The sequence below is a fragment of the Denticeps clupeoides genome, chromosome 1, assembly GCF_900700375.1.
Source record: "Denticeps clupeoides chromosome 1, fDenClu1.1, whole genome shotgun sequence".
NCBI classification, from domain to species: Eukaryota; Metazoa; Chordata; class Actinopteri; order Clupeiformes; family Denticipitidae; genus Denticeps; species Denticeps clupeoides.
In genome coordinates, this window is record NC_041707.1 from 37,712,436 (window position 1) to 37,834,331 (window position 121,896).

Genomic DNA, 121,896 nt, shown 5'->3' on the forward strand with positions numbered 1-121,896 from the left:
TTCTTCAGTCGGCCCTCCGAGTGCTTCGTCCACGTGCCGCTGCACTGTAAAAAGCCCAGGAGTTTGGATTGACTCCTGAGTCAAACTGAGTTTGAACCATCACGTTGCTGCGATCTCCAGATCCTGCAGGTTCACGCTCTACAACATTCGCAAGATTAGACCTTTTCTCTCACAACAGGCTACCCAGCTCCTCGTACAGGCAATGGTCATCTCCAAACTCGACTACTGTAACTCTCTCCTGGCTGGAGCCTCTGCAGTCACCATAAAACCACTCCAGATGATCCAAGATATGGCAGCCCGTCTCATCTTCAATCAGCCAAAATACACCCACGTCCCGCCTTCTTCTTACCTCCCTCCACTGGCTCCCGGTAGCTGCTCACATTGAGTTCAAATCCTTGATGCTGCCTACAGGGCTGTAAATGGAACTGCACCCTCATATATCAATACAATACCTGGCTACACTCCTGCATGCTCTCTCAGATCAGCAAATGAAATGAGACTGAAAATTCCCTCTTCACCGATCCCAATAGACTCTGTTCTCCTTTGTTGTCCCTGGCTGGTGGAACAACTTGTCCGGCTCCATTCGACTAGCCGAGACCACCACCACCTTTAAGAAACATTTGAAAAACCACTTGTTTAAAGAGTATTTCAAACGAGTCCAACACACACACACTCACAAAAAAAAAGTTTGTCTAGCACTGAACAACTCCCTCGCATGTTCTATTCTTGACAAGTTTGGCCTTGGTTTTGTAACTCACTGTCTATGGAAACCGAATGAGAATTGATGGTGTCTTGTCCTTGTAAGTCGCTTTGGATAAAAGCGTCTGCCAAGTAAAGTAAAGTAAATGACTTAATTTATTAAATTCATTTAGACAAACACACAATAGCCCAAAAATCTCAAAGTCCCACTGTTACGGACGGGCGACAAATCAGAGGAGAATCCTGAGAAGAACCAGAAGCGTTAAAACGCGACATTCACTCTGAATGAGGGAACATCCCGTTGATGTGAATTGTGAGTCCGTACGTAAGTACGATATTTCCATGTACATTTTTACTTTTCTTTTCTGAGCAACGCAAATCTCTCAGTCCGAATGAAACGCGCCATGTGACGGATTCTTGTGGGCGTGGCGCGTACGGTCACTTTTTAACGTACACTTTGTCTTTTTTTTTACATTTCAATTTAGCTTTCTAGGAGGAGGTTCCTAATGCAAGCACTGGCCTGTCACGTGTAATGTAATTTAACGTGGCCTTGGTGGTCGTCCAAATAGGCCAGATTTCAGGCATTAAAGCCACTTACCGAAACTGATAATTGCTGAATTTTAACAAAGATAAAGTATAGACCTTCCAGTTCTTCTGTAGCTCTTCTGCTTAAAGTGCACGGTACTCCATACATGTGTGGTCAAGCTCTTCTGCTCAAACCTGCTCAAACCCTTCCGATGCCCCATGAAACCAAAGTGGTCTAAATGTGCACTTCACCTTGATTTTTGGACAAAGACGTGACAAATAGCTGCAATCTCAGAGATTCTCAACAATCAGACTAACGATAACAGACATAATCTGGCCAGAAGTGATAAATACCGACTGTAACCGAAACTCCAGCTATCCACCGTAATCCCTGGACAGCGCCACACGATCCGCCCACACTCCCATCACTCTTTAGCGCGGTCGTTATCCGGAGGTCGCCACGGGGTCGACCCAATAGTTCAGGGAACGCCACTCGCCAGCCGACACCCCCCCCCCCCCCCCCTTCACCTCTGCGCAACACGGGGGACTCCGGTTTCACTCAATCCGCCCCCGCCCCGGCCCTCCGTGGGACCCCACCAAGGATGAGGTCACACCCTGCCCCCAACATGTCGCTGCCGCCGCCACGCTTCGGGCTCCTCACCCGAGAGAGAAAATCCGGAGCAAAGAGAGAAACTTGCTGACTGTGCAATATGTTTCGGCCAAAAAAAACAGCGTTCTTCTCCGTGAGCTTCCCTCTGACCTGGGTACTAAAACGGGATGTTATTTCGTTAACTTGCCAAAATGTCAAAAACCTGCTTTGTGGACGCCAGTTTTCTAAAAAAAAAAACCGGCGCTCAGTGTCTTCCTGTCCAGCTACAACTGTAGGACTTTTTCTCTTATTGGACAAATCATCAACCCATTTTCAGGCTCACTCTGCCCTGGAAGGGCGTCCCTCTCTGGTGGCCTAGCAGTGGTGGCCTAGCGGTTAAGGAAGCGGCCCTGTAATCTCAAAACCTATCTGTTTTCTCTGGCTTTTTGCTAAAGTCCTAGACCCTCATTTCACTTCATTTTGACGCAGAGTCAATTATAAAGTCCAGTTTATCACAGAGTCCCCCTGTTAGACAAAGACAAAGTTAAATTCACCCTAGTTAGGCTGTCCTAGTTAGGGTACCGGGCCACTGTAGCACCAATATACCACTATAACCACATATTTCAGTATCGGTCGTACAGTGCAACCGTCTGCCGCTGCTTCTGTTTGTTTTTCTCCGAGACACGGAATCAAGCACCCAGACTACTGGCAGACCCCAGTGAAGAGACAAGCAAATAAATCCTGGTTCCTGACAACTGCTTTACAAGGACATACCATGAAACAAACCAGAGGGTCACCACAGCCACCACCACCGTTACAACTACAGCTTCAGGGATCTTCAAATGGACCAGTAACATCATTATTGACACGTAATCTAGACCATGACACTGACTACATCCTGGACTTCTCCAACCCTACAACTGTAGGACTTATTATTATATCATCCCCAACCCTGCACTGACACCATTTGCAGGCTCACTCTACCCTGGAAGGGGGTCCCTCTCTGTATCACTCCTTCCCAAGGTTTCTTCCTTTCTTTTTTTCTCTCTCCTAGAGTTTTTTTTGTGTGGAGTTTTTCCTTGTGTGCAGAAGGGTCAAGTGTGGGGGGGTGTCAACTGTAGGGCCTGTCAAAGCCCATTGAGACATACTGTATGTGATTTTGGGCTATATAAGAAATAAATGTTGTTGTTGTTGCTGTAATCAGAAGGTTGCTGGTTCGAATCCCAATCTGCCAAGGTGCCACTGAGGTGCCCCACACACTGCTCCCCGGGCGCCTGTCACGGCTGCCCACTGCTCACTCAGGGTGATGGGTTAAATGCAGAGGACAAATTTCGCTGTGTGCACTGTGTGCTGTGCTGCTGTGTATCACATGTGACAATCACCTCACTTTACACTCCTTCCCGATGTCTCTCCCCTTCTTTTTTTCTCTCTCCGAGAGTTTTTCCTTGTGGGCAGAAGGGTCAAGTGTGTGTGGGGTGCCCACTGAGACGTGCTGCGTGGGATTTTGGGCTACATGTTGTTGTTCAGCTCTGAGCGGAGGACGATTCGAGCTGTTTTTCGTTGTGGGCATTTCGTATTTCGTATCGTCACCCTCCAGACGCGGCTGGGCGTGCGAGCGTTACTCGTGCGCACGTGTACTTGTGTGCCCACGCGTGTGCGCATGGCAGACGCGGGTCTGGGAAGTTTGGGAGTTACGAACTCGAACGTTAGCGGGGAGAGCGGGCCGGGAATAGGAAGGGGATCAACTGGGCCACCCACGGCCAGAGCGCGGTGCGTAAAGAGTTTATTAGAACCGACCGTAAACACACCGTGGGGGGAAAAGGCCGGCGCTCGTGGAAGAGAAGTGGCAGCCTGTCATAATTATTATGAATTACGACGATTGTTAGCAGTCGTGCGGGGGGGGAGTTGAAAATATCCCCGGCCTTTCATATTTTCCCCCCTTCCTGGCCTCGTTTACAGCATTTATCCTCCACAGCAGGTTTAACGCTCACGTAGAAACACACACACACACACACACACACACACACACACAAACAAATAACAAATAAACACAGAGTGACGGGTGTTTTATTCAGGGCCTTTTTCGCGAGGGCTGGAGTATACAGACACGATATCTTGTAAATAAAGGGCGATGGCTGATGAATGAGCTCCAGGGGTGCAGCGCTCCCTCCATTCCAAACAAAAGCCAAGAGACCCAGTCCAGGCCACGGCCTTAACAGAAGAATAATAGGATACACAAGTAGGAGGGTGAGAAGGCAAGTGTGCGTGTGTGTGCAAATGTGAAAGTGAAGTGATTGTCACATGTGATACACAGCACACGGTGCACACAGTGAGATTTGTCTGCTGCATTTAATCCATCACCCTGAGTGAGCAGTGGGCAGCCATGACAGGCGCCCGGGGAGCAGTGTGTGGGGACGGTGCTTTGCTCAGTGGCACCTCAGTGGCACCTTGGCGGATCGGGATTCGAATCGGCAACCTACTGATTATGGGGCCGCTTCCTTGACCGCTTGCCCGCTAGACCCCAACGTGTCAGGATGGGTCCCAGTGGCCCTGAGTCCCCCTGGTCAGCACTGCACCTTTGTCAAGCTGTTAAGTAGCTCATTAGCCCACTTGATTCATTCAGACAAGGCTGGAGTGTCTGCTGGTGGTTCTTGCCCACCGCTGTCTGAGGTGAGATAATAAGAGCAGACGTGGAGGGGTTCAGGACCCTGGACAGCTCTCCTTCTCGCTCTCTCTCTCTCTCTCTCTCTCTCTCTCTCTCTATTGAATCAGCAGCAGTAGGGTGGTTTTATAAATCCGTAGAGAGTAGGGTTTGCAACGTTCCTTATTGAATTTGACACAGCGGTATCACGGCTCGATTCAGCTGAAAAACGTTTTTGACTGTGTGTGTGTGTGTGTGTGTGTGTGTCTGTGTGTGTGTGTGTGTGTGTGTGTGTATGTGTCACGTATGCTGTATGTAAAAGAATTCATACATTTTTATTTGATACATCTTTTTTTTTCTTGTAGAAATGTTTCATAATTATCAATATTTTGTTTTAAATATGGATTCACCAATCAATGATGCAATTAAAATTGATTGGATGCATCATATTTAATGCATCATATTTATTGCTACCCACTGGGCTACTATATAATTATATAATTAATAGAGGGTTGTAGTAGCCTAGTGGGTAACACACTCGCCTATGAGCCAGAAGACCCAGGTTCAAACGCCACTTACTACCATCGTGTCCCTGAGTGAGACACTTAACCCTGAGTTGTTCCAGGGGGGGACTGTCCCTGTAACTACTGATTGTAAGTCGCTCTGGATAAGGGTCCCTGTTCACTACCACAAGCTCATGATCTTTGGAAGAAAGGAGACTGGACATTTTCCATTTCATCATGTGGGTGGTCGGGTGTGTGTGTGAGGGAAAGAGATTGGAAAGGGAGGAGATGGCAGCAGGTTCCGCTATGGGATGAAGGCAAGCTGGTGAAGGCCGCGTTCTGCTAAAGATACATACATACATACAACATATGTCATCCCGGAGGGAAATTCACAGTCTCCAGCAGTTTAAACTTAAAACGAGATAAAGTTCACACCAGACAGAGCAGACATGGTACACACCGGGTAGACATGTAAACGTGGAGGAACGTAAGAGATAAAGAACCTGCCTGGAACGCAAAGCAGACGTCCCAGCTCTACAGTGACTCAAAAAACATTTACTGCAATTTTTCTTGCCCGAGAAAAGATTTTTTCTTTTACTTTCTAGAATGAACAACTCTTATTTTAAGATTTCTCGTCTTATTTCTCAAGTCTCAAGTCTCCATCATTTGTGCAGAGGAGCCAGCAGCCGACTGCGGTGGTAGTGAACGGACAGCGGCTCTGGATAAGGGTCGAGTCGTGACATGAACAGCGAACCAACGCATCCAAAACACACAAAGGCAGATAACACTCAACCACGCACAAGTCATTTACGTCCATTCACTCGTGCAAAATAGAGGAGGGTTGAGCGCGCATTCCTTCGTGTGATTATTATCTTTCGCTCTCGCACACGTCCGTGCAGACATGATGTGATGAGCGAATCTCTGAACTCTTCACCTCCGGGCTTCCTCATTTACTGTGTCCTGCCCCGGGCTGTCTCCTGGTGTTACAGTCGGAGTGCAGGCACTGCCGCCGGAGCCCCCTGGGGACGAAACCCAAACCGCCGACCACGCCCCGCCCGTTCCTTTTTCTGTTTGAGGGTGCTGGCGTACGGCAGGGCGGGGTTCCGTCGAGCTGCTGTTTCAGAAGGATTAGGTTTGATCCAGCTGCACGCTGGGGCTCGTACAGGGGTCAACAGAGAAACCGAATACGCACACGGCAGATCCTGACGTCGGCCTGGCCCGATAACGGTCTTCTGTTACAGACGACACACACACACACACACACACACACACACACACACACACACTAACAAGAGTCCCTGTGCCCTTCTTCAGTTTCTTCTCCTCTTTTCTTCTCCATACTCAGTCCTGCAGTCCCATTGGGGAAGACTCGGCTTCCAAGTCAACCAAATGGGCGAGATTCATTTCAGCTCGGATCTTCTTATAGAATATCCAGACCTGGGTCACGTTTCACCATTTCCAGCAATTAGCCCTATTTTGACATTTGTCTTGAATGACACAGTCAGGGGGATGTTTGGACGAGGAGTCAAATCTAATAAGATTTGCATTTCTTAAGAGAGGTCTGGGCTCCTCGCAGGTGAATTTGGCTTATTGGCTGAGGACAGCCACATGCCTCCAAAAACCACTGTGGTCTCCGGCTGCGTTGCCATATCGCGAGCAGGGAAGGGGAGCTCACCCCCGCAGGTCTGCTTAGTCAGCGGATTTCTGTCCGGAGATGATTGCTCTGTGGACCAGCGGCATTCCAAGGCACACAGTTGAGGAATAAAGCAAAACAAAACGGGAGACAGAAACTCATTGTTTTGAGGAGGTGATATGGGATTTTGTTCCAGAGTTCAGAAGACATTATAAATAGAATTTTCATGGCATTTCACATGAAAGGTGAACAGAGATAACAATGAAGTAAACTCTGGCTTTTAGGTAATTGTTGGACATTGAGGCATCACATTTAATGCCGTTTTCAGGCGCAGACATTTGTCTGTCCCAACCATTATTTTTTAAAAGTTCCAAAAGTAAACTTTTTGTTGTTCCATTGTTTCGCATGCTGATTATTATTGTATTTGACATAGGTCATGTGATGTTTCTTTTATTATAATGAGCATATCCTAGAACCTGACAAGCTTGCAGGCTGCACTGGCTATTATTACGCAAACATTTCTGACTTGGGTCCTTATTTTTAGACCTGGACTCAAGCTAACCACTGCATTTAAGCTTCCTTCTTTGTTTCCAGCAAAATATTATTTCAATCTTGTGTTTAATTAAAGGCGAGTTGTGTCCAAGGATTTCTTTTCTTTAGACAAAGTTGAAAGAGCTCCTCATAACTGTATCTGTAAGCCTTGTTGTCATGTAGAGGGGAAATAAAGTTGAGCAAGGTTGAACAAGAGTGGTCCAAGAATTGGGCCTTGGGGAACCACATGTGATTGCGGTTCTCTCATATTTATTGTTGGATGTCAACAGAGTCTGTGGTTGTGCCTGGTGAAACAGACAAAGCTTCCATTTTTAATACCGAGCAGTAAAACTGCTGTGGAGACCCAAAGAAATCAACATACCAACGACAATACTGAAAAAGTTTGAGCGTGCACAGACGATAAATTATATAAGTGGTGAACTGGTGTCAAACAGGGCAGTTTGGGAATTATGTGGATTTTTAGATGACTGTTCAAACTACTGACAGTAATTCATCATCTGGTTTCTGTCACTTAGCTGTCTTAGACAAAGGCAGACTCGTGTTCTGTATTCCTGGAAGTTTTGTAGGGGTCAAGGTAAAAACATTTGTGGCCTTTATGTGCTGGCTCTCCTCCTGTAAAGTGCTTCAGAGGTCAGTCTTTGGACTTTAGAGATTCTCAGCTGAGATATGCAGTGAAACGTCCAGGCGTCTCTATGTGAACCATATGGTTTTGAGCAAAAGAAAACATCTGAGGTATGAAGATAAGTTTTGAGAAAACTTTGACGTCGCTGAAAATTGGTTGTTTTCCAACCAAAGGCTCTATAGTGGTGGACGCTGATGTTTTTATTGATAGGCCAGAACAGATCATACAGAGATGGCATTCATCAGCGCTTATCCGCACATTATAAATCTTGGATTGCTATTCTTTCTTATTTAAAAAAAAAACGAATTCTTTATGTAATCTTTAATTATCGCAATGTGCACAAACTGAAATCTTAGACCTAATTGATGTAAAGATGGAAATCAAGATAAATCATTATTTCATTTGAAGTTTAGTGAGCTATTATTTAGACATGACTGCAAAATACGTTCAGTCATATAAGCATAACCTTAGCCTTAATTCAGAGGTTTTAAGTGAAACTCTTCATTTTAGATGCCAATACTTTGCGCAGACGGATTGAAGAATTGTAGGTTCTCCTCACTATACCTCACACCAAAACCTAAAGATCTTGTAAATTTCTCAATTGTGAAGCCATTTGTGTTTTACGATGCAGAAGACAATATATTGTTCCTGCACGCTTGTGAAACATTGTGCTGTTGAAACTAGAGGACTTTGACACGTCCAGGTATGTGTCAAACTGGGTGTACAGCAGTGGCTTTTAGAGAACTGGAACACACTCGCACACGTCGACTGCATATGTGCTCTGAACTTTATACATTTTTGGACTCTGTACAACCCGTTGATCTACAGACGTCAATGTTGTGTTCCAAGGAGAACTACACTGACGGGATTGATCCCCCAAACCAATATGGCTTTAATATGTTATCATAAATCTCTGTCAACTATAACATGCTTTACTAGGGTGATTGGGGGGGGGGGGGGGGGGGGGGGGGTTATGAACCCAGATATTAAAATAGAAAAAAACCTGCCCCAAAACATGGCATGGCAACAAAGAACACTTTCATGAATACATAAACGGCTCATATTGTACTTCCTGATCATCAGATAGTGTGACTTATCATACTTCCATGTGTGGCGGCTTGTGTCACTGTGTGTATCTTTCAACATCTAAGGTCTGCATGTGTCTCTACAGTGTGCAATGCTCACGGGACAGGGAAAGACAAACGAGGGCAGAGAACTCCGCCAGCAAGGGAACAGGCGTTTCCATTAGGCGTTGTTTGCTGGTGAATCTGAAACAACCGCTCTCTATTCACACATAGGTACACCGTGTACCTATATGAGTGATGATGTGTGATATGGGGCAGTGGTGGCCTAGCTGGGAAACGAACCCATAATCCCGAGCCGCCAAGACACCACTGAGGTGCCACTGAGCAGGGCACCGTCCCAGGGCGCCTGTCATGGCTGCCCACTGCTCACCAAGGGTGATGGTTGAAAGCAGAGGACACATTTTGTTGTGTCAGCGTGTGCTGTGCTGCAGTGTCTCACAATGACAATCACTTCAGTTTCACTTTCATGTGATTATGTGTGAGATGTTGTTGTCTGGTTAAGAGCCTTGCTCAAGGAGCCGCAGACGCGGGGAGGCTGGGCTCGAACCATGGTCTACACAGCCCACTTGACCAGTTTAGAAGCATCTCTGATGGTAGATTGGGTTCATTGGATTAATTTCCACGTGTCACGTCCCCGTCTAGGGGGTGGGAAACATGACAACAAACAAGGGGAATGTGTGCGGTTGGAATACAAAGATACTAGGACCAAGTGAAATATTGTGCTTTTATTTACAGTGAGCGGTGAACAACCAACCAAACCTAAAGTGCTATATACAACAACTACACAACAATCCACAGGAGGACAACACACCCTGATAGGAGAGACAAAACAAATACACAACAAAACCACAACTAACCACACAACAAAGGCTTATCTCCAACTCTACAACACTCCAAAACGGCAAACCTCTCCTCTCGCCTCCTCCGGTTCCACCACAATGAGCCTCGACATAAGTAGTCCTGTCCTGTGCGTTGATTGGCTGGCAGTTGACCAGGGAATTGGTGGGCGGAACCATAATCCCAATCTCGGCCCAGCAGACAGCCTAAAAAGGCAAACACGCACAACACAGAGCACTTTACTTTACTTTACTTTACTTTACTTTACTTTACTTTATTTAGCAGACGCTTTTATCCAAAGCGACTTACAAGAGGAAGACACCAGCAATTCTCGTTCAATTTCTATAGAATATTGAGTTTACAAACTAAGAGCCCTGGTAAGGCTTAAACTTGTCAGTGAAGAGCATGCTCGGAGATTGTTATGTGCTAGACTAAGAAAAATTATAATGTATTTATACATTTTTGTGTTGTTTGTGTAATGTGTACGCATGTGCGTGTGCACCCCAAAATCATTCCACAGCCCAAAGGACGTAACACGTGTGTATCGAGGATCTGTCCTTGCAGTCAACTGAAAGATCTTTATTCTGTACCCTGCATGTATCTTCATTTCTCCGTGTGTTCTATGCCTCGCTTGGCTTGGGGTCTTTGTTTGGGGTCGGGGAAGTTAGATGGGGTTATGACACTCCTGCTCTTCCAGTCGCCCCCACTCTTCAGCCAGCTTGGCCCCCAAAGCCTGTTTGTTTGGGGCTTGGCCGCCGCTCACATTCACCGTCTGAAGATCGTTACGGCTGCCGTGCCGAAAAGGGGGAAACAGAGCGAGAGTATAAACAACGGAGCGGGAGAGCGGGGAAAAGAGAAAACACAGGCCTATCTGGACGGCTGGAGAGAGAGCGAGGGGGGGCCATAGGAGGAGAGGTTGCCGGGGGGACAGCACAGAAGGCAGCGAAGCTGACGAAGGGTCGCGGCAAGGGTCGGAGATCGAAGGTGAGAAAGTGCTGCAGCAGATGCGGGAGCCTCTTGGGGCCTTCGCGGCTTTTCCATCACCGGGTTCAGCAGGAGGGCCAGAGCTCAGCAGCCATTTTTCATCCTGCTGGCTTGTGAAGTCCTCTCGGCGGCGCTGGTGCAGGTGAAGCACCTCGGATAACACTCAACACAACCAGAACAAGGTCGTGGCAACGTTTCGGGGAGGAAACCATTACACCAACAGGGAAAATGCCTTCAGATGCATGGACTTTTAATGTGCAGTTAACCTCCCGCCCTTCCTCATACCACCTTCCACGCTCTTCACAAGATGTTTCTATAAGAAAACAATGCGATCGTTCATTCTACAGAGCATTTATGAGGTCAAGCGCTGATGTTTGGCCCGCAATCTCTATTCCATGTTCGGTGGGGTTCTCTGAAGTTTTGGTGCTCACATGAATGCCAGTGAACATTTGGAACTCTTCAACTATGGAATCAGCGGAATATTGGCAATCCCATGGCCCTTGGCACGCGCGATTTTGATTTTACGTGGTCTTCGGCTTTTGTTCCTAAACTCTTGCCAGCGATGCCACTTGCAGTTAATATCTGGCAGGGGTGAAATCTCACTTAACCCTCTTGTTGGTGGCATCCTGCGTTTGTTAATGGACACTGCATGGCTGTAGTTAAGTCATTAAGAGGCGTGTCGCAACACTTTTGTCCGGATAATTTCACGTAGTCACATTTCAACTGTGACGGAAATAATGGTGTTACAATAACGGCCACACTGGAGAAAAGTAATTCTTCAGCAACAGGTAATCTAATCAATTACCATATCCACCGTTACAAGGCCGCATTACTGACAATACTGAGTGAGATAAAGGTGGGTGCACAAACACACTCGCACAGGAGAGACACAGCAGTGGCGGCGGCATAATACGAGGTAATGCGACAATTGTACGTTAAGCCCTGGAACTAAGTCTTTTTCCACGTTGGTAACGAGAAATCTGATGAGGATCATCAACTCCTCGCGAGAACGTGGAACCTGATGGCGGCAAAGACGCACGTGCGGCTAATGTGAGCTCCGCTAACGAAGAATGAGGCGGAGCCACGGCCTTCACATTTTAAGTTACTTTCCCTGGTAACTGGTTACAACGCTGCATTTCAGCAGATGTAGTTTGCTGCTGCCTGTCCATGTTCGGTCCTACATCAGACTCTGCAGACTCTGACCCTGGCGACATCTCCGGCCATGAGTCCGGAGCACACGTTGGCCACTGAGGGTCACAAGTTCCTGAAAGCAAACGGAGGGATGGCGCCCAGTGGGCTGGAAAAGTCCCAGCTAACCCCTCCCTGCGGTCCCTCCCTCCAAAGTTGGACTTTCGACCTGCGTCCTATCAGGAGCCGGGTGAAAAGAAGAGTCCTTTTCTTCTTCTTTTTTTTTCCGTCGGGGTTGCACTGGGGAGGAGCGAGCTTGTTGTAAGGAGGTGAGAAAGGGATTTATCTGTCCCTGGTGGGGGTTAGCGGCGAGGTTATTTAATCCCTGCATGCTTGTAAGGTTAAACTCACAGATTTCCTGCAACAGGCCGGCTGGGTGGTTGAAGCCGTCCGTCTGTGTGGGTTTGGGAGAGGCGGGGGGCCAAACACCTTGATAGACCGAGCGGCGGCGCCTTCAGCATGACCTCCTACTAACCAACCGGCCACACGCACACGACGTCTTCGAACGCAGGTGGCTTTCAAACGTCCCGGGCGTCTCCAAGGACCCGCGAAACAAGTGCAGAGGGGTGTGAGCGGGAACGTGGGGATCGAAAAATCCGAGAGGCGGAAGCCAGACGTTGGCTGGACCTCTTGGGGATTTAAAGTACAGTTCAGCACTTTTCAGGGTCAAGCTAATTCAACTGACCCCAGCCAGCAACCCTTTCACAACCTTTCCGTCGTATTTCACTACATATTCTTGAACCGCAGCATGAGCCGGGAGGCGGTTTTCACTTTTTTCCATTTAAAATGTACGCATTTTTCCTCCTCGCTATGATGTACACTCGAAAATACATAAATCAAAAGCAGCAATTTCTTCCCCGTTTTGCTCTGTTTTTCCAAAGCAGCCTGTGTAGCTGTGAACTTTTGACTGATGGGGTAGATTTTGTGTGACCAGACGGCATTATGTCTTGAAGAGTCGCTGAGCTAACCAACCTGATGTCATGAGACCGAGACAGCCTGGTGCCTCGTGCCTAACCTCAGCTCACTGGAAATTTATATTTCATTGCATGCGTTGATTAATATCTTAATACTTAAAATTGATCTTAGATTACTTAATGTCTCATACATAACATTTTTATCTGTCACATGATGTCACCAGACCAAATAGTAGCATACAGCATTTAAAATGTAATATTTGATGCAGTTTCATCAAATAATAAAACTTTTCATTCAGAAACCATATTTGAAACCGCAACCAATTTCTACATTTACAGCATTTATCAGACGCCCTTTACCAGAGTGACTTACAATCAGTAGTTACAGGAACAGTCCCCCCCAGGAGACACTCAGGGTTAAGTGTCTTGCTCAGGGACACGATGGTAGTAAGTGGGGTTTGAACCCGGGTCTTCTGGTTCACAGGCGAGTGTGTTACACACTAGGCTACTTCCACCTGCAACCCTTCCGTCACAAGTCCACTTCCCTAAGCGCTGGCCCCATGTAAGCTCTTTACAAGACTTTCCATTCTGCCCATTCATCCAAGTGCAGTCTTTGCAGCAATCTTTGAACAAACTGGCACTCATGCTTGCAGCTAACCAAAGCAACAAGTGTGTTTTAAGAGCATTTCTCGTCAAGATTTCCATTTTGAACCAAAGCACTGTAAGATGGGACGTCGCAGGAACATTAGCGTTTCTGCGCTTTTGTTGTGCATGGAGATTCAACACCCCAGTTTTCCATATCTTTGTCAAATGGCAAGAGGTGTGAAATGCCTGCCACAGGTTCTTGTGATACCCCGCCCTGCCTTTGTCTGCCCCAGACGGGAGACCACGGAACAAGAATTTTTCTGGTGTTAATAAATTAGAAACTGCTCATCCTTTTAACCTCTATTGTGCCCCGCCTCTTTCTGCCAGGTAACATCAAGTTGGAGTGGTTTGTGAGTGGTTCAGTGAGAATCTACCAACGTAAATGGTCATGAAAATAAAGAAAACATGAGAAGGTGAGAAGGTGTGTTAAAACTTTTGGCTTGTACTGTGTGTGTGTATATAAATGCTGTAAATGTAAATGAATACAGTGCTTTTGTGTGTAGAGAGAGAGTTTATAACCATTCTCCTCAGTTTTACAGCACTTTGCGATAAAGTGCCTTTGCTATGAAAATTGATTTTGCATTGACGGGGCTATAAACTCACATGGCTAACTGGATGAACCCTCCATCACCTGAGCTAAGAAGGCTTATCAATCATCAGTGACATAAAAAAGCCAAGACTGTAGCTAATCTGTACATGGCTACGGAATGAAAGGTCTGCTGAGGGGTATGATGAGGGAATGATGACTGCCGCTTCCACGTTTTTGCATCCCACTCCACACACGCCTCTAGCCCAAGCCTAGAATCCTAGAATGATAGACTTTTGAACATATGTGTTCAACTCCACATGTGTTCATTCATAGTTTTGATGCCTTCAGTGAGAATCTACCAACGTAAATGGTCATGAAAATAAAGACAACATGAGAAGGTGAGAAGGTTTGTTCAAATTTTGGCTTGTACTGTGTGTGTGTGTGTGTGTCTATATATATATATGTATATAAACAAAAGTCTATCAAACATTATGTATATTTGAAACCAGCTATTGTGCAGAGGACATGTCCGAATAATATATTTATTTATTCCTAATTGAAAACACGCAAACAGGATATAAGCTTTCGGAAACGGTTTCCTCCAAAACATCTGCTACAAACAGACCACAACTAGTAGTTGTTGAAGGATCAGACCAAAATGGAAACCAGCGCTGGTTGCATTCCTCTCAAAAGGCTTCTGAAGCTCCATGGGACAATCTGAGACAGGAGGGGGAGAAGAAAGCTGTTTGGTTTTGTCCTGTGGTGTACAAAGGCTGCAAATACAAGGCAGAACAAACTTTGGTACATTCCCATTCCTTCATATTTCTAACCATCGCTGCTACAAAACATTCCCTAAATCATCGTTTGGGACTCACTGTGTTGGCCATGGCGGGCGTCACTTGCCAGTCTGCTGTGAATTATTACCTCCTCGCTTTTGGTTCAGTGGTACTTTTATGGGCCTTGCTTTAATTAACTTGCCATCAAGTTCGTTCGACAAGGTTCTCCAAAGGTCTGAGCAGGCTCTGGTTTGATTGTAGATGTAGGCAAGGTTGTAAGCGTCCTGATAAACACAATGGTGAAAGTGGTTGTTTTTGTCATTGATGCGTCCTCTGCATTTAACCCATCACCCTGAGTGAGCACCCTGATTACGTGGCTGCTTCCTTAACCGCTAGGCGGCCACTGCCCCCATTGATCACGTTGGTGAGCAGTGGGCAGCCATGACAGGCGCCCAGTGTGAGGGGACGGAAGGGACACCTTGGCAACCAATTTGTACATTTACATTCACAGTATTTACCAGACGCCCTTATCCAGAGCGACTTACAATCAGTAGTTACAGGGACAGTCCCCCCCTGGAGACACTCGGGGTTAAGTGTCTTGCCCAGGGACACGATGGTAGTAAGTGGGGTTTCCACTTCCCTGACCGCTAGCCCCATGTTTTGTTTTTGTATCATACTTCACTTTCTCCTGCTAAAATATAATACTAAATATGGTTCTTGCATTGGATTATTGTGCATCTAAAATGTCCCTCTAAGACTTTCCTAAGACGCTGTGCATCTGTTCTCATCTGCGTATAAAAAAAAAAACCTTGGGGTCCCCAATGTGATGTGTCTGCCACCTGTCTAGGAAATGTCCTCGCCTGCATCTGGGACAGCCTCCTGGCCCCTCTCGCTGTCCCGGGAACGAAGGTGCGACACAGCGGCGAATGAAGCCGCGTGAAATTTACATTTACATTTACAGCATTTATCAGACGCCCTTATCCAGAGCGACTTACAATCAGTAGTTACAGGGACAGTCCCCCCCTGGAGACACTCAGGGTTAAGTGTCTTGCTCAGGGACACAATGGTAGTAAGTGGGATTCGAACCCGGGTCTTCTGGTTCATAGGCGAGTGTGTTACCCACTAGGCTACTACCACCCTATTATGTTTATAATAGCCCCGCCCTGCACGTCTCCACCATGTGATATAAACGACGCGTCTGGGCCTTGAACAGGTCCGTTTTTTCTTTGAACAGGCCGGCGGCGTCATTCGAACGAGTCCCCCCCGCTCTCCTGGTGGCCGCAGATGTTGCGGGCGCTGGCAGGCCCGGCGACGCAGCGCGGCTCATATCCGGTGGCACGCCGGCGTGATTTTTCACGCCTCGGCTCAAACGACCGGCTCTGCTGCGCGCCCGGCGCCCTGAGAGAGATTAAAAGCGGAGGGCGAGCACATTGCACTGTCAACACCCGGTTTAAGAGGAAGTCTGAAAGTTCCCTCGCACACACACGCACTGTCAATATTAAAGCACGAGGCTCCTGGTTTTCAATTGAAATTCCAATCGGAGAAATTCCACTTCTCAGCAAACTCGTGGTTCTCTCTTATACGCAAGGCAGTTTTATATATATATATATATATATTGGAATTTCAAGTGACAAATAGGAGCATTATGCTTTAATAATAGTGTGTGTGTGTGTGTGTGTGTGTGTGTGTGTGTGTATATATAAAATATGTGTGTGTGTGTGTGTGTACAGGGTGGGCCATTTATATGGATCCACCTTAATAAAATGTGAATGGTCGGTGATATTAACGTCCTGTTTGTGGCACATTAGTATATGTGAATGGGCAAATTTTTCAAGATGGGTGGTGACCATAGTGGCCATTTGGAAGTCGCCATCTTGGATTCAACTTTAGTTTTTTCAATAGGAAGAGGGTCATGTGACACATCAAATTTAACGTAACTTTATTCTTTGTTTTTGACCACTTATAAAATGTGTTCAATGTCACCCATCATTCCCATTTTATTAAGGTGTATCCATATAAATGGCCCACCCTGTATATATAACTAAATAATAGAAATAAACTAATTAAATTAAATTCTAATTAAATTTGAAAAGGCATTTATATACAAGAAAAAATGTGTCTGTTAAACAAGGCGTTAGTAAAAACGCTGACATTATTCACCAGAAATTGCCAGCAAGGATGCAGCGAACCTGCGCCGCACTGACAAAGGCGAGAGTTTTGAAACGTGCACATTGGCTTTCACGTGCAGTACGTGTTGTTGCATTTGTTTAAAGTGAAATGAACCCCTGATTGGGCCGCGTATCCGTACACGGCCCACTGCCCAACGCGTACCGGATACTGCGAACGGCGCGGTTTCCAGAACGTCTCGACTGTCCTGACCAACGCCGGGGAAAAGAGGAAGATCGAGTGGAGGTCAGCGCGAGAGAGAGAGAGGGACGGCCACATGCGACAGCCGGGAAGACGCTGATAACAGAGTTTACGGAGAGGACAAGTCATCCCGTCTCGGTTCGTGGCTGAAAGCGTAGATGTTGGCGTGCGTGTTTTGTGTACATTCTGTACATGTCGAGTGTGTGTGTGTGTGTGTGTGACTGCCCAGGTGTATGCATATCAGATAATCATCCCAGGTGCATCTTTGGGACTCAGGCACGTCTGTTCCTGCTGCCTGCACCCATCTGAGGACCCCGCCCTAGGGGCTGCCCTACGATCTGCCTGATCCCATTTCACGCCACCAAGAAGAAAAAAAACAACAATTCAGAGTGAAATTGCACCAAGTCTTAATGCAGCCAATCAAATGCGACAAAGACCAAAACAAGCATCACGATGGGCGGAGTCCGGCCTCGTCATGGCGGGCTCTTATCAATTGAACGTTGCAGGACTCTGAGCCAATAAACGACGTGTGGAGAAGGGAGCCGGGCTGGAAATGGAAGGTGCTGGAAGGCAGGGAAAGGAGGGAAGAGAGATTTCTACTGTTCTACGGCCGGCCATGTGAATCCAATTGACTGTGATTCGACCTCGAACGCTGCATCCCTGTTGCTTCCACTTCCATCTGGATCCAATCTCTCCGCCTGGGTCTGGTTGTGATGTGCTGCGGGGGAGGGGTGGAAGGGTCCGGGACAGGGACACAGATTGTTGTTTGGGGGTGGGGGGGTCGTTTCTCCCCTTATCCCTCCTCGGGTCTGGCTCAATATCAGAACCAAAGTCGACCCAACAAGAACATTTCCATCCCCCGTCTCTTTCCAGAGACCCCACTTCACGCGTTGATTTGCATAGTCGGCAACGCAGCTCCCTGAAGATCTCTATCAGCGCGGTCCAGCAGCAGAGAGACGCCCTGCGTCCCACTGAGATAACCGGATAAAGCGCCGAGGTTTCTCCTTTTTATTCTTCTGGTCTTCTTGACCTCCTTGAAAGACCCAGTGAAGTTTTAATCCTCTCTCTCTGTAGTTGGCACACATTTCACTTCTCGGTCACCAGATTACGTTCTGGCTCGCTCTGGGAACCACTGAGCGCTTTAGCTGGTGGATGTGGAACATGTGTCTCCAGAGCAGGGAAGACGTTCAGCCCACCTGCAGGCAGCTCTGGTTCAGCTGGAGCCCACCAATCGCTGGGAACTTTGGAACTGCTCTTCGTATCGGAGACACGGGGCTTTTGGGATAAATGGACCTTATTTCCCAAATGTTCTGAATGCATCACTGTTAATAGCAGTAATCGTGGTTGCGATACACGCGCCATGGGGCTTGTCTGGTGGCATAAATATGAAATATTTATGAAATATAGAATATAGAAATATTCAAGTTTATGCTAAAACACAGCAAAAATCTAGAATATACATAAACAAGAAAGAACTACTTGCCGGTTATCTGGATCTTGTTGAATGAGCTTGTTAGCCTGAAACCCTGACAGAACCATCTATGGAACATCTAGGCTTCAAACACCCAGGTGTCCTTCCCTCACACCTCTTTTGCATCAGTGGACATTATATACACTGTCATGGCTGTGGACAATGTAGTAGCATAGCTGGTAACACACCCACCTGTGAACCAGAAGACCACAAAGTCGCAAGTTCAAACCCCACTTGCTACCATCGTGTCCCTGAGCAAGACACTTAACCCTGAGTGTCTCCAGGGGGGGAAGGGGGCTGTCCCTGTAACTGCTGATTGTAAGTCCCTCCGGATAAGGGGGCGTCTGAAAAATGCTGTAAATATATATGTGAAACATGCAGACCGATAATCAGACCTTTATCTCAACATTCTTGATGCGACGTGCCACCACGTACAATGGCATGAAACTATGGCCCTTAATATGGGCTTTGAACGTGTCTACCATCCCAAAAGCCCTCATTTGATGACATTTACATTTACATTTACGGCATTTGGCAGACGCCCTTATCCAGAGTGACTTACAACGTGCTTCCATGTTACCATCGATGAAGAGATCAATTCCGGTTCACTAGGACCCCCAACTATGAATACAATCTTTTTATTCACTCTGTTGTAGATTCTGTACACAAGTTCGACAATAAGAAAGTTACAAGTTAATCTAAATGTTCTTTAAAGAGGAAGGTCTTGACATATCGATGACATTATAATGGATAGGGGGTCCTATAAACAGCAACAGGATAGTCCTTCCTATAACCCACACACAAAACCCTCTCTTGTGCAATTCCATATTCTTCAGCCTGCCAGGTCATCTTGCTCAAATTAGCAACACTGAACGAACCACATCGAAAATTGGGAAGGAGTAAAAACAAAAAGGACGGATAAACAGGAATCGGAGGTGAAAACGAAAGCCAGCTCGGACCTCCAGCTTTTAATTCGCATTCGTCTCCACAGGCCGTCACCTCTGCTGCAGCCGCCCCTCCATCCGGAGCTGCTCGCTTCTGCCGTTTAATCAAGGTCATTTTGCACCCACGCTGATACACAAACACACGGCAAATCCGGCACATGGGCTTCATTACGAGTCCAAATGACGGGAACAATCAATCCCCAACAATCCCTATAGATGTTTGGGTCCCACATTCCTCGGACGGATCCAGAATTGCAACATCGCCGAGTTGAGGAGAAGGTTTGTGGCGCTGGGGATGTGGGAGTGGTGGTGGGGGGGGGGGGGCCTGAGGTCAGCTGCCGACGGTAACGGGTCGGGGTGGGGGGGGGGGGGGGGGGTTGTTTTAATTGCAGCCGCTAATTTACAGCTGCGAAACCACCAGTCGCGGAAGACGTGCCATAAAACCGCGGTGACCTCGGAGTGACCGATTCTCTTTGGCTGTGTGTGCACGTCTGCTTTTGCTCCTTCTATGTGTGTGTGTGTGTGTGTGTGTGTGCGCGCTCTGGCTGACGGATGTAATAAGAACGGGCGTAGCAGGTTGGTTCTGAGGCGCGGCGACACCGATGCACCGCACACGGTTTTCCCTGGAGCGCCTTTCATAAAGACATCACAATATCGATTATCCCAGCCAGTGACAAAGCCGCGAGGACGCCAAATAACCGTCCAGCGGCGCACAATGCTCCTACTGTTAGTCCTGCCACGAGGACAGCAAAGATATTCCAGACCTCGTAATTTGCATTTTTATACAAATATTACTCTTCCCCTTCCTCGAAATGACTGTTTTATATAACCCTGATCATTGATGGCCATGCCAAAGCATGATCCCTCGCTTATTTTTAACTTTCCTGGATGAACTGGATGCTCGGACTGATAACTGGGATGGTCTGTGCTTTGGCACCGTCGGAGCGGGAACTATCACTTTACCGCGGTGACAGTCGGCGCGGCCTGGCGGGAGGAGTTCCAGTTTCGTCCTGATTAGGGCCTCGGCACCGCCGGCGGCGAGCAGATAAAGAGCAAAAGGAATAGAACGAGAGAGAGAGAGAGAGCGCTAATTAGCTTAGCATTGAAACCCCCAGATCCAAATCCCATTAGAGAGTCTACCAAAGCGCAGCCAAAGGGACCCTTGGCAACCTCTTCAGCCAGTTTGAATTTAGGAGACGTCCCCAAGGCCTGTCTACTCTTTCATTTCTCCAAGTGCACCGATTACCGAACAGTCAGCTGCTTAATCTCCGCCGAGAGGAAGAAACGTGGTAAAGGCACCGGACGTTCGTCTGCTCCCAGATATCGATCTCTTGATTTAATAAGATCAACGGAAACGTGACCCAAGGGGACACTGATCGGGAGACCAAACGTCCTGAAATGTTGTTTTGTTGGGGTTTTTTTTCTCTTTTTGTTAATGCATCAAAAATATACAACGGTTTGAAAGTCAACATAATATTCTGCATGTCCGTAACATTTTGTACACGTGTTTTTCCTCTCGGTATTCTAATGGGCATAACTCATTTGAACAAGATATTTTCAAAGTAAAAATAAACCATATTTTGTAGGTTTTTTTCCATTTTTTTTTAAATAACAGCCTTACAACATGGTGTTGCAGGAATTTTCAATTTAAATTATAGGGTTTTTTTTTTTCGATACCTTAATGCAATAACTTTTTTTTAATAACTTAATGTGAGCTCCAGGTTTTTATTATGCAGAGAGGATCGGCGACCAACATTTCCTTCCCGGGATAACTTAGTTCTGCGTCTGTTTCCTAATCGTGGCTTTGAAAGGTCACGTCGCTCCGGCGTGTGACGTTTGCGGGCAGAAAGCAGCCGAGGTGAACTGCGCGCAGACGTGTCACGAGGAGCCTGCGTGACACGTGTCCCACTGACACACTGACTTCCCTCCCATCAGCCCCACCTCGGGGCTTCCCACAGCCCGGGGACTAATTACATCCTGGGCCTTCCCAGAAAGCCACCGTCAGCCCACATTGTAAACGCCGCACCGCTGGCACGGGGCTCAGCCGCCGGCCATCGGCAGCTGCTGTGGTGGAAGGAGGAGGACCAGGCCGGTGTGGGCCAGGGATGCGTTTTTGCTGCACGGGTTGAAAGGACAGACCATCCTTGGCCCCAGGTCGTCCTGTGTGTCTTGGACGCCGATGGAGGAGCACAGAACAGAACGTGGCCAGGCCGTCTGGGTGAAGCCGGGGTTCGTGAGGCAACGGCGTGTGTCTGTGGCATCACCAGTCTGGAAAAGAGCGGCAGAAGAGGGCGGAATGCTTGGAAAGTGACATAAAAACGGGACGTAAACAGAACATGCGCCCGATGTGATGGCAGGGCCGGGGCTTATGAGTAAGAGAGGTTGTTTGTGCGGAGGGGCGGCGGATACGAGCCGGTGTTGTGTCATCGAGGCAATTATTTTCAATGGCCACATTCCTGTGTCACATTTTCTGTGGCCACTGGTTAGTGACTAAAGGAAATTGCTCAACATAATGAAGGATTCGGTTTCATTTCATTATACTGGATCCCTGAGAAAAGAAGAAAACACCGCAGCCCGAATCGCACTCGGCTCTGGAGAGCGCGGCAGCATGTCAGAGGACAATTTCATAAAAATGCTTTTACACCATCGCATAGTAGCACGTCCTTATGTAATGAGGTCTTCAGTGTCCAGTCGGTGTTCGCGTTATTTGCCAGATGTACAAATTCTGCCTGCGAATGACATAATCCAAAAAAAGAACCATGCCGCGGGGGACGCACGACTGATTTAATAGTTAAAAATACAAACCGGATTCCAAAACAGTTGGGACACTAAACAAATTGTGAATAAAAACTGAATGCAATGATGTGGAGATAGCAAATGTCAATATTTTACTTGTAATAGAACGTAGATGACAGATCAAACGTTCAATCCGAGTAAATGTATCATTTTAAAGGAAAAATATGTTGATTCAAAAAGTTGGGACATTGAAGAAGAGCCTGAGTTTGACTCATAACAGATGCTCCACCACGTCCGTGACTGTAGAGCTTTATGATCCATATGATTCATTTTGTGAAACTGAAATTTCTGTGTATGCTAAATTCAGAAGATGGTTTATGCCCTTGGCCTGTCCATTAAAATAATAATAATAATAGATGTACCAAAGCTGAGAACACAGAATTTTTCATTCTGAATCCCTCTTCACTTCTAATTTGTTAAGCTTCACTTACACAATGACACGTTCAAGAGGCTGGAAAAAGTCCATTTGAGCATAACGAAGAGCTGGAAGACCAACTAACACTAATTAGGTCAATTGGCAACATGATTGGGTATAAAAAGAGCTTCTCAGAGTGGCAGTGTCTCTCAGAAGCCAAGATTGGTGGAGGATCACCAATTCCCACAATGTTGCGCAGAAAGATAGTGGAGCAACATCAGAATCATCATCAACTGTGCATAACATCATCCGAAGATTCAGAGAATCCGGAACAATCTCTGTGCGTAAGGGTCAAGCCATAAAACCATACTGGATGCCCGTGATCTCCGGGCCCTTAAACGACACTGCACCACAACCAGGAAATCACAGAATGGGCTCCGGAATACTTCCAGAAACCATTGTCAGTGAACACAATCCACCGTGCCATCCGCCGTTGCCAGCTGAAATTCTACAGTGCAAAGACGAAGCCATTTTTTAGCAAGATCCACAAGCTCAGGTGTTTTCACTGAGTGTGGCAAAATGGAAGACTGTTCTGTGGTCACACGAGTTACGATTCAAAGTTCTTTTTGGAAATCTGGGACGCCATGTCATCTGGACCAAAGAGGACAAGGACAACCCAAGTTGTTATCAACGCTCAGATCAGAAGCCTGCATCTCTGATGTTATGGGGTTTTATGAGTGCGTGTGGCATGGGCAGCTTGCATGTCTGGGAAGGCACCATCAATGCAGGAGAATATATTCAGGTTCTAGAACAACAGATGCTCCCATCCAGACGTCATCTCTTTCAGGGAAGACCCTGCATTTTTCAACAAGATATTACCAGACCACATTCTGCATCAATCACAACATCGTGGCTGCGTAGGAGAAGGATCCGGGTACTGAAATGGCCAGTCTGCAGTCCAGATCTTTCACCTGTAGAGAACATTTGGGGCATCATACAGACGAAGGTGCGACAAAGAAGGCCAGAGACGATTGAACAGTTAGAGGCCTGTATTAGACAAGAATGGGAGAGCATTCCTAGTTCTAAACTTGAGAAACTGGTCTCCTCGGTCCCCAGACGTCTGTTGAGTGTTGTAAGAAGAAGGGGGGATGCCACACAGTTTTGAAAATGACCTTGTCCCAACTTTTTGGGGATTTGTTGACACCATGAAATTCTGAATCAACCTATTTTCCCTTAAAATGATAAATTTTCTCAGTTTAAACTTTTGTTCCGTGATTTATGTTCTATTCTGAATAAAATATTAGAAGTTGGCACCTCCACATCATTGTGTTCAGTTTTTATTCACGATTTGTATAGTGTCCCAACTTTTTTGGAATCCGGTTTTATCTAAATTATATCGAATATATATATTTACTTCATTGCTTTATGACTGTTTTATGCCATTGTTGCTTCATTTATTCTATATTGTTCTTCCAATCTACCGAATTGCATCGTGTTACTTAGTTTATTCAGTCCTTGCCTAATTTAGCACCACTTTTTGTGTAAAGTTTGTGATTGTCCTGCATTGTCCTGCATTGTCCTGCATTGCCCTGCATTGTCCTGCCATCAGCTGCAGCAGCGTTTAAAATGAGCACATTGAGAAAAGATGTTAATATCCTGTCCCGCGGTTTAAATATATGCCGTTCGTAAGTTGGAATCCCGGGTCTGTCTTTGTGTGCGTGGAGCTCCGGTCACAACCTACTCTTAAAAACCATAGACCACCGACACACTTGACTTTGACCAAGAATCACCGTAACATCCTCATTTGTCAGGTGAACCTCTGACCAGCGTTATACTGCCGTGACAGTCCTGCGTGACCGAGCCAGCAACGCGGCTTAAATCTGGGCATTGAGGGATGTCGAGGCTAATTACGTCCAGGTCCACACCGGGCCCTTGAACATTTGGACAAAGGGACGGATCGCCTAACGACGCGTATGTCAAATCTGTCCTGACCTAACTGGCAAGTTAAAAGAAAAAAAACATTAAATTTAGCTCCATTAAATACAAGCTTTTAAACCGAAGCCGTCCACAAGCACTGCCTTGTTCTCCAATCAGGTAAGCGCTGGCCGTGCTCGTGAATCATAATGTGACTTTCCAGTCACCGTTTCCAACGGCTTCCCAAAGGTTGCGGCGGCTAACAAGGCCACCGCCTTTGGAGGCGCTTTGAAAAGGTCACACGGCCTCGGAAAAAAAAAAACCCCGAACCGACGCGCACCGCAGATGTAGGCGTGCGCGCAGATGTGGAGCGACTACATGCGCCGAGGAATAATCGGCGCGATCTGCCAGGTCTGCCCGGCTCAATAGTGCCATTGTCCAAGAGAGGCTGGCGACCTCGCGTCCCCTCCGCCCTCTCGGAAAGAAAGTGCTTTTTTTTTTTTTTTTTAAAGAAATGGGTCTGTTTCCCCGCCAGGTGAGGGTTCGAGTGCTTCCACCTCAGCTTGGCGCCATTTTTGAACCTTTCGCCCGCAGGCGCTACAGTCAAGGCCGTGAAACGGAACAGAAACGTAAAAAAAAAAAAGAACAGAAGAGACTGACCCAGCACCATGAAGAACGTCCGGAATGAAGGAGAAGCAGGGCAGGATTTCGTCGGACGGCTTGGGATCGATACCCCGACAATATCTGATATCCTGCATGATGCTTTCGATTATTAATGTGGCTTGATGGCCAGAATAATGGAGTGAGTTATGCTCACTTTGTGTTAGACCTCTTGAGTTCTCTTTAGCAGAAAAAAAATGTCCTAACATGTTCTTGTTTTTTTTTTTTTTTTTTCCTTGAATGAAACCCTCTGTGTTTCTAATTGAAAGCTGGCAAACGGCATCAGGGGAAATCAACCATTTGAACTCGGCACCAGAATCCTGAGGAGACGAGAAGTTTTTGGATCGGAGGGGGTCATGGCACCGTGGTGACCGTGGCTAGAGCACAAATCCTCCGCCTTCGAGAACAATGAACGAGTCCAACCAACCTAAAATTATCTTCCTCTTTCCAAATATCTGCTCCGAGGCTGACTCCCAAACATTGTGGTCGGAAATCGGCATTCCGAGAAAGGAGGGGGGAGGGTCTGACAGGGAAGGCCTGAAAGAAAGCCATTGTTGGAGAGCTGATAAGAGGAAGAAGGCAAGTGTAGCCTCAGCACAGATGTGTAGAGGGACTGATACGGGGACACTTGTGAACGTGTAAACATATGTGTGGACCAGCCCTCCGGGCGCCGAAACGGCCATATGACGTTTCCTATTTGACGCTGCCATGTCCCATATGACGTTTCCCATACGACGCTGCCATGTCATATTTTATTGTCATATTGTGGGTGGTAGTAGCCTAGTGGGTAACACACTCGCCTATGAACCAGAAGACCCAGGTTCAAATCCCAACTTAACACTGAGTGTCTCCAGGGGGAGGACTGTCCCTGTAACTACTGATTGTAAGTCGCTCTGGATAAGGGCATCTGGTAAATGCTGTAAATGTAAATGTACATTTCTAAAGTTGTTCAATGGCTCAAAGGGACACATGGATGGTGGAATTTCAGTGTCTAGACCCCTGGCTCCCTAACTGTCTAAAAAAAGCCATTTATCGTGTAAATCTCACATTTTCAGTCCTAAAAAGCACTGCGGCCGCTCAACAGGAATATCTGTAATAACGGAACGGTGGTCCATTCTTTGCACATGAATTGATTTCCAATCACTTTGCTTCTTTAGTGGCTCTTCCGGTCCGAATCAGCTTTCTCATGTTCCAGTTAAGTCTTTGACCTTTAGCTGCCTTCGCCGCTCCCCATATCTGCTTTTGGTGGATATGTGGTGGCTTAGCGGTTAAGGAAGCTGCCCCGTAACCAGAAGGTTGCCGGTTCGAATCCCGATCCGCCAAGGTGCCACTGAGGTGCCACTGAGCAAAGCACCGTCCCCACACACTGCTCCCTGGGCGCCTGTCATGGCTGCCCACTGCTCACTCAGGGTGATGGGTTAAATGGAGAGGACAAATCTCACTGTGTGCACCGTGTGCTGTGCTGCTGTGTATCACATGTGACAATCACTTCACTTTACTTTATTCCTATGCAGATAATGTGTGCATTCAAAGTCTCATTTCACTACAGTACATTTCGATGGTTAGTAGCGTGAAAAAGAAAAATATTCCTTTCGTGTGAATATTAGGTCTGTTTCAGTTTAAATATTTTATGTTTTTATATTTTTTGGTAAAATTGTAATAATTTTCATTTTGTTGAGACCTCTGCAAATTATCTTGCTACTGTGAACAGTATATATTAAACCGCAAGTGAATACTGATAACGTATAGTACAGGCCAAAAGTTCTCATTCAATGTGTTTTCTTTATTTTCTTGACCATTTACATTACATAGATTCTCACTGAAGGCATCAAAACTATGAATGAACACAAAAAAGTGGAGACCTGGCCTCCACAGTCACCGGACCTGAACCCAATCGAGATGGTTTGGTGTGAGCTGGACCAACAAGTGCTAAACACCTCTGGGAACTCCTTCAAGACTGTTGGAAAACCATTTCAGGTGACGACCTCTTGAAGCTCATCGAGAGAATGCCAAGAGTGTGTAAAGCAGTAATCAGAGCAAAGAAACTAGAATATAAAACATGTTTTCAATTATTTCACCTTTTTTTCTTCATTTTGTACATAACTCCATATGTTCATTCATAGTTTTGATGCCTTCAGGGATGAAAATAAAGAATTGAATGATTGAATGAGAAGGTGTGTCCAAACTTTTGGCCTGTATTGTATGATTAGGTGTTTTTGCTACTACAATCCTTGATCATCACCTAAAATGTCCAGTTGGACAAGTGCAAGTCAGAAGGATACACTGGAGCAGAATAAAAGGTGCTCTGGTCACGTGGATGCATAATTTTCCTGGGAAGATTCCCAAGATCTCAGGCCAGTCTGTCATTTGTCGGAAATGGATTCGTGGAGGACGTGGAGGATCCATTGCTTGGTGACCAATAGCATATAAACTGCAGATAACAACATAGGGATATTGTATTTCTTCAAGAAGATCTGTGAAGGCCGACCTAACATTTTTGAAGTATTTGATCACGCAGGTTTCGGGGATTTAAGAAGTTTGATTCCAAAACTCATCTCCCCAGGCTTGGACACAAGACACATGAAACTGCTGATTAGTTCCAGAAATAGTACAGCTTGCAATCACTTACAGCTTTGAAGGGATGTCTTTGCAGACATCTGGCTCCTATTGGATCTGGCTGTTGTTGTTTGTTGAATTGTTTGCTGTGGTCGTCCCCTGTTTTTCCCAGCTTGGATATGAAAGCTCTTTGTAAGCTGCTAGCTTCGAATGAAGAATAATTGTTAAAAGTATTCCTGGTTTTATTGCTTTTTGGTGCTTTCAGCCATGTTTCTGGTTCCAGAATAGGGAACTTTCAATTCAATTACAACCATGAACAAACCAAAGTCATAATGTTGCAACACATTGTCAGAACTGTATATTATTATAATATTTTGACTGTCAGAAGGTACTTTGAAGGCTTGATGTAGTTGCTGTTCCCTTCCTTCTCTCTGTCTTTCTGTGCTTGATATTGATGATCCTACGGTCCATCTGTCCATGGCTTTGGTGGCACAACCGTAACGTTGTATGATTGAAAAGAAGGAAACGTAGTTTGCTGGAAGATGAATATTGTATTAATGCACAGGAGCACTTGACCGCTGAAATAACTCTTTTTTTGTGTGATGTGTGTGTGTGTGTGTGTGTGTATGTATGACCTTGAAGCAGTGTTTTGCTTTTCACATTACTGTTTATTACAGGAGTTTATAAAATTGTACATTTAAGAAACACGATAACAAAAGAGGATAAACAAAAAAACATTCATATTTTTACTAAGTGAAACGTGAATAGTAAATAAAATATTATATACAGAAAAGAACAGCAACGAAGAAAAAGAACATGTAGTCGCATGGCACTCAATATAAACATACCTCACAAGTGCTTCTGTTTTTTGTTTTTTTTTTAATTATGAATATTAACTGAATGCAATGATAATCATAATAACAAAATAATAATTATTACCGTAACATAAAACAATATTAACATTTAAACACTGTTTACAATATAGAAGAAAATCATATTATACTAAATATAACAATATTTACCAGACTTTTTGTACTAGAACTCTACTCTGAAATTTAACAAACAATAGCACTTAAAATAATTACAGTAATAATATTAATGGTAATAATATTAGGATATTAGACAATGCAAAAGGGCGTTACCCATGGCTTTCCTAAGATGAGTCACTATCTCATCCCACTTTGCATGAACAAATATGATTATTCCCTCGAGCCTTGCTTGCAAACTATTGTAACAATCTAGATCTCTCAGTTAGAAAACTGTACAGAAGAAGCAGCAGTCTTAATTACTTTAATCCTTTCATTTAAAAAAAGACAGTGGCAAGTTTTGTCACAGATGAAATGTCCTTTGCATGAGCTGTAGGACATCACAGAGTTCCACCTCACAGGGTCTTCATCCTACAAAAGGGTCCTTGTGCCCCAAAATGACATAATAATTCCCTCCTGGACATGTCAGGTGGCATCAGCAGTCATGTCTGAAACCTTCCTCCGGAAGATTGCTTCAGCCAGGCTTACCTTTCGCTCCATTTTATCTAGTTTACAATACGACTTTTCATTTTGCATTATAGTGTGAAAACGGAGCAACCCAAAAAAAAATGCCATGCTCTTGGTAGAGGACATTCCTGGCACTGCGCTCCAAAAAAAAAAAAAAAATAATAATAATAACATATTCATTTTTATATATTCATAAAAGCGACTCTCACAGCAGCATACACAATTGTCCTCAGCCTCTTCAGTTTTGCAGAGAAAGTCCTCTTTTAGCTTCTCCTCCATTAAGCCTCAGTCATAGGCAGTTCCGGTTTGCACCAGGATTGAGTTCACCACTCCTAGTGAAACAGATTTGGCGAGTTTATTCATAGTGAAAGCATCATTGCAATAAAGCACAGAAATGAGATTTTATATATATATATATGTATAAACTGCCTTTTATATGCAGAACTGGTAAAAAAAAAAAAAAAAAACTTCTCACCTGACCCCCCCACCCCATATCCAATCACACCGCAGCGCCCAGCATCTCGTCTGACTTGGGCATGATCTCGTTCTGGTTGGAGTCCAGGCCGAAGAACTTGACTTTCAGTCCATCGGAGGGGTGGATCACAGGCACGGACACGATGCGCGGGAACGTCCGAGTGGCGATCTCGAAGCGGCTGGTGCTGGCCAACTCGATTGCTAGGATGCGGAGGAAGAGGGTGGCCAGCTGCTTGCCCAGACAGGAACGGACGCCGCCGCCGAAGGGCAAGTAGTGGAATCGGCCCTCCTTATCCTCACTGCGCTCCTGGCTGAAGCGGTCGGGATCGAAGGTCTCGACGTCCTTGAAGACGGGCGAGGTGTCGTGCGTGTCGCGAATGCTGTACATCACACTCCAGCCTTTGGGGATCTGGACACCCTGCGTGAGGAAAATAGGGGATCAACAAGTTCAGTCCCTCTAGAACAGTAATACTCAACATTGAGGCCATAATGGTGGTAGATGCCTAGCGGGTAACACACTCGCCTGTGAACCAGAAGACCCAGGTTCAAACCCCACTTACTACCATCGTGTCCCTGAGCAGGACACTTAACCCCGAGTGTCTCCAGGGGGACTCTGTCCCTGTAACTACCGATTGTAAGTCGCTCTGGATAAGGGCGCCTGGTAAATGCTGTAAATGCAAATGTAAATAATTCTATTCCGGGAAACGTAATACGTGAGAACTGTAAAACATCCTCTTTTTCAGAGGCGTCTGCCCCGCTTTTATTAAGCTGCTTAAACATTCGTCACGTTCGTCAATTTGCGCTGGTGGGTCAGTGCGCTGCAATGTCCTGTTTTTCGTAAGCTCAACATCAGGTTGGGGGTGTTTTGATGGCCTTGACACAGGCAGGAGGGACTTCACTGGGAACCACTGCTCTAGAACAAGGCCAGTTGTGTCGTCAGCATTTACATTTAAGGCATTTATCAGAAGCCCTGATCAAGAACTTACTGTCAGTAGTGACAGGGACAGTCCGTCCCCGTCCCCCGGAGACACTCAGGGTTAAGTGTCTTGCTCAGGGACACAATGGTAGCAAGTGGGGTTCGAACCTTAATAAAGTGACCACTCACGTCCAGCTCGAAGGTCTGCATGGCTGTGCGGTAGCCACCAGACACCGGCGAGAAGAGACGCAGCACCTCCTTGATGACGCAGTCCAGGTACTTGAGGCTGCAGATGGAGTCCAGCCGCAGCGCGCCATCGCACAGGCAGCCGTTGTGCAGGATGCCCTGCCCCCGCAGCTCCTCGCGCAGCTTCTCCAAGACGTTGGGGTGGCGCAGCAGCTGCATGATGAGGGACGTGCTGGCACTCGCTGTGGTCGCGAAGGCCGCGAAGATCAGCTCAATGGTGGACTCCTGGAGGCACGGGGAAGCAGGGGGGAATGGTGACCGATGGCATGGCCGTTCCCGTTTTTCCACTGTGTGTTGTCACGTTCAAAGGAACTGTGCTACAAATATATGATTATCAATTTGATCAATTTACACCTTGCTCTGATTACCGGGGTGGTAATCCCATTTCAGGGAGCCACTTCATGATCCATCTAAGATCAGCGTTAAAGACACTGGGGTGGCCACAGACGGAATTTTGGAATCCTGCAGATCCAGAGCAGCAACGCTAGAAATGGTGGTGGCGATGTGGACAATAACTGAAGTGAGTGGCGAAAAAAAAAAAAAGAAGCGATGGAACTTTTTGAAGTGAAGTTCCCCGAACTGCCATCTAGTGGTTATCGCTAAACGTTGATGCGCAAACGGAGTTACGAAGACTGTGTTGACTGGAACGTTTGGAACCGTGCATATCCTTTTGGACACTGTGCTGACATATATGGTAACCACGCCTTGACTGTCACTCATTAAAGGGCTTTATTTGATTGGGTAAAAAACTAAAACAAAAAAGATACGGTGGAATCACAAGGTAAAGAATTACAGCATACACAAATAACCCATTTGGTGGCCATTATTTGTGTCAAAGCCTGTCCTTCTCACCACAGGGCGATGGGACGGCTAGGCATAGGGAGTGGGGCTGTTCTCCTCATATGGAGCACGGGTTTCAAGTGGTTGAGGAGACCCAGGGATAAGTGAGGTGCGGGGGGGGGAGGAAACGTTGGCCAGAAGACCGAAGCGTGTTGACTTATTTTTGGCCCCGACCTCAAACCACTTTTAAGCACAAAGACTGGAGGCAGACTGCAGAGAAGTAAGTAGGTGGACGTGGAAAAAAAAAAAAGGTCTTTCAAGTACCTTCAAAGCATTTGCATGTCAGTTTGGCACACGTGAAGAGTATTTTCAGTCTGTGTGTGTGTGTGTGTGTGTGTGTGGGTGTGGGTGTAATCATTTTTTTATACCATGACTGCATTGGCTGGTCACCTTTAGCCACCATACTCAATGTTTACAAATGATTACATGAACCTGTAGGCGTGTCTGCGTTGGATTTATTCCTTAGACACCAGATGAGTTCCATTAGTGGTGAAACGCTTATTTTTCCCGCCATATTACGGCAAAATTGATACTATCGCGACGCACAAAAGGAACGTTGTACGTAAAACATATGTGGCTATGAGCAGCAATTGGCTTAGAGGGGGCGTGGCACGTACCTTGAGCTCCTGCATGGTGAGCTCCGTGCCGTTCTCCTTGGCACTGTCCATCAGCACGTCCAGCGCGTCGGCATAATCCTTCCCCTGCAGGCACAGCGGCTTCTCCCGGATGGCTTTCTCGATGCTCTTGTGGAGGGTGTCTCGAGCACGGATGCCCTGAAGCCGAGAGAGCGACAACTCATAACAGCGCTCATAAATCTTAAATGAAATGCCCAGTGCTCTCCGAAACAATGTGTGCTTTATTTCAAACCATATGGTTCTGTGTGTGTGTGTGTGTGTGTGTGTGTGTGTGTGTGTGTGTGTGTGTGTCTCAAGCACATTTAAACGTGTGGAAAGTTAAAGACACCGCGAGGCAATTCACTGTCAACCAAATTCTGTCAATAGTGTCAAACCGAAACACGGAACGAATCAGGCCCGACGCCACTGAATATTAATGAATATGTGAATAAATCTCTCGTCCTCCAACCTCAACCTCGCGCATGGATTCGCTAAAAAGGGACATTATCCTGGACAAGGCTGGCCTCCTTACCTTCCGGTATCCGCTAAACGGCAGGTCGATGGGCAGGGAGAAAACGTTGTCCACAAACTCCTGGAAGGTGTGGAAAAGGTGGTGCATTTCTTCATCCGAGATCCGGAAACCCAGCAGCACTCGCACGGCCATGTGGAAGGACAGCCGCTGGGACTCGCGGTAGACGTTTATGGGCTCGGGGTTGGAGCTCCACACCCGCAGGGTCTCCTGGATCACCTGCTGGATCTTGGGCAGGTAGCACTCCAAAGCGTCGTGGCTGAACACCTTGGCGAATATCTGGTGGACAGAGGAGAAACCGTCCTTCAACCAAACCGAAATTTCTTTTCTCCGCCTCTCTGGTGAGTGAACCTCAGATCAAACTCGTCCCAGCATCATGTCAACGGTGACAGACCAGCCGGTCTGATAGACTGGCCCAGAGCAAGACACTTTACCCGAAAAATTTGCACGGAAGTGTACATTTACATTTACATTTACGGCATTTACCAGACGCCCTTATCCAGAGCGATTCAGTAGTTACAGGGACAGTCCCCACCTGGAGACACTCAGGGTTAAGTGTCTTGCTCAGGGACACAATGGTAGTAAGTGGGATTTGAACCTGGGTCTTCTGGTTCATAGGCGAGTGTGTTACCCACTAGGCCACTACCACCCCGTATATATTCTACCAATATATTGTACTAAATTCTACTATATTCTACCAAAACCTGCGACCAGAGCAATAAAAACCCCAAACGGCACAGACCCAGAGGGCAGGGGGGTGAGACGTTCTCCAGGTCCCGGCCTTTGACTGGCAGCTGTTTACACCACGCGCACACCTCCGCCGGCCGGCCCAACCCCGCCCCTCCCTCTGTCTCCGCCCACACGGGAGCCGCCACAACGGCCTGAACCCCTGACCCCCACACACAGCCGGCGGTGGAAATGTCGCCTAAACCTCACCCCGCAGAACGTGGCGACTCTGCGGGTTTGTTTTCCTTATTACTACTATTACTAGTGGAAAGAAGCTCAATATTTCACCTCCCCGCACTGTTTCTCCACCTCCGTCGCAGGTCGAAATGAAGCGCGGGAGCCGGAGTGGGAGAGTTTCCCGCTCCGTCAGCAGCCGGGGAGGCGGCGAGGTAAGATTTTCCTGGCCTGCGCGGCAAATTTCTAGCGCTGCTCGGCCGCGAGGGCCTGTTTGGTGAAATAACATCCCACCCCCGCCCCACCTCCCCAAAAAGAAAGAAAAGGAAACGCCCGGCCTCGGCGACTAACAATAGCACTTTTTATATGTTTGCCCCAGCGCCGGCTCGCCACCCCGTCCACAAAGCTTCCCCGCGGTCGTAAGGACGTCGGGGGGGCGGAGCCACGAGGAGTCGCTCTCTCTCCCCTGCTCTTTCCATCACTCTTGCCCGCCGTTTATTGGTGCCGCAGTGTGCTACGCGCGGCGGTGCGGGGCCCCCGCTGTCCTCCATATTATCAGAAACACATTTCCCCGGCCGCTGCCACTCTTCGCCCCCGGGCCGCAAACTTCCTTCCATGTGAGCGAGACGGCGACCCAGAGAGAGCCGCGGGTTCCTGCACAGTAGCGACGCGCACGCACACACACACACACACACCCACACACACCCTGGCCTCGCCTCCGGGGCCTGGCGGCGGAGTGGAGGTCAGCGGGGCATCACACCCTGTACTGTACACTCTCAGCACCCGTACGTATGTGCGATATATCGTACGCCCTGCTTGTCCAAACACACTCCCCAGCTTACTGTGGCCTCAGGAAAACAACTGTGACCCCGAGGTCAAAAAAGGAAAAAGTCAGAAACTTCCGTTGGTGTTATAAAGGTGTTATAACACGGGCACAACGTGTACTTAAACCTGCGAAAAAAACGAACGCTGTAAAAGGAACAAACGCTGCACTGCATCCATTTCGTTACTGTGTGATAGACCCCCCCCCCCCCCACACACACACACACACACACACACACACACACAGAGCCCCCATCCCTTCCCCCAGTAATTTCCACACGTTTTAAATTATAAGAATCCACCGTTTTGACTGCAACGTAAAGGCTTCTTTATACTTTCTTCCCTTGTTCTTGTGGCTCCACACACTCCCGTCCATATTCCTGTCTGGGCCGGACAGATTTAATTGACTGCGCCCTCTACTGTTGGCTCTGCGACCTGCAGAGATTACATTTTACATTTGCATTTACATTTACGGCATTTATCAGACGCCCTTACCCAGAGCGACTTACAGTCAGTAGATACAGGGACAGTCCCCCCCTGGAGACACTCAGGGTTACGTGTCTTGCTCAGGGACACGATGGCAGTAAGTGGGATTTGAACCTGGGTCTTCTGGTTCACAGGCGAGTGTGTTACCCGCTAGGCTACTACCACCCCTAGTGAGCAATTTTTCATTTTAAAAAGTGAAAAATTCCTAATAAGAAACAAGAATAAGAATCTAATGTTTGTACAAGATATAGGATGAAATCATGTTCGAGCTGTAAGGGCCCTCCTGACCTACACTACTTAAAACATTACCTGAACATGCAGAGGGCCAGACGCAGCTCTGGTTCTGTCTGCGGTGGTAGTAAAAAAAAAAAAAGCTGCACGTCAGGCTCTGGGAACGTTGGGGGGTGCAGGCATGTGGTGAGAAAGTGCGAGTTGGAGTGCGTGTGGAGCCTCCGTGCAAGCGGTCCCCTGAACTCGAGGTGACTCCTCAGATCTCTCAGTAGCCCTGCGGCCCCCCCACCCCCTTTACCTCAATCTCTGGCCCCTGCGCCCGAGGAAGGGAACCACGGGCAGAAAATGGATTACTGTTGCGATTCATGACCTGGGGTTGGCCGATCGTTACCCAGAGGAAACCGGGGGTGCGATAGAGACCCATGAGGCCTTGCTCACATGCTGCACAGCGTGAGGAGGTTTACAGGGAGGTCAGATGAATAGAGAAGTAAAAAATGTTTTATCATATCACATATATATTCGGAGCAGAGGTGACCAAAGAACAGAAAGCAACATTCACGAAAGAAAAAAAAAAAAGAAAGAGGGGTTTGCCAGGCCAGTAGAAGAAAAGACTGAAAATGAAGAACTTAATCCCACAAGCAGCCAGCAACATCACTGACATTCCAAGGAACCACTCCAAGCGCCGTGCCTCGGATCCAGCATAGTTTCCTAATTAAAATGAACCACAGCCACAAGAGAGGGAAAAAGCTGTGTCTGCCTCGAATACGGCGCAGCGTCAGGACGTATCAGGCGAATAGGGGCAAGAGAGTGACACGGACAGCACGACTGTCACAACCCCGTATAGACGGGTCCATCCGCGATTGTGGCATGCCCTATTATAGAGAGGCAACATGTACTTGTTTTATTGTCACTCTGGGCAAGTGACATGTCTGCGGTCAACGGTCACAGGGAATAAGGGGAATGGGATGCTGCACTCTGTGTACTGGGGGCCAAGTGGGATCGCTGCAGACAGATATCTGTCTTTAAACTAAAATAACACTACACAAACAGATAAATTGGAGTTTTTTTTTTTTTTTTTTATCCTTATCATCTGCCGTAAAAGCAACGCGAGACGTTTACACACAGGTTAAAGATCTGCAGGGAAACCTTAACCATTGCTCGGGATTATGTGTAGCCAGGGACGAGGAGGGGCAGAAATGGCCACAGGCAGGGCGGCTGGTGGGGTTAGAAAGGCCGTCTTTGTGAGGCTGGAGAGGGCCGACTAATTACCGGTCATTAGGGGCTTGTGTGAGGGCTTCCAGACCGGCGGGATTAGCCAGCCTCATTACACCCCATTGACCCCTCAATGGGACAGGTGTGTAGGGTGAAACTCAACCTCGGGGAGGGTGGAAGGCTCGATGGAGCCCGTTCTGTCTTGAGAAAATATAGCCAGATTGTGGGGCAGAGATGTATGCTGGGTAACAAGAGATGAAGTCTTCCAGAGTAATTATTTGTAATGGCATGAAGGCGCACTGGCTTCAACCAAACATGTGCATGGTGAGGGCTGGTTGCAGAGGACTCATTGTGTCCCTCTCAAGTCTGTTTTTCCTGTCTGAGCGCTGCGAGGCCAAGGGTGATGTTCAGACTTGGTTTTCTGCGCGTTGGCATCAGGGTGCAAGAGTGCAAGTGCAGAGACCCGGGCAAGTGTGTGTGTGTGTGTGTGTGTGTGTGTGTGTGTGTGTGTGTGTACGGGTATGGTGGCAGATCTGTTCCAAATGTGTCTCTCTCAGCATAGACATATTCATACGGTACACATATATCTGCGGTTTCTCTATTTGTGGCCACATTTGCTCACACATAAGTGCCTTTGGCGCTGTGTGTACGCTGAGCATACAAAAGCATTTATGCTGATGTTTGCCCTGCGTGTGTGTAACCTCACCAAATATTAGTGTATCTGCCATTCATCCGATTGTTCATGTGTGTGTGCGCGTAGGTGTTTTGCTGGTACGCACCTTCCTCCTCTTGCGGTGGATGTCTCCAATGGAGTTGGCCAAGCTGTTGGGTCCCAGCAGGGTGCTGGTGCTCTGGGGCCAGTCCACGCTCACCAGCGTGTGCTCGCCCAGCAGCACCTTGCGCACGTTCTCCGCCCCGGTGACCCGGATCAGCGGCCGGCCCAGCAGGTGTGTTTTAAACACGTTGCCGTACTTCTGCCGCCGAGAGGCGTGGAACCCTGCACCCTGCGGACAGGAGCAAAACGTGGACACTAGTCAAGACGGTTGTTCTTAAATGATTGCAAATGACCAACAGGGGCGCAAAAATATTTAATTGTCACTTATAACAGTAATGACAATAATAAGAATCGGTTTATCTTCTGTCTGCTAGCTTGTTATCTGTAGCTACTAACTAGCCACAGATGCTAGCCACAAAAAACTCAATTGGGAGCAATAAATAAGTCATATTTTGAAATAAATGCATACAAAAGGGAGCTAGCATGCTACTTAAGTGTAGCTAGCGTGCTACTCGTGCATATGACTGACTTTTTCAGAAATGTCAGACACAAATAAGGCTTACTTTGGTCACTAACCTTGTTTCTGACGACAGAAACGCAAAAGAAATGGCTAGCCTGCTACAGTACGGACGGTTGGGATTGTCTGGTGGACATTCCCTTGCGAAAGTAACCCCCTAATCTGTGTTAAAACTATTTGGCACATAAGTAACTGGGCTCTTGAAATGTTTAACCTCAGAGCTAAGGACATTTGGACATAACAGAGGATGTGTTAGTCACAATAGGCATTTGCAAGCTGCTAGCGTGACTGGATTATATTGCTAATTCTTCGTGGCTAACGGGGCCATAGTTTACGCCGCGAGGCAGGAAGCTGAGTCGTTAGGATCACAGTAAACATCTGATCTAATGGCACGTGGGAGTGTGTGAATGTGTGTTGAACACGTTCTCATGTCATACAGGAAGCGCTGAGGCCTTTTTCATGTAACAGTTGTGAAATGTCCGGTCAGTTCGTTAATTTGGCACAACAATTAGGAGTTCTTCTGGAGTTTTTGTATGTAATCTCATTTGAAAGTGAAGTGATTGTCATTGTGACAATCACAGCAAGCACAGCACACGGTGACACAACAAAATGTGTCCCCTGCTTTTAACCATCACCCTTGGCGATGCCAGGCGCCCGGGGAGCAGTGTGTGGGGACGGTGCTTTGCTCAGTGGCACCTCAGTGGTACCTTGGCGGATCGGGATTCGAACCGGCAACCTACCGATTACGGGGCCACTTCCTTAAACACGTTGGGCCACCACTGCCTGATTAGCTTTGAATATTTGAGCAGTACTACAGCAGCGCTGTATGAGGGTTTGTATGTGTTTTAGAATGGCTTGTCATGTCATGTTAAAGCACATTCCATTGCACTTTTTATGAAATATGCCTCATCAGGAAAGTTTTTCTATTGGCTATTTAATTTTACACAAATAAAGAAACGGTTCACCTTAAACACACCATAATATCTTCCTTAACAATAGAAATAAGTTGGTAGGGCCAATATGAGTCTTTTCTAGTCCTGCACATGTCAGGGAAGCCATCAAGGACTGAACCCACCAAAGCACGACTGAACTTCGGCCAATTTCAGGGGGGGAGTTTCAGCACTGATGTGCTCGTTAACGGGGCATGCTGGGATGCGTCCTCACAAACAGCACACTGAAATGCCCTTCGGTGTTTACGTGCTGGCCCCACCCTTCAACGCCCTCCGCCAATCGGGTCGGCAAGAGGCAGCCGTGACGTCGGGATCTATCAAGCGGCCTGTGTGCTTGTAATGTACCCGTAATTGCAGACGGACCCACGGGACGGCCGGCCCGGCACACAGTGGCCCTCTGTGGTTTCTCCTCCCTCGCTCCCTCTCTTCACCCAGCGCCAAGAGCTGTGACCTGTTCGCTCTGCGCACAGCGCCGAGCCGAAACACACGGATGCTTATTTGCGCGGCTAATTTTAGAAGCGAGGAGAGGGTTAGTGTGTGTGTGCGTTTTCTCTCTCTCTCGCTCGCTCGCTCGCTCCTCCTGTTTGTCTGGCCATTTGAGAAGGCAGGTCTGCAACGCTGGTCGCCGGGCCGATGGGGCGCTGGGCGTGTTTGTTGGTTTGTTTGCATGTTTGTGCTAATTGTGTTTGTGACTTGTGTTTGCTCCCGCCGAGCGAGAAAAGAAAAAAAAAAAGACGCGAGACATGAATGGAGCAGTCAAGACAGCCGGCGTCTGACCCTCCCGTCCTAAACCAGTTGCCCGCAGCAGCTCTGGCCCTTCCCACCCAGGACACGTTACTTCGCCACTGCCACTTCACCTGAACGGGTACAGGCCGCGAGGTGTCTCTCTCCTCGGGATGCTTGATTCAATGAGCCAAGAGGCCGTAGGGGGTAAGAAGACCAAAAAGTCCCATGTCACATTCACGGCATTTACCAGACGCCCTTATCCAGAGTAACTTACAATCAGTAGTTACAGGGACAGTCCCCCCCTGGAGACACTCAGGGTTAAGTGTCTTGCTCAGGGACACGATGGTAGTAAGCGGGATTTGAACCTGGGTCTTCTGGTTCACAGGCGAGTGTGTTACCCACTAGGCTACTACCACCCTGTTGTTCACACCCCACATACTATCATTCATATGAGCTGCTAGGAAAAATATTAACGAGGGACAGGACAGGACAGTCCGATGTCAAGACGCCTCGACGTGCCAAGCAGTGAGAAATTTGTCAGAAATGTATGCGTCCGAGGGCGTGTTCATGTGTCCTTGTGTGTGCGACACAAACGCAGAGGCCGAGACAGATGCACGCCGCACTCCGGTCCAAAAAAACGTTGACCGGCGGGACAGAACGCGGCTCCGCCAGGCCTGCTGATAGGCGAAGGCAGCTTCGTCCGGCAGGAGGGCTGGGGGAGGGTTCGGGACAAGGCCGTCTTTCACGCACACTGTTGTTGCTCGCCGGGGCTCGAGAGGACAGGGGCCACCAGGGTGCGTGTTTACGTACGCCGACGCATATCGACTTACGGCACACAACGCGCAAACGCGAGCCGCGTCCGTGCGTGCGGAGAGGGTCTCCGACTCTCGGAGTTGGGAGAGACGTAAAAAAAAAAAAAAAACAAGGCCAAAGCGCCCTCTCGGTTCGGGCGTGGCCGCAGAGGAAATTTGGCTAGAAGGTGAGAAATGTCCTGTCCCTTCCCGACCGGCGGGAGGGGAAAAAAAAGTCTTACTGTCCTGCCACATGAAGAAAACGTCAACCAAGGATGGAGAAGCGAATCGTGCCAAAGGTCTGGTGACGAGGGTTGAGCCGTTTGGGGGACGGCCTATGCAAAATACACGAGCCGTCCCCAATGCAAAGTGTCCCAAACCCGACCACAGCGCAACACGGCCGCCATGGCCACCCTCCGTCAGCCGAGGCCGTTTGGCGGAGCGAGTCGCTCGGGGTCTGTAGGAGCGTCCTAATCTGGGAAAAATCTACACCGCGGGCACGCAGGCACCTACGGGTGAAACAGAGGGCGCCTGTGCCTTTCAGGACTCAATACCCCCCGACTCAATACTTTCTTTTTAGCTTTTGAAATGAGAATTTATCAGATATTTTACAAGGGGTGCAATAAAGGGGGGTGTTTTTTTTTCCACTGGCTCCCTCCACTCACACACACACACACACACACACACACACACACACACAGGGTGCGAGACTAAAAATACAAATTTCTGTGTAAATTGGACACCGGTCGAAAAAGCCCTCGTCTATAAATGTAGCCTTTGTGCGGCAGTGGAAATGTTACACAAATGAGCCTTTTATTAGGGCGCACAAAAAGGCTTTTAATTATATTTATCCAGATCCGCGCCCGGGTAGCCCAGCGAGACAGGGACGCGTGGCGGCGCTAAAAAAAAACAAACAGAGGGACAAATAATGAGTGTGGGGTGGGGGCGACGGAAGTGGTGAATCTGTCCAGGACGAGCGTCCCTCGGCTCATCTCCTCCGCACCACTCGCCGCCACTGGTGTTGGTTGGTGCGGCCCTGCAGGTAAGCGTGTTGGGCGGGCGGGCGGGCGGCTATTTCTCGGGCCTGAACAGAACGCGCACAGTGCCGCAGAAGTAAAGATAATGTGTCCATTTACTGAAATAGCCCGCTGGAATCTCTCAGGAAGTGTACGTTGGCAGCGGCCCAGCGGGGTTAAGGAGGTGCCGGAGAGGGCAGGCGGGAGACGGAGCGAGGGGAGGGGAGAGGGGGGGGGGGGGGGGGGGACTCTCCAGAAGGCCTGTATAGACCGGGCACGCTGTTTGAATAAAGCAGGGGACGGGGGACAGCCAGTCCGGTGAAAAGGCCGCGCACGGAGTGCCGGCGGATCAAGCTGAACTTGAGGAAGAATAGGCCGACCCTTGACCTGGAAGCAATGTGGAGAGTAAGATTAGGGTTGTTCACAGTGATGTGAGCCTTCACCCCAGAACCTCTTTTGTGGAGCTTGGCACCCCCCACCCTTCTCCAGCACCCTTCACATATACCCCCCTCCCCCTCCACCCACTGCCAAATCCCCTCCGAGGGTCGCTTTTCTGTGCCCACCCCCCACCCACCCACCCCCGGGACAAGAGCTTTTTTGAGAGGGTAGCGGTGTGATCCAGGGGTGAAAGTGGGGGCACGACAGTGAGGTGCCACTGTGATGCCAGTCACCGGCGTTAATCCGGACGCCGGTCTCACTCAGCTTGCCCAGGGGTCCTGTTCGGGGCATGCCTGCTCCTGAATGCTGATTGGGTCAGGCCGTTTACAAGAGACCCCCCCCCACCACCAGACAGGAGCCGCTTTAGAACGGGAAGTTCTGTGGTTCTGGTGCCCGCTGGATGAACTGTGGCCTTCAGGGGCACGCTTGCCACCTGGAATCAGAGTGAACCAGGCCTGGCACAATAACCTCGCCCATTTAAACCAGTTCAAGAGGGACAATGTGTTTAAGTGGCATGAAAAAAAAATCCGCATTCAGTCGCACTCATTCATGCATTTTGTTAGTCAGTAGAAGTTTGGTTTCTTGAGTAAAAAATAACAATCTGGTAACATTTTGTTCGATTTCTTCCATTAAAGTGAAATATAATAAAAAAACTAATAAAAGATGTATAACCTGTTGATAAAATGAATGAATAAAACTCATATCAACTCATATAAATGAATTAAACTGAGATTTAGAAAACATGTAAAGTGATAGATTATTTGTCATATGTTACATATGTGTGTGACAGCGGCCCTATTTATCTGTCATGCTTGGAGCCGCACTCTGGCCATCAGCCTCAGCCTACGTGTACGCGTCAGAGGGTGCGAGGGTGTATAACTGGATGGGTTACCGATAGTGTAGATATGGCAGAGGTAGTGTTGTGTGTGTGTGTGTGTGTGTGTGTGAGAGAGAGAGAGAGATGTGTCTTTAGACAGTGTATAGAAAGCTGTCTAATGACACAGATGGAGCATGGAGAGAAAGAAGCAAAGGTCATGACCTTAACCTAGTGGGCCTTGACCTCATCCTAAGCGATGCACTGCATATCCTTTTGGTTCAGAATCGGTGAATCCCAGCCAAGAATAAAGACCCAGGGCAGTTTTAGGACCTGGAGCGAGAACCATGGCCGCCGTTCGCATATGGCTTACATGTTGGCATACCGTAGTATTTCCAATGTGAGCTGTGTGTTTGTGTGGATATATTCAGTTTTCCAGAAAACAGAAGGAATAGGACACGGAAACGTGGCCACCCAGAACATGGTCATGGTTGTGGGGGCAGCAGGCCTGGAGAAGAGCGTGTGTGCGGGTGTCCCTTCATCCAACCATCATCAGGGAGACCAAAAGTGAGGCGTTAATTAAACTGGTTTCAGAAAGGTTCATCATGCGTGGGGAAACTTTCTGTGACGTCATGGGTGGAGATTCCTAACGAATTCCTACAGGTTGGACGGCACCAGGACACCCCAGCCCACGCAGGATTCCGTCGTTCCATTCCAAGAAGGTGCCGGGGAGTCGCACGCCGAACGGTAGCGACTCTGCGCGGTCCTGTTCCCGTTCCAGCTGGGAGGAGAGTCCCCCGACGTCCCCAGCCGGGACGTTCCCAGAGAACGCCGGGACATTTTCCAGCCGCGTCCGGGGCCGTTATTTTAGATTTCTCCCCCGTTCCTTTTTATTAATAAAAATGCCACCGGCAACAGGACTCTGGACCGCTTTGCGATCTAAAGCAGCCAAAACGCGGCACCGGCCGAGAGGGACCCGGACGGGCGCGCGTCATTACGCGCCGTCGGCGGGACGCGGGCAGAAGCGGGGACGCGGCCGGACGGGCGGGACAGAAGTACCGGACCGAATTCAACTCGACCACGAAGGGGGAAAAAAAAACAAGAAGAATTTAAAAAAAAAAACGGGATTAGAAAAAGGCGACCCTTTAACGTGGCCACTTTTACGCACGCGTGAAACACGTGGATAAAAGACGCGCGGGCGTGCAAGTGGTCGGGACCGGGACGCTTTTTACCACGGGGTGACAACGCGACGAACTGTGGCCAGGTCTCGGGAGAAAACGGCGCACGGCTGACAGGAAAAGCATCCGCGCAACGCGAAGAGCGTTTTTTATTTCACTTATTTTTGCCATTTATGTTGCCGTTTATTGATTTTTCTACGTGTTTGTGGCGGAGAGAGCGCGAAAGGCGCCACCCTGGCAACCCGGGCGACGCGACGCGACGCTTACCTGGAGGAGCCAGTGGCAGGTCTCTCCGACGATGGGGAAGCCCATGGAGCCCCTGGGCATGGGCAGCTTGCAGCTCTTGTCCCGGGTGGCGGTCCAGCGGAGCTGCCAGAGCTGCTGGGACACGGCCAGCAGCAGGGCCATGGACACCAGGCAGGCGGCCACGGTGGCCAGAGCCGAGACCAGGTCGAAGCCTCCGAAGAGCATGGCGACCCGACCGAGGGGTGGGGTGGGGACACACGGGAGCGTAAACGAGCGTGGATGGACGCCGGTGGTCCGCCGTGTGCGGGTCTTAGATTTCAAATCTGCCGCCACGAAAGCAGCAGGGCGAAGAAAGAACAAAAAAAAACACAAAAAAAAGAAGTTGAAATTCGGTGGAGGTTGAGAGGGATGCTCGGGTTTTTAAAATGAAATAAAACAAAACGCCACAAATCTGTCAGTGATTTGAGGATTTGGCAGATTCGGCCCGGACTGAGAACCAGAACGTGACACGAAACATCATTTTGTCCAGTGGAGGAAAAAAAAAAGTCAATAAAAAAAAAGATAAATCAGTTCCGACGGAAAAAAATGAAATTAAAAAAGCGCTATGATGCGCCTACGTGGGAAATTTCAAACTTTCAAAAGTTTTTTTTTCTCTCAATTTTGCTAGGAAAAGTCCAAAGAAAACTTTTTTCCCCAAAAAATATAAAAAAAACCGTATATCTCTCTCTGTCTATTTCTATAAATATGAATAATTTCAAATTCTGTGAAAACGAACAATTTGATGCCACCCGGCAGAATGATAAGAGTTGGGCTAGATAGTAATAATGATGATGATGGTAATAATATCGTAGTAAGTGCAATAATCCTTCGCAGTTTGCGCTCAGATGCTGCAGAAGTCTTCAGCTGGCCGCAGCGCGTCTCTCTACCTCTTTTCTACTCCGTCCTGCGTGTGTGTGTGTGTGTGTGTGTGTGTGTTGGTGAGTGTGTGTGAGTGAGTCTCTCTCTCTCTCTCTCTCTCTCTCTCTTTTTCACATCCACATTCTCAATGTGAGCCCGAGTCGCTAAGCGAGCCTGCAATGTGTGTTTATATAGCGGAGGCGGCGAGGCGGGAACCCGGCCAGCCTGCGAGCGTCTCTCCCCGCACCCCGGGGGCGGGGTGCGAGGCTCCGGAGCGTGCGGGAGCTGGCCGCCGGCCCGGGGGTCCGCGTCACCTAAACAGGTGCAGCATGGACGCGACGCTCCGCGCCCGGCCGCCCGCCTGGCGTCCGATTCACTTCGTGCGTCGTCGTTTCTGTCCTGATTTGGGACGATCAGACACGCCTTTAGCCAATTAACGGCGTGCGCGGCAATAATCGAGGACCGGTGACTCGGTTCATTCGACTCACTGCCGACTCGTTCGTAGCTCGTCGGACCCTTGTCCCTTCCACACACAAAAAAAAGCACCCTAGTCTGCAACTTTCAGACGAAATTCGTTCACCTTCACGCATTGGCGCCGTTATTAGTGGTATTATCATCAGTATTATCGTTACGTCGCGTTCGCGCTCTCGCGCCGACAGGCGGGCTTCTGGCAACGTTCTGGCGCCGCCTGGCGGCGGAAAAGAGGACCGCGGCTCACATGCAACCTGCGCACGTCGACCAGATCGATCGACAAGCACATATCGACATAGTCACAATGACCGGGGTTTTTTTTTATAACGGGTGGTGGTGACACACTCGCCTATGAACCAGGAGACCCAGGTTCAAATCCCACTTACTACCATCGTGTCCCTGAGCAAGACACTTAACCCTGAGTGTCTCCAGGGGGGGACTGTCCCTGTAACTACTGATTGTAAGTAACTCTGGGTAAGGGCGTCTGATAAATGCTGTAAATGTAAATAAAATTATTTTTTTGTAAATAAATATTTTTGGTCAGAAATGCAATACAGATGATCCATCAGCTATTGGGTGATGGCTGATTCAGAATTATCATGCCACGCTCTGTTTGTGCCATTTTGTCACCTGGTGTTTCCATCACCTGGTGTTTGTGCCATGAGTACACCAGTCTTGTATGTTTTTACTTTGCTTCTAGATGGCGCAACAACCAGCATCTAAATAGAAGGTTCAGAAGGTTCGGCGCGCCTTTTCTCTATACTCATCGTGACGATACCATGCAAGAAAGGAGATGTTCTCGAAGAAAGGCCACCTCGTTCATTCCGAAAAACGAACTGCGAACTGGCTCTGGTCCTCTTGTTTCTAAATCTGAGAAACTACTCGGACGTAAGAGAGTAAACGATAAGCCGATTCTCCTTCTCTTCCTTTCTTTCTCTGCCCCCTTCCCCCTCTCTCTCTCTAGGTCAGTCTTTTTTAACCCTGAACAAACCGTAATCGATCTTCAGACAACTATTGAAACCGTTCATAACATTCACACAATACGTTCGCATTAATACATTTCATATGCATTTTAAGATATTTCATTTAAAGCCTTCGTTTAATAAGTCGTTTAAAATAGCTACCAAAACTCCTTGCTCCGCCCCTTCCCCAATACCCGGGAAAGCCATCGGCCCGCGAGGCCAACTGAATGTTTATTAGGGGAACACTGCTCACTAGAGCTAAACCATCGACGGCTTTCTCACCACCATCGGGCTGCTTGTCTAGCACCGGTAACAAACACCATAGCTCTGTTCCAACCGAACCGCTCAGAAGGCGGGGCCCGGGATGCTCGATGCGTTACGGAGAAATGCAGTGTCTATGTTTCTGAGCTAGTTTTCGTTAAGATAACGCAGAAAATCCTCACTTTATGCCAAGGAGCCAAAAGATCACGACCCTGCTGTTGTATGTGCTAATGGCCGCCTAATTCGTCCAAGGGAGACTTGGCGTCTTGTCGCCCGTACAAACCCCGGATTTGCCTTGAGCCTTTAAATAAAACAAATACATTCCAAGACGAACTCCAAGCTTCTTATAAATGTCACAGGAAATTTGGGAACGCTCCCACCAAGCTCCACAGGACGGGCTTCCCCAGAACAAGGCCTAATTGCTGTCCCCGTGAAGCCCGGGATGTGGAGGTGGCATCAGGGGGTCACCTCGAGGTCAGCCGGGGTTAGCGCTGGCACACCCGCAGGTGGGCCGAGCTATCGTCACCCCGTGAGTCACCTCGCTCTGCATTCCTGGCTTGAACGAGCGTAAACCGCCGCGGCTTCGGGCGCTGGAGGAGACGCTGCCAGGGGAAAATACAACCGGTTTCAAGAAGGAAGCGCTTTTTACTTCTTTTTTTTTTATTAGCAGTAATTATATGGTTTTTCTACAACTATATTCACGTTTATGGTTCTCCAAAAACACCAAGCACACAAACAAGAACGGAGAAATAATGAAGGCATAAAAATGCCTGCGTTATAGCGTGTAAATATCTATACACACACACACAGACACACACACACATATATATATATATATATATATATATATGTGTGTGTGTGTGTGTGTGTGTGTGTGTGTGTATATGTATATATATAAAATAAGCCCATTGAGACATACTGTATGTGATTTTGGGCTCTACAAGAAATAAATGTTGTTGTGGTTATATATTAAAATACATTTCCATGTTGTGTAAGGTGTGTGTGGCCGATTGTTAAGTCCCATCCCCGACCTCGTCCGCGCTCGGTTCCAGCGCCACAGGTTTATGTCTGACCCAGGGCTGACCCCACAGCAACTTCCAGATGGACTTCCTCACATGTGGCCGAGTGCAGGGGACTTGCAGTACGTGACAATGTGGCACAGTGACTAATGCTGCTGAGAAACCAAGGAAGCAGGCCAGGTCTCCCGGAGGCGGAGTTTGAGGACGTACTTATGCGTGTGTGTGTGTGTGTGTTATTAGGTGAAATTAGTAATAAGAGCACAGAACATTGAGCCAAATCTTTCCTGCGCCTTTCATTTCATTCTAAACTAACGTTATTATGCAGTGAAACTAAAAAAGAACCACAAGTAAACAGCGTGAAGGGAAAGACGAGACTGTTTATACTGCACAATTCAGGATTAAAATGACACATACAGTACATTAAATGTGCGACAACGTACAAAAAACGAGTAGACGAGATACGACAGCAGAAGGCATCGGTGATCACTGCACTGTAGAAACGAAATAAAAAATGGGACGTTCTCCCAACTGTAGCTGGGAGAACCAATTTTTGCCTTTTATTTTCTAACAGGGCGGAGACGAGGTTTTGAGACTGGAGTTAAACGGTTGGGGACCAGGGTTGGGGACCTGCGCCCGAAATTTGCTTCACCTCACCTGGATGTCACCACCCCCCAGTGACCACCAAGATCAAACTGTAATCGTCCTAATAACGTGGCGGGCCCATTGCACAAGCTCCTTCACCCACAATGCACTACGGGGTGGTAGTAGCCTAGTGGGTAACACACTCGCCTGTGAACCAGAGGACCCAGGTTCAAATCCCACTTACTACCATTGTGTCCCTGAGCAAGACACTTAACCCTGAGTGTCTCCAGGGGGGGACTGTCCCTGTAAGTCGCTCTGGATAAGGGGGTCTGGTAAATGGCGTAAATGTAAATGTTTTTTGCAAGGACGGAACAAAGTAAAAGCGTCTGATCCTCGCCTGAGCGGCTCCCCCGTTCGCTACAAAGGCCGCGCTCTCAGATCTCCAGCTCGAACCCTCGTTGCCTCGGCTAACTCTTGCCAGACGAAATCAAAAGCCCGCCCCGCCCCCGGCACGATCACAGACGAGCCACCGTGGTCGTCCCCTGCTTCAATTACCCAGGAGGGCACTGATCTGGCTGGTGTGGCGGGGACGCGCCCCGTCAGCTCCGGCCTGGCGGAGGAATGCCCTGGGCTCGCGCCACGTGGTGATGTCACCGCCTCCCCTCCCGTTTTTCCACTCGGGGGGATTTTTGGGGGGGGGGGCGCTGATCGATGGCAGGTGGCTTCGTGTTTTAGAGCAGCGTCAGACGGGGCGACCGCCGGCTCGGGCCTTTCGGCTCGATGAACTCCGCTTCAACCTGGCCCGCTCCTGCGGATCCTTCGTCCCGGCGGAGCTCGGCGGTTGGAGCGCTAAGCCCTCCCCGCCGCGCATGGCGGGGCCGGCCGCTGCGGTCCTGCCGTCTGCCAGCGTCGGTGACGGATGGCGAGGATTAGGAATGACGGCGGCGCTCGCCACAAACTGGCATGCCCATGCGTCAGGCCAAGGCCAGAGAGGGAATGTCAGAGACGAGGAGAGTACCCCAGGAGGGACCTGGCCACCACCTGCCAAAAGAGGCTCCCCCCTGGAAAAGACGAGGGCCACCGTGGTCCAGTTCGACCATCTTCAACCTTCTGAACCTCCAAGTGCCCTTTCATTGCATCAGAATGATGAGCTCAATCTGGCAACACTGACGTCGCTTTAAGAAGGAAAAAGACAAACACCCAACGAGCTGAGGTGCTAGTGAACTTCAGACGGGATCACTGAACACAGCTGGTCCGTGTTCTGGTGGCTGGTGACATGTACTCAGACGGTGGCTGACATCATGCAAATGGTGCACATGCACAACGGCTGGGTCGGTTTTCAACACCATGGGGCCATAATGCAACAAGGCTTGTATAAGAAATGCTTATCAGCAGTCACGCATGCGCAAGAACAGTGGTGTGGAGCAGAGGCTAGATGACAGATGACTAGTATAAAATAGCATGGAGAACATCTGAACCTGCTGCATTTAGTCAAGAGCCACTGCAACCTCTTAGCTGTGTTCATTTACTGCAGTCATGTCATATTGTCTATGTACAATAAAAGCAATCAGTGTTTTTGGAGTAAAATAAGAACACAGTGATTGACAGGTCCTGATCACTGGCAGCTGATTCCACTTGAGGAGTGACCAGGACCCGTTGAGGTCAGTAGACAGCCACAGGACGTGGCTGCAGCATTAATGTATAAGTTACTTACCTGGGGTTTGTTTTATTCCTGACGTTATTGTCACGCGCCTTTGTGTAGTTTTCAGTTCTTCGTATTTACTTTTCCTGGTCCTCATGCCCGTTTTGTTTATGATTAATATAATTCCTTTATTATGGTTCCCATTCCAACCCCAAGACGTGACAGAACCAACAGACAGAACCAGTCGGTCAAATCTTTCAAAACCGAAACGGCCACAAAACCACTGCTAATTGACAAAAACATTTTACACTGTTCAGATTAAAGATACATCGATAAAAAAATTGTGCATTTAGAGGACAAATTGGGGACATCAAGTGACATTAAATGAACAGTGTTCAACGCACTAAAATGACGTGGCTTCATTGAGAAGAAGACACATCTGTTGGTCACACGCAGGACTTTGTGTGCTGGTACTTATGCGCCAGCACGTGCGCCGAACGTTGGTTTAATAAAGGCTGTTTGTGAGTACACGCCCCTCCATGACATGTCCCCAGCGTATGTGCGAGTGTATTTCATTAACGCCGTATGCGCACGGCCGTATCGAACCTTGCGCCTCCACATGTGCGCTTTGCTCCTCTTGGTATTTTATGGGGCCGCACGCTTTGATTTGAACATTCGTTTAAAGAGAGCTGTGACACGGCCCCATAACCCAGGAGGCTTTGCACATCTGGCCCGGGGGGGGGCTCCTGCCAGCCCGGCACATGTTGCGGTCCTGCTCCAGTGTGACTGTGACTCGCGGCAGCCCGATCGGCACCGCTCTTTTCACAGGAACAGATGGACGGAGAAACAGATGAGGGCAAGACGTCCACACCTGTTGTCGTCCCGTTGCCGTGACTCCGCCCCCACACCCGCACTCCTGTGTGTGGGTTTGACAGACAGACATGGCAATCCATCTTCCACCCCCGGCGGAGGTTCAACCTATGGCCACCTCAGCACGTTTCTCATTTAATAAATAAAAGTAGTAGATCCCCACATTGTTTCATAGATTTATGGACGCTAGCAGGGCCCATCACCTTGTAATACCACTTTACACCTCAAGGGGCAATAGTGGGTCAATGTAGGGCCCAGGACGAAGAATTAGCGCCGAAGTCGCACACGGCTAATCACCATCACGGCCTTAGCCGGTCTCTGACGGCAGTGTCGAAAATGCCAGCAACCCCCCCCGAACCACACCAGCGCGTGTCACCTCTGGGCTCCAGAGCCATGACTTATATCTAACCCAACAGTAGCTTGACTGACAGCCAGGACCTCCGCTCTCATCCTTCCACTCCCCCCTGCCTGCCCCTTCGTTCCCTTTCTGTCTGTAGTTCATCTCCGGAGCGTTTACTGCCGTGCCACATGGAAGGACGCCGCAGTCAGATCCATATGGAAGCCGCCTGCTGCACTACATCAGGCCCTGCTTTACGTAGCAATTACCCTAATAACACTGGACACTTTCATTCAGCTGAAATACTTGGGAATGAGATCAGAACCAAAGTCAAACCTCCCTCCCCCCTTATAAAAACAATTATCATTTGGTTTGATTCTCTTTTACGTGGTTGGGAGCCCTCCAAAGGCAGGAAGGCAATGAACTGGTGGATTATTGGAACATGTGGAGGCAGTTTAGAGATAAATGACTTGGAGGAAGAATAAAAGGGCTATTTATAGATAATATTCCAACTTTCTTAATGCTCTTTGTGACCGTCTATTAGCAGAAGAATGACTGATTTGACATTTTAAGAGTGGTAAAAAGAAAAACGGCTCTAAAAATGGCCCTTGCATTAGTGGCAATGATCAATACGATATTTTCTAAAAAAATTTAAATGTTAAAAAGGTTGATTAATACAATATAGATCATAAACCCGCCCTCTACACTAAAACACACAAGCACGTGCTCTAAAACAAAAGCAATTTGGAGGTCAACCCAGTTAAATTAGAAAGTATCAAATTCCCAGCAACTACATTCCAATGGAGAAACTTGATAGATTTTATTTGAAAGTGAAGTGAAAGTGAAGTGATTGTCATTGTGAAACGCTGCAGCACAGCACACGGTGACACAGCGAAACGCGTCCTCTGCTTTTAACCATCGCCCTTGGTGGGCAGCGGGCAGCCATGACAGGCGCCCGGGGAGCAGTGTGTGGGGACGGTGCTTTGCTCAGTGGCACCTTCTGATTACGGGGCCGTTTGCTTACCCGCTAGGCCCCCACTGCTCCACTTCAACAGAAATTTTGCTATATTAAATAAATTAACAACTAAAAAATAAAGACGCCTAATATTTTACCCTTTCCAGAATTTTCCCTTCCCCCTCAACAAATCTAATAAGGACGGCAACACGTGTTTTCCTCTTTTCCCCCCAGTGTCAGGAGGACAGCACGATTAATCTCGGAAAAACCCGGGATCATAGTGTGTCAGATTTGTTTTACCACCCAGTGCATTAAACACAGTTTTCAGAGGCCTCGATGGAAGAAAATCCTCACGAATGTCATTAGAGATGCCAAAAGGCGACCCGTTTCTTGGCTAGGACCCTCAGGAGACCTGAAAGTCATGGTCTGGGGGCTCTCAGTATGGACCCAACGTTCTCACAGGAAGCTTTCTGTCATTGTGGTTATATGCAGGGAATCACTATTTGTTAATGCCATGGTGAATGAATGATTTCCCTCCTCTTCGGTACGGTATCTACCTCATGACCTTTCATCAGATGACCTCATCATGACCTTTCATAAGATATTACAGTACATGCAACAAGGGTGACAGGAAGTCTGCACAGTATGACAAAATGGCACAATATGGCTTTCAAAAGGATAGTTAGTTTATGTAACTTTTACCTGAAACTAGCAAGCTGTTCATTCTTGTTTTATCTGTTCTTTCATGCAAATCCAGAGGACGCCTTGGACATTACGTCGCACAGCGCCACGCTTGGCGCCAGTTTGAAAATAGTGCCAGAACCATCCTCCCCGAGGCCAATGAAAGGCAGGTAAGGTGGACTGCCATGCTGCCGTGTACTCAAACGATGATTTGTACACTGGTGCGTAGTTCCTAACCCTGGGTACGGACCAGTTGGAGCGTCACCATTTGCTTCATGGACCGAGACAAATTCCGAAGAATGTATATCAACGATGTTCGGATGATCCCAAAGTCCTGAGGGTGCGCAGATCCTGTCAACGCCTCAATCTCAGCTTCTCACGCTCCTGCCTCTCCAAGCCCACAGCCTTGATGGATTGGTTAGTTGAGGTTGCTGAGTAGCGGCGGTGTAGTTTTCCTGTGGTGTAAACAACCTTGACCCCCTCTCCCTCAATCACTCTCACACTCTCACCCCGAGACGCGCCCGCCGAGGGTGGAAAGGTGCGGAGTGAGGCTCGGCGATGGAGGCTTGTTTCGGTAACCCCTGCCCCGGCCGACTCATCAATAACCGCCGGCCGAGAGGGAGGGGGGCGAGTGAGAGAGGCCTCGTTTATCTTCATTAGACAAGTGTGGAACGCGCCCCCCCCCGCAGCTTCTCCGCCCGAGCTGCCTACCTCACTTTCACTCCTTCTCCTTCTTCCTTTCACTCCGTCCCGGTCATCCTGCAACGTCACATGGCTTCGTATCAGAAAACTGCCGGAAAATGCCAACAGACGCATGCGTTGGGGGGCATTACAGCCCGTTATCCATTAAAAGGACAAAGCAGGACTGATTGGACAGGCCATCATAGGATAAAACGCCCTGAGCGTGTTCGAAAAAGCCTTATGCAACCAATGAAATATCAAAATGTTGTGTCCGGGTGAAACGACAAATATGCAGTCCAAACTAGTGCTTTTGTGGGTTGTATGAACAGCTATCAGACATTCTTTCAGGTCACCCGTGGTCCTCGTTGGCCAATTTATTGTCATATTTTGTGGACATTTCTTGTTTCAGTAGCAGGTTTTAACATTTGTACAAATAAGAAAGTGAACTTCAATTAAAAAAAAAAAAAAAAAATATTAATAAATATTACCACAAGGACCCTTCTGTTGTGGAGAATGAGGATGACGGTGTTGATGGGGGGGTGGGAACGTGGGATAAGATCTCAGGTAGGAACCTTCACAGAATTGAAGTGAGATTTAGTGCGTGGACCGTGTCTGCTAATGCAACATCAAGTACATTGTCGGTGTGTAATTATTTCTGACAGATGATGAACGTTAATGATGTTTTTATGAACCATGTTCATGAAGTGATGATTGACAGTCCTCACACGCCCCCTTTCCTCAATCTGGAACATTTAAACGCCTTCCTGTCAACACGTTGGACACGCATTTATATTTACATTTTTACATTACATTTACTTATCAGACGTCCTTATCCAGAGCGCCTCACAATCAGCACAATCAGGGACAGTCCCCCCCTGGAGACACTCAGGGTTCCAACATAAGATGTTGACACATAACAAAATGACAACAATGTTCGACCCCAGACCTTCTGAGGAATAAAGATGGACGTTTGTGGAGGTTTTAGTTGGAAAGATAGTCTCACCTGACCCCAAGCAGAGCTGAAATCAGCTGGGCCCGTGGGACGTTTGCTCAGCCGCCGCGCAAACCTTTGACACGACCGCAGCCGTCCCCCACTGACTGTTTATCTCCCGCGCGCTCCTTTTCCGGACAAGGAAACGAAAACGAATCCTTGTTATTGACACCAGCGCCTCGCCGTCTATCGGGCCGATCGTGGAAGCGGCAGAAGAAACGGCGATCAGGCGTGGATAAGATTGCATCAGCCCCCGACCCACGTTACTCAGCCGCGGATTTTGCATAGTCGTGAAGAGGAGAGGATGCTATGCAAACCGGCCTACTGCCCGCCAGACAACGACTTCCGCTGACGGTGTATTTTTAACCGTATGAGACAAGACCTAAAAAAAAAAAAAAAAAAAAAACCCCGATATCAGCTTTCACAATCACTTGCAAAGTGTGTGTGCTGAGATATGTATATAAATCTACATCTTTTTTTTTTTTTTGATGTATTACCGGTGCTGTGGGCTACGCGATCCTGCACGCAATGTTGAAACAGCATGTTGACGGCCAGCACCAATTGCCTCCCGAGAGATGAGCGAGATAAAAAAATGGCGACCTGGACAGTGACCTGACGCGACCTGCTGCGGCAGCAACTCTCTCACATTATTTTCACATTTCACACGGTCAGCTGAGGCCTAGAGGTGTCGCGTCTGAAAAGATGCAAACCAGTGTTGATGGAGATGACAGATGACTTGCAGACGACAGGACTGCCTGCACATGTAGGGGAGATGCTGCAAAGGCCCTAAAATATAAGGCATGAGGTCGTCTGCATCATCGCTCTCTAATTAGTCGGTCCTCAGCTCTGACGAGGAGATCAATGGCTGGAAAATAGGTTTGGTGAGCTCACATGTTGGTCCACAGCTGAAGTGTGGACACAACAACGAAAGCCCAGCGGGTAAGGAAATGGAAGCCGAACCACCAGGGTGCCATTGAGCTTTCATGGCTGCCCACTGCTCACCAGAGGTGGTGGGTAAAAGCAGAGGACACATTTCGGTGTGCCGCCGTGCGCTGTGCTGTTTCAAAATCACTTCGCTTTCATGTAATATTATATTAATGTACCCTTTATCACATTTGATTGTGTTATTTATATACTGTCTTATCTCAAGTCGTTCAGCTGTTGATCTTTCATGCCACAATTTTGGTTACAGCGGAAATATAATTTTTTCTGATGTAATAATTTAGAAAGGGTCTTTTTTTATTCTTCGGTGGCCATTCCTTGTACCTTTGTGATTGAATAAACACCAGCAAATACTGATGAATGCGCTGGCAGTTATTCTGCAAAGATGAACTTTTTTTTAAATAGAAAAACAAAACCCTGCAAACCACCTCCAAAACTTCTGGCCAGCTGTGAAGCTTGGCGGAGGGAGTTACGAAGTTATGGAGCAGGACCTGGGCCTTGCACTCTCTGTGGGACCGTTGAAACCATATGATGTTGTATCAAGAAGGCGACTGGGTTCCAGCAGCATCACAACAATCCAAAACACAGAAATAAATCACCAACAGTGATGCTCACGCAGAGGTTCTGTCAAATAAGTGAGAGAAAGTAGTTATTTCACTCGCCTCTGGTGTGGGAAGTGAGCTTCTTACGTGCATCTGGATCCAGTTGAGCTGTTAACATTTGTGCTGATATACAGCACAGGCCAAAAGTTTGGACACACCTCGTACATAACTCCACTTGAGTTCATTCATAGTTTTGGTGCCTTCAGTGAGAATCTACCAATGTAAATGGTCATGAGAATAAAGAAAACACATTGAACGAGAAGGTGTGTCCAAACTTTTGGCCTGTACTGTACTTGCGTCCACTCTGTGCGTTCTAATCTGTATTGTTGCTGGTTCGAATCCCGATCCGCCAAGGTGCCACTGAGGTGCCACTGAGCAAAGCACCGTCCCCACACACTGCTCACCGGGCGCCTGTCATGGCTGCCCACTGCTCACTCAGGGTGATGGGTTAAATGCAGAGGACAAATTTCACTGAGGACACCATATGCTGTGCTGCTGTGTATCACATGTGACAACACATTCAGTTTGTATATTCCTTAACACCAGGGATCAGTGCAGAGGCCGCAAACCAAATATTTGCGGACTTGCTCAATCAACAGGTGCTCGAACGTGGACATCTTGACTGTTGAGTGCAGATCTCCATTCATTTTTGAGTACACGCACAAAAAAAAAACGATTCAAAGAACGGAGGATACAGACCTCCGTAGTACGTACGTACGTAGTTAACAGCAAGTGGAGACAAAGCATCATTAAAGTACAAAAATTAGGCAATTTTTGTCATGCAGATGCGATAAGACCACAAGTTCAAACTTGTACATGAAGAAGTGGGGTGGTAGTAGCCTAGTGGGTAACACAGTCGCCTATGAACCAGAAGACCCGGGTTCAAATCCCACTTACTACCGTTGTGCCCCTGAGCAAGACACTTAACCCTGAGTGTCTCCAGGGGGGGACTGTCCCTGTAACTACTGACTGTAAGTCGCTCTGGATAAGGGTGTTTGATAAATGGCATAAATGTAAATGTAAATGAAGTGGGGCGTAGTGGCCTAGCGGGTAAGGAAGAGGACCCGTAATCGCAAGTATACCGGTTCAAATCCCGAGCCACCAAGGTGCCGCTGAGCAAAGCTCATGCCTGACCACTGCCCACCACGGGTGATGGATTAAAAGCAGAGGACACCGTGTGCTGTGCTGCCGTGTATGACAGTCACTTGCAAGAAGTCATGTCAAGCAGTCAGCGGAATGTTCCAGTTACGTTGGGGGGGGTTATTCTCTAGAAGGGAGTGGTCCCGGCAGCGGCGATGGCAGCGTTCGCCAAGCAGGCAGAACCCTTCCTAATCCCTGTCGAAACCCCGGCTCCGCTCAAGTAACTTCTAAAAGGCTTGTTGTGCCCGCTCCGGTCAAAACACTCAGGCATTGACCACCCATGGAAGGGCCGCGGCGTCACCTCTCAACAATTCGTTTTCGCTCAGTCACACTTCATCAACTCAGCTCATGGTGTAGGGTTAGATGCTTATGCCCTGCCGAAGGGGCGACAAACAGGGGACAGGAGATTACGAGCGAAAGAAACTAAATTGATTTCGAGCCGTCCATACCAACTGAAACCACGAAGAGCCCAAACCAGTTTTCTTCAGCTGAAAAGTTTTTTTTTTTTTTTTTTTAGGTCTGGCACTGATGTTGGACAAGAAGACCTGGCTCTAGCATTTCAGTGGCAGTGGTGGCCTAGTGGTTAAGGAAGCGGGCCCGTACTCAGAAGGTTGCCGGTTCGAATCTCGATCCACTGAGCAAGGCACCGTCCCCACACACTGCTCCCCAGGCGCCTGTCATGGCTGCCCACTGCTCACCAAGGGTGATGGGTTAAATGCAGAGGACATATTTGATATTTTTTTTTACGTGGACTACAACGTTGTGGCTGAGCTGCTTGTTGTTCCTCGTACCAGCAGCAGTTGAAATGTTTCACTAATGGACAATAATGGACTACCGGTGGGGGGAGGAAATCCTGTCACGGTACCACACTGGAATTCACTAAGCTCCTATGAGGACCCTTGGCCATGGAAGTGATTGGATTTTGAGGGATGTCCCAAAATAAAAGTGTACTTAAAAGTGTCCCTTTCAACCCCTGCAGATCTACCTATTGCGATTTGACCGCACAGCCAATCACAAGACGTGAAGACAAGAGTTCAAGGATCCAGTCATGAACACCAGTAAAAGACCAGAAGGCTTTATTTAGGACTTTTGTTCCTGCTTTATTAGTATTGTAAGGTTGTTCATTAGTGGTTTAGCGAGACTGTACACTGCACTTGTCCCTGTTGACAGCATATAAAAATTTTTTACAAAAACACAAACAGAGCAGATCTTGCTGTGTTCACATGGGTATGTCGGACTCGGGCGTACAAAGACACACACAAAAACATTTCACGTCAACACCCCCACCCAACCAGCCCCTAATTCCGCTGCAAGAGAAGACAAAGATCATTAACTTACACTTAGAAATGGAGGCACACAATAACAGCGTGACATCAGCAGTGGTAACAGAACAGAATTACCCAGAAAGACACACACACACACACACACACACACACAACAATCGTTTTCCCATCTCAACATGTGTCACAGCTTCCCTTTTTGTCGTCCTATTTGTATCCCTTAATTCTGAAGAAGATGGGTTCAAATAAACACAGCGGAGAGCGTGTTCAGCCGACGTCGAAGACTCGGGAGGGGCGGGGGGGTGGTGGACATTTTTGTATTTCTCAGAAGCGGACAACGGGCCACCCAAAACCATTACACTTCTTGAACTCCGAAACAAAGTCAAAAATAACATATTGCACCCTCAAATCCAAAAGAGAATGGAGACACTAAAATTACAGAGGAAAACCCATCATTTAAATACTAAACCTTTTTTTTCCTGTACAAAAGCTAAACTACTGCCCAGAGGCACACACACACACACACACACACACACATAAAATGGAAGACACAATCTTTTGCATCCAAAACGTACAGTAACTGCCCACAAGGAAAACTAAGAAGGCCATGGCACTGATCTGCGTTCGGAATTACACTCGCCTCACTAGAGGTCATTTTACACTACACTAGAGGCTACCGTCTGGTCATTTCATGGCAACGGAGTATACGGCACTAGAATCTCAGATAAAATGTGCATCGAAATAAGAAAAAAAAAAAACAGAATGAATCCAACAGCAGCTCGTTGCAAGGCCACTCGCCTGCTCCAACCTGGCAACCACAACGTCGCCCCCGCACTGTTAAGAGTCACCGGGAAGACATTGGGTCACCCCACCTACGGAGCTCGTGCCGCGAAGGTGCCCAGTGCAACACGTGTGGGGTTGACCCGGCGTTGACCCGACCAGTGACGCCCGTCAGCCAATGGGAGGAGCTCGATCAGGACTGGTGGGTGGCGATGAGGTTCCTCAGCTGTTTGACCACCGTGTCGATGAGCTTCTGCTTGTCCCGCTCGTTCTTGCGGAATTGTGCAAACATGTTGTTTTTGCGACTGGTGTCCTTCATCCTGCCGGGAGGAAGAGGAGATGCAAACACAGGCTTAAATGTTTAATTTAACATAACAGTGATTATTTAACTGAAGATACTTATCAGGTCACAGACATTTCATAAATTTGTAAATCCGGTTTTAGATTTTCTAATAATGACATCATCATGAGATATCACCCGACACATAAAATGCTACACTTAAACTAAAACTCATGCAAGGGCTATTTGTTATGTCTTTTTCTTAGTTAAATTAGCAAAACAAATGACCATTTAACCCAAAATATGAACTTATTTTGAGGTGCTCCTGACCTGGTCGTGACCACATAACTGGCACATGACTGGATGGGTGGTGTGTTGGCGTCAGTGGGTGTTTCTTATAATAATAAAATTTTTTTTAAAAAAAATTATATATTTTTTTTTCCGCCCTAAGAGAAGTCACATGGCAGGAAGGCTGTGTGACAGACCCGTCACAGGGAACTGCGTTTCGATAAAGCCTCCTCGCTGCGTGTTGGGGGTTAGGGCCACTGCGGACCTCCAGTGCCGTGGCTTCCCATACTGCCCCTAACCCTTCGTGCCAGACGGTCCCACCGCGCCAGTCTCAGACATGCTATCCCCCCCCAACCCACCCCACAACCGAAGCACTGTCCCGAACCAGCCACTGATCCAGAACAGGGGTTACCACGGCTACCAGCAGTGCTCGCGGTGGACCGTATCGCTGGGATAGGCCAGTACGTGTCCCAGTTTTTGAGGCTGGACAAAATTTGCCCTGGACGGAGGAGAACTTTGCAGTCGGTTGGTTGAACTGAAACAAGCTGAACACTAGCGGTGTTGAAATTAACGGCGTAATCCATGCCTTGCGATGCAGACCTGCCCAATTTCGCATCGATCCAGTGCAGAACAAATCGAATAGTCGATTATATCACAATGACACCGCTTGGTGATGTTCTGGCGGCGGTATAAAACTGTAATTAATAAGTGACTGTGGCCGCCGGGTGGGAGTTTGGCCCCCCCCTCAACGCCATACGCGTTCGACTGCCATTTCACAGTCGTTCGCTTCTTGCTGTTTGACGGTCATTGGGATTTTGGCAGAAATGGACGCCATCAAAACGTAGCGTGCGGCATGCAAAACACGTAGCTGACAACGCTGGTGAAAACGGGCTGGTTCAGACGCCTGTGTGGAGGAGGCCTTTATGCATCTCACTGACGTATTTGAAAGCGTAATGTGAAGTAATGCAGTAGAAATTGATTGATAATCGAATCGTGAGCGCAGTGAAGGTTCACACCTCTACCGATTACATGGACTGAAGTAGAGGAGATGGACCCGTATTACATCACTTGATGGAACCCTTGCCGGTTTCTCTGCCGCACTTAGAAGTGAATGATGATGTTGGTTCCCAGTTTCCCGTGTTTTGGCACTGGCAAGTTCCATGGTGGATGTTCAGGATTTGTTACCTGTTACTATTTACTGTACTTTTGGTTGCAAAGTCGCCCTCGGAGGCCCCTTGAGGAAAAAGATCTTCTGCATGCGAGCGACGTGGACACAGAATATGGCTTATTTGTGTAGTGGGGCAAGTATTTCAATCTGTAATAATCTAAATACACACACACACACAGACACACACAGACAGATTTATCTGGAGCTCAGTTTCCACATGGATCACCACGGACACGGAACAGTGTTGTGAAAGCGTTGTGATAGTGATCAGCGCTTCACTGCGGCCGCCGGGCCCTTATCGCCTCATCGCACACCACTTTATGTGCTGGGTGTCCTTGTGTAAGGGATGCGAAGACAAAGCGCCACTTTGATACCGCGTGGATCCAGCCTCCACACCAGTCAACACTTCACATGCACGGCGATGCATGCAGAACATACAGAAACTATGACACAAACACACACACACACACACACACACACACACACAGTCAGAGCACCAGATAGAAAACACAAACAGAAACGAGCTCCGGGACCCCAAAACCAAACCAAAGTACTTACGCGCGAGAGATCCTGCACCCAGTGGGGAAACACAGCACAAGATCAGAGGGGAGAAGGGTGTCAGACAAAGATGGCGTGTATCCATGTCTGTGTCTCAGTATTTGATGGCGCTAAGAAGAACGTCGTGTGACCTTATGGTTTACGAATTCAATTCGGTCACGTACAAATCACTAGTGAGCGCCCCCCCCCGTAGAATGTTCCATTTGCCTGGTGTGGAACATTGAAACTCACACACCTAGACAGCGCGCATACATGCTGGACCCCGCAGGCGCAAACGTACTTTGAGCCGCCACACTCGGAGGTCGGCGAAAGACGTCACCCCACCCCACGTTCGCCACGATCAGCCATCAACCACAGTTTAAAAATACCCATTGTTTGCTGGCAGACTGAAAGGAGTCATTTGCATACGAAACCACAGTGGCAGCATGTTCAGAGGTAGGTTGACTGTACGGTGGATACGACGCACCACCAAAACAGAACGGCGTAGAAAAATTGTTCAGTCCCTCCTCCCGCATAAACCGGCCATTCAGCATGTACTGCATATATGTACAGCATATCCTGAGCGAGGGAGAGAGGAATGGGATTATTTGTCTGTCAATTTTTGTTCTTCTCTCATTCATTTAGGCTTGTGTAGACCTAAATTTAAGGAAAACGTGCACAGACTCTGACATTCTAATGGCAAAACGCGGAATTGTTGCGGGACTAATTGTTGATTAGTGGTGCAGCCATCTTGGATGTTGTCAATTGGGGTCAATTGGGGTAGCGTTGTCCCGTGGTGGCATAGCGGTTAGGGAAGCGAACCGTCAATCGTAAGGTTGCCGGTTCGAGCCCCGAGCCGCCAAGGAGCCACTGAGCAAAGTACCGTCCCCACACGCTGCTCCCTGAGCGAACAAGACCGCACGAATTTCCGACTGATGCGTTCCCACGGAGCACGCCATGTGGCAGTAGTAAGAGGGGTGGAGATCCTCTGGTTCACAGGCAACTTTGCATTACAGGGTTGCACTGGCACACCTACTTCAACTGTGCTGATGGCTAAAATGTGTGTGGTGTTGTTTAAATGTTAATGTGTGTGTGTGTGTGTGTTTTCGGAAGTGCGTGTGCGCTACACTCACTTCTCCAGCAGGGCCAGCGCAGTGTGAGGGTTGACCCTCAGGTATTTGCAGGTTGGCCGTCCGTAGTCTGCTAAGTAGGTCGACCAGTCCCACTGAGTGAAGAGATCCAACAGCTGGAGGCAGATGGAGGGAGATCGAGAGAGAGAGAGGGAAGGGGGGGGTCGAGAGACAGTTTCATCAGGTTCAGGTTCAAGTTCAGTTCAACGTCGTTCGTGGCGCTGCGCTCAATAAAGTTACATAAGACAGGGGCCCCCACTTCAAATGAGATTACCTGAGGAAGCCAGAGAAGGAAGACAAGGTAAAGTGAAGTGTGTGTGTGTGTGTGTGTGTACACCTCAAATAAGAAACACTTATAATGACCTGGTTACAACCTGCAGCTGATCTATGCCTGATGCAGCCTGCTGAGCTTCAATGAAACCAGCGACCCATGTCAAACAGCAGAGGCACACACACACACACACACACACACACACACACTGTGCCACTTGCTTCATTGAAATGTTCTGGCCTGCTATATTACAGAAACCATGTATTCATTCTTCAGTCAGACCTGTTTATGTGTGTGTGTGTGTGTGTGTGTGTGTGTGTGTGTGTGTGTGTGTGTGTGTTGAGACTGACAGCTCAGGAAGTACCATCAACAACCTTTCGCTCACCTCTTTATGTCTCTCCCTCTCTCTCTCTCTCTCGCTCGCACGCACGCACACACACAACATGGTAGATAAGCACCTGTCACTGCTAGCAGAGGATTTGCATGGTCATCGCAGCACCATTTCTCTTTCTTCTCCCCTCCCCTGCCCTCCAGCACAGTGTGTTCACTTTGCAAAAAACAGATTAAGCAAAAAAAAAAAAAAAAAAAAAAAAGGTCGAGATGGGGGACACTCTCATCCTCACTCACTCACTCACTCACACACACACACACACACACACACATACACACACACACACACAGGCATGCGTCCCACTACAAGTGTCACACGCGCCCATGACCTCCAATTCACCCTCCACTCCCCAACCCTCCTTCACCTCCACGTGAACTTCCACTCTGTCTCTCTCCCTCGCTCACCTCTCAGTGACCCCCACCCCCGTGTTATGGTCCTCTCTCTCTCTCCCATTCGCTGAGCAAACAGAGGGGCACGCAGAGAGAGGGCGGTGTGTGTGTGTGTGTGTGTTGGGGGGGTCTTATGCATATTATTACTTCCCGTCATTCTTCCAAAAAGAAAAAATGATGGAGGGCGTGCAAAATAACAATAAAAAAAAAAAAAGATAAATAAATTACGCTGCATGCTGAGGCATCTCTCTCTCTCGCTATCTCCATCTGTGAGAGTGTCTGTTGACTCGATCAGGAGCCCCTAATGGCTTTTGTAACTGTGGTATTTATTTGTTTGGAACGGCCAGAGCAGTAGATTGTGGGCAAATGATCTTCACACACACATATATGTTAAATTTCATATATGTGTGTGTGTGTGTATATATATATATATATTTCAGGGACATTTTTGTCTGGCTTAACACAGAGCTGGAAACACGATCAGCTAATTGTGCCCTGACAAAATAAACCTACTTACACTTACGAGGCAGAAAAACGGGATTAATCCAGCAGCCGGGGTTACATAACGGCCACAGATTCGATAAGAAAACAACAAAAGCAGACGGGATTTACATCATGGACTAATGTCACGGTCCCGCACATCATTTATCTCTGCGCCTCACCCCTGGCCTTTCTCGAGGCGCAGGGAATAACGGAACTGTGCCGCTTAGAGCAGTTGCAGGGATGCATTAAGAAAACCAGGGACGGTCCCATTGGTCCCGGCAACAATCCTCTTAAATGGTGCAGTGGTGGCCTAGCGGTTAAGGAAGCGGCCCCGTAATCAGAAGGTTGCCGGTTCGAAACCCGATCTGCCAAGGTGCTACTGAGGTGCCACTGAGAAAAGCACCGTCCCCGCACACTGCTTCCCGGGCGCCTGTCATGGCTGCCCACTGCTCACTCAGGGTGATGGGTTAAATGCAGAGGACAAATTTCACTGTGTGCACCGTGTACTGTGCTGCAGTGTATCACAAATGAGTTACAAAAAACCTCGACAGTTCATTCTTGCTCCTGCAGCTTCGTCCAGCTTCAGAAGGTTTGCACTCCATCCTGACCTCAGTGAAGGTGAGAAAGATTATCCAGGTACAGTCAGCAAAACACACACATTCTTTGTCAGATTTTGAAAAATCTGGGTTCCCGGCATTCAGCACAAGTGCTCAGGACGCACCTTTCCCAGAGCCTTGTTAACCCTGGGGATTTTCCAGAACATTCTATAAGGACGATGGGGAGGGGGGGCTGTGTTCTGACATCTGCTAATCTTATCGGGGCCCTGACCTCCAGGGACGGCCACACCAGCGACGGTGAGAGATCGGTGGAGGAAAAGGAGCTAGAAGGCAACTGGGGGCACTTAGCGGCGCTATCTCAAGACTACCGGCCTGTCAGACTCCAGCAGAGAGCAGAGATGGAAAGGAAGAAGGGGAAGGAGGAAGGAAGGAGAGATGGACGGGGGGGGCGAGTGGAGGCGTCACTCAGCAGGGGCGGCGGAGATAAATGCTATCTGCGGCCAGTTGTGGAGCAAGGCGACTCCTCGCCGGCTCCTGCCGTTTGTCAGCCAACAGGGAGCGACCTCTGAAAGGGGCGGGGGGTCAGGGGTTATCTGCGGGGGTTATCTAATCTCAGGGCGTCTCAAAGCTCCTGTTTCCTAGTCGCTCGCATGCAAGCTCCAGAAGGGTTGAAGAATCCATAAAAAAAAAAAAAAAGCCAGAGTGAAAGTGAAGAACATGCGGCCATTGTTCCTCCACTTGAAGGGAAGATCAAGGTAAACCCGTAGGGTTTAGGGTCAAGGTAAACTGAAAGTGGGGCAGTGCTGGCCTAGCGGTTAAGGAAGCGGCCCCGTAATCAGAAGGTTGCCGGTTCGAATCCCGATCCGCCAAGGTGCCACCGAGCAAAGCACCGTCCCCACACACTGCTCCCCGGGCGCCTGTCATGGCTGCCCACTGCTCACTCAGGGTGATGGGTTAAATGCAGAGGACAAATTTCACTGTGTGCACTGTGTGCTGTGCTGCTGTGTATCACATGTGACAATCACTTCACTTTAAAGTTTAAAAGTTGGCATGAGGCCGTAAACGTGTCCCGACGTGCTGACCGGGGGAATGGAGTCTGGTTCGCTCCGAGGTCCGACCAGTCACACGCAAGAATCTTCCCCTAACCGGATAGAGGAGGCGGCGTTGCACCACCTCACCGAGGTCAAAGACAGGAATCCCGCAGCAGGAAGCATCTAGTGCTTCGAGGAAGCCGCGTGAGCCACGTTAAACGCCGAGTCCCAGCCGAGCGTAAATCACGCAGAGCATCGGTGACGTGCCCGGCTGACAACACAAAGGGCCGAATGTCAAAACTCCCTGACGAACGGTGCCAAAAACAATTCCGCGTACTTTCCCCTTATCTGAACATTAGGGACATTAAAAAAAAAAAAAAAAAAACAATGAATTAAGCAAACGGTGACATGTGAAACAAAAACGAAAGTGAAGTGGAGCAGCCAGGCTGGATTCGGCTGTCCTTTGTCTGAACTTCTGGTGGCCGTTGGGGCAGGAAGCGGTCCCGAGGTCGCGGCGGGTTCAAGATGATGTGCTGGACAGGGACCCTCGAGCCGCGCGGCGCGCAGCGGCTCATTGTTCTGTTATCGCCCGGCCCCCCGACGTTCCCGCTGCGAGCACATGGCCGGGGGCCATCTTCCCGAGGCGCTAACGCTAACGCTAACCTCCCGCTCACCTTCCTGTCCGCCCGCGGCCGCCGCGGCTCTGGTGGTCTCGACAGCCCAGCGGCGCAGGAACAGCAGCGGAAGCCGGCGCGGCTCTGTAACCGACACGGATGTGATTTCTGACGCCGCGTAACCGAGTCGGGCCCGAGCTGCTACCGCTGGATGCGAAGCGGCACCTGATACAAGCGGAACGAAAACGGCGGGGTGATGGGGGACGCGGGGTTTGTTTTTTTTTTTTTTTTACAACGTACACTGGCACAAAACGACCAGGACGAGGGCGTGTAGACGATACATAGCTGGATTACAGTAACACGGCGCAGCGTTGAGGTCGCGTATCGGCGTCCTGCCAGATGACCGTCAGATGGAATCGGTGGAATTCCCTCCTGCGCAGGTCCGCTGGAAATTCAATTACGGCCAATTAAAACAAGTTGTTCCACGATAACACGATACACGCCGCCATTTTCTTTGTCACACACAGAGCGCAACCTTTCGCACCGGCCACATCAGATAAGGTTTCTTCCTCCCCCCCCCCAACCGGATTACGGAGCATGAACTCGGATACGCCGCGCGCAGCGGGGTCAGCGAAGGGCCGGCGACAGCGAGTTCAGCCCCGCTCGCCGTCACCACGGCGTGAAAACAGAACGCGTCAACAAAACCTGAGCAGTCGGGGGGGGGGGGGGGTACAGGGGTCACGGCTGAACCCCTGGCTGCATTCAGATGGGCCCCGGCCAAACGGGCCGCCGCAGCCAGGTGAGGCTTCGCGGGACGGTTCCCGGCGCGTTTGGGGTCCGGGTGAGAGCTCGCCCCCTCAGGGTCCTGCCAGCGATCACAATGAGCACAATGAGGGGGAGCGAGAGGGATTTGGGCTTATCGTCCGCCCGGCTCCGAGGAAGCGAGAGCAGGGTCGGCCGGAGGCCACTCGGCTGCCTCGCTCGCTCGCTCCCTCCCTCCCTCCGTTCTTTCTAGGACGGGAAGACGGAGCGGGCGGCTGGGGAAAGTGATTACACCTGGTCTGGGTTCTGGCTGTTAAGCGGAGGAAGGTCAGCCAGCGTGCACGGGGGCCAGAGCGAGTTCACAGCCCCCCGCACGTCACACGCGCCTGCCCTCCCCTTGGCTCTTCTCATCAGTCTTTGGCCCGAGTAGCCGTCTGAGGTCCTTTAGCCCAGAAACAACGCACACTTGAGGTCCACGCGTACCAGTGGGCAGTGGGGGCCTAGCGGTTAAGGAAGTGGCCCCGAAATCAGAAGGTTGCCGGTTCGAATCCCGATCCGCCAAGGTGCCACTGACGTGCCACTGAGCAAAGCACCGTCCCCACACACTGCTCCCCGGGCGCCTGTCATGGCTGCCCACTGCTCACTCAGGGTGATGGGCTAAATGCAGAGGACAAATTTCACTGTGTGCACCGTGTGCTGTGCTGCTGTGTATCACATGTGACAATCACTCACTTCACTTTTTACCCACGCAAGGCAACCGCATCAAGGCCCGGGATGATAAGTCATACACTTGCAGGGCCAAGTGTGTGCACCCACGGACTTGAGCTTAGACCATAAAGGAAATGGCACAGTGACGCATGCGCAGAGAACCAGGCCGGCCCTACAGCAGCCCGGACCCTCAGTTGGTGCCACAGAACACATGGCTTTCATAAGGGTTTCATTAAACCCGGTGAGCCAAATTCAACTGGGTAAATGAAATGAATCTAAAGACCTCATCTGCTGCTGCCCCGAGTCAATGGACGTGGGGCCGCCGTGGAGATCAAGGAGGGTCCAGGGCGCTTGAGGTTCGCATGTCCTGCTTATCGACAGATAAAGGCAAAACAAAGGCCCGCGTAGAGCCCGAGGGTCAAAGCAAGAGTTATCTCGGAAGAGGGAAACCATAGGAAAGAGAGAGGGAGGAAAAAGGGGTCAAAGCAAAAACTGGGTTATGGTTCAACAGGTCTACAAAATGTCCTGTCCAGAGAGAGGACGAATGTGAATAGGTAAAAAAATACAAACTTCAGAACTTCATCTGACTTATCCAACTGCTTTCAAATGAACGGTGGCAAGAAGAACTAGACCAACTCACTGCTATGAACACAGAATGTTCCCTTTGAGGAAAACAGGGGCGCAATGACCTCTGTACCGGGACATGGAAAATAAGAACCAGGCTGGTAGAGGGGACACGTAGGAGATGAATCAGGGGAGAACCCAGGAGATCCTCTGGGGCTCAACCAGCATAAGCATGAGGCTTCCCTCATTTCTGTAGGAGAAAGACTGAACAGCTAATATGGTGCGTGCACAATGACGAGATGAACGGAGCTCGTAGCTCGTAGATAGAACCATTCAACTGCTGGTCACATGTGGCAAGTGACACATAAAATGTTGGTTTGCCATAGACAGTTGTGACCTTCGCATGCAAGGGGTCCGACTGTGTGGAAAAGTCTGGAAAAGCAGTGTTTGTTTTCTACATCGGACATATAACAGGGATTAGTTTAAAGACAGTGGGTGGGCCTAACAGTCATTATCGCTGACCTATGTTGCGGTGAATAAGGAATATGCATGAGTACCTCTGTACCTTCTTACTATAGGTTTACCAACATTTAATGTTTAACATCACTTAACGTGCGGACCCGTAATCAGAAGGTTGCCGGTTTGAATCCCAAGCCGCCAATGTGCCACTGAGCAAAGCACCGTCCCCACACGCTGCTCCCCGGGCGCCGGTCATGGTGCCCACTGCTCACCAAGGGCGATGGTTAAAAGCACTCACAAAATGAATCAAAAGTGCCTTTAACAGTGTGGTTTCGGAAAATGTGACATATTCTGCTCCTCTTCAGCCCTTATTACACCTCGCACTGCACCTCGTTTACTCCGAGCCTCCAGTACTGCTCGCCTGGTCCCTCCATCTCTGAAGGTAAAAGGAAAACGTTCATCTAGACTCTTCTCCGTCTTGGCCCCTCGGTGGAGGAATGAACTTCCCCTCGAGGTCAGAACAGCTCAGTCACTGACCACTTTCAAACGGCAGCTCAAGACCTTCCTCTTTAGAGAATATTTAGATGAACTTGTAACCTTCTTCTTGTCTGACTTGTGCATAGAATCTACAACAGAGTGAATAAAAATATTGTATTCATAGTTGGGGGTCCTAGTGAACCAGAATTGATCACTTCATCGATGGTAACATGGAAGCGCGTTGTAAGTCGCTCTGGATAAGGGCGTCTGCCAAACGCCGTAAATATAAATGTAAATGTCAACAAAGTTAAGAGAGCGAGAGCGCAACACTTATTTCCAGGCTCAGCGACACACTCCAGTGGTCCGCAGTGGGTGGGGGGGGGGGGGGGGGGGGGGGGGTCACTCACTTCGCCCTGCCACACACCGCTCACACCACATGAATATGCCCTACGATCAGTAGAACAGTGCAGCGTCGGCAGAGGTGTGCGCATTGGTCCCTCCATTACACGCACATGCGTTTGATTTAAAAAAACGTCTTACGAGGCGGAAGAGTTCCCGGGCGCGGGGGGATTTGCCAGGGAGGGGACGTCAGTTTATTTTCCAGGACTCATCCTCGGTGCAGACACAAGCAAGAAAAAAAACAGAACACCACACACACACACACACCATGCGCTGAGGGGGCTCAATCAGACAGTGACACCGTGAAAGAGATGTCAGCCCCCCGGCCCTATGGTCTAAACGCCCCTACTGACTGCATACAAGAGGGCATCACACTCCGGGCTAAAGAGCAGTGACAGCGCTTAAATGAGCCTTTCACACACACTGTCTCTGTCTCTCTCTCCTCTCTCTCTCTCACACAGACACACACATCTTCACACAGAGTAGCCCAGAAGACAAGGCTGACCATGAACCTGTCAGGCGGTCCGGCACTGGAAGAAAGGCTGAAATTGGGGAGAGAGAGAGAGAGAGAGATGGAGGTCTCGTTTCCAACGGGCCTGATGCTTCTTCTTCTTCCTCATCATCTCATTTCAGCCTTTACTTCCTTCACGTCCTCGATAGGCACGTCACTTTCATACAGGGAAGTCAGTGAGTGAAGACTCGTCCTTTTTTTTTGGCCTCTTTTTAATTTTCCCAGGAAGTTTGGGAAAATGGACACGAGGTGACAAGTCCAAGCACTTTCTTTATGTCCAGACGTCTTGCACATCATGCCGGCAAAAGTAAAACCAGTTCACCCTGCTGACAACATGCTAAACAGAGCAGTCCCAAACCATCAGTCTCACTTTTTCTTTCGTGCTGAATGAAACAAGGTGAGGCAGAGACGTGTGTGTGTGTGTGTGTGTGTGACCCCCAACTCCGTGCTTGGAAACTAGCGTTTGGAAAAGATAGAAAAATAAATAAAAATCAATGCATGCAGTGTGTCACACAAAAGCAAGTATTTTTGAAATTATTTTATTGCATCTGTCCTTGGGACACCCCCGGAGATCTGGCACTTTAAAACAATGTAAAAGTAGTCAGCTTGTATAACGGTGTAAATTTCAAATGTGTACACAAATGCGAGGGGTGAGAGACACGGTAGTGTGCTACAATTCTTAAAAGTAGCCTTCTAAATTCTGTAAAACAGGGAGAAACAGGGATAACTTAACACAAACGCATAAATGTCAGCACTTAGATTTTTATAACGGGACAAGCCAAACATGCCATTTATTTCACTAAGAAAAGCGAACACCGCCTAATAACACCTTTCAAGGTTTTCGTAACGTCACGCCTTTGAATCATTACAAAAGACGGGACTTAGTGGTCCAGTGAAGACATTCTTTGTGTTAGTTGCTGATGTTGAAAAGCCGTAAATGCATTTTGAAGGGATTAATACAAATAATACAAATTGCACCGTAATATTGGCACGTTGTGGATGGGGTTTTTTTTGTGCTAAACTTGTAAACATGGAGGCCGTCCTACACAAGCATCAACAAAACTGCACGCTTCCAAAGGATGCTGGAACATGCTGACACAGGTCCTGTGGAAACGCCCAAGGAGCGACTTACAGGAAACATTAAAAAAACGAAAGCACGCTGATGCATTCGTCCACGTCCCTCAAGGGCGTGTGATCGAGTCAATAAGCAACCTCATGAGCCCCCTCCACCTCGACCAATTTATCAGTGCTTCCTGGCTCCTGCCAATGCCACGAGTCATAAATCACATCCTCCAATGGCAAGAGCCATGAGACCTCAGGGGGACGAGTGACAGAGAAAGACAAGCCAGGGCTAGGCAGTAACATGGGCCAAAAAAGAAAGAAAAATATGATTTTAACGGCTGCTTATTCCGTCAGAGCTTCCTGTTTCCCTCAACCAGACATTTTGAATGAAAAAAGAACCATGAACGTCACCAGTCAGGATCTAAGGATCCTGACGGTCCTGACTGTTCCGTTCAGTCCAAGAGTTTTAGGGCAGCCTAGCCCAGTTTGCCACCACCTGAAGGAATGGGGGGGGGGGGGGGGGGGGGGGGGTCATGGTGCCGACCCAAAGATCCCTAAGCTAGGCCCAATGCAGTCCTACAGGAGGTCTACAGAGTTGCCGCATGGACCTTTAGAAGTTCACGGTAGATTCCAGCGCGGCTAACAGGCTCCACTGCAGCCAAGCAGAGCAGAGACCAATCGAACTCTGGCACTCCTCACTCCACTCTGAAGAGGTGTTATTCCTCCAGAGCCATCCTCCCAATGGCCGTTAATAAGAGTCAGACGTCGAATTGGGGTTCCAGCTCACAAAGCTGTGCAAACAAGGCCAAGGAGCAGGGGACCGTCTGCTTTTTACGACCCCCCCCAACCTTCCACCTTTGACTTTATTTAAGTGACACTCGATACGACCCGACAGGCTTTTAGTCCAGAACTGTACTCCAATTAGAAGGGGTCCAACTGAAGAGCTACATAAATGCCAACAAATGTCGAAAAAAAGAGAGAGTTTCCTGTGCCAACATGAAAACATTTTCCAGATTCCCTGACACTTTAGAAACGCTCCCTCTCCATGGGCAGGTATTTCCAGGGGGGAGGAGATCAACGAACCTGCCCCCCCCCCCTCGCACCCCAGAATCCCTGTACTCCCGAGTCGACGCCCGCTTCCTGCAGCGTTCGACATTTCATCTCCCAGAGTCCCACTGAAACGAGGGGATTGGAATGTGCTTGTTGTGTTTTAATTTTTTTATATATATATATATATATATAAAAAAAAAAAAAAAAAAACGTGAAACGTGAGGGACTGTGAAGCGGAGAGAGACCGTGGAGCAAAGTCGAGGCGGCCATACCAGACCGCGGCGAGCGCACGCAGAGTTTAGTAGGGCAAAGATTACAGGTAGGGGAGGGAGAGGGGAAAAAAAAGAGTTGTTCACCCAATGCACACGCCGCGGGGATGGCGGGGGAGGCGGAGGAGATGCTTGGAAAGAGCTTCTCTCCTCTGGAACGTTTCGCAGGAGGAATCCTGCGACAAAATGCCACAGGAATGTGGCCCCGTGCCAGCTTTCACCAGAGGGCCGCGTGCTGCGGCCCGACGGTCAAGGAATGACAACTGCGCCACGTCCGCTTCCAGGGCAAAGTGGTAGAACGCTGTCTCAGGACAGGGGAGACCTGGGTCGCACCGGTCTTCTCTGAACAGTACATTACAAGATGGCGAAGCTTCAGAGGACTAGCGCTCCGTGGACAAGTGCTTGCAGGTGCACGTGTCCCTCCATTCCCGTCTTCCAGGCCACCAATGCGACGTCAACGAACTCTCGTCCGTTTTTGAACGTGCTGGACGTCTAGAGTGTCTCATCTGAAGCTTGCTGGATACCCAGCGGTGAGCCATGGAACGCACCTACTGAGCGCTAAGGCCTGACACACCAGCCCCCTTCATTCAGGAATAATGCTCTCGTCGCTTCCGGGCTTCCCTGTTGTCTTGTCTGCGGAATGTGTGACCCCCCCGGCTCCATCCCAGGACCCGGGAAGGCTGGAGCACGAATAGGCCCATCAGGGTGATTTATCGGGCCCATTCAGAACCGGCCGTGGTGGGGTCCACCCGGGTCAACGGCATGGTTCTGACTGTGGCCCTCATCACAGCAAACACATGAAAGAGTTTGTTATGGGGTGGGGGAGACAAGAGGCAGAGGGGGCTACATACGAACCGCTCCCCACGCCCCAAGTCCCTTTGATATTATAATATTCATAAAAACCAAAGGAAATGGACAAAGAGCCAGAGATGGTCCTTCAATGGCCGCTTCCAATCAAGAAAAGGCCGAAAAATACATTCGAGGGAACAATTTCTCTCTCTGTCTCGCTCTTTTGCAGAAAACAAAGCAAAACCACACAAGTTCCTTCAGTGAAGTCAGGTTAAGAAGAAGGAGGGAAAAACAACAAAAAAAGAAAAAGCCACACGGAAAACAAGTGGCACTGCATCATGGTGTCAGCTCGGACAAAACGGGATTGTTTTAGTGGAAGAAAGAGCCATCCGTCACTGTCTGTCAGCTCATTCATCCATGCCTCCTCCTGGATGCAGCCCATTCGTCTTCGCCTCTCAGCCACTGACACTCCACTCAGGTTGGCCACTTCAGCCCGTGGGGAGGGGGGCCGATGTTATGTTTTCCCATCCGTTTCGAGGCGCTTGTGCCCTCTCTCACAGAGACACACACACATTCGGATATGACATTCGTTCACTCGCCTGCGATGTCGGTGGAGTGTGACGCTGCCATGACGGCCATCTAAGTCATCGAAGGACCATCTCTTGAGGAGGACATTTCACACAAGCACACGTAGCCCGAGCCTTCGGAAGGCCGGAACCGTAGAGACAAAACGTGGAGGTGAGATAGTGAAAGGCAAGGATAGAAAAAGAAAAAGGAAAAAAATGGTATAAAACCAGGCACTGGGTTCGTGGTTTAGGGGGTGAAGGAACTGGTGGGTTTTGGTGGGGCGGGTGCTGGGGGTATGCTGCAAGGGGTAAACAGGAGCAAACAGAAGAAAGGGGGGAAGGAAGAATGAAAGAAAGAAAGAAAGAAAGAAAGAAAAAGGGGGTAAAAAAAAAAAAAAAAAAAAAACCAAAAAAACAAAGACCTACTTGTCTCAAGTCGATGAAGGCAAGCAGCAGTGTGTCTCCCTGGAAGCCCGGCACTGGGCCCGCCCTGGCAAACCCTGTGGGAAAGAGAGAGGGATAAAGAGAGGGCCGAATTGGCCATGGAGCGGGAGATTGGCAGACGGATGACAGCCGGGACAAGGGGAGGACAGGGGGAGGTTCGGGATGGGGGGTTTGAAGGGTGGGAGTGAGGTGCAGAGTCTTTGGAGGTTGCAGCGTGGGATGGAGGCATTGGGGAGACGGGGGGTGTGGGCCAGGGAGGTGGAAGTGCCGATGGTGGTGGTGGCGATGGAGGGGAAAAAAAAAAAAAAAAAAGAGAGTCACGTCTGTCCATGGGCCTTTGTTGGGTCCATCCAAAAGAGGCAAAAGTACGACATTTAAAAAGAAAAGGGGGAAGGGGGAGCTTGAAAAAAAAAAAAAATCATCGAATCCCCATTACTTATCCCCTCCTTCTGATGTGACAGGGCAGGGCGGAGAGAGGTGAAGTTTGGGGACACAAGGCACTCTCCAGCTCCATTCCCATGGGGCTGGTCGTGCAGCGCCGTAACAGAACAAGGAGAAGGTGGCACCGAAATGTGGGGGGGTGGGGGGGGGGGGGGGGGGGTGAGTGGGAAGTGGGGTCTGGATGTTGGATGCGAGACTCTTTCTAACCCCGTCTTTCGGAAGGGTCCCCGTAAACAAGGACGTTTTTTGCCCCTTGTGAAAAAAGGGGAACATTTTGACACGCAGGGACAAAAACGCGCCAAACAAGGCGAGATCCCTTTCGCCCCTGGACGTGGCGCGCCTTTCTCTACTCTCCTGGCGGATTACACGCCTGCCATCCTTATTCCTGACCCCAAGGGGGCTGTGCCAGTACCCCCCGCTTTCTTGTCCGTTCATCCTGTAAGCCCCCCACCCAACCCCGACACAGTAAACCATCGTACCCCCATGGTTTTACACCTCGGGGCCCCGAAGGGGCAGATGGCAGCCGGGTTCACGTGACGCGTGTGTCAGATCGCATCACGTCAAATTCAATAAAACCCCGCGCACGCACAATAACGGGTCTCATTCACCCCAAAGCTGCGGCCCGTTCCCAAGCACTTGTCAAAATGTCACGCCGAACACCTTGCCCTCTCGAAACCATGAGACTGACTTTTGGGAACTCTCTCATTCGCCGGAGAGTTCTACAGAAGCAGGGGGATTAGCGTAGGTGGGACAAGGGAACTGACTGCAAAATTGGTGAAAAAGGGGTGAAGAAGAGCACACCCTGTGGTCACCAAAGCTAACAGCAGTTCCTTTTGACACCTCATGAGGAGTTCGAACCAGCAGTTCGTGCTTCGTTTCAGAGAACCCCCAAAAATTTTTATTTGACAAGCTCCAGACATTACAACTCCTGCTATACTGGTCAATGAGATTTTGGCTGTGACACAGCACCCCTAGTGGCCATGCTAGGGAGCACATCGTACAATAATTCTGCACTGTACTGCTCTGAAATGAACAGGTTCCTATGCCATACCATAATGCTGACCATGGCCCCATGACCCCTGGGCCATGGCGTGGCAGTGAGGTTTGGGAACTCTGTTAGCGTGAAGGGGCTTTAGGTGCTTAGGGAGGCTCTTGAAGATGGACCATGGGGGAAAAAAAAAAAAAAAAAAAAGTCAAACCAAGCATCACAGCCCTCCCTAGATCAAGAACGATACATCAACTCTTTATTTCACTCCAGTCTCACGGGAATAAAGGGCGGAGGATTCCAAACATGATTCTATACGGGCCTGGTAGATATGGATGCTGCTGGAAAGTGGTGACAGATGGAAGGTAGCTGTGTGGAAGTCAAAACTCACTCTCGCACTCCTTGACGTCCGTGTTGAATTGGTGCAGGGCGCCCATGGACACCTGCCTGACATCAGACTCCAGCAGCAGCTGCAGCAGGGAGGTGGAGAGGTGCTTGCAGGCAGACATACAGGCAGTCTGAGCCACTTTACCCTGCAGACACAGGGGACAGAGTAGACAACATAACATTAAAGGGAGGCAGTAGCCTAGTGAGCAGGACACACGGCACAAAGTCACAGGTTCAGACCACACTTACTACCATTGTGTCCCTGAGCAAGACACTTAACCCTGAGTTGCTCCAGGGGGACTGTCCCTGTAACTACTGATTGCAAGTCACTCTGGATAAGGGCGTCTGATAAATGGAATAAATGTAAATGATTAAAAAGGGACTACAAAACAGAATAAAAAAATAAAAAAAATGTTACATCAGGCATAAAAAAAGCCAACTTTTTCATTTTATGACTGCTTTTGAAATCCATCATTATAAATCTAACCTCTCTGCACATGAACATGAAGGAACATGGGAAAATGTTCCCGACTGTAGGAAAACAATCCACGGATGAAGAATTACTCACCATTTATTGGTTCTGATGTTGAATATTCTGGTAATTTCTTACTTAATTACTTAAAACTGAACAGTTTTAAAAAAAAAAAAAAAAAAAAAAAAAAAAAAACCCGACACAGACCTAAACCAAACAAGAGGAGATATAGAAATAGAGTCGAAAGCGTGTTTGCAATATGGGGGACTGCAAAATCAGTGTCACCCCTGAACACCACGAAAGGGAGCAGGGTCCATTGAGCAGGTCAAGCCGTAAACCGGCGCACGGAGACCACGAGCGTTGTTCCCTCACACGCACGCGGGTCTGGTGGGCTAATCAGGTCGGTTAACCGGGCGATTTCGCGTGATTACAGCGTGCGCGCGACGCTCCCGGGATTGGACAATAAACACGCGGCCCGTCGGGCCTCCTCCGGCGCGCTTAATTGCCATAATAAATCACCGGGGCCGCGCCTCAAAACGCTGTTTGTTGTTTCTTCCTTTGCCGGGGTAAATTTTTTTTTTTTTTAATCACACACACACTGATACCTGCTTCCCGGCTAGGCCGCAAAAATGACTCCCATCGTTCGCCCTGGCCTCATTTCAGAAGGGATGTTGCTAATTTTGCACGCAAGAGTCCGGTTCCGATGCAGCAAATGGATTTTTTTTTTTTGGTGATCCCTCCCCACCCGATCGCAACATTATTCTGCTCTTTGAGACGAGAGAACGACGCATCGCTCAGGCCTTGCGGTGGACAACAAGGAGGAAATCGGCTTAAATCTATATACACACACGATCCTCACAAAGAAACCCAGTCCAAAATCACACAACATCGGTATATAAAGGCCGGTGAGTTCGAGTTTTTTTTTTTTTTTTAACGCTCACAGTAGCACATTTGTTTTACAGTTCAGGGCGGGCGCATGTTAACAATTAGCCTGGGGGCTTAAAGGGAGGAGACCGGCGGGAGGAGGGTAGGACTACCCACCCTCGTCCCCCTTAATGAAGGAGAGGCTCATCAAAGAGCTCATTAAAAACCACTCGACCTCCAGCGCTGAGAAAATAAACAGGAGGAAGGGAGAAGAAGAAGTCGGCATTTTTCAAAATCCACTTTTCCCCTTCAACCGAACGTCTACCGCGTCTGTAGAGTAATATCATGGAAAAAAGGAAAAGTGGTTGTGATACCGTGTCTTGCGCGGCAGTGCTTTTAACCCTTCGCACTTAGTTGGCAGCAATGAAAGACAACTGGTCAGCAGTGATAAATGGGACCTCGGAGGCACCTTGGCCACCACTGCCCCAAGGACAGAGTTAAACTTAAGACTTTAGAGGTGGATGTTGGACATCCTCACGCCTCATTTCACCGCCTTTGCATTGCATGTTTCCTTTGCATTAACTCCCGGGGTTAAAAGAGCTTTCTTACTCTCTCTACATCTTGATCATGATTGGATCTCAGTGGGCTGAAAACGCAAAGATTGCAATGCAAGCCAAGAGGTCCAACCAGTCTGGTGACATCCAGGATGCCAAGCATGCTGCATGCAAATCTACACCTTGCATGCATTCAACAAGCATTTTATATTCCATCAACAAGCATTTTATATTCCATCAACAAGAGCGGAGTGAGGGCGCTGTCCTATCTTTATATTTCAAAAAAAAAATAAAAAAACTCACCGCATAAACATTAGTGTTGTAACAAAACCCTCAACTTGCATTTGACATGATTCACGGTTTTAATACTTTTACAAAAGCCTGCTTGAACATTTCATCGGTTTTCAACTGTGCAAAATATCCTTTTGTTTCCTGGACATGGGGCTTCGTGACATATTTAGCCTGATGATCAGAACCTCCCATGCACCTCCCATTCTAAACAATTATCACAATTTATTTATACTCAAATCCAGTTTTAACCCTCACGCATTTTTATATCAATTTTTTTAGGAAATTTACAGAGCATCGTTACAACCCTAATGAAGACTTTGGCTGATGGGGCACCACCTGCACCTCCACTTCCACATGGGAGGGATGTGGGGGGTGCCAATGCTTCCCTGGCATCATGGAGGAGAGGTACACCGTCTTTCCATGGGTTCCTGGAAGTAGCGTTCCATCCTCAAACTTCATTTGACCCAAGGCCTAAACGGGACATTCTGCAGGTCACTTCCTGGTAAAGTCAGTTTTCCTGACCGGTTGAGAGCATGGGAACGTGTTTTTGCGGTCTAGACAGAGTAAGTCACCTTTGCCTTTGTGGCCACGTTAGGTTTTAGGTTTGTAGCGGAAGAGTGAGAAACAGAATGAAAGACGAAAGCCCTGTTAGCTCCTAGCAAGCTTCACTCAAATGAGCTGTTGAAGGTCAGCAGCATCACTCGCGGTTCCAACCGGGGCAGTGGTGGCCTAGCAGTTAAGGAAGCGGCCCCCGTAATCAGGAGGTTGCCGGTTTGAATCCCAATCCGCCAAGGTGCCACTGAGGTGCCACTGAGCAAAGCACCGTCCCCACACACTGCTCCCCGGGCGCCTGTCATGGCTGCCCACTGCTCACTCAGGGTGATGGGATAAATGCAGAGGACAAATTTCACTGTGTGCACCGTGTGCTGTGCTGCTGTGTATCACATGTGACAATCACTTCACTTTAACAGCAGCCTCTCCGCCCGGTGAGGGGGAGGGTCATCGCGTTGCATGCCATCGTGCACTGTTACGCTCGTGGTGGAGTTGCGGGTTACGCCAAAGGCTAAAAACCACACTGTGACCGTACTCACCGGCAGCGTAGAATGCTCAATCGCCTCGCCCTAGAGGAGAAACATGTGGTTAAAGGACAATGGCCTGGTGAGAATTCCCGACCCGAGCCCGGCAGAATCCTAACCGACAAGTACAGCTTTCTATGTCGGTGAAGATTCTCAGTCATCCAGGTCCAGGACAAAGTTCTGAGGATGAAACATCTCTACGTTAAAGAAGGAAAAAGTCCAGTTGCCGTGACTCAGCTTTCAGACAAATTCACCTGGATGACTGACAATCGAAACAGACCTATTTCCACTCACTACGGGGCAGGAACGCTGAAGTTGGCTCGGATTGACAAACGTCTCTACGTTAAAGAAGGAAAGTCCAGTTGCCGCGACTCGACTTTCATACAGCTTTCTATGCACACACTACGAGTGCTAGACTAAGAGGGAAAAAGACTTCAGTTTCACCCCTCCAGCGTCCTTTTTCGCATGTCTCTCGCAAACAAATAAAATGGTGGCCGAAATGAACATTTCATTTAAAAAGAGTGAACATGTGAAACCCTTTTAACCAATCGGCAAAACAAATTTACAAGCGGCGCAACATACGGAAAGGATAGGTTTTATAGACATTTAAAGCATTTATCAGACGCCCTTATTCAGAGCGACTTACAATCAGTAGTTACAGGGACAGTCCCCCCCTGGAGCAACTTAGGGTTAAGTGTCTGGCTCAGGGACACAATGGTACTAAGTGGGATTTGAACCTGGGTCTTCTGGTTCATAGGCGAGTGTGGTACCCACTAGGCTACTACCACCATTAGACCATTTACCGCGCAAGCTCGGCCCGACCTGACCTGACCTGACCCCAACTAAAATGATAGCAGTTGAGCCTAAACCTGACTTGTTGGGTATAAATGGTAAATAGGAACAGGTTCTGAGGCACTTAACGGTGCGTCCAGCCACTCGGGGGGGAAATATTGTGAGGGGCGGGTCCCGCCTCTGATTGGCCATGGTCCAGATATTACTGTACTGACCCGAACCCCACAACTACAGTCATTAATGTGGCGTGATGTGCGTGTTACCAGCCATTTATACACGATTTTTAATTGTCAAAGTCGTCCCCCCCCACACACACACCTCAGACTTTGCTTTCGTAATAGTCCGCTTCACCGTCTCAGCTTCCATTTTAAAGCTAATCATAACGCATCTGAACACTTATTTAGCGCCCGAGCCCGATTAAAATGCTAGAAATGAAGCGCCGGAAAAAACGTTACATGCGGCGATAATTCTACTGGCCCAGTGCCCCCCCCCTCCCCGCTGCCCTTCAGCAACAGGCAGCAGCAAACAGACCATCAGGCCAAGATGATAATCAAGTTCAAGCCCATAAAACACGTGCACTTTTAAATTCAATTGTATTTCACTTATCTTGTTGCAATTTCAGCTCACTGAAGCACTTTAAAGCACACATTTTCTTGTAGAATTTTGCTTCAAATAAGAAACTTGGTATTACTAGATACTAGATTGATATTATATAATTCACAAGTCAATATTGGCTATATGCACAGCGACGTGGAAACCGGTAGAACTGCCGTAGAAAATTTGGAGAACCTAACTTTTGTGCACCTAAGAACAAAAGAAAAAAAGAAATGTAAATTTTTTTGCCTTTCACCAGCCATTGTTTAAAAAAGGTTGCATGAGCGTATTCTAGATATTGATATAGGATGCATTTCAATATCAATTCCCAATAGTGGAAGCAACCATTGGCTCTCGCATCTCTTGATGAAGCAGGAAAGGTGGCACGGGAGCGCGTCAGGCCGGTTCACGATGCCAGCGCTGCTATTTCCTGCCCAGCTATAAGCCGCCGTGTCTCCCTGCTCAGGGACGGAGGGACGGTTTTTGGGCCCAGGGACGGCTTTGTTCTGGGAAAAATCCCCCCCCCCCCCATCGACACGCGGAAGGGTCGGAGCGCGGGCATAGCTGTCTGTACAGAATCTTAACCCCCGCCGACCTCCACAGCCCCGCCGCTCCATATAACTCCATAAGCCTATTACCATACGCCGCTGCTACTGGGGTTCAGGTAGGGCCGGGCGATTATGCAATAAAATTCTTTTTTTTGTGTGTGTGTATTTACGGTACTTTTAATTGGAGAGATGTGACCGATGAGGCGCTGGAAACCTAAAGAGCAAAATGTCTGAAAACGGAGCGGTGGAGGGCATCGCCACTCACGGATGTACATGTTAATAAGCTGTTTACTGTCTCTGGGGGTCTTCGGCTTCAGTTTAATAAATCGTTTTTTTTTTTTTGGCCTTTTCACCCATAGGCTGTGCTCCAAAGCTAGTCAGGGCGATTTGTGGGTGGTCAACACTCACAGTAAAAACTTCAACGTCAGTCTCGACTCTAACCTCACTTCATTCTGGAACTAGAAGAGGCTTTTATAAAATTTCACACCAGGATGAAGCCACATGATTATTATTTGCCATGATTATTGACCGGCGAGCCCAGAAGAAAGACGAGAGGTCTGAGCTTTGGTGAGGTAGAGCCCTGGAAAATACATCTGGCCCACATCTCACCGGAAGGTGGGTGAAGACGGTGAAGGTGCTGCATAGGAAGGCGATGAGGTCGCTCAGGTAGTCGCTGGCCGTGCCGCCGCCCTGGGCCACCATCCAATCGTAATCGGCCAGCTGCAGGAACTGGTCTATCTTCTGATTGAGGTTTGTGTAGATCTCTTCTTCCGCTGTGTGCCGTGCGTCCTGCGGAATAAGACGGGAGGGGAGAAATGTAGAGTCCAAAAGCTGAACGCATGGCCTCCGGGTGAAAGACCCACCTTGAACGTGGAGGTGCCATAGAGTTTGGTAGCATTGATGGTGCCTGGAGGAACATTGGTGATATTAGAGATGAACTCCTCCAGGAAGTGGCAGGACTGCTCCAGATGGGTGGTGTTGATGATGATCTGCACCAGCTAAGAAGAAAAGTCAAAATTAAAATGAAGATACCATAAAACAAATACTCTTAAATAGCGCCAGCTACTTAAAACGAGGACAGTGGCATGACCTTTTTTTCCTCAGAAGCCTTGGCCATATTGCCACTCCCAAAGCCTGACAACATTCCTGGTCTTCACAGATCTTCCCAATTATTTATCACTTCCTCACGCACATGCCTGTGCACCACCTACATGGCAACTGTCTGGACCGGCTTTAACGGCGCATCACCATGTACAAAGTGCCGCTTCATGCGGACGGAGAGGATATCATTTACATTTAAGGCGTTTGGCAGACGCCCTTATCCAGAGCTTCCATGTTACCATCGATGAAGAGATCAATTCTGGTTCACTAGGACCCCCAACTATGAATACTATCTTTTTATTCACTCTGTTCTAGTTTCTATACAGAAGTCAGACAAGAAGAAGGTTACAAGTTCATCTAAATGTTCTCTAAAGAGGAAGGTCTTGAGCTGCCGTGTGAAGGTGCTCAGTGACTGAGCTGTTCTGACCTCCAGGGGAAGTTCATTCCACCACCGAGGGGGGAGAAGGTTGAAGATCAGTCGTGCTGCTGCATTTTGTATGAGTTGTAGAGGTCGGATGGTACATAGAGGTAGACCAGCTAGAAGGGAGTTACAGTAGTCCAGTTGTGAGATTACTAAGAACTGAACCAGTATCTGGGTGTCCTGTGTTGACAGGTAAGGGCGGATTCGTCTGATATTGTAGAGAAGGAATCTACATGAGCGGGAAAGGCTGCTGATGTGAGTCGAGAAGGAGAGTTGGTTGTCTATTGTTACTCCAAGGTTGCATGCTGTTGAGGAGAAACGGGAATATGGATGGATGTGGACGGGAGGGGACCGGGCTGGGCCTGTCAGCACCGGCAGTTGGCGGCCGAGCGGCAGCGCTAATTCGGCACAGACCCCGGGACCCCCGCACGGTCCCTGCACCTCCACACAACTGTGATATGCGATCTGCCACAGGGCCGAGGACACGGGCTCCCTTTTCTCTTTCAGGAGGAAGAAAGCGAGCCCCGGCTCTGCCTACTAGTGCCGAACCGACGATGAGACCCCTGGCGTCGGTGGCGCCCAGCCGATCTCCTTATCTGGAGTCTAAAGGTTATAAACAGAGCACTATATATATAACCGGGCAGCGCTCCGCAAGCCAGGACAGACTAAACACACTCTGGAGGTGGAGACGGCCACAGCTAGAGGCCTCGCCCGGTGGACGGACGCCTGGAGGGCTACACGGTTATTAGGGCGCATTTAGGGAAGGTTGGGAACCGCTTGAGTGCCGGGATTTAGGCGGGAATGTTGGGGAATGGTATTACTTGGTGTCTGCTGGAGGCGTAAAGGAACGTCATGAAGCATCTCAGAAGCAAGTCGTCATCTCAGGCACACACACTAATGCACACTCACCTCCGCGAGCCCTACATTCTTCTTCTTGATGGCGTACTGTAGACAGTGGCTGAGGGTCCGAGTCAGCAGCAGGTTGGTGGATTTGCGGATCATGTCATCTATCTCTGTAGAACTGAGAACGGAGAATGTCATGATGTTTCTTTTGTCACACAGATGCATTTTTCTTTCAACCAAGGAGCCAAAGTCCTTCAAAAAAAAAAAAAAAAAAAAAGCTCTTAGATTAAGTAAACACTATGAGGAGAGTAAATTAATGTAATAAAAATGTATTATAAGAACTAACAATGTATCTGGTCAAAGAAACTTTTTCATTCCTAATATGAGCTACCAAATAGTTTTTTTTTTGTCAGAATAATTTATGAAAAAATATCTCAATCACTGAATCTCCATGACATGACAAACGAGACACTGTAAATGCTGGTCATGATATATTTACATTTACGGCATTTATCAGACGCCCTTATCCAGAGCGACTTACAATCAGTAGTTACAGGGACAGTCCCCCCTGGAGACACTCAGGGTTAAGTGTCTTGCTCAGGGACACAATGGTAGTAAGTGGGATTTGAACCTGGGTCTTCTGGTTCATAGGCAAGTGTCTTACCCACTAGGCTACTACCACCCCTATTATTTCATTATATTCACTGTAACATGTTAAATTGCTGACTAATATAAAATGAGACTAAATGAGACTAAATGTGGCAAGACGTCACACAGATGGTGCCACTTCAGGATACTTGAGGTGGTTTAGCAGATGGCTGGGAGAAAATGACGAGGTGATTTTTTGACACGCTTCCGTTACAATGAAGATGAGAAGAAAGAATGTGTGGTCGAAAAACACGGGGACAAATGCAGCCACTGGAATGGATGTAGAGTATTCTAGAGTCTATAAGGAAACAATAATATACTAACAATATAAATCCATTTCACAATTAAAACAAGGTTAACTAAAAGAAAATGTTGTTTTGTCGGTTCTACTAGGTAACTTGTACAATAGTATTACAAAAAAAGATAATTAAAACTACCATGCTCAGACTTTGTCGACTGAAACTTGATGACTAAAACTAAAATGACAGATTGACACAAAGACTAAAACAAAAAGAACTAACCTAACTAAATGTATAGAATTACATAGAGTGTGGTTCTAGAGCATCTTGACACCTCCCTCGTAGCTAAAAGTGGAGCGGAGAGCATGCACACCCTCCCTCCTCCACAAGGTAACCGCTCCGTGAAGGGCTGCCCCACCACAGACCACCGCTGGCAGCAGGCCGCCCCACGCACAGCCTGCCGAGCCACGCGAGCACGAGAACCCGCGGAAAAGAAGAGAATATCAGCTTTTCTCCTCCTCCTCCGGCCCAGGAATGTGCTGGAGATGGACAGACGGGGATGAGGGAGGTCAGGAACTGCACAACAGGGGCAAATTCACCACACGGTGGTCCAAGCTCCTGCGGCCATTGCGATAAATACTCAACACGGAAAGGCTAACGAGGGGGGGGGGGGGGGGTCTCCGGGTAACATATTCCGGGGAAAGTGTCTAAATTGTCTCTCATTGTGTCAAGAGAGACTGAGCGGGAATGTGAAAAATGCTCTCTCTTCGGGGGGGAAAGAATTCCGGCCGCCGCACAATCCGCCGACTTGGCAACCGCCGATAAGGACGGCGAAGGGGAGCGGGGGCCGGACGGCCGAGGGCAACGATGAGGAATCTTTCCTCCTGACAGCTCCGTGTCCCGAGGCTTCCACAGAACCCAAACAAAAAGGACGGAGATGAGGCGGCAGCAGAGCCGGTGGCGACGAGGACGGCCATATTTGGGCATCGGCGCCCGCGGCCGCTAATGAAACGGACTCCGAGGGATCAAGCCAGCGCATCTCGCCCCGATGAACCCCTTCCCGACGGTCTCCATCCACGCCCGAGATGGATGGAGACCTGCGGGTCCAATTAGAGAGAGAGAGAGAGAGGGAGAGGAAAAGAAACAACGCCGTGAAACGAGACCAGCAATCATTGGGGCTGTTCGGGAGTTTGGCTGGGATGGGAGCCAGCGACAGCTCGGCAGCAGTCCGACTCTCATTTGCAGGGGGCCGGGGGCCGGTTGCAACCGCAGGCTTCGGCCCTGAACCGCGCCGCACGACCTCGCAACTTCTCCCACCTTGAACGGGCTCCTCAACAGCTTTGAATTTTCATTCCCGTCGCCCATTTTTATGAACAACATTCGACCCTTGGGTTCGGTTATTCATGCATGCAGCTAATAAGACTCTCCGACTAGGGTTTTATAGGCCAACAAGAATAGATCAAGCCTGCAAAACTCAAATAGCCTTCAAATCTTGTAATCTCAGGATGTGTGTCTTTTACCACGGCAAAAGGGACAAATAAGGCACAACCAATACCACTTTTAGACTCATTACCATGGATACCTTTTTTAGTACCACAATACATTTACATTTAGAGCATTTATCAGACGCCCTTATCCAGAGTGACTTACAATCAGTAGTTACAGGGACAGTCCCCCTGGAGACACTCAGGTTTAAGTGTCTTGCTCAGGGACACAATGGTAGTAAGTGGGGTTTGAACCTGGGTCTTCTGGTTCACAGGCGAGTGTGTTACCCACTAGGCTACTACCACCCTTTTCGGTAGGTCGGTAGGTCAAGGATGTCCTGAGACCCCCCCGAAATAATGTCCCCAGAACAGCAAAGAGAGAGGACCTCTAGGGGACTTTGGAAGAACATCGTCTTATTTGCACACACATTGTTGGCAGGAACTGAGGAGCACCCTGACCCAAACCTAATTGCCGCTGGTGGAAACATTATTTAGTCCATCCTTGGTGTGTTTGTTACAGGTTCTTAACCCCACCGCACCCCATGAGTCCCTAGTTCCGGTAACATCTGGCACGAACAAAACCCCAACAACCACTTCAGCGGTAAAAAAAAAAAACACTTTTTGACGAAGACTTAATCGAAACCCCCAAAAATGTCAAATATTTCCAAAACAATTCCACAAAATCCACAGAGGATTGTTTTTTTTCCTTCTTCTTCTTCTTCTTCCTTAACTGATGGAATGGATCCCACACGACGAGACCGCAGCCTCCTGCAGGCGGGAGGCTTATTTCTTATTTCTGAGCTTACACACGGCGCACTCCTTCAAGCCCCCGTAGACCTCGACAGGGTGTCCTGTACATTTATAAGAGCACACCCAGACATAAAAACAAAGAAAACTACCAAAAAAAATTTCAATAAATTCATGCATCGTCTCAGAAGGCACGGAGCTTGTCCTCCTTTTTCTGTCCCTGTCTGGTACCGTACTTCAACCTGAAAATGCTTCCTTGCCCCAGACAGAATGGTCTGAATGAGGCTTTTTCGCAACATTTAGGAGAAGACAGAGACTGGAGCGGTCGGGGACCGCTTGGACATCATTGTCCATAGATACACGCTGATTATGATGGGACGAGGTAATTTGCCGGCGTCCACGTTGCCCCGGCTATCCGGTTACAGGGCGGCGCAGTTCCCTGCCAAGTTCCGCTTTGCGGCGCCCCGCCCCTGGTGACCCCTGGGGCCCCAGAGTACCTGTCCCCGACATCCACACCTCCTTTCTGAAAACCAGACGGCTCGTCCTCCTCCTGAGGTAACCGGACCTGACGTGCGCCCCCCCCCCCCCAAGAGGCTATATCAAACGCTCCCCTTAACCGGAACCCACCCAAATGGGCCAATCAGGTCTGGGCCGGACAGAGGTCTCCAAATCACAGTCATCGACACCACCAGACAGCACGAACTATGACCTTGGCCCGGCGATCCGCTCAGCGGGATCAGATTGGGTTTTACTGGCTTCCGGGCTGGTTTTTTAAGGCAGTAGAGCAGCACTTGACCAAATCCCAGCATTTCGGGGTTTTTTTTTTTTTTTTTTTTCCCCCCAGTGGTCAGCTGGACAAAACCGGACCAACTGTGTCTCTTGGAATCATGCATGTCACGCTCACACCCGAAAACACGGCGTGGGCTAATGGGTGGAATCCATGCCTCACCTGCGATGCAGGTCCTCTGAGAACTTCAGGCAGGCATAGATGAACTCTTTAATCTGACAGTAGACTTTAGGCACAAACGCGGAGAAGGGCAGCTTCTTGGGGAAGGCCGTCTAGAAGGGGCAAATGTAAAAATCATCAAGCTTCAAATAATGGCGGATGTATTCAGTGGAACAATACATAACGAAGGATCATCTTATTCATTTATTTAGCTTCCAAGACCGCAGAAGAACACGCACAAATGTTTTCCTAGCATGGCAATAAAATAGCGGCCATGCCTGGGGGTCAAACGTTTGAAGTTTTGTGGAAAGTGAAAATGTGAGCAGGACGTGACCGGCAACCTTCGCTTTTTACCTTCTCAAGTTCAGGGTCTTGGAAAGGAAACTGACCCATGACCCGCCGGTAGTCCTCCTCGGTCGCCACGGGGATCGGGCTGTAGTTGTCGAGATCTAGGATTTGCCTGTGTTATAGGAAGCAAGGCAAGTAAACGTAAATTTGTCGTGAAATCGCATGAAATCACAGCGAAACACAAAATCACCTGCTAATCTTGTGAATCCAAAATAAACTCATTAATTTAAAGTCTAATTTCTCGCTCACACAAAGAGCGAGCTTCTCCATTCAGAATTCCAAGGGTTTCTTTCCTTGCCACTACAACTGGACCATGCCTGGCGGGAATTCGCCAGGACCAGGACAAGGTTGTTTCAGCCTTCCAGTGTCACCCAGGCTTCGAACTTCACATTTTTGTGGTTAAAAAGCTTCTATAAAAGGAGTTCCTTCGGAGATCGCTTCCCCTCAAAGGGATATTTTCCACATCCTCTGTGAGCGTGTAACGCATAAGACACAAAGATCCACAAACTCTTCATCTCTATTTACAAATGCTACCATCAGTGATGAAAAGCAGACACGAGACCAATGCTTCCTGAGCCGGTCCTCTGAGGAAACACCGCGACGTCCCAGGATGCATCTCACCTGAAAGATGTATTCCACTTTTTCAGCAAGATCTCTCCATACTGGTCTCGCATCTCCAGCAGCATGTCAAAGAGCTGATTGACGGGGAAACCGTAGCCCTGCGCAAAAACAAATGTTAAAAAATCTGAAGGCCCTGTGAGCCCCTCCATGGGTGTCTATACCTGTAAGGTGTCTGCAAAAAGCACGATGAGGTTCTTCAAATCCAGAAGCAGGTCTGGGTCTGTGCAGTAGGACTGACGGGAAAATGACATGAATAAATAAGCTGAAACTGACCTTGACTACATGGAGTACATGGTTTTAACGCCCAGAATTCGTATAATTTAGTTGTTAGGGTTACGGCTAGAATGACAATGCGGTCAAACGAGAAGAATAATTGTCCTTGAAAGTGAAATATATATAAGCAGGGTAGTGGGTAACACACTCGCCTATCAAATCCCACTTACTACTATTGTGTCCTCGAGCAAGACACTTAACCCTAAGTTGCTCCGGGGGGGGACTGTCCCTGTAACTACTGATTGTAAGTTGCTCTGGATAAGGGCGTCTGATAAATCCTGTAAATGCAAGCATTGATAGAACTTATTTTATATATGTTTTGATGGACAACAAAAATATAAAGAAAACAAGTAACTTACAATTTGTCACATCTCCACCAGAGGTGTAAAAATTCACCTTTAAACTTGAAAGAACGAGCAATTTGATTCACATCATTGAATAATCTCAACAGATTTCCCCCATAATGTCAACTCTAATCAGCGGCAGGTTTTGCATTTCAGCATTTCTATGAATTTTATGGACCATGAGGTCCATTTCTCTTTTAACCCTTTAAGGTTGTTGGGATCTTTCACCTCATGGGACCAGAAAAGCTCTCTTTTGAAAAAAAATATACTTGTGTGTAGAGTTTAATGTGCTTCGGGTTATGTAGACAAGTGTGTGTGTGTGTGTGTGAGAGAGTGCGTGCACATACAGAGTGTGTACGCAGTGCAGCGATGGTCTTGGACAGGGACAGTTCCCACAGCTCCTCCACATAGGCCCTGTTCACCAGGCCCCTCGTCGTATGCAGGACATGATCCTCCACCACGAAAAAACTGCAAGCAGGGAGAAGCACAGAGGGTTGGCGGCTAAACCGTTAACCCGTTAAACGACAGACGCGCTCAAGGCCTTCACACACACACACACACACACACACACACACACACACACACACACACACACACACACTGCAAGGCCATAAATCGGTTTTAGGCGGGGTCGCCCGGGGCCTTCTGCTGTCCAACAAACCGCTGAGAGCGGGAGACGCGCCTGTAACGAAGTGACATCTCGTCGGGGACCTGCGGGCACAAGCCACACGTCACCGTGTTTGCCGAGGAGTCTGCTCCGGACGCGCGGCCGCTCCCATTCAGACACTTGGAATAACACGGTTCCGCCGTATCACGTCCCGGACCCCATAAATCCACCGGCAAGCCGTTTTCTCCTGACAAGCTGGACCAGGACAGCAGGACGGCTGTTTGTCCAGGGTGGTGGTGGTGAGGGGGGGCTGAGCGCTTACTGAGAGGAATTTTGGACACCAACGGTTGTTTCTGAACAGGGACATTTTTTATGTGCGGTCCATTCCAGGGAAATCGGACCGCTGTAAATGTTTGGATTAGCCTCCTTCCCTTCTCCCAGGAAAGCTATCGGTGACCTGCACTGTTTCAAACCGATTTGTTCAAGCGGATAGGTGGACCGGCATGAACCGGGGCTTCTCGTCCCTCGTCAGAAGTATCGAGAGTTCAGACCAGGGGAAGAGGCCGAGCAGGTGCGCCAAACTGGAGAGGACGTGGATTACATGCATCCTCTGGGAGGAAAGGGACGGGGGGGGGGGGGGAGACAAGAAAACGAGCGAGATCTTACCCGACGATCTGATTGAAGTACCGTCTGTATCCTTCCAGTGTTTCATGCTGACAGTCACAACCACAGAAAAAAAAAAAAAAGTCAGTGTGGCTATCGAAATTGTACAAATTCGGACGTATCGGACTCATCATGATGCAAGATTTACCATATTGGAGTGCGGTTGCAGCACCAGTCGTGCTTGTTTCCGCCTCTGGTTCCGGTAGTAATTCTCAAACGTGTCCCGGGCGCCCTGGGAAAAAACAACAACAGCGGAAAAACCACGTAGGTCAAAGATGATCTCATAGGGTGGCCATTTTCAGAGACTTACAGTGCAACATGCATCCTTCACCTTTAACATCAGAACGGTTTGTTATCTGGAGCAGAGCCCTGGCTACACTTCCAACCAAATGCAGACGAAAAGAAAACAGAAGCAGTAAGGAGGAAGAGAGGGGGCTTATCTCAGACTTCTGGCAGGGTCCTGGTGAAGCCAGGCCTATCTGAAGGCCAGACCAGGACCTCTGAGATAAGGTCCCCAAAAGAAACCGAAAGAGAGTCCCTAATGGCCAGCCAGAGTGGAGCCGTTAGATACGGATATGGCATTTGGCCATTCTGTCCCGGCGACGACAGATTGACAACTGGCTGAAGAGGTCACCAGAGATGCCGAAGTTGCCTGGCATTGTGATGTGAACCAACGACTTTCCCCTTCAAATGAGTGATTTTGCCATTTAATGGGTTGGGAGGAAAAAGCGAAGAGTCAAGGACAATTCCAAGGTTCTTGCCATCCAGATCCTAACAATAGCAACAATTTCTATTGAATTCCAAAAGCATTCTTCATATCTGTGCCCTGAAAACCAAACACAATAGCACGAGCCGCAGAGGGACGCACTCAGACGCCTGGACTTGACCGTACTAGGACACGTTCAGCCTCAAATCCCTCAGCAGAAGCAGTAGGTGGCCACATCGAGAAACGAATGACCTCAAGGGGTCAAAAAGGGAAACAAAACCTCACTTCAACAAACCCGGACAACGACCTTCCTGCTACAGACGCTTCAGGACTAACAAATAAAAATACTTACAATTACATTACATTGCCATTTACTTGTTGGAAGATTCGAACCTGAGACCTTGGGTGGTGGGAAAAAAAGAAAAAAAGTGATTCTCCAATATGATGGAAGTACTGCTTTTGACATTTACAGCATTTATCAGGCGCCCTTATCCAGAGCGACTTACAAACAGTAGTTACAGGGACAGTCCCCCCTGGAGCAAGTTAGGGTGAAGTGTCTTGCTCAGGGACACAATGGTAGTAAGTGGGATTTGAACCTGGGTCTTCTGGTTCATAGGCGAGTGTGTTACCCACTCGGCTACTACCACGCTAAAAGCGTGGCTTTCTTGGCACGCGCTATGAGCGCTGAACCAAGAGGCAACGGAAACATAACCGCCAGAGGCTGGCTTCCGCTTCACCTCCTCAGCATCCATTTTCATTTAGCACGCCAGATCGACCGAGCACGATTTAAAACGGTAGAAATTAAGACCAACCCCGTTGGGTTGGGTCAGAATTAAATATTACCCCAAAGAACTGCAAAAGCCACAACAGACTGGAAGGCAAGACGCCCATCATGCAAGCTCAGGAGAAGAAAAAAGTTCAACCAAATTTTGAATAATTTAGTCCTGTGTGGAATAATCATTTAATCGATTAATGCTGTTGACTGAGTAAAGACAAGCTCCACAACCGAAGATGCTGGAACATTCCGGCCTAAAGTTCTGAAAAAAAAAAAAAAAAAGTCCAGGCCACGTGAACCCAGTTAGCAGTGCCCCCCCCTCCAGGGTTCGGCTCGAGAGGCGGCTTCAGCGCCCGTGTGCCGTTCTCTGGTGACGTCCGACCAATCTGTGTTTACACTGATCATAATTCCAATCAGATTTTTCAGAGCAGCAGGAGAGGGAACAAAGGCGCATTGTTCACGGTCCGAACTTCACCCCGTTACGGCAACCAGGAGGAATTCAAACACTGGAGGGTTTTTCGGGGGGATGGAGGGATGGGAAACAGGAGGTAAAGTGAAGTTTACCAGGGGCTTGATTGGAAGTGGGATTCTACTTCCAGGTTTAAAGCTGATGTGACCGAAGCGAGCCCAGAATAAGAAACGAGAGGAGAGGGAACGGGAATAACAGAAAAATGCTGGCACACGGGCACTGGGTCACACTCAATCTGGCGTCCGCCATCTTGGCTCTGTGGCACTCCCTGATGGCTGTGACCTCCGCCTCCCCGGCGGTGCATGAAAGGGAGGTCAAAGGGACCGCCGTCGTGTTTATCGGACCTTGATAGGCTGAAAAGGATCAGGGAAATGGGGGCGTTCGGGGGAAAAAAAAAAAAAAAAAGTGTGGGAAAAAGCAAAAAGGAAGACGACGAAGCCAAACAAACAGGGATTAAACGAAACAATGAGCCACGCCGATCGTAGACGAGCCTCGGGCGGTGAGGAGCCCCCACTTTTCAACACCTTGGGTCCTGCCATCCTCCATGCCAGGGTTTTTTTCCCCCTCGACCCCAAAGCTCCTCCTCCTCAGGATGTGCAACATTCCCGTTTACTTGTCACTCTTCCTGCTCTCTTTAGATACATCCTACATCCTGAACATCATTCACCCTTCATAATCATTCCAGCCAACCCCAAATCGATTTCCTGCCCTTGTCACGTGCCAGTCTAGGAAAGAAAATCAATTTAATGATAACTTTGTATTACCACACCAGGTAATTATATATATATATATATACCTGATGTGTGTATATACACACACACACTCCTTCAACGTGTTGTCTTTATTTTTATTTATTTATTTTTATTTACAGGGTGGTTGTAGCCTAGTGGGTAAGACACTCGCCTATGAACCAGAAGACCTGGATTCAAATCCCGCTTACTACCATTGTGTCCCTGAGCAAGACACTTAACCCCGAGTGTCTCCAGGGGGGGGACTGTCCCTGTAACTACTGATTGTAAGTCGCTCTGGATAAGGGCATCTGATAAATGCTGTAAATGTAAATGTGTTTTCATGACCATTTACGTTGGTAGATTCTCACTGAAGGCATCAAAACTATGAATGAACACATGTGGAGTTATGTACTTAACAGAAAAAGGTGAAATAAGTGAAAACATGTTTTATATTCTAGTTTCTTTGCTCTGATTACTGCTTTGCACACTCTTGGCATTCTCTCGATGAGCTTCAAGAAATGGTTCTCCAACAGTCGTGAAGGAGTTCCCAGAGGTGTTTAGCACTTGTTGGTCCAGCTCACCCCAAACCATCTCGACTGGGTTCAGGTCCGGTGACTGTGGAGGTCAGGTCTCCACTTTTTATTAAGTTCATAACTCCACATTTTATGTGTTCAATCATAGTTTTGATGCCTTCACCGAGAATCTACCAACGTAAATAGTCATGAAAATAAAGACAACAGACTTGGACCTGGTGTACACCTGGTATAAGTGTGTGTGTGTCATGAGACACACACACACACACACACACACACACACACACACACACACACACACACATAGTACAGCCAAATGTTTGAACAAAATGAAGACTACCAACAAGGCCCGACACCAAAACTGCGTATGCCTCTCAAAACTTGAAGCGAAGGCAACAGGGGATGCGGCGGGAAAGTGGATCGCAGCCCCCAAAAAGACATCAGAGCCCCTTTTTATACTGCCGCCCTTAATTAGAGATTGTAGGAAGCGGAGGGATCATTTTAGCAGTCATCAACCGGGCATCCGGCAACACAACACGCACAAAGTCAAATGACCGAAGGACGAATGACTGAAGGACAGTTGTCACATGTCGGTGCCTGCCTTCGCTCCCCCTCTCGAGCCCGCCCGCAGCACCAAAACGCCACATTCACTCCTCTCGAACAAAGTTGGGCCCGGGTTCCACGGTCCGGTATAGGGGCGGAGCAGGAGCGCCTTCTTTGATAACCATCGAAAGGTGTTTTTATACATTTTTATAAAGGATCATTTCTAAATAAACTTGAACAACCTGACCGGTCCTACAAAAATAAGCCATGAGATTCTTCTCCCCCACACACACACACACACACACACACACACACACACACACACAGAGTTCAGGTTTAGACATGCTTCCTAGGGTTTGGGGTGAGTGAGGGGTCATGACTGGTACCAAGGGAAGGAAACACATAAACTAGAACATTCCCTGAAGAGAAAGCCCCCCCGTCCCCCCGAACTCTGCTATCACAGCAGGCGACGGGCACTCCATAAGTCTGTTTGCTTTTTCTTTGCCGGTCCCTCGCTCCGTAGCCGTGGGATAACCTCGTCCCACTGAATCAGCCCAACGCCAGGCACTTCACTTTCTGACCTGGACATGAAACGTGTCACACACACACACACACACACACACACACACACACGCACACACCCAAAGCTTCCCTGCAATATATCAGTCTCACTTTTTCCGGCTTGACCATCAGAATGGACTCAGAATGTGTGTGCGTGTGTGTGTGTGTGTGTGTGTGTGTGTGTGTTTGTCACTCTCCAGGCACTGAGTGTTTCCTCCAGTGTCTCTCTCACAGTAAACAGAAACAAAGGCCATTGTCGGAGTAACAACCCTCGCCTAACACTGGGGTCAAAAGTTACACGGTGACACGCAAGGGAAGCGTGATGCATCAAACACAACATGCATACTTTATATAAAACCACTTATGAATAAAAAAATAAATAAAATTGTTAAAAAAAAAAAAAACTCCACCCATAGTATTATAGTTTTTAGGTAAGACAGTAATTCTGTCAATATGATACATGAGAACACCCAAGAAAAACTCAAAAACGTCCGAGATCCCGTCGCCGCGGCCCCAGACTACCGACACGGGAACTAAACATGGGTGAAATTAGAGCTGCCCAACGCAATGCTGGTAGAAGTGGCCCAAGTCCCGAGTCCATCCATCACGGGTGTCTGCATTCGGACCTGTTTATTTGGGCAGGGTGACCCACACTGTGTTCAGGAAGAACCAGGGAGAGTTTAATTGTAAAAATGGTACAAACCAAAATATGTGATTGGTTAAATTTGTGAGTAAACTATAATAATATAATATAATATAAGAATATAATATAAAGGTGTAACCACTGATATGATTTGATCATTTTAGGCTAAACCGAGACAAAACTGGAGCGAGAGGGAGAGGCTCACCAGGACTGTGTATATGTGCAGACAGCGGTAGACTGGAGAGAAGTCCACCAGGTCATGAGCCCCCAGACCCTACAGAGAGAGACGAGAAGCTGCGATTAAAAAGAAATTAATACCTGCCCACAGGGGGGCGCCATTGAGTTTTTTTTTTTTTTTTTTTTTTTGTGAAATCGATCATTTTTGTTGGGAACTAGCCCAAAAATAACCTCAAGAGAACATGGAGTGATGAAAAACAAGATTAAAAACCATATGAATGTGGGTTCTTAATTAGGCCTGATGATGTGCCTGATGAACCCGGGCGTGTTGAAGTGAAAACAATGCATGCAAACTCATGGATGCTAATGCTCATTTTCCCGATATAGTTCAAAGGAGATTAAACAATAGCCCCTGTTTTTTGGGGGGAGGACGAGGGGGTCAAAAGTGGGCACTTGACCAACGATCCAACAAAATAAAATATTAGAAAAACACAGCTCCATCTTCCCTAGAGAGGACGAACAATACCGTTGGCAAACATGACTTCCATATCATGCCAGGCCCGGGAGACGTGGGGCGGCAGAGGGGTCACGCCGTACTGGCACTCGGACATGACCCCGGCGCGATTATTCCCCTGCCTCCCGGTGTTGTTCGAAAATAAAGGGTCTGGCGTTTAATGCCCTCCGAGCAGCTGCTGGACAGGAAGTGGCACTGACGCACGCAGCCAGGCAGGGCCCACCAGGGCCCACCAGGGACCAGAGGGTTGTGGGAAGGGTCAAGAGCAGGTCCATTATTTACACGTCACGCGCACTTCAGGTCTACATTATACATTGTAAGATAAAATGGGAAAATTTGATTAAGTTTGAAACGGGGAAGTGGACTGAGAGGACGTACTGGAGTGAGGAGAAGAAATTAAAAACCAACTAGCCCAGGTGACCCTGAAGAATGAGAGCGGGCGTCGTGCTTCGTTTGCCCGTATGTGCACGTACGACATGCGTAATGTCCGTCCGGCGTAATGACCGCTCGGAGAGAGAATGACACTGAGCACACCGACGGCCCTTAAACGGCCAACGCTCTGCTGCCCTGTGCCACCTTCCTCAGTCAAGTTTGGGCTCGAACAAGACGAGAAGCGTTACGATAATCCTCAGTCGTGGTACCAGAGGAGCGGGTCACGTGACACCCTTCCCCGACTCATACACTTATTAATCCATTTATTCATTAACAATAAAATACACATGCAGGGGGGAAAAAATGGATTTGTTGTATCATTGCCAGAAGTTTCTTTAGACCGTGAACTACTCGTACACGTACGTACAAATGGACGGTTTCGTTGTTTTACTGGTTATGGTCTTGTGACTTCTGTCCGCTTTATGCATGTCAGATGTTTAAATTTCAGAGTTTCGTCCCACCGTGTACTCGTGCGAGGACGCTGGCGAACCGTGAACCCACTTTGAACAGCGGGAAGACTACTGTGCTGCGACATCTGGGGAAACGAGCGAAGGCTCAGTATTGAGACGCCCTTATTTTGCGGAATATCGCGTTTCCCGGCCACGCGTGGATCAAAGGCGCCTCGGCGGAGCGCTCACCCCTTCCTCCTCCTCGTCCTCCACGTCCAATATGCCAGAGTCCTGTTCGGACCGCGGGCTGCCGCCCTGCCCGTCCAGCTCTGTGGCCTGAGGCTCTTTCCTGCCCCCTTGTCTGCCGCCGCCTCCCCTCTGCTGCTGCTGGGTGTTTGCACCGTCCAAAGAGCGCTGAAGCAGGGCCTGCACACACACACACACACACACACACACACACACACACACACAAATACAGTAAACACAAAAAAATAGACAGTTTTTATATCTTTGCAAGGTCCTGGAAGAATAATTATCTATAATAAGTGGATAAATTGGTAACAAGACTTTTCAATGCCTAAACATATCCATGCCCCCAAACTTAACCGTGGTAACCAAAAATCCTCGTGAAGGCCTATGGTAATAACTACGTACGCAGTGCGTTTTATTTTTTATAAATGTAAATAGAAAGTCTACCATGCCCAAACCAAAGCAAACCCCTAAACGTCACCAGTGAACAAACCTCCCCCCCCCCCCCCCCATGCATTTTGTACAAGGACATGAAGGCCACCACAGATACAGACAGAGACCAAACAGCACAAGAACCACCACATCAAATAACTAACAGACATATATAATGGCGAACAAAGCATGTAAAGGACTTGTGTGTGTGTGTGTGTGTATATATTTATATATATTATATCTGGGTTGGGTGGTCTAAAACTGGCCGCTACGTACGGAACTTATACCAGGATTTTCACTTTTCAAATTGCCACGGGGCCATGCGTCTGCCGAACGGGATCATGGACTTCAGGCGTCAATCAACTAACCATAGGATGAGACTATAAAGAAGTGGGTCTGCATACCACTGGAATACAAAGAGGTGGGGGGGCGGCAGACGGGTCAAGACACAAAAAGAACATGTGGCGATGAAAGAGTAAAAGAAAAGACTGATAGAGAAAAGCTAAGTAGATGAATATTCTGCTCTGTGGTGGTTTTGGTAGAGAATGGAGTCCCTGTGTAAGAAAGGGAAACAGTCCAGTATTGTTATTAACATTACTGTGATCATCAACACAGACTGGCACGAGCATAACTGGTCACATCCACATAAAAAAAAGTTGACATTATTAATGTCTTTATGTCCTTTCTAAGAATATAAGCCTTCTCCAAGACCAAGACACTACTATAAAACTTTGAAATCTACACAAATTAATATTGAAATGGCGATTGAAGAGCGATTGTAACCGCAATTAATAAAACAAGATAATTTTTTTATTGCACTGTATTATGTCCTTTCAACCCCTGTCATGTTCCAAGTTTGTCTCGAGTTTGTGTGGGCCTGTTGGTGAAGTGATAGTCACTTTGAAACACTGCAGCACAGCAGACGGTGCCTCAACGAAAGATGTCCTTTGCATTTAACCATCACCCTTAGTGAGCAGTGGGCAGCCACGAACGCCACCGCCTGGACGGTACTTTGCTCAGGTGGTACCTTGACTGTTCAAGAATCGAACCAGCAGCCTTTTAACCCGTCCCCCTGAGGGAGCGGTGGACAGCCTCGAAAGGCGCCCATGGAGCAACCTTCAGATTATGGGTCTGACAAACTAGCGTTTTCGTCTATGAAATTGGACAAAATATGTTGGCCAACTGACCTTTATGATGTTACAGAAAGGAGACGAGATGCAGCGTAATTGCTGGTCATGTGACAACAACTACAATGTGGTTTACAAAAAACAAACAAGATGAGGCATTATTCCCTCTCGTTTAATCGTGTTATTATTATACAGTATGTCTATATGACGTCACTTGCTCAATCAAATTTAACGCCGTTTTTTGGGGACTTCGGAATACTTCGAAGGAACATCTGATTTGTTCCATTTCTGGAGAGGATGTAGAGTATTCTTGAGTCTATAAGGTAACAATAAAATAATAATAAGATAATTGTTTTAATTGTTTTGTCTGTTCTACTAAATAGAACTGCATTACAAAAAAGAAAAAAAAAAAAATTAAAATTGCCTTTGACTAAAACTACGCTAAAATAGTCATGGATAATACTGACTAAAATAAAACTAAAATGCTCAGACATTTAGTCGAATAAAACGTGACTAGGCTAAAATGAGTATGGATGTGACTAAGACTAAAATGACAGGTTGATGCAAAGACTAGACTAAAACTAAAAATAAGACAGTCAGTCAAAAACAACTATACAATAAATGGAGGGACCAATTTAAAAAAATAATTTAATAAATAATAATAATAATAATAATAATAATAATAATAAATCCACCTCTAGGAAACCTCAGCTGCAGCCCCCACCCCGCACATACAACGGCAGATGAAAACTGAAAAGCACACGCGAAGAAAAACACCGAAAAGCCAAAAGAATTCGCCGTTCTTTAACTGAGTCACTCCAACGTCAATGCCAACGTCAAGGCTGACGTCACGGAGAGCGCCACGTGAATGGGAGCTGGGTTAATTAAGGGTCTCCAGAACATGTAAAAAAAGAGTGAGGGTCATTCATAGCCTGGCCCAGTCATCATCAGCGGGGGAAACAATGGGACCCAAATCAAAAGGTTTCCACTGGAATGAGCACAAACGAGTAAGAGCTTGAAGTAAAAAAAAAATTAAAAAAAAAAAAAAAGACGCAAGCCATGTTCCCGGTCAATGGGTAAACCAATTTGGGGGGTGGGCGGTTGAAGGTGGCCAGCTGTAGTTTAATGCAATGTTGATTGTGCTGCTTTTTCCAATCCTCTTCCTTTAGAAACGAATGCACTTAAATGTTCGGCGAGTGGTGGAACAGACGTCATCGCTGCAAGAACCTCTGGGAGCGGAGAGGAGGGAGGCGCCAGGCTTCCCACGGGGGGGGGTTTATTCCACGGACGTGAATGCGTTCGGTCGGAACCCCGATGCGGCAAGTGGGTGTCGGAAGGTCAGAGTTTCCAAGAGTTGCCACTTGATGCTATGAAGTACCGATAAACTTCTATAAAAGAGATGGGTTAAGCTTTGTTTTAAAAAATAAAAAAATAAAGGTTTAGCACTTTGACATACCATGAGATAAAAATACTAATAATAATAAAGTGAAGTGACAGCACACGGGGCACACAGTGAAATGTGTCCTCTGCATTTAACCATTCACCCTGAGTGAGCAGTGGGCAGCCATGACAGGCGCCCGGGGAGCAGTGTGTGGGGACGGTGAATTTGCTCAGTGGCACCTCAGCCGATCGGGATTCGAACCGGCAACCTTCTGATTTATGGGGCCGCTTCCTTAACCGCTAGGCCACCACTGCCACTATGGGAATATGGGAACCCCCAAGGCAATGACATAAATGTCCATCTCAAAGCAGTGCGACACCTTCAGCAAACCTGCTGAATCTAGGTTGGAAGTCAAAAGCACTGGCATGAATGGCAGCCCTTCTGAACACATCTGAGACTGGACCCCTCATCCATCTTGGACCCGGACTTTCAGCTACCGCTCCTAAACATTCCGGCAAGGTCCTACTCCCGTACCAAAACCACCTGGTGAATGTTTTCCTGGACGGTGTGGCTGAGATCACCTACTTGATGGAAACCAGCTTCCTTTTGGCGGAACTGGGCCATAGCGCGTGGTAGAGAAGCGGCTGGGCCCTGCCCCTACGCCGAGGTGCCCCGACGGAAGCCAGTCCTGTCAGTCAAACGCTACGCCGCACTGCACCGGACCCTTTTGAACAGCGATCTGATTACGGCACGTCTGAGGTCGGCCCCCTCGTTAGCCCCCGAGCCTTCTGGGATATAGACTTCAGGCGCCCTTGCCCCCCCCCCCCGCCAAAACCCAGGGCGTAGACCCCAGACACACGGGCGATCGCCGGCTTCACACTCTGCTTCTTAACGGAGATACTCCACGCTGCATCCGGCCGCATCCCACTTCGGAACCAAAACGCAACCCACGTATATTTTTCTAGAGGGGGGGGGGGGGGGGGGGGGGGTTCCGACAGGCTTGGTTCCACCGTACGGTCACAGAACGGGACAACTTCCTCTACTGTGAGGTCTGCGTGTTCAGTAACTAGATACAGGTAATCAATCTTCTGCTTCACAGGCCGAGCAATGTGTTTCCCATTAATCCGGGCTGCAGCTAGCCAGTGCGAGGGTATCCCAGAACTCCGGGAGGAGGGGGGGGGTCAAGACGAACAGCACGGAATGCTTGCCGGAGGAAAATATAAGCACCTAGCGGAAACGATTGCGGGGACCAGGCCTAAATTTGACACTGTCCATGATATGGGGTGGGTCCCTGGTGGAGATGTGTCGCCACTGCACATGGAAAAAAAAAAAAAAAAAAAAAAAAAGGAAGTGAAGCTGGTCCGCAAAACGTACGCCACCACTAAGCCGCAGTAGGAAGTCGAAAAAATACGGGAGCATTTGGGGAAGTCGAAGGTTCCGGGAGGAAGGTCCGTAATTTAAGACAGGTGTGACTCCAGACTGCAGCTGCCGATTGGCTGCGACCCATCTGACCTCAGACTTGTAACTGGAAGCAGTTGGACATTTATGGGAGTTAGTTTAGTTTCAAAAGTCACAAAAATATTTCTTGGTTCAGCAACGGAAAAAAAAAAAAAAAAAAGATTTACAAATAATTGTAACACCATTCACAATTTTCTTAAACAGTGTTCCTGAGAGGGGGCTAAATGTTGAGCAAAATTAATAAATAAAATAAATCAATAAAAACACTATTCGGTAATCGGACACGGTCTAAAACACAGCAAGACCGTGTTGACTTGGGTCAGGTCATATTTTAATCTGGTCACCCTGCACATGTAGACACCCAATATGAAACAGTCTGCCGATGGACACTCATGGTGGACAGTTGCACTTCCCTTTTGATTGGGTTGTAAGGATTTTGCTGTTAACCCATTCAGAGAACTTCAAATCGTAGTCTTTTATCCAGGGCGTGTCCAGACACCAGGCTGTCTGTGTTGACGTGTGACCGACAGACACCACTTGAAACACAGTTGCTACCACAACAAAACACTGCAAGATCTGAGTCATATTTATGACTTCTGTGCCGATTCATTTTATGAAACTCGTGTTTTCGCAATTTCTACCAAGAGACCACAACAATGCACAAAAGTTGCGCAATGTTGTCAACATTAAATCATACTCTCAAACATCAGTTAACGTGATTGGCTACCTTCTGAAACAAGTGCCGCCAGGGAAGTTTCAAAAATCCTCAAAAAAAATGTGGTGTGTAAATGCAGAATTGTCGGTCTGTGAATAAATGTAACTGCACTGACATTTGTGCCGCACGGTGAGAGTGACATTGTCTTGCTATTGTCCTGAGGCTCTGGCACGTACGGCTCCACCCGCCACTCACGCCGTGGGTAGTGGGGGGGGGGTTAAAAATCGGCTAGATTCTCTGTGGAGTCCTGAGCCAACATTCCAACATGCTGGGACACATCAGAGAGACGAAGACCATGCAGACCATGCTGTGCAGCGCTCTGCTGCCACCTATTGGTGACGGGCGATGTCTCCTTTAATACACTTCAGAAGCAAATCAAATGATGTGATACGGTCAGAAATTTCACAATACACCAAAAAAAAAAAAAAAAAAAAAAAAAAAGGGGGAATTCATGGGTTTTGATGAGTTTTGATTTTACAGATGTGGTAAAGATGTGCATATTTTAACAGGTTTATAAACCAATATTGCCGAGATTTCTTCTTCCGATGGGAACATCTATATCAGGTATTTGGACATTCATCGGAATTTTTTACAACCATAGATTTCTGGCCTCAGCTGTAACCAAAAATACCAAGTTTATGACAGAGGAATAAGAAATTATATAAATACGTTTAAAAAAAAAAAAAAAAAAGTGTATAAATGTATAAATAAAAGTGTTTGGTGATGAGGGCAGGCATTCCATTTATTATGGAATTAACATAAATGTATGAGAGTTTTTTTTTTATGCATATGGTGGCAATGCATTACTGACAATATGCTCTAGTGGGAAACAGACAGGTTCGATCCATTCCTGTTTCAATGTGAGATCTTTATCAAGACCTTCCACACATCTGGAAGACTCCCTTCTATGGCAGCATTGACAAATTCTTCCTGTTCTTATGTTGATGGGTTTTTCCCTGCAGCATTATGGTTTAAACCCGGCTTCCCCAAATTCTGCCCCATTAATGGCATGTTCACAATCAGGCATGCAAACATGCACACAACAAGGCACAGAACAGCGCCTGAACCCTTCAGTGACAATTTCTTGGCGTCTCCTTCTGCCACTTTGCTTATCAGGATCCGTAACAGCTTCATTATGAGAGAAACCTGGTTGTGATTAGAACCGAGAGGAGGAGGACAGTGGAGACACTGTGCCGCCGCCCCCAAAAAGGACGGCGTGGATGAGGGGAGGGAGGAATGCAAGGAGAAAGAAGAAATGATAAAGCCGCCCCAGGGAGCAGTCATTTCGGTCTTGTCCGGCCCTTCTCCATCCCATCTTGGACTGATAAACAATAAATAAAATTTGGGGCAAATACCAGGAGTCAGCCAACCAGGGCACTCATGCTCACCAGACACAGACAAAAGATGCTCTATTGTCTTCTGCTTTTGGTGATCGCTCCAAAACACGCTTTAACCCAAAACAGATTGTCCTATTCTCCGGGGGAGAGGCGAGAGAGATAAGACCGAGGGAAGGAGAGAAGTAGAAAACGAGGTACAGAGAGAGAGAGAGAGAAACCCGGGGGCGCAACTCGATCAGCAATCACCACTAAACTCTGGCTGAACCAAGAAGGTCTTTAGAAGGAGAGGACTGTATCTCGGCTCATACCGGCCGACCAGACAGAGTGAGGGACGGGAAGGTGGACCATACCTTGATAAAAAAAAATTAAAAAAGACATTACAGCTCTACGGTCGACCTTTGACTTCTACACTCACTTCCACAAACACGCCAATTAGCCTACGTCCTTCCGGGTATATTTCCTGGAGCAGACGGTAGTTACAGGGACAGTCCCCCTGGACACACTCAGGGTTACTAGAGTCTTGCTAAGGGACGCTATGGTGGTAAGTGGTGTTTGAACCTGTGGTTTTTTCTGGGTCACTGGCGAGTGTCGAACCCACTAGGCTACTACCACCCAACCCCTGAAAGCAATCGAGTAAATGTTGTAATAAACTAATTATGGCAGCAATACAAAAGTACCGTCCCCGGTCCAATTTATCCGGATGCCGAGGCCTCACCTGCTTCATGGCCTTCTCGCCAATCTTGTCCGAGTGCTTGCGGATGCTCTCCAGGAAGTCCTTGAGGTCGGACATGGAGACGTCGCGGATGTGCGCGCGCAGGCGTGGGATGTTCTCGGCCATGATGGTGCAGAAGAGGTAGGCCCCCGCCTGCGGCAGACAGCTGTGCTCCAGCTGGTCGAGGGTCCGCAGAGCTGGGTAGTACCTGTGTATTTATTTTTAAAAAATAAATAATAAAAAATCTAATTTAATTTAGCATTGTGGAGGAACCAATTCTAAAAAAAAAAGTGAAGTGATTGTCACATGTGATACACAGCGGCACAGCACACGGTGCACACAGAGAAATTTGTCCTCTGCATTTAACCCATCACCCTTGGTGAGCAGTGGGCAGCCATGACAGGCGCCCGGGGAGCAGTGTGTGGGGACGGTGCTTTGCTCAGTGGCACCTCAGTGGCACCTTGGCAGATCAGGTAGATCAGACCAGCAACCTTCTGATTACAGGGCCACTTCCTTAACCACTAGGCCACCACTGCCCCCCGGGGTTTGGGGAGACAAACCCAAATGATGTGACAGTGGGACACTCCCAGTGTGAGGAGAGCAGGAAAATAGGCGGAGGGCACTGATATTCCACATCCCATCAAAAATATGCTACAAATTTCACTGGATAAGAGTTTAAAAGGTCCCCTGCCATTCGATTTTTTTTTTTGCTTAGCGGTCCCCTAATATCACACAGCTTAAAAAAATAAAAGGGAACACTTAAACAATCACCAGTCAAATCACACTTCTGTGAAATCAAACTGTCCGCTTAGGAAGCAACACTGACGCTGTTGTGCAAATCGAACCGACAGCAGGTAGAAATTGTAGGCAATCAGCAAGGCGTGGTTCTGCATCAGGGGACCACAGACCACTTCTCACTTCCCGTGCTTTCTGGCTGGTGTTTTGGTCACTTTTGAATGCTGCCGGTGCTTTCACCCTACAGGTAGCAGGAGACGGAGTCTACAACCCGCACAAGTGACTCAGGAAGTGCAGCTCATCCAGGATGGATGGCAAGAAGGCTTGCTGTGTCAGTCAGTGTCCGTCCAGAACATGGATGAGGAGACGGGCCAGCACATCAGGAGACGTGGAGGTCCGCTACGTCCGCCTTGGTGCAAGGATGAACAGGAGGAGCGGCGCAACAGCCCTGCAAAATGTGCCTACACAAACAGGTCAGCAGCAGACTCCATGAGGGTGGTATGAGGGCCCGACGTCCACAGGCGGGGGTTTTGCTTACAGCCCAACATCGTGCAGCACGTTGGCCAGAGAACCAAGCTTGGCTTTAGTCCAGGTCTGGGACGAGATCCCTCAGGGAGACCATCCGCCACCTCATCAGGAGCATGCCCAAGCATTGTAGGGAGGTCATACAGGCACGTGGAGGACACACACACACAACTGAGCCTCATTTTGAGTCGTTTTAAGGACATTACGTCAAAGTTGGTTCAGCCTGTAGTGTGTTTTTCCACCTTAATGTGAAAAAGAATTCACACCTACACGGGTGAATTCATTTGATTTCCATTGATAATTTTTTGTGATTAGTGTTGTCAGAACATTATATGTAAAAACAAAAGTATTTAATAACAGTTTAGCAGTTTATAACGGAAGTATCTTTCCGATCACCAAGCAACTGCAACGTTTCGCACGTTTGGAATTACGGTCGGTGGAGATAATGTCTCCGGCTCGAGGGGCAGTGGTGGCCTAGCGGTTAAGGAAGCGGCCCCGTAATCAGAAGGTTGCAGGTTCAAATCCCGATTCGCCAAGGTGCCACTGAGGTGCCACTGAGCAAAGCACCGTCCCTGGGCGCCTGTCATGGCTGCCCACTGCTCACTCAGGGTGATGGGTTGAATGCAGAGGACAAATTTCACTGTGTGCACCATGTGCTGTGCATCACATATGACAATCACTTCACTTTAAAGTTTTTTTTTTTTTTTAGGGGAGGGGTGGGAAATTCTATGGGCAGAAAAAGCATGAGAAAGGGGAGCTAGCCTTTCCCCTTATGATGTCATAAGGCGACAAATTCCTGAATGAACCACTCTCTGAACACGTAAGCTGAATCACCAAATCCCTCTTTACGCATATCACCATTTCTAGCCACTACAGGACCATAGACAGGCTCGGGGAACTGGAATTCATGTTAAAAAATTTCACTTTGTCAGGAGACCTTTAACAAATGTGTTAAAACTATTTGTAAAACACATTAGTAGGGGCCCGTGTGAAAATAAGTAGACATATGGTTCTGATTGTTTAAATTCGTATCCAGATCCGCAACAAGGTCCAAGCTCCAAGTACTGCCTATAACTTTGATGCATGTACCATGTCACACTTCCAAAAATGCTGGCGAAGCAGTATCTGCATGTAATATACACAAATCAGCCGCAACCTTCTGAGTAATACCGAGCAGGTCCCGCCCTCCTGGCACCGGCATCAGATCCAGACGTGGGCCTGACGACTGACGTGCGCGCTGTCGGAATAAATCAGAGGACGAGCGCCGCACGCCGGGAGAGGCGGACTGCTGCTGGCTGGCCTCGCCGCAGCCTCGACGGCAATGGCAGAACCAAACGATGGCCGTGATTTACGGGCCACGGGACACTCGTTTGCAGGGTCATGGTAAGGACAGGAGAGGGAAAAATGAGAAGATACCTACTACGCAGGCACGAGCCACTAAGCTCCCTTGTACTATTATTCCATCGGTTAAATTGACGGTTACTTAGCTATATTTCAAACGCAGATATTTATTGTGCACAAAAGTTCTACGGAGACCAAAGACAAATTTCCCCGGACTTGGCAGGACAACAAAGTTCATGTTGACGGATCTGATTCTCGGTGGCTCTGCATGTCCGCGGTCATCAGCTAGGACACGGCCAGTCACGCGGCTCATTGGTTTCCCTGAACGTCCATAAATCGACACTCCTGGATGCGCCGCCGCACGGTTCACCGTTAATCAGAACGACAGGGCCTGGGGGGGGTGGGGGGGGGGGGGGGGGGTGATGGCAGGACAACCTTCTGGATGCAGCGTCCGGACAGCTGGCTCCATCGCAGCGGCCCACCTGTGCCACTGGAATAGCAAGTGGTCTGTGTCGCCACCCAGTGGCCACTTGAAACTAAGCAGGCTGCTTTAAAAGGTTGGTGGTCCGACAAATGACACTCACGGCAGTAGTTAAAGGGACAATTACTGGTAGTGGTAGTTAGTGCAGTTTGAAATCAGGTTTTCTGCTTCGTATACATGCGTGTTACCCACAAGGCAACTAAAAGTACTTCTTGTGCGGACAGGTCTCACCTTTTAGTTTTCATCTGCTCCTGTAGCTTACTGTACATCTCCAGCACTGAAAAAGTTTTTAAGAAAAAAAGAAGGAAAAATGACCTCACAAAACAATTCTTGAATTTAAATTCAATAGAAATCTATGATTAGAGCCGAAAGGAGACCGAGGCGAAATAAAATCATCGACAACTTTCAATGGTATTAGCGACTCTCCTCCGCCCTGCGGCAGCTGCTCACCGGGCAGGCAGTGTGTGAGCTTGTCCACAGTGGTGGCGATGTTCCGCTGCTGCAGCCGACACTGCCTCAGCTCATCCATCGTATTCAGCGTCTGCAGGGGGGGCAATTTGGGAAGAGTCAAGAACCGATCCTAGTTCACCATTTCACCGTGTTAATGACTGCAAATCGAACCTCTTTGCCATCGTTCTGGAGATTATGGTTGGTCTGGATCACCTGACCCTGAAGAAGAAAAAAAAACAGGCCAAAAATCAAACACACTAGAGCCGAAATACTAATATGACCATCCATAAAACAACCATGAAATTACCATAACTAACATATATTTAAAATACATTTGGAATAAGTCACAATTACGCTATTATTCTTTTAAAAAATGGCCTTCCTAGCAATCACAGCACAACTCCTTTCTTCACCTTAAGTTTCTGTGCCTCTCCGCGCACTTTAAGCAGTTCGGTGATGGAGTCGACAAAGCCTTGGAAGTGGTGGTTGCACATCTTCTCAATCTCACGGTCGTGGTTGCGGATCCTCCCCTCAAGCTTCTCCATGAAGAGGCCATGTTCCTGCCCATCATACACGGACCTGAGAAACACAGGACGGGGTGTTATTGGAAGGAAAGAATGGAAAGGAATAACGTCTTGGTAACAAACTGTGCTGTGTAATGATGAAGTACAACCAGGAGGGGGCAACAACACGTTAAAAAAATTTTAAAAAAAACTGGTCAACAGCTGGTTCTGCAAATAATTATTACCTATAAAGGATACATTCATAAAGCAGACTTTGGTAATTAACTAGGCAATAAATCTTTCTACTCAGGTTTCTACTATTGTTTTTATTAAATGTACTTTATCACATGCATTTGTAGTACATACTTTTAACATTCTGTGCTAGTTTTACATATTACAAATGCACTAATTGCAAGTATATAAAACTGACTTAATGGATAAAAATAAAGTTTGCTACCCAAAAATAGTTTTATTAATGCAGAAGTTAACAGTGAACTTTACATCCAGTTTTCATATGATTATCTCATTCATAATTTGAGGGGTTATTTTAAATATACAATAAAAATGTACTAAATCACAAGCATATTTCAGTGTCAGTTCTACTTAATATAAAATATATTTAAGTAAAGCTTAATGGGGTCATGAAGACCTTTAATTAGACTAATGATTGATATTATACACACAAAAAAAAAAAGTGTAAAAAACAGCACACTTCACATTGTAATAATCAAGTGTAAACTGAAGTAAGAACACTTAAAATTGTACTTTTAAAAACTTTTTTTTTTTACTTTACTTTTTTTTTTATTGGTTATGGACTAATAAACGGAATAACCCTAAAGCAAAAAAAAAAAAAAGGCTCAGAAGCAGAAATCATACGGTCAATATGTGCCCACTAACAGCCATAATGGCCGACTCTCATTCAGACCAAAAGCCTTTTAAACCTCGGCCGGCTGGAGAAAAAAAAAAAAAAAAAAGTGAAGTGAAATCTGCCTGTCAGGCATGAAAGCATTAGGCAGCAGCTCAATCTACTCTGAATAGGGAGTGGAGGGGCTCTGAGCAGAAGAGTCCGGCAGCGTTGTTCACCCACCTCAACACGGGCAGGCACACGCCCAGGCCAGTCAGTAGTGCAGGGTCGAGTACAAAGCCCAGAGACAACTCGAAAGAACGAGACGCAGCGGCTCTCGTGTAACCACCGCAGACTGACGCCACCTGAGGTGTTGAAGTGTAAGAGCTCCCCAAAAGCCACATTTATTTTTTTATAGTGCTTCATTGAACCAATTATCCTTTCATTTAAAAAAAGAAACTAGTGTATAGTTAAAAGCAGTTTTGACCCACCTTCTCATTCAACATGTTTTCTTTATTTTCATGACCATTTACGTTGGTAGATTCTCACTGAAGGCACCAAAACTATGAATGAACACATGTGAAGTTATGTACTTAACAAAAAGTGGAGACCCGGCCTCCACAGTCACCGGACCTGAACCCAATCCAGATGGTTTGGGGTGAGCTGGACCAACAAGAGCTAAACACCTCTGGGAACTCCTTCAAGACTGTTGGAGAACCATTTCAGGTGACGACCTCTTGAAGCTCATTGAGAGAATGCCAAGAGAACCAAGTTTTCATGCCTTCAGTGAGAATCTACCAATGTAAATGGTCATAATAAAGAAAATATAATTTTAGCACCACAAGGCTGTATTCATCACTTTTTTTTTCAAAAGCCACATTTCTGATCACACATTGTGAAGGATATACGATACGATCAACGATGGGCTACTCATACAGTGTTGCCAGCCTTACTCCGAATTTATGGCACTATGATGACTGCCAGGAAACAGGAAAGATTTTTGCTGCTTGATTTGGAATTATATTCATCAGGGATCAGAATTATTACTATGAATACATTTTGCTCCAACCGAGCGACCTTTCAATGGTGTCCATCCTTCTCGAGAAGCTGTTCTGGTGGCCTTGTCTGGTGCGTCACGTGTTTCTGAATGTCGTTCCCTCAAGTGTCCTCATGAGCAGTGTCGGTAACCGAATCTGCTGGACTGAGTTCCGTTCCACGACCTCCGAGACTCTCGACCCTGAAAGCCCAGCTGCTGCAGAGGCCTGAGGGCCCATTGCGCAATACAGTCCCCACTGGTCCAGCCAGCATCTCTCTCACACACACACACACACACACACACACAAACACAATAAAGCGAACATGAATCTGCCACTTCACTAGAAACATCAGCCCTGAATGCGAGGATTTACAAAAACCAACTGCTGATGTCAAATTACCATTGGACATCAAGTTTATCAATTATTGTTTCCCTTATTCCCTGAGCATGGCTATTGTAATAAAAAAAACATCAAGCATGGTGGTGAAGCACTGAGCCAACACTCTGCACAGCCTCCTCTGGACTTCATTAGATCTCCTGCTTTCATCCAAACAGAAAAAGTGACCATAAAGTCTCCATAAAGACAAAGAGACAAATACAGTGCAAAACCAAATCCATCTTCCAAATATCATAACTGCATTTGAGTAAATAAGCCGCAGAGTATATGAGTAATTTTAACAAATAAACCACTGTATCCACATCATGTTAATTCCAAATGTTCTTGTCCGTCTCGAGGTCCCGCGTGAAGCTTCAGAGGAACTGGGGGGGGAGGGGCGAGAAGAACAGTGGACCCACTCTTCCCCGCTTTCATTTCGGGGGCTTAGAGGACACTCCAGTGCCAGGATGAAGAGCATCTCCTGCATCTCAACTCCACAGCGGCCGCCCGGGCAGGGCTCGGATAGGAACGGTCGAAGCCACTTGCGCTCGGCCTTGGCCAGCTGGTATCTGGGGCGGGGGGGTTCGGGTGACACCATCCCAACACTGGCCAGACCTCAGGCTGAGCGTGTTGATCTGAATTCGATAAAGAGTTCTTATTTACAGACCCTGATGCAACTGAAGTCCTGTCAAATTAAAAATCAGAATTGTCGCAGCCAAACAGAAGTTCACTGAACACAAACTGAAATTATACGTCTGAGATGTCGATTTAAACAAAACATAAATTACACAATTATATAAAACTCTATTGTATTATGCAGGATTATGTATAATGCCAGCAATGCCCATGTGGTAGTTACTGTTAGGAACTACACTGGACAAAATGAAGAAACTTTAAAGTTGAGATGGTGTCTGATGTACAGTACAGGCCAAAAGTTTGGACACCTTCTCATTCAATGTGTTTTCTTTATTTTCTTGACCATTTACGTTGGTAGATTCTCACTGAAGGCATCAAAACTATGAATGAACACATGTGGAGTTATGTACTTAACAAAAAGTGGAGACCTGACCTCCACAGTCACCGGACCTGAACCCAGTCCAGATGGTTTGGGGTGAGCTGGACCAACAAGTGCTAAACACCTCTGGGAACTCCTTCAAGACTGTTGGAGAAGCATTTCAGGTGACGACCTCTTGAAGCTCATCGAGAGAATGCCAAGAGTGTGTAAAGCAGTAATCAGAGCAAAGAAACTAGAATATAAAACATGTTTTCAGCTATTTCACCTTTTTGTTGTTAAGTACATAACTCCACATGTGTTCATTCATAGTTTTGATGCCTTCGGTGAGAATCTACCAACGTAAATGCTCATGAAAATAAAGAAAACACATTGAATGAGAAGGTGCGTCCAAACTTTTGGCCTGTACTGTAGAAAAGGCTGGTTCAGCGTTTGAGGTGGAGCCAAAAATCACACCGGGATCAGGTTACTCCGGCCGGGTTGCCCAGTCAGCGGGGGAGCGGCGCGGTAACGTGAACGGGTCTAAAAGAGGAAATGGCCACGGTGCAAGGCTGAAACGCGATCTGCCTGCAGGTCGCCCGCAGGCAAAGCCATAGTGATGAGTCACAGAAAGGCAGAAAGTCGCCGGCGTGTCCCCCGCCTCCGCCCCACACGGTCCTGCTTTCAACAGCACATTTCTTCCAATAACACCGATGAATTTTTCATTAGGCCTTCACTTTACACTCTAGCCAATGAATCACAGGAGAGGAGAAAAAATAATCTGACTAGTAATATATAAAATATATCTAGTACAGAGAAGTATTGAGTGAGTAATGTAAATGTCATAACGGCGGCTCGGTGGGAATGGATATGGACTCTGGTGATGGTGAACTTCTTACTAATGCATTAAGAAACCAAAAAATGTAGGGTGGTAGTAGCCTAGTGGGTAACACATTTGCCTATGAACCAGAAGACCCAGGTTCAAACCCCACTTACTACCATTGTGTCCCTGAGCAAGACACTTAACCCTGAGTGTCTCCGGGGGGGACTGTCCCTGTAACTAATGATTGTAAGTCGCTCTGGATAAGGGTGTCTGGTAAATGCTGTAAATGTAGATTGACTGAACATGAAGAGAATTTCATCACTCACCTGGTCATCATTACCTTAGAAGGGTATGACTTCCTGAAGTCATGAAGGACATTTCAGTCCCCCTCTGGAGACACTCAGGGTTAAGTGTCTTGCTCAGGGACACAATGGTAGTAAGTGGGGTTTTAACCTGGGTCTTCTGGCTACTACCACCCTACTCATACAAAAAGGAACATTATTCACGTCAAGTGGACATGTTGGTGAGCCTAGCGGTCCACAGTCAGGAGTTTTGTCCACCTCTGATGTCACACATCTGGACTCTTCAGTCTAAAATGACTTCACGTAGAAAACGCTCGAGGGTACGCCCATTGGAAGAACTGCTGCTGGAGACGCCATGCATGAGGTCATCTTCGGCCGACGAAGACCTGCACGTCAAACCTACACCCCTCATTTACAGGCACATGTTGGCGGAGACGTGCGAGCGGCCCGTACGCAGTGTGTGAAGCTGCGTGTGAAACTCCACCCGGTGCTTCAAAGAGCAAGCGGCTGGACGTGACTCAGCAGGGTGGAGACTGCCTCACCAGTCCGCCTCCCCCGCATGGAGCCCCTTCACGTCTCAGCTAAACGTTACTGGCTAAATGGAAGTCTCAGCATTGGCTAAAATGTGTGTGTGTGTGTGTGTGTGTGTGTGTATGAGAGAGTATGTGTGTTCATATTATGCATATCATTACACGGCAACGAAACTTTGCTACACTAGCCCAACAAACCATTCACAAAAAAACTGGTTCTAAAAACATGAAATCAAAAATGCAACTGTGGAATAATAATTTTAAATAAAAATATCACTAAATAGTTATTGTCATAACACACCAAAATCACCTGCGAACGGGGAGCAGTGTGTGGGGACGGTGCTTTGCTCAGTGGCAACTCAGTGGCACCTTGGCGGATCGGGATTCGAACCGGCAACCTTCAGATTACGGGGCCGCTTCCTTAACCGCTAGGCCACCACTGCCCATTATGCAGTGGAGTTAAAGTAAAAAGTCTCTACAAACTGAAATAAATGAAGAAAAAAAAAAGAGCAGTAGTGAAGTACATTTATTTTGTTATCCTAACAACCCCAGTTAGAATAGCTACAAGTGACAAGCTTAATTAGCTCATTACCGAGCTAGTAAACAAACGGAGGCCATTTTATGTGATGTTAGCGAACAAACATGGAAGTGTACGAGGACTGACGTTCACGTTTTTTTTCGTTCATACAAAACGCTAGCGTAACTATGTAAGCTTAAGGCATAAACTGGCAAGGATCTCACAATACGATACGTATCATGACACGATTATATCAGGATATGTTGCGATACTGTAAATGTTGCGATATTTTGATATTCAGAGCTGACATACAGGATGCTGTGATCGGACTCATGTTTTGCAGTTTCACGCAACCTGAAAGGCCAAGCAGTAATTCATAGTACCAAGCACTATGAATTACTGCTCAAATATTTCTATACAAAAATATTGATATTTGATGTCCCTTTATTGATACACTTTCACCACGTAACATACTATGATATATTGCTGTATCAATATATTCCTAATAAAAAAAGTTTAGTTATTTCAAAAACATTTTCCATTTTAGCAATTTGACCCTTTTGGTCTTCACCGAGTTATAATGAAATTGTAATTCGGATTACACTTATTTGCTCTTTCCAATCAAGGTGCTGACTATTTAAACAGGTGTAGTTAGGAGAGCTAGTGTCAGATATTCAGCTACATGGGGTTGAAGGTTCATGCCACCCCTGAACCTTGAGAGCATCTCAAACTATAAGATCAACAAACTGTAATAGAAAAATGTCAATAAAATGTGCATTCACAACATTCCACGGTCACCAGAGAGCACTTTTCCCGTTGTCTGAACAGTTTTTCCAATGACCCCCCAACTCGCCTCCCTAATCCAAACTGCAAGGAGCCCAACTTCCTTCATCTGGGAACACATTGTTCACGACTTAATAAAACCCGATTGCCGTTGTTTCTTCAACGAAGGCCACTGATGTGTTCTTGCTGCTGCTTGTGATTCCCGGTCAGGACTTTTTGAAGGAGGTTGGATGAACTTTCTCCTGTTTTCACTAATAACTGTGCCAAGACTCTCTGAAGGCTGGAAACTCTCCAGGTGGATGGAGACGAGAGTGGCATTTCCCGTTCCGGAAGAGCTGCCGCTTCCCACCTTTCCCTTACTATTCTTGGAAAGAAGAAAAAAAACAGTAGCGTTCCAGCATTGGTATCCCACCACCCAGCCCCTTCCTCTCAGACAGCCTCAAAATATTAAAGACACTTACTCACACATTACTATATAGGCATAGCCTGCATAGCCAAAAAGCACGTAGAACATCATTTCATTGATATGTTCTGGATCCCAAGGAGTCTTATATCATGCTTGATCAATCATATGACATTATTTAATATCTGACAAATTTTAAATATCTATGAAGAATGTAGGGGTTCAGCTGATAAAAAAAAAAAATCATTTAATAAATAGTAACGAGTATAGTCCAGGTCAAAGTCAACTTTATTGTATAATGAAGTAACCAACCTAAAACGAATGACATTGAACGTGGAAAAGTACAACAATCTATTTATAGACAAATGGCATTGTCATTTTTGGCACAGTTCAACTACATACAAAGCGTCTCCCTGAACAGACATGTAACAAAACCAGGAAGGGTTTGTTTGACTGCAGATCGAATGTGGTCTGTCGGTCTCCAGTATTGGTTTAAAAAAAAAAAAATTAAAAATTCCCCAGTTAAACTGTAATTTCATAGAAACGGCCATAAAGTAGTCAGACTACTTCTGTATGGGTGAACCACAATTCATTGCAATGGACAAAACATTTAAAACATTATAAAATGTACGTCCAATGGCATTGTCCTGTATCAAATATTGTGATACAGGACAATATTCATGGAAATCTGCTTCAATTTGAATCTGGTATACTGGTACGTCCATAGCTGCCAGGCCAGCACCGGTCATTGAAATCAGGAAATGCGGGCAATATGTCTCGTGCATTGGGCTCTGCACAGGATGCACTGGTGCACTTAGCTTTTTTTCCTCGGGTGCACCAAATTTTCGCGAAAATGGATGCCGAGGTGGTGAAACGGAGGCTAGCCAATGCCGATTACGTTTTGCTTGCACTCGCAACTGGGCAATTCTGAAGAGTGTGTGTGTGTGTGTGTGTGCGCGATTACATGAATGCAAAAAGCTGCAATTTAAATGATTAGTACACGGATTGGATCGGCAACATATCACTCATTCTCTCAAAGTTTGCGAGCTGACTGAAGTCTCACTTCAGTCAAATGTGACGTGTTTGGTCACATGACTTTCGGTTCGGTTCAATGGAGACCTCAGATTCGTGACTCGCATAGACATATGGGTAGACGCCGCATGACTCGCTGCATCGTACGTCAACGTCGCCGCCATATTGCGATAGGCTCTGCTGTGGCGTGAAGCATATACAGGTCTATGGAGAGAAGTGCATAAAAACGCCTCACTCTTGCGCTGCTTGGGGCTGTACAAACCGCTGTATGCTCCAAACCAGATCCTGGGGGATTATATTTCATAGGTAAGGCTGGACAATTGTTTTGAATATATTGGGCCATTCTAAAATCCCGTTTTTTTTAAGTCTTAACCTTAGTTTAGCTAGGCTAAGCTAGCGAAGCTATGCATTCCTGTGTTCAAGTCAGCCTCCAAGCAACGTTTTGGCTAAACGTAGGCATAAACTATTTAGACTGTTTAGTTAACTTTTCTCAAACTTTGAAGGTTTCCTAAAGAAATTCACCTCAGTTTACAAAAGCTAGCAAAGCTATGCATCCCTGTGTTCAAGTTAGCCTCTAAACAATGTTTTGGTTAAATGTAAGAGCTATAATACTGGATTTTATAATGGCCAAATATAATCAAAACAGTTTTTTAGCATTACCAAGGTTTGTCGTTCGACAGTAATGTAAAGTTTTTTGTAATTATTTAATTTTGTAGAATATTGTATGAAAGCACTGGGCATTTCAAGTTGTTATAAGTAGTTTGTATGTTTCACTTTGAAATTAAACATTTCACTATTAGCAATTTGTATGCGACATTTAATTGATATACAAGCAAGTGTCCTTTATCATATCGCAATCGCATAATTGATCTCAATAATTGCAAAATGTCTATCCCCAAATTGTGCAGCCCTAGTTCTCAGTCACCCAGGTCATGGTTCTATCAAAAAAAGGTTGTTTCACTTGGCATCCTTTGACGCCAAGGATCCATAAGAAGTCCAGTTGACAGTGAAATATCCTTTTTTTGGAGACAAAATGCTTGTGCTTTCATAAAGGCAGAGATGTTCAAGCAGGGGTGGTGTCTAGCTGAAAAACAGCCCCGAAGTACATCTACTGCCCTTTCTTACATATTTTCGCCACCCCACAGAGGAAAATCCAGGAACCCCCACTGGGTTTCCACACTCCAGTTACAGGCCTAGGCGTGTTTTTCGGTCAAACATGTTTTAACTTCAAATGATTTCTGGGAAGGGAGGGGTGCAAGGACTGAGGAAAAAAAAAAAATGCACCGACACCACAACTCTGGCTTCCAACCTGAAATCTCATAATCAGAGTTGACATAAGTAAACACACTGCGGCATTATGAGTTCTTTGGGTAAACGTGCCACTCCCATGTGATTGCTGAAGTCCGTGTGATCGACGGTGGCAGCTTCCCTCAGTGCGCTCCAGCTCATTCAAACATCTCACAACGTTAAACTGCCCAGAAATAGTGAGGTTAACAACAACACCACCATTTATTTCTTATATAGCCCAAAATCACATACAGTATGTCTCAATGGGCTCTAACAGGCCCTACAGTTCTGCACACAAGGAAAAAAAAAAAAAACTCCACACACTCTAGGAGAGAGAAAAACAGAAAGGAAGAAACGTTGGGAAGGAGTGATACAGAGAGGGACGCCCTTCCAGGGTAGAGTGAGCCTGCAGTTGGTGTCAGTGCAGGGTTGGTGATTGTCCAATAAGAAGAAAAAAAAAAAGTCCTACAGTGGTAGAGGTGGAAAGGTCCAAAGTGTAGTATAGTAGTATCCAAGTGTATAGTTAACACTTAACACTTAATGTGTGAATGCCAGGGGTAAATAGGGAATCCTTAATGCATTGCATAAAATAATAATAATAATCTTATACACTGATCCCAACATCCACAAATAACATCCTCCTTTATTTGCCATTAATAAAACTTGAGGCATGACAATATCAGGAGAAAATCTGAAATTCTGTTTAAATGAGCATTTTCTATTTAAATTCCTCAACTTTAAGTATAAATGGTACAATCAATATAAAATAAATGTAAGACTTAAATGTAAGAAAAGAAAAAGAAAAAAAAAGTTTTACACTTATTTTATATGTATTGTTTTTATTCATTTTGTAATTTAGTGTGGGGTCCTTGAGTGCTATGACGGGTGCCTATTAATAAAATTATTATTATTATATTTATTTATTAGCAGGCAGCCAATAAAAAAAATGCAGCTTTGGTGGCAAAGCTGCATTTTGTGGTGACTCTACTGCTAAAAATTCCTACAGATCCACCAGAAGTCCAACAGGGTCCAACGGAACCAGAGGGACCACCGTTCTGCTTTAAACAGAAGAAACCGGGGACGATTCGCTTTAACCAACACACACACACACACACACACAGAAATAGAATATTATCTGCAAAACCCGCCTGCGGTTAGCTGCATGCCACATGCGAGTGTTTATGACGAAGCGCTGGACGCTGGGAGAACTGAGTCACGGGGAGAAGCAGACGGCCAGAGGCCAAACCCCGGTTCCAGGAACTCGCAGCGGAGTCCACCTGAAGGACAAGCCACAGATTGTCCCGCGGCGTGTCCACACTTCCGCCTTCTTCTCAAAGGAAGCGCACGAGCCAAGCCTCCACATCAGCCTTGAGACGCTCGCCTGTGAACCAGAAGACCCAGGTTCAAACCCCACTACCATTCTGTCCCTGAAGACACTTAACCCTGAGTGTCCCCTAGGGGGGGACTGCACCTTTCACTACTGATTGTAAGTCATAAATGTCAAACTCATATTAACGCTCTGGTGAGAATGTTCGCTAGGGTAACATCTGGTCCTGGTGACATCTGGAAAGGTACCTAATAAAGTGGCCAGAAGGCACAGTGCTGGGCTCCAACAGCTGCGAAGTATGAACCTGTGGAGTATCGGGTGCAATTTATGGCACCCATAAGAAAAACTTGTCTCTGTCCTCTGTCCCTCCCACACACACACACACGCAGCTGCTATCTCAACGCATTGGCGTACCAACTAACGGATGACTCGGCACATTAGCAGCGATCTGTGTACATTAGATAAACTCCCAAAAAAAAACAGCCGCGCAACAATCCCGCGCTGGCGGGCGCCCGCGGAACCGATAATAATGTGGTTTTAGTCCCGTGCTGTCGATCAGTGATGAAAGTGGTTATTTTTGTCATTGTGAAACAGCGCAGCGCACGGTGATTTGAACCTGCAACCTTTCGCTTACGGGTCCGCTCCCTCGCCCGCAAGGCCACCACTGCTAAAATCGAAATTTCTTTCCCCTGCTACGGGCTGGCAGCCTGAGCAAAATCATGATCAATGGACAAAATTAACAGAAATCCAAGATGCTTGTCCGGTTAAGAAAGCGGCCCCGTAATCAGAAGTTTGCCGGTTTGAATCCCGATCCGCCAACGTGCCACTGAGCAAAGCACCGTCCCCACACACTGCTCCCCGGGCGCCTGTCATGGCCGCCCACTGCTCACTCAGGGTGATGGGTTAAATGCAGAGGACAAATTTCACTGTGTGCACCGTGTGCTGTGCATCACAAGTGACAATCACTTCACTTTGTACTTTGCTCATGTGATTGCAGTGATTTGACTACAGCACAACAGGGATACGCACACAGGTTCCGGTGGGTAACATACTCGTCTATGAACCAGAAGTCCCAGGTTCATAATATTCTATTGTGTCCCTGAGCAGGACACTTAACCCTGAGTGTCTCCGGGGGGGAGACACTCTGGATAAGGGCGTCTGGTAAATGCCATAAAATGTAAATGTAGAAGTAGCTGGCGAGTCATAGCTGGCATCAAAACTATGAATGAACACATGTGGAGTTATGTACAAAAAAGATTAAATAACTGAGAACATTTTTTATATTCTAGTTTCTTTGCTGTGATTACTGCTTTGCACACTCTTGGCATTCTCTCGATGAGCTTCAAGAGGTCGTCACCTGAAATGCTTTTCCAACAGTCTTGAAGGAGTTCCCAGAGGTGTTTAGCACTTGTTGGTCCAGCTCACTTCAAACCATCTGGATTGGGTTCAGGTCCGGTGACTGTGGAGGTCAGGTCTCCACTTTTTGTTAAGTACATAACTCCACATGTGTTCATTCATAGTTTTGATGCCTTCAGTGAGAATCTACCAACGTAAATGGTCATGAAAATAAAGAAAACACACTGAATGAGAAGGTGTGTCCAAACGTTTGGCCTGTACTGTATATATAAAAGTGTAGATCATAAAAACAGGAATTTCCAGGTGTTTATGCAGTGAAAATCCTGATTAAATTTCCAATTTCTCTTTCACGGGACAAAAAACGATTTTAATGACAGTGGGTCTACTTAAATGCCATTCATCTGTGCAGGGTGGCCTTCTTATGCACAACGCATTCACACACACACTCACACACACTATATATATATATATAAAAAAGCGAGAATGGATATGAATTACGTTTCTCTCTACGACAGATGAGTTTGTTCAATAACCAGTCTGGTCCGTGTTACCACGAGTCATCTTGAGAGCCGATCGACTCTTCCGACTCGCCCAATTCATTCCTCAGCCGGCGCTGTTTGACGACGAAATGTTGCTTTTGCGTGTGAGAACTGTACCTGGAGTCAACAGCCTGGAAGCCCCGAACACCGCAGCTTGTCGCCGACCCCCCTTTTTATGCTTTGATCGCGACAACACTGCGCCCAGCGACCGATTCATCCACAGTCCCGCCGTAACGTCCATTTCCGCGCAGCAAGTGTCGGAATCGGCCGCTTTGGTTAGTTTTCGGGCGGGCTGAGGACTAAAATAAAGGCGCTGGAAGAGTCCTCGGGAGTTTCTAGAGCAGAGGGAGACTCCCTGATTTCTTTTTTTTTTTTTTTTTCAGAACCCCCCGCCGCCACCGTTCCCTTACCGGAGAGTGGGTCCGATGCAGTTGGGGTCGGTGCTCTCGATCTCCCGGAGGATCCGCTCGTGTTCCGCGGCGACTTCCACGCTCGCCATCTTCCCATGTCCGAGTCGCGGCGCGTCACTGCGGGGAACGCGAGTCCGCGGACGCAACGCGACTTTTGTGGGAGTCGAGAGCCAGACGCGATTCTACTTCCGGGTCTCGCTCGACTCCCGAATGAAAGTGTCCTGCGGAATTCCAGCGAGAATAATAACAACAGCAGTAACGTCAACTGCATTCGTTTCCAACTCTGCCGCGGAACTTTACCGATGTTCTTTTCGGACTTTTTATTCACACGCCCGTGAATAGACTATACACAAACTTTAAACAAAATAAAGCCAATTACTGTGGAAAAATGTGCATTTAAAAGCACAGAGAAGGCATCATTCGGCGATAACAGTGGATAAGTGACCGCGTCGTGCGTGGAAACGGCGACATCTGGCGGCCGGCGTGGAAAAGGCAACAATAAAGATGTCACTTTTCTTCAACGCATCTGTAATGTCATAATATTCGGTCAGAACAGAAAAGGCTGCATTTCTATCGTAACGTTGTACGATTTATGCTGTCTAATTGTGACTATCGCAAGGACAAGAATGTCAATTAACATAACACCTACAAATACAACTAATATTAAATTAAAACAAGAGTTATCCATCCTCTTGTTTATTTTTTACTAATGTCTTCCTATCTAACCGTATATCTATTTATCTCACTATCTGTTGCTGCTTGCAAGTGTCATAGTTCCTACTTCCCACATCAATTGGACCAAAGCGGTATAATAAGACCCGGTAGATTGATTTTATGTTTA

At 47.7% G+C, this 121,896-nt stretch overlaps 2 protein-coding genes across 8 annotated transcripts; both read right to left on the bottom strand.

Moving 5' to 3' along the window:
- Positions 1 to 28,432: 28,432 nt before the first annotated feature.
- cyp26b1 (cytochrome P450, family 26, subfamily b, polypeptide 1) lies at positions 28,433 to 45,070 on the bottom strand. Its single transcript, XM_028998093.1, has 7 exons — positions 44,021 to 45,070; positions 37,328 to 37,552; positions 32,901 to 33,176; positions 32,372 to 32,527; positions 30,858 to 31,139; positions 29,754 to 30,170; positions 28,433 to 29,610 (listed from the first exon to the last, which is right to left on the bottom strand). Exons 1-6 carry the CDS (start codon positions 44,222 to 44,224, stop codon positions 29,778 to 29,780), a joined length of 1,536 nt encoding a protein of 511 aa, XP_028853926.1. The 5' UTR covers positions 44,225 to 45,070; the 3' UTR covers positions 28,433 to 29,610; positions 29,754 to 29,777.
- A 13,021-nt stretch (positions 45,071 to 58,091) lies between these two features.
- Positions 58,092 to 121,410, bottom strand: exoc6b (exocyst complex component 6B). Of its 7 annotated transcripts, XM_028964871.1 has the most exons (24): positions 121,056 to 121,409; positions 108,410 to 108,575; positions 108,168 to 108,215; positions 107,997 to 108,087; positions 107,778 to 107,823; positions 104,468 to 104,672; positions 97,303 to 97,479; positions 95,747 to 95,815; positions 90,729 to 90,812; positions 90,584 to 90,630; positions 89,658 to 89,778; positions 88,855 to 88,926; positions 88,694 to 88,791; positions 88,079 to 88,184; positions 87,728 to 87,837; positions 83,727 to 83,838; positions 82,159 to 82,293; positions 81,905 to 82,084; positions 79,377 to 79,406; positions 76,109 to 76,250; positions 74,274 to 74,347; positions 62,499 to 62,611; positions 61,387 to 61,398; positions 58,092 to 59,412 (listed from the first exon to the last, which is right to left on the bottom strand). In XM_028964871.1, the coding sequence occupies exons 1-24, from the start codon at positions 121,142 to 121,144 to the stop codon at positions 59,286 to 59,288; spliced, it is 2,454 nt and encodes an 817-aa protein (XP_028820704.1). In that variant the 5' UTR covers positions 121,145 to 121,409; the 3' UTR covers positions 58,092 to 59,285. The 7 variants fall into 7 exon arrangements, with proteins under 7 accessions (XP_028820704.1, XP_028820586.1, XP_028820730.1 ...); XM_028964753.1 differs by lacking the exon at positions 74,274 to 74,347 and having other exon boundaries at positions 121,056 to 121,410; XM_028964897.1 differs by lacking the exon at positions 79,377 to 79,406 and having other exon boundaries at positions 121,056 to 121,408.
- Positions 121,411 to 121,896: the final 486 nt, after the last annotated feature.

Bases quoted from the DNA above. Each gene is read 5' to 3' on its own strand.
- cyp26b1 (XM_028998093.1), bottom strand. From the start codon at position 44,224: ATGCTCTTCGGAGGCTTCGACCTGGTCTCGGCTCTGGCCACCGTGGCC. The intron at 37,553-44,020 runs GTAAGCGTCGCG...TCCTGTCCGCAG, and splicing joins CCTGCCACTGGCTCCTCCAG to GGTGCAGGGTTCCACGCCTC. The intron at 30,171-30,857 runs GTGAGTGGTCAC...TTCCTCACGCAG, and splicing joins TGCAGACCTTCGAGCTGGAC to GGTGTCCAGATCCCCAAAGG.
- exoc6b (XM_028964753.1), bottom strand. From the start codon at position 121,144: ATGGCGAGCGTGGAAGTCGCCGCGGAACACGAGCGGATCCTCCGGGAG. The intron at 108,088-108,167 runs GTTCGATTTGCA...CCCCCCCTGCAG, and splicing joins TCCAGAACGATGGCAAAGAG to ACGCTGAATACGATGGATGA. The intron at 88,927-89,657 runs GTATGTGCACGC...TTTTCCCGTCAG, and splicing joins CTGCACTGCGTACACACTCT to TCCTACTGCACAGACCCAGA.